Genomic DNA, 144,179 nt, shown 5'->3' with positions numbered 1-144,179 from the left:
ATTGAAGGAAATACTGAATGTCAGTCAGAGGATAGTGAAAATAAGGATGCGATTATAAACCCCACTGTAGACCATCTTGTCCCTCCTCTTCCTTTTAGAATGAAGAGTCTAAGGTGCAGGTGCCAGAGGGAACACCCAGGCCCCTGACTCCCAGACAGGGCACAGAATATCAGAAGAAACTCAATGGACAGAATAGGACCTTGAAGACTCAAAAAAGTCATTTTGCATATGACTGGGAATGAGTCAAGTAAATGGGAATTTAGCTACTTCTATATTCCTTTAAGGACCCATTCACTGTCACTCTGCATATTCCCCTGTTGAGACCTAAGACACATTTTTGATCACTGTATTTGAGTGACTCCATCTGTAAAACAAGACCAACAACTGTACTTACCACACTGGGTTGTTGGGAGCAGTGTGTAAAGTTACATATTGAAAGCTCTTATCGCAGCACCTGGCATGCTGTGTAACATCAGTGAAGGAAACTTATTAAATTTCCTTTTGCTGTCTTACCCCTGACCTCCTCCTAAGGCCAGCAGGTAACCTGTCAATGAGCTGTGTGAGAATGAACTGTCTGAGATTCTGTTAAAGACAACTGTGTCAATTTAGAGATCACATTTTATTCCTTTCGGGTCCTAGTTTAACTTCTAGACTGCCGTTGCCCGGCCTGCACTGCCTCACTCCCTCTGCAAAGAATGAGCTGCCACAAACTCTTGAAAGAGTGCCTTTGGGTCTCTCACAGCTCTTTATGTCTGGAAGACAAAAAACCTCTTGCATGGGGTGAGGGTGAGAAAGGAAGACTCCCCCCCACCCCCATCTCCTCCAAGGCATATAAACTTGACAAATGTTTTCTAACTTTCCTATTCTGCAGGCCTATGCATAAGTGTCAGATGAATTTGACATAAACATAGACCTCAAAGTACTTAGTGTGTTAAGGTAGCAGTTCTGGATTTACAGAAAATGACTGACTACTCTGAAAGAAGGCTCCCTGACACAGTAATTTTCTGTGAAGGAAGGGAGCAGGAGACTGAGAAGTGTGGCTAATCTTGGGCTGTGGACTACATGAAGGAGGCTGATGGGGACCCCAGGATCCAGGTAATGGGTGGAGCATTTGGTGGGAGACTCAGGTGATCTGAGTCCTCGGGTAGGAGCTGCTGGGTGGGAGTGCCACACCCCTTTCTTTCACATTCTGCTCTTCCTCCCACTTATGCCACATCTCTCTTCTGTTCTGTCTCCCCACCCACATCCTGATCCCTATCCAGGACCAGCTACGTAATTTGTGGGGTCCAGTTCAAAATGAATATGTAAGGTCCTTTGCTCAAAAATTATTAAAAATTCCAAGATGGCGAAAGCAAGGTGTTAAACCAAGCTTGGCACCCAGTGCGAGGGTCACACATCCATGCAGCCAGCACTGCCCCTCCCTGTCCCTGCTAGTGCCTCATTTCCCACCCATCTGCCTCTGTTTCTGAGATGACCTTACCCCCAACCCTGCCCCATGCAGCATTAGGATCACAGACTCCTAGGTGGTCCATGCTGCAAAGCACCCAAGAACAGCCCCTTTGTTTTGCATACCAGGAAAACAAGGTATGGGTTGACAACCACAAGGACATACAGGGGTCAACGAGGGTTTTCTGACTACCAGCCCAAGGTTTTTCTCACTAAATCACCTCCCTTCCTACTTCTCTAACAGCAAACTTTCTAATGAAACTCATTTGGGGGGATCCTTTTGTCTTTTACTCTACCTGACTACAGAAAGGAGTAAAAGAGAAGGAAGAGGAGGAACAGCAGAGATAAGAATAGCCTGAAAGGATCAGCAAATTAAAATACTAGAATCATTTTCTCTTAAAGTAAAATCAAGAGTTGCATAGCCTAGGAGACATAACCTTGCAAAACTGGAGAAAAAATAGTGTAAAGACAAAAAAACACATTCAGCTTTTGCAAAATTTTGCTCAGTCATGGTAATAGGGAACCTTTTTTAAAATTTCTACTTGTTCAGTCATTGACTCAACCAGAATTTGCCAGGCACTGTTGTGGACATTAATAATACAACAGTAGGGCCGAGCCCCTGGTGCACTCGGGAGAGTGCGGCGCTGGGAGCGCGGCGACGCTCCCGCCGCGGGTTGGGATCCTGTATAGGAATGTCCGGTGCACTCACTGGCTGAGTACCGGTCACGAAACAGACAAATAAATAAATAAATAAATAAATAAATAAATAAAAATAATAATACAACAGTAAATAAGGCAAAGTTCCTAATCTTAAGGGCCCTTTAAGGAAATCAGACCAGTAAAATGTAATAACAAAAACAAAAAAAAGTTAAAAAAAAAAAAAAAAAAAAAAGCAGGCTGTTAAATTGTGTATACCCATACCACCAGTTTTGTTTTTAAAACTTTTGAAGTAAAATGTATCTCAAAAATAGTGTCTCTGGCTAATGAAATTACAGGTCATTTTATTTTTCTTATACATTAATTTTCATTCTGTATTACATTTGTAATATGTATTACATTTATAATAAAACAAAAACATTTTAATGTTTGTCTTTTGAGAACATGATAGCATTTCTAAAAAATTTTCCCCCAGGGAAATAACATGAAACATGAATACATTTGATAATTACAGTAATATTTATAATAGCAAAAAATCGAGAACACTTTGCTCAAGGCAATTCCCTGAACTGTTCTTGAATGATCTCAAAATATTGCTACTACAATTTAGAGTTGGTGCCACTAGGTGGCAATAGGGAGTCTCTGCCATGTGAGTCCAACTTCAAGGTTAGCTTGCCACCCTTCAGAGCCCGATGCTGGAGGAATGTTCATTGAGAATCTTTCTCAAAGTGATCTCACAATGTTACAAAAGAAAAAAAGAAAAAGTTTTTACTTATAAATCCCACTTTTAGAAATAAATTATAAAAAATAATAGACTAAATGAACAAAGATGTATGTAGTGTGGTTTTCTGGGTTCTCCAGAGAGACAAAACCGATAGCATAAATGGCTAGAAAAAACTTTATTTTAAGGTATTGGCTTATGTGACTATGGAGGCTAAGAAGTCCCATGATCTGCAGTCAGCAAATTGGAGACCCCAGGAGAGGTCATGGTATGGTTCCAGCCCAAGTTCAAAGTCCTGAGAACCAGGACTGATGGTACAAGGTCCAGTCTGAGTCTGAGTCCAAATGCAGAAGAAAACCAATGTCCCAATCCAAAGACAGGCAGAGAGAGAAAATTCTCCCTTACTCAGGCTTTTCATTCTATTCAGGCTACCAACAGATTAGATGATGCCCACCTACACTGGGGAGGACAATCTGCTTTATTCAGTCTATCAATTAAAATATTAATCTCATCCAGAAACACTCTCAGCAACATTCCCAGAATAAGGTTATACCAAATATCTGGGCACCTTACAGCCCGGTCAAGGTGACACATTAAAATTAACGTTCACGGTATACAATAGCAAAAATGTAACACAACTTAAATGCCCTTCAGTGGAGGACTGAATAGATACATTATATCATTAATGAAGAAGATCAATATTGACATGGAAGGGTATCCATTATATGCTATTTCTAACCAAAAGAAAGCAGATTACAGAACACTAATATGGAAGGTAATGTATTATAATGGTTAAAAGCACAGCATCTGGAGTCAAATGGTCTGGGTTCAAATCCCTACTATTAGCTGTGTGACCTTTGGCAAGTTTGTTAACCTTTCTGGGCTTTATCTATGAAATGGGAAAATGATATTGCTACCTCACTGGGTTGTTGTGAAGATTAAATGGGATATTACAGGGAAAGCCCCAAGAACAGTGTCTGACATATAATAAGCTCTCAGCAGCTGTTAGCTACCATAATTATGTATAGTGTGGTCCCATGGCCTTTTACAATATCTAATATATCCATATGTGGACACATGCATTTTCTAAAAGGATACATTTCAAAATGTTGAAGTGAAAAACAAAACCAAAAAGAAAAAAAAAGAAAGAAACAAAACCAAAAAAAACGTTACAATGTTTATATCCTGGTGGTGAGGTTGCATATAATATTTTAATTAAAGCTCTTAATAATTCAGGGGGAAATTCTGATGGTGGCTCTCTATGCTCAAATACACAGAGATTTGTAACTATGACTTGCATACCATATTTCTAACAAAAACAAAATTTTTATTCAGAACAATTTTATTTAATAACAAAAATAATTGTTTCAAAATAAAGTCTACTGTGTGTCTCTCTCATGATTCTTCTTTTTTAAAAAATTTGATTCCATCTCTAATCTCACCAGACCTCGTTTCAAATGTTTCTTTATACCTCACCCAAAATTGGGGTGGGGAACCACGTCCCCAGCCCAGGACCGCTCCAATGGCCACAGCCAGCGAGTCCCCACTGCACTGTTGCCCTTTCCAGCCCTCTGGCAACTACAATAGGATCTTCTCTTTCTACTCCCACTTCCTTTCTTTCTACCACAGGGACCCCAAACCACTCCCTGTTTGAGAAAAACAAATTCCCTTGAATAGGTTCCCTCCCAACAGTCAGACCATTTCTGGTCCCTTTACCGCCATTTCCCTTTATGCTCCCTTTAGATAAAAGACCAGCCCCTCTCCTCCGCTGCCCACGCCACCCACCTTTCCAAACCCCCTTCCTTTTTCATTGTGTACAGCTTCCCAGTGATGAAACACCCTTCAGCTGCTTCCCTTTGCGACCTCGCCACTTCCTTCAAAACTCAAGATTAAAGTTTCAAAATCCTGACATACACCAGAACGTTTTGTTTGGAGAATTAACAGCAAATTAAACTGATTTTATTACTGCAATTCATAGCATTGGTTTTAATTGTACCCCCACTCCATTGCTAACATAAACTTGATACTAGTTATTGAGTTATCTCAACCAACTTTCTTACCTAGGTCCTACTTCTCAATGCTAAGAACAAATAAATGGCCTCCAAATAGTATCCTCTACATGTGAAACTTTGGAAGTAGAACTCAGAGAAGTCTCAGTAGAGAGAAATCAAACCTGAAGCTGGCGCCCTCTGCTGATTTTAAAAGGCCCAAGCTTTGCTGACGTGAGAATTCACCACAGCAGATACCGACTCTGGTATAATGCAATTTTTTTGCATTGGATTAATGATAAAAGCAATTGAAAGCAATTGCTACTACAATTTTATTTTTCTTTAACTGAAGCAAGAAGTAGCTACTAAATTTAATTAGTATAAATGTATATTGTAAGTAAGATAATGGTATGATTTTGTAAGGATAAAATACAGTAAATGAAAAAATGACTCCTGAGTTTACTCTAATCAGGCTTAGACATTTAGATTGGTTTAAAAATGATTTTTAAATTGGTTTTATATTGTTTTATGTTTAAATCACAGAATTCTCTAAAAGATGGAGGTTGTTTTCTCTTTAATGGAAAACAAAGCTCACTTCAAGGATTTATTCATTCATCAAACATTAGCTTAGAACTGATAACCTTCATAGTGTTGGGAGCGTGGCAGGGGAGAGGTAGACTATGAAAAGCAGAAGACAGTTTCCACTTTTAAGGAATTTATAATCTATTTAGAGAGCAAAACATACGCATAAAATCACACAGAAAACTTTGAAGGCAACGTAATAAACAGGCTGGCTGGTGGGCTTAGTTGGTTAGAGTACATCCTTGTTACAACATAATAAACAAGTGTAACAACGTTTGGGGATTATTTGTTTTTCAAGATCTTTAAACATGAGTTGCCAGAGAAAATACAGGACCCTCAGTTAAATCTGAATTTCATAAACAACAAGTAATTTATAGGATAAGTATGTCCTATGCTTTAAAAAAAAAAAAAAAAGTATTTTTATCTGAAAATCAAGTTTAACTGAGCATCCTGTATTATTATATGCTAAATTTGGCAACCCTAAACTTGAGGCATGTGAGATACAAAAAGAACTATAACAGTGTGGAGTTGGTCAGATACGCTTCCTGGAGAATGTGAATTTTAAGCCAGCTGCTGATGAAATCAGTGGATGGAAACAGAAGACATTCCACATGTGGGAAGTACATGTTCATGGCACTGAAATCAAGATAAGCAAGTAATTCCTGGCCTGGACAGGAATCAGATTAGCTTAGCTGGAGAAGAACTTTCAAGATGGACAGAGAACTGAAAACCACCTATGTGAGTGATCACTCTTAACTAGATTTCTGTCTATGGAATTCGTTTAAAGGATAATATTCCTACTTCCCAATCAATGGTATCTTATTTTTGACTATTCCTGTATGTAAGCCAAGACCACAGATTTCAATGGTTTGGACACACAGGATTTAAACTGTAGAGATGTTTATCTCTACAGATTAAGTACATGGGCATTACAATTTGCGTGTTGCAGGTATACATCTTAAAGATCAAAAATATCTATATAAATATACATGTATATCAACAATATTTTATATATATCCCAGTGGCTTATATAGGGTCCTGATACCCAGTGGGTCATTGCTAGGTGGGGGTCAGCTGGGTTGGAGGGAGAGGGGGTGAGACCTAAAGCTCTGCACAGTGAAAGAGCACGCCTGAGCGTGGGGAGCTTGGAGCCTGCAGAGTGTTTCTGTTGATATGAAGAAAGGTGTTGGGGAGAAGTGAAACAAAAACGGGAATAATGAAATGAAAACCCCTGTCCTTCTGCTTTCAAATCTCTATTTCTTGTATTTAGCAACCCTGTTTCTAGATACCTATTACAAACATACACTGACAAAACTACAATTAGACATATGCACAAAGCTATTCCTTGGAGCACTATTTGCAAAAATATAAAAATTGGGAATAACCTAAATGCCCATGAATAAGGGACTCATTGAGTTACCCATGGGAATCCACACAATGGAGGACTCCAGTGCTGTAAATGGGAGAGAATATTAAGTGAGGAAAGCAAGATCTAGGAAAGTGACTATGATATGCTATGACTTATATAAGAACTGAGTATATAAATATATTTGCTAATATTGAATAGATATATATTGTATTTTTTAAACAGCAAAAGGATAACTATAAGATAAAAGTAACGATACCTGTCTGTGGGGGAGGGAGGAAATAGGGTAGAGAAGAAAGGGACTGATACTTTAAATGTGGCTTGTGGGGTAGATTTAACTTTGTGATCATGTAAACATTTAAATAATTTATAATTAAATTTTGAAAAAGCAATTCTGAAGATCAAAAAATAAAAGGAAACAAATGAGCATAAGTATGTATCCAGCTGGTGGCATAACCACCAGAGAGGAACCATTCTGAGTGACTTAAAATAAACAGTAATTTTGAAAAAAAAGAAAGGAAAAAAAAAAAAACAGTAATTTGACTGGCATTCCTAGTGGGATATACCCTGTTGGGAAAACAGAATAGTTTGGTCAGGGCCCTCACCTCAGGTCCAGTTGGGTGTGGTTTTAGCACATCCTTTGTAAGCAAATTGTGTGTGCGTGTGGGGAGTTAGTGCACATGAGCGCCAATGTATCTTTTTAGTTTTGTTGCTGTTCTTGTGTTCTTCAGAGAGAGAGAGAGAGGGAGAGGGAGAGGGGTGGTGAGGAGTTTTAGTGAAGCAGGCGGGCAGGCATCTGCCTTGGGAATCCACCTGGTATAGCCATGCTTTCCAACCTATGGCTTCCAGGGACCTTTTGGCCAGTTACGTAGCTCATAGACTGGCATATAAGGGGTCTGGGGACCCAGCCTGGCGTGTGAAGGGTTTGTGACCCAGTCTGTGAATGGGCTTGAGGGGTCTGTGGGCTCCAGACCCAGCCTTATTTCGACAATTGGCCCAGTCGGTGCAGGATTACCAGCAGGCAAAAGAGCACCACAACTGGCATGGCTGAGTAGCTTTACAATTGGCATCACAAACAGGACTAAGAGCTAGAATCCTGTGAGCAGGATTCCGGACATTAGCAGTAGCCACACATACCCTAAGGATGAAAAGGACTGCAAAAAAAAAGGAATAATAAAATCTTTAAATGTTTGGAGTTTGTAATATTGGTGTCTGATATCGTCATGTGTATAACTGTAGACAAAGGAAATGAGTAATTGTGAGGTGTTCAAATTCTCTCACACCCAGGGTCAATGAGAACTGAGATTCTTGGCATGTGTGGAAGAAAATAAATAATTTACATAGAAGAGTTTAAGTAAAAATCCTATAGTCATGAATTTGAATTTTAAGTATCAGTATGAACAAATGGTTCATTTTATTTGTAAAAAACAAAAACAAAACCAAAAATATTTCCTAGCTCCACCCAATGAAAAATCTTAGAAACAATAACAAAAAAGTAGCAATGAGCGCCCTAGTGCTCCAGTTATGACCGTGAAATATCATTTCCACTAAAAGAAACAAGGACTCCTTAGAAAGAACTAATTCTAGGGGCAAGAGAAATAAAAGATGAGCTTGCAACATCTTGTCATATCTGTCAACAAAGAGGCAATCAAAGACTACAGAATCATGTCAAAAAGGCCCAGGATCCAACTTGAAGAGGCTGCCTCTGGCAAAAAATGGGACAACTTGAGCACCAACACAAATTATAATAGCAAGGATGGGAATACTTCAAATATGTTCCCTTCATGAGATTGTAAAGGTAGTAAAGGAAAATAAAACCTAATTGGTCACTGTTGGAGGATACTAGTGAGCCAGCTTATTATTTTGAAAACTGATAAAGGGAAAGAATCAAGCATTTATCCTGCCTTTTCTGTACAAATTGTACCACTGTGTAACCACAGGGTATTCCAGCTAAGAAATAAAGAATGAATGACAGAATTAGAATATCACCATTTTACAAGTCCTAATGAATTAATAAATCTAGGCATTAACCATCAACAGCTGCTAGCATCACAGAGAGAGAAGACGAACACTAACCGCATAACCTTTGACATGGTCTTGCTGAAAACTAAAACTTGAATCTGACAAAGCCTCAAGAACTAACTACCAGTTCACAAGAACCACAGGAGACAAAGGAACTGCGATACACTCTGCAGATACGATTAACAAAATCCAGATGACCCAGTGTCTCCAACAATTAAATTGCAAGGGAAAGAAAACCGAAGAGAAGGTGAGGAAAACTATAGATTAAAAAAATCTTAAGAGACATAACAACAATCACAATCAATCCTGATTCAAACAAGTAAACTAATTTTTTTTAAATTATGGTCTTTATGAGGCAATTAGAAATATGAACAGTGGCTTGATAGTTGATGATATTAAGAAATTTTTATTAGTTTTAATGTGATAAGAGTATGGTGGTTATTTTAAAACATGAGGCTTTTCTTTGTCTTTCAGAAACATATGCTAAAATACTTATGGGTAAAATCATACAAAATCTGAGATTTGCTTCAAATGAATACTGGGATAAGGAGTGGGAAACAGATAAAATTAGATCGTCTATGAAAGATGATCATTGAAGCTGGAAGACCAGTACATAGGGGTTCAGTGTCCTTGTCTCTCTACTATTATACACACTTGAAATTTTCCTCAATAAAAAGTTTTCTAAAAATCTATATTTCTCATTAGTAAACAGCCACAATTTATTGAACAACTAACATGAATTATTATTATTTTTTGACTCTGACAACAACCTTGTGGCATAGGTACTATTATCATCATCTCAATTTTATAGATAAAGAAACTAAGGTTTGGAGAGGTTAATTAACATTGAAAGTCACACAGCCAGAGCAAAGACTCACATCCACCATTACTAACCACCATCCCATCAGTGGGTTTTCTGGAGACTATATGATGGTGCTGAGCCAGGTGTCTAGGTTTGCAAGAAATGGGAACAGAAGCTGTCCTTGGGGACCGCTGGCATCTGGGTTCAGTTATTTAAAACTTTTAACTCTCCAAAATTCATTAAAAAAAAAATTGAGAAAACAATGGCATGTCCAAACCACACCAAGGAAAATGTATCAGTAATCCAATTCACAGTAAAAAACCTATTTAGACCAATACATTACCAAAAAAAGGACTATGAGCATTTCAAGGATGAAAAAGCAAACATAATACTTGTAGACAGGCAAAGACATATGGTCCTTAAGGGAATAGGAATTTGAATGGAAAATTTGAACAATGGAGAACAGTCTGCTTCTTAGATCCCCTGATGTATGAAGTTTGGTCCATTTCCAATAGCAATCAGAAGATTCTGGCAATGGCCCAGCTGGCCGACCTGCAAGACCATCTGGAAGAAAGGCAAGTGTCCACCATACATTGGTCAGGCTGACGCCAGCACTGATTGTTGATTTCTACAGTACCTGTGGAACTACCAGATAAGGTCAAGGAGGAGTGACATCAACTCCAAATCATCCGTGACTCCAAAGGAATTAAAGTGTCTGATCAAGATATGAAAGGGGACTTTTCAGAAATATAATGAATCGAGCTTAGAATGACTTATCACCAAGTTTTAAAAAACTGCTCTGGAGTTCATCCCTGGTACAATTAAGGCCAATATTATCTTTTCTCCTGAATGTAACTTTTCCCCTGAATGTAACTCAGGAAAGCTATCTTTATCATTCTGTTCGTATCTAACAATACAGACATGAAGTCTCTGACTTGAATATATAGCTTTGAGGTAGAAAACTGTTATCTCCCCTTTGCATTCTGTTGTGAGAGGAAGTTGCTTTTTATGCAGTAAGAAACCAGAGTAATTCTTTACTCTTTTCTAAGAAACAAAGAAAAATATTCACAAGGATTCCTCTGACACCAAAGATAAAATACTTGATCCTAAAAAAAAGTTGTTTTTAAGAAAATCTTACAAGATTCATAGGGAAAGTGTGTATGGGATAGATATGAACAAAATACAACCAGAGCTATTTCACTGCAAATTTACTGACTCTAAAGCCTTACACACGGTAATAAGAGATAAAAAAAAAAAAAAAAAAAAAATTGAAAGGAAAAGTGGAGAAAATGCAACCTTGATCACTGTTTAACACAAATACGCTTTGTAAAAAATAAAAACCTGAGGGGAAAAACCCCACCTAGATCCTCTAATACCCAAAGGGGTTAGAAAAGAAAGAAACATGAAAATTGAGAAAGCACGTAGTAATATAAATATAGGTAGATAGGAAATCTAAAATTGTTATAGATTTTCTATTTTATCAATTTTTTCCACTGAAGAGAATGTATCAATGTTTTGTATGCAATCAGAGAAATAATACTGAATTGCTAAAAATAAAAGAAATATAACTGTAAATCAAGTCCACCATCACACTCTCAGATTATTGATAATGTAGGTGCTATCATCCTCACTGCCAGTTTTTAAAAGCACTTGTTTATCACTCACATAAGTCTCTTCCCTACTATAGGTCAAAGCAACATAGATTACACATGTGTTCATTTAACAAACATAGCAGTCAACTTGACAAACTGTTCTGTTATGTGCTAGACTCTGTGCCAGGCACTGGGAATAGAACTATAAATAAGACAGATATTGTCCTTGCCTACATGAAGCTTTGGGAGAAACAAATAACTAAACAGATAATTACTATAGAGTGTAACAAGATATTAGGAATTCGTGTAATTACAACTATGGTAACTAACTTCGAATGTTTATTTTACCAGAAAACCCAATGAGATATTTACTGTTGCTAGAATATCCATGTTGTCCTGCAAATTTCCCAATCTTCCTTGCAATTACGCAGAGTCATATGATAAGTTCTGGCCAATGGGCTGGGAGGAGAAATGTGTCACTTCTAAGAGGAAGCATTGAAATGACAGTGCTTCCCTGCAACTCTTTCCTTCCCCAGCAAAGCCATGTGTTGAGATGAAGCCTTACAAAATGAGAGCAGCCTGGACTGCTAGGTCAGAACAAGGACAGGTATCCTGGAAAGTTGCTGACTTTCCTCAAACCTCCTGTGAGCTGGAGATGAGCTTTGTTGTGCTAAGCCACTGAGTTTTAGAGGTTCATTTATTATCACAACCTAGTGTATTCGTGCTTGGCCTTACTCTCACAGGAATCACGTTCATTCTCATGACCTCTTTCCATTTTACCAATTGAGAAATGAAGACTCAGAAACATTTAGAGAGTTGCCTAAAATTTGTCAGTAGTGAAATAGGTTATCCTGCCCACTGGGTGAGAGTTGCATTCAAAAGCCAAGTATATTTCAAAAGCAGAGTGAGACCCACTAATTTTAAAATCAATTTATTGGGTAACAATCAGGAATTTTTTAAAGAAATTTTTAAAAAATAAAATTAGCCTAGGTTAGAAAATTTCAGAGTGCATTCCATTAATTAAGTATTGTTTTAAGAAACTTTTGTTTAAAAAAAAGTACACATTATTTGCATTATACATACATACGCATATTTGTATGCATGCATTAGAGAGTTGCCATGTAAAATGCATTTCTTACTGTGTCATAGACAAAAAGTTTGAAAAATACTGCATTAGACCATACAACAAGTTGATTAAATAGAGTCATTTGGGTAAAGAAATATAAGAATATTAATGATGCAGCTGCATTTTTTTTATACCATTTAATCTGAAGCTTTGTCATCAGGGAAAAACTAGTATAAGAAAAATTATGGATTCATTCTAAGATGTCAAAAAAAACTGCAAAAAATGCCGTTAAATAATAACTAAAATTATGTTAAATGGAAGAAAAATGTAAGTGAATCTTGGGCAGCAGGAAGATGAAGGTTAGGATTTGGATTCATTCGTTCACCCATTCATTCATTCAAAAAATATTTATTGAAGGCCCACCACGTGCCGGACACTGAGCTAGGCTCTGAGAAAATGGCTATGGATAAGATAGAAATCTTCTCAAAAAATGCTCAACATCACTCAGCATCCGGGAAATGCAAATCAAAACCACACTGAGATACCATCTAACCCCAGTTAGGATGGCTAAAATCCAAAAGACTCTGAACGATAAATGCTGGCGAGGTTGCGGAGAAAAAGGAACTCTCATACATTGTTGGTGGGACTGCAAAATGGTGCAGCCTCTATGGAAAATGGTATGGAGGTTCCTCAAACAATTGCAGATCAATCTACCATACGACCCAGCTATCCCACTGTTGGGAATATACCCAGAGGAATGGAAATCATCAAGTCGAAGGTATACCTGTTCCCCAATGTTCATCGCAGCACTCTTTACAATAGCCAAGAGTTGGAACCAGCCCAAATGTCCATCATCAGATGAGTGGATACGGAAAATGTGGTACATCTACACAATGGAATACTACTCAGCTATAAAAACGAATGAAATACTGCCATTTGCAACAACATGGTTGGACCTTGAGAGAATTATATTAAGTGAAACAAGTCAGGCACAGAAAGAGAAATACCACATGTTCTCACTTATTGGTGGGAGCTAAAAATTAATATATAAATTCACACACACACACACACACACACACACACACACAAAACCGGGGGGGGGGGGGGGGAGAAGATATAACAACCACAATTACTTGAAGTTGATACGACAAGCAAACAGAAAGGACATTGTTGGGGGGGAGGGGGGGAGGGAGAAGGGAGGGAGGTTTTGGTGATGGGGAGCAATAATCAGCCAAAATGTATATCGACAAAATAAAATTTTTAAAAAAAATAGAAAAAAAAAAAAAAGATAGAAATCTTCTCTACCCTTATGGAGCTTATATTCTAAGCAAGGAAGACAGACTTTAGATTTTTAAAATACACATTTAGTTATTGAGCTATGATTGCAGTGAGTGCTAAGGAAGAGAAGACCCATTCAAGCAGAGGTGTGCTTGGAAATGGTGAGCAACCCATGCTCCAAGAAAACACTTTTTTTGTGTATACTCTTATATAGGTACATACGTGTGTTATAAATATTACGGACATAAAGCAGGTGTAGCACACAAGTTTCAAATAATAACATACAATACTCTATTGTAAATTCAGTGCAGACAATTGATTCTCACAGAACGCTTTCACACGTTTTTGAAGAACTCTTGTATCTGTATCTAATGTATGGTTGCAACTGAGGAAAGAAATATAAGGTAGTTCCAACATGAGTATTAGTGGATATTCTCATTTGTGTTAAAGAGTAAGATGAAAGTGAAATGTTGAAGACTTGTGACAGAACATGTCTCATTCACCAATGATGTGATGGACTTCTTTGCTGAATCAGATAATAGTTTCAAATACTGAAGAGTATTTCCTCAACTTTTTGTGCCAGTCACAATCTAACTGTTGTAGACACAAAACACTTTTAAATTTAATCTGTATTTTTAACATTTTCTCCATCACTTTCTTAAGTATTATCAATCAATAAAACAATAAACCAGGCCCTGATTTGCAGCATTTGCAGATTTCCACAGTGGAAATAGCCATGTGACCACCATGGCCAATTTCAAGCTACCAAGGTAACATCACAAAACATAGAGAATGCGGAGTTTGGAAGAGCTTTGCAGTAGCACCTCGTTACATAGCATTTCCACCATACAGATAGAATAGACATAAATAACGTCAAATAATAGTAAAATCTAGTAAAATAATTGAGGAGTGATGAGCTTTCAGCATTTACCTTTGTTTTTAATAAAATTTATTTAACTATAAGTATATAACTGAATTTTTAATTATGGCTATGTTTAACAACTGTCCCACAAAGTACTCGAAATTTGAACAACTGGTTCTGTGATCACAGCACTGCCTAAACCCCACAAGTACTGGAGAAAGGACAAACTAAAAATGGGGGAGATCTCAAGGGAGAAGTTTGTATGTGTCCTATGACAGGGATAGCTGGCTATCATGGAAGAAGTTGGTGACGGTGGGGCACAGGCCCATTGATGCCAAGTGTAGCTCTCAGAAATTACTCTCCATCAGCACCAACAGCTAGGTGAGCCTCTCCCTGGCTTCTCTTCCAGAGTACAGAAATGCTGTGCAGATGGACAACAAAATATTTCTAAAATCATTCCCTCCCCAGCCTCTTCTCATGATCTCTTTATTCTCTTTCAAATGGCTAAATCTGTTTTTTCATTTTTATTTATTTACTTATCTATTGGTGGCTGTCTGGTAGGGGATCCAAACCCTTGACCTTGGTGTTATAACACTGTGCTCTAACCGAGCTAACCAGCCAGCCCAGTTTTTTTTAATATGTAGTAAATTTCAGATTAACCTTCTCTTATCTCCAACATCTCTCTATCAGTTTGTTGAAATCCTTTTAAGAGCAGAAAAATCCTTATATTCTAAAATGGAAGTTAAATGACTAAAAATGTGTTCAAGCAACACAGTGATGCAAGCAGTACACAGGAAGAGATAGGCCACAGTCTGTCAGAAACAGTAAAGTGACATATGAGATCCTTCCCTGTTTGACAACCTGATGGGAATAACAGGAAACATGAAGACTACTGAGTGGGGCAGGAAAGTCCGCCTCAGAGAGCTAAAGTTGGCCCTGTTTATCTATTTACTTGAACAAATAAAAGATGTTAACGTCTCTATAGTTGTGCACATTTACATAGTGGCTTGAGATAATACAACAACATCTCTATAACCCAAGCCTTTATTTTTTAACATAATTCATTGTAATAAAGGAGTTTCCTCCTCAGAAGATCCATGAATCACTAAAAGGATTACTTGCAGTAGTTAAGACAAATAAATTTTCACCTCACTAAAAAAATTGTGTACATGGCTTTTATTACTTTTTTTCTACATTACATTGTAATTATTTGTGTACATGTTTACTTCCCCCAAGAGAAGTAAAGTTCTCTTCTGAATTGTGTCTGCCCCAAAATTCATATGTTGAAGTTGTACATTGAGTAAGGAAGTAATTAAGGTTAAATGAGGTTATAAGAGTGAGGCCCTAATCCAATAAGATTGGTGCCTGACAAGAAAAGACACCAGAGAGCTCACTCTTTCTTCATCATGCAAGGACACAGTGAGAAGGCAGCTGTCTGCAAGTCAGGGAGAGAGCCCTCACCAGGAACCAAATCAGCCAGGACCTTGGTCTTGGACTTCCCAGCCCCCAGAACTATGAAAAATAAGTTTCTGTTAAGCCATGCAGTCTGTGGCATTTTGCTACAGCAGCTTGAGCTGACTAATACAGATAGGATTCTATTTTACTTATGTTTCTTTCTTCTTTTTTTTTTTTTTTTTTTTTTGGCAGTCACACTGAGAATGAGCTCTGAGTGCTTGGTACATGCAAAGACACACTGCCTGCATAACTAGAAGAGCTGACAGATGATCCCTCACACCATGCCATTATTTATGTTTCTATATGTGACACATAGAGGTATCTGGCACAAAGAAGAGATGCAAAAGAGGATCTTGGAATAAGTGGGAAAATGTACATTATGCCTGTCCTTTTTGTTTAAGATCCTCAGATCCTCACTCCACCTTGACTCCCTTCTCTCCATAGTTCCAGGAATAATTCTTCTTCTCCCCTGTTCATAGGAATCTATCTCATGTAGTAAACAATTCAGGACAAATGTTCAAGAGATTTCTCTGTACTCACTTATTAAAAATTTTAATCTCTCCTATCAGCCAGTTTTACTGCTATATTCCATCCAGTGGTGTGCTGGTAAATGTTTAATAACTAGATCTTAGGGCAGTAGAGTGGGAAAGAGACCTGATTTGTAGCACCACCAATTTCTGTGGTGTAAATATTCTTACAGTGGCTGGTTTTAAGCTACAGTGTGACTTCATTGAAAACAGATTTGGGAAGAGATACACATAATAGATTTTCACAACTCTACTTCAGCTCACCATTGATTAACTGCCTCTTATCAATAGGCAGTGATCACCAACATGACCTTGGAGTTGGACAGAGCTGGAGTCTAGTCCCAATTCTATCTTTGTGTGACTTTGGACAACTTATTTAACCTCTCTATGCTTCCATTTCTCTTTTCATAAGCTGGGAATAATAATAGGAGCTACCTCATAGTTCATGAGCGTTAAATGAGATAATGCATATAAAGTGCTTACTACAGTGACTAGCACATAGTAGGTGCTTAAGAAATATTAGCTACTGGGCTGGCCAGTTAGCTCAATTGGTTTGAGTGTGGTATTATAATAGCAAGGTTAAGGGTCCAGATCCTCGTACTGGCCAGACTCCAAAAAAGAAAGAAAGAAATATTAGCTACTGTCATCATCACGATCACCTTTATTAATCTCCTCCCCTCCAAGGGTTACCATTCAGTGCTTCCATAGATCCATAGACATCACTTACCCCATTTGCATGGCCTACCAGTTGTGCCTTATTTGGCTTATTCTATGAATATTTACAGAAGCACTGGCATGCAAAAATCCTGTTATATTTTTGTTACTTCAACTAGAAGGAGAAAGAATGGGACTAATTTACTTCCATAACAGAAAAAGAAAAACCAAGCCTGCCATCTGTTGAGTACCTACTTTGTGACCCACAAGGCCTTGTGCTAGAGATTTCCCCTGTTATTTCATTTAATCCTACAACACTCATAAGATATTAAATCTTAGTCTCATTTTCATGGATGAGAAAACTAAGGCTCAAAGAGATTAGGTAACTTGCCTGAGGTCGCACAGCTAGTGATACAGAGCCAGGATTCTTCTGGCTGATCCCAAAGCCTCCCTTTGCCCTGTACCACAGTATTAACCTCATCAGAAATGCCCAGGTGGTGGGATGACAAGCTAAAATGATATAAGAACATGCCGGCTGCCACACTGGCTAGTAGTGAATACATTATGCAATTGCGTTCAGATTAAACTGAAGCATTTTTTTTCATTATCCTAGTTAGGTTTGTGTAAACCTGCACATAACAGAAATTCAATTCCAATGTCTCAAAGACAGTTTCTTTTTCTCATGTAACAGAAGTCCAGAAGTAGGTTCTTTTGCTTCTCGATTGTCAGTTTTTAGCATGCAGCTTTCTTCTTCACGGTCATAAGAGGGCTACCCCATCTCCAGGTATTGCACCTATGTTCCAGACAGGAAGAAGAAAAAAGACACATATCTTCTAAGTGTGCTCCTTTTTTATAGGGGAAAAATCACTTTCCCAGGACCCCAATCCTGTGGACTTTTGCTTACATCTCATGGGCCTCAACTAGGTCACAAGGCTGCCCCTAGTTGCAAGGGGTCCGGGGAATTATGCTTTAACAGGACACACTAATGATCTAAACACAATTAAGTCTCTGTTATGAAAGGAAAATTAAAGAATGAATATAGGGAAAGCAAGCAGCATGACCTGCCCCTCCACTTGTCCTTAGAGAAGCCTGGACTTTTTCAGGACCGAAAGGAGCATAGAATCTTAGAATGAAAAGAGAACTTTGTGATCATTGCTCTACTCCAATTTCCTGCTTAATGAAGGAGTTACTTCTACACCTTCTCTAACAATGGTCATCTAGCTTGTGCTGAATACAGACAAAGGAGCAATGCCTGAATGCTTTACTATTATATGCAAAGGAACAGGAGTTACGGGTCCGAGCACTAAACTAAGTATAGAATTGTGGCCAAGAGAGGGTTTCAAGATGGCGGCGGCTGCGGCGGCTGGCGCGGAGTAGCTGAGGTGGAAAAGGTGGCCACTGGGCCTCAGGCAGCCGGGAAACTTGTGGACCTTCCTCTGGCCATCTCTTAAGGGAGGACTGCTGCTGCTGGCCGGTCGTGGGGGCGCAACGCCACTTTGCCCCCGGCAGGAGAGGCTGCCTCATTTACAGGCAACAGCTTTGAAGTGTGGAGCAGGAAAAGAACTGATTCTTAGCTGCAAAAGTGAGTCTTGAAACAGGGAACACGGCGCCAGGGCTGCTGTGGATGCAGCCAGGATCCCGGAGGCTGGGGCCGCACTGAAGGCGGCCAGCTGCCCTATTCAAGATTCGAGGTTTCAGGCCGGCATTAAAGAAGACTCCTGGGAGCGCCCGAGCGGCTCCGCGACTGAACAGCCCGAGGCGGCAGCGCCGAGAACACGGAAGGCAACAAACCAGAGACAGAGCGAGCGCCCGACCTGGCACAGCACTGTGAGTGATCCCTGGCACAGCTCTGTTCGGGGGGTGGTTGCCCGCGCGGCTCCCCGACTGCACCACCAGGCCACTCACTGCCCCGGTGCTGCCTCCATTTTCCCAGGTGCGGGCAGCTCCGCCCTGCTCGGCCATCACTGAGCCCATTTGCTTGGCCTGGCGCAGGGCTTTCCGGACCCTGCGGGCCGGCTTCCTCTCCCACTCCCTCCACGGTTCTCTGGCAGGGCTGGGGGTGTGGGGCGTCCCGACCAGTTTTGGGAGGGCTAGGAAGTACGGGCGGGCCCACTGTCACTCCACCACACCCTGGACTCCGCCCCGGTAAACTTCCTGTTACTGGGAGGCAGATACCATCTCTGCGACCACCAGTTTGGAAAAAAGCCTAACGAATTTCTGGTTGGGAATAGTGTGGTAGGAGAGTTCCCAGGTCCGCTTGAACCTGCCGGAGAGCAGGCTGCAGGCGGGCACTAGACTCGGTTTATACCGGGGGGATACAAAGGTGAACAAGACCCGAGAAAGATCTACACAGTGTTACAAAGGCACCCACAGAGACCGGTCGTCTGTGCCTAGCAGAAACCTGGTAGACTTCCTGGGCGAGGCGGTGCTGAGCAGGGTCTTGAAGGCCCAGCTGATAGACGAGGGGTGCAGAAGACACGCCCCAACCCAGCACAGTGTGCACAGAGGGGGGAGACGTGCGGCCAGGGAGGCGGAGACTCGACAGAAACCACACACCCGGTGGGGTCGCCACTGCACGATCTAACAGCCTGGGCCAGAGCACACGGAACGGGGAGAAGTCCTGTACAGAAAGTGAAAGCTCAACAGAGATCACACACCCTGTGGTACGTGATCCACCAGCCCAGCAGAGTACAAGCTGACCAGAAAGGTGGATCCCCGGAGAAGCCCAAGACCCGAGGCAACCACACACACAAGACACTAGAGGCCAACTGAGCAGTCACGGCGGGAGCCATACCAAATTGGCAACCACAGCAACATCCTAGTTAGTCATTAGTCTTAAACCGGTGGACTGTGAAACCCCCTGCCACAATGAATAAACACCAAAAAAAAGACACCAGAAATACAAAAAATCAAGAAAGTACACCACCAAAAGTTAATAAATCTCATACTCTAGATCCTATAGAACAAGAAGCCCTTGAAATAACTGACAAGGAATTTCGAGTGATAATTCTAAAGAAACTGAATGAGATACAAGAAAACTCAGCTAGACATCATGATGAAATGAGGAAAAGTATACAGGATCTGAAAGAGGAAATATACAAGGAAATCAATGTCCTGAAAAAAAATGTAGCAGAACTTGCTGAACTGAAGAAGTTATTCAGCGAAATAAAAAACACAACGGAGAGTTTAACCAGCAGGCTTGTCGAAGTTGAAGAGAGAACCTCTGAACTTGAAGATGGGCTGTTTGAAATAACACAAGCAGACAAAAAGAAAGAAAAAAGAATCAAGAACATGGAAGAAAATCTGAGAGAGATATCAGACAACCTCAAGCGCTCAAATATCCGAGTCATGGGTATTCCAGAAGGGGAGGAAAATGGAGATTCCATTGAAAACATATTCAACAAAATAGTGGCAGAAAACTTCCCAGGTATAGGAAAAATCACAGATCTTCAGATCCAGGAAGCTCAACGATCTCCAAACGTATTCAACCCAAAAAGGCCTTCTCCAAGACATGTCATAGTCAAATTGGCAAAACTCAGAGACAAAGAGAGAATCTTAAAAGCTGCAAGAGAGAAGCGTCAAATCACCTATAAGGGAGCCCCAATCAGGTTAACATCAGACTTTTCATCACAAACCCTAAAAGCTAGAAAGGAATGGGATGATATTTTCAAAATACTAAAAGACAAAGATTGCCAACCAAGAATACTCTACCCTGCAAGGCTATCCTTCCGAAATGAGGGGCAAATAGTATATTTCTCAGACAAACAAAAACTGCGGGAGTTCACTACCACAAGACCACCCTTACAAGAAATCCTCAAGGGAGTACTGGGTTTGGTTCCTGAAAAATAACTACCACTGCCATAAAAACCTAAGAAAAATCTAAACCCGCTAGTACAATAAAAATGGCATTCATGAAGAGAAAACAAGCTAACAAAAACACTATCTACAACCTAAGGAACCAACAAACAAAGAAACCAAACAGTAAATCAGAAAGCAAGGAACAAAAGACACCTAAGACAACCAAACAACCAATAAAATGCTAAGAATAAATCAACACCTTTCAATAACAACTCTTAATGTTAAAGGCTTAAATTCCCCAATTAAAAGACACAGACTGGCTGACTGGATCAAAAAGCAGGACCCAACTATATGCTGCCTACAAGAGACCCACCTCACCCATAAAGATTCACACAGACTAAGAGTGAAAGGATGGAAAAAGATTTACCATGCAAACAGAAAAGAAAAACGAGCTGGAGTGGCTATTCTTATATCTGACAAAATAGACTTTAAACTAAAAACCATAAAAAGAGACAATGAGGGACACTACTTAATGATAAAAGGACTGATCCATCAAGAAGACATAACAATCATAAATATGTACGCACCCAATGTTGGAGCAGCCAGATTTATAAAACAAACTCTATTAGACCTAAAGAAGGAAATAGACACTAATACCATAATAGCAGGGGACCTGAACACTCCACTGTCAATATTAGACAGATCATCTAGGCAAAGAATCAGTAGAGAAACACAAGATCTAAACAAGACTCTAGACCAATTGGAATTGGCAGATATCTACAGAACATTCCACCCAACAACCTCAGAATATTCATTCTTCTCATCAGCACATGGATCATTCTCCAAGATAGATCACATATTAGGTCACAAATCAAGTCTCAATAAATTCAAAAAAATTGGAATTATCCCATGTATCTTCTCAGACCACAATGGATTAAAACTAGAAATTAATAACAAGCGAAACTCAGGAAACTATACAAACACATGGAAATTAAACAGCATTCTACTTAATGACATATGGGTCCAAGAAGAAATCAAGCAGGAAATCAAAAAGTTTATTGAAACTAATGAAAACAATGATACATCATACCAAAACCTGTGGGATACTGCAAAAGCAGTATTGAGGGGAAAATTTATTGCATTAAATGCTCACTTCAGAAGAATGGAAAGATGGCAAGTGAACAACCTAACACTTCACCTTAAAGAACTAGAAAAACAAGAACAATCCAATCCTAAAGTTAGCAGACGGAGAGAAATCATTAAGATCAGAGCAGAACTAAATGAAATTGAAAACCAAAAAACAATTCAAAAGATCAACGAATCAAAAAGTTGGTTTTTTGAAAAGATAAATAAAATTGACAAACCATTAGCATGGCTAACAAAAAAAAGAAGAGAGAAGACTCAAATAACAAAAATTAGAAATGAAAAAGGCGATATTACAACTGATTCATCTGAAATACAAGGAATCATTCGAGACTACTATAAACAACTATACGCCAACAAATTTGAAAATCTGGAGGAAATGGATAAATTTCTGGACACACACAAGCTCCCAAAACTGAACCGTGAAGACGTAGAAAATTTGAACAGACCAATAACAGTAAAGGAGATTGAAGCTGTTATCAGAAGGCTCCCAACAAAGAAAAGCCCAGGACCAGATGGATTCACAGCAGAATTTTACCAAACATTCAAAGAGGAATTGACACCGATTCTTTACAAACTATTCCAAAAGATTGAAACGGACGCAAATCTCCCAAACTCATTCTATGAAGCAAACATCATCCTGATACCAAAACCAGGTAAAGATATAACCAAAAAAGAAAACTACAGGCCGATATCCTTGATGAATATAGATGCAAAAATCCTCACTAAAATACTAGCAAACAGAATACAGCAACACATACGAAAAATTATTCATCACGATCAAGTGGGATTCATCCCAGGGATGCAAGGTTGGTTCAACATACGCAAATCAATAAATGTGATACACCATATTAATAAACTCAAACACAAGGACCATATGATCATCTCTATAGATGCTGAAAAAGCATTTGATAAAGTTCAGCACTCATTCATGACAAAGACCCTCTATAAGTTAGGTATAGAGGGAAAGTATCTCAACATAATTAAAGCCATATATGCCAAACCCACTGCCAATATCATCCTGAATGGGGAAAAGCTGAAAGCTTTTCCTTTAAGAACAGGAACTAGACAAGGATGCCCACTCTCACCACTCCTATTCAACATAGTGTTGGAAGTACTAGCCAGAGCAATCAGAGAAGAGAAGGAAATAAAGGGCATCCAGATTGGAAAAGATGAAGTCAAACTGTCCCTGTTTGCAGATGACATGATCCTATATATCGAACAGCCTAAAACCTCTACAAAAAAACTCTTGGAATTGATAAATGATTTCAGCACAGTAGCAGGATACAAAATCAACACACAAAAATCAGTAGCATTTCTTTTCTCCAATAGTGAACATGCAGAAAGAGAAATCAAGAAAGCCTGCCCATTTACAATAGCCACCAAAAAAATAAAATACTTAGGAATTGAGTTAACCAAGGAGGTGAAAAATCTCTATAATGAGAACTACAAACCACTGCTGAGAGAAATTAGAGAGGATACAAGAAGATGGAAAGATATTCCATGCTCTTGGATTGGAAGAATCAACATAGTGAAAATGTCCATACTACCCAAAGTGATATACAAATTCAATGCAATCCCCATCAAAATTCCAAAGACATTTTTCTCAGAAATGGAAAAAACTATTCAGACATTTATATGGAACAATAAAAGACCACGAATAGCCAAAGCAATGCTGAGCAAAAAAAATAAAGCTGGAGGCATAACACTACCTGACTTTAAGCTATACTACAAAGCTATAATAACCAAAACAGTATGGTACTGGCATAAAAACAGACACACTGACCAATGGAATAGAATAGAGAATCCAGAAATCAACCCACACACTTACTGCCATCTGATCTTTGACAAAGGCACCAAGCCTATTCACTGGGGAAGGGACTGCCTCTTCAGCAAGTGGTGCTGGGATAACTGGATATCCATATGCAGGAGAATGAAACTAGATCCATATCTCTCACCGTATACTAAAATCAACTCAAAATGGATTAAGGATTTAAATATACACCCTGAGACAATAAAACTTCTTAAAGAAAACATAGGAGAAACACTTCAGGAAATAGGACTGGGCACAGACTTCATGAATACGACCCCAAAAGCACGGGCAACCAAAGGAAAAATAAACAAATGGGATTATATCAAACTAAAAAGCTTCTGCACAGCAAAAGAAACAATTAAAAGAGTTAAAAGACAACCAACAGAGTGGGAGAAAATATTTGCAAAATATACATCTGACAAAGGATTAATATCCAGAATATATAAGGAACTCAAACAACTTTACAAGAAGAAAACAAGCAACCCAATTAAAAAATGGGCAAAAGAGCTAAGTAGGCATTTCTCTAAGGAAGATATCCAAATGGCCAGCAGACATATGAAAAAATGCTCAACATCACTCAGCATCCGGGAAATGCAAATCAAAACCACATTGAGATACCATCTAACCCCAGTTAGGATGGCTAAAATCCAAAAGACTATGAACGATAAATGCTGGCGAGGCTGCGGAGAAAAAGGAACTCTCATACATTGTTGGTGGGACTGCAAAATGGTGCAGCCTCTATGGAAAATGGTATGGAGGTTCCTTAAACAATTGCAGATAGATCTACCATACGACCCAGCCATCCCACTGTTGGGAATATACCCAGAGGAATGGAAATCATCAAGTCGAAGGTATACCTGTTCCCCAATGTTCATCGCAGCACTCTTTACAATAGCCAAGAGTTGGAACCAGCCCAAATGCCCATCATCAGATGAGTGGATACGGAAAATGTGGTACATCTACACAATGGAATACTACTCAGCTATAAAAACGAATGAAATACTGCCATTTGCAACAACATGGATGGACCTCGAGAGAATTATATTAAGTGAAACAAGTCAGGCACAGAAAGAGAAATACCACATGTTCTCACTTATTGGAGGGAGCTAAAAATTAATATATAAATTCACACACACACATACACACACAAACCGGGGGGGGGTGGGGAAGAAGATATAACAACCACAATTATTTGAAGTTGATACAACAAGCAAACAGAAAGGACATTGTTGGGGGGAGGGGGGGAGGGAGAAGGGAGGGAGGTTTTGGTGATGGGGAGCAATAATCAGCTACAATGTATATCGACAAAATAAAATTAAAAAAAAAAATAAAATAAAATAAAATAAAATAAAATAAAATAAACAAAAAAAAAAAAAAAAAAAAAGAATTGTGGCCAAGAGCCAGAAAAGAAAAAATATAAAATCAATGCACAGACCAACTAGACAGTAAAGGAGAATATTACAATCTGGATGAGGGACTGCAGCATTCAATGAGTTCTAACCATTCAGTCAAAAGATTTCAGGGCTGGCCAGTTAGCTTGGTTGGTTAGAGTACTGTCTTATAACACCAAGATCACAGGTACAGATCCTTAGAGGGCCAGCTGCCAAAAAAAGATTTCAATCTTCCTAAGTCAGATGATAAAAAGTTGAAAAAATTGAGTAAGGATGAAACCAAAAAGACACCTAAGAGACACAATGAAAGGCATGGACTTGCCCCCATTGACACAGCAGAAAAATAAACTGTAAAAGAAGGCTCAGCAAGTTGTAACCTGTGGCTTGGGTAGAATTATCCTAGTATGGAGCACCCAGGTCCTGGCCTGAATATCTAATGCAGTGGTTCTCAAAGCACGGTCCAGATTCCCGAGGTGTCCAAGACCCTTTCAGGGGGATGCATGAGGTCAAAACTATTTTCATAATAATACTAAGAAACTATTTGCCTTGTTCCCTCTCAGTCTCTCACTAGTATACAGTGGAGTTTTCCAGAGGGTACACAACCTGGAATATCACCACAGAGTGAATGCAGAAGCAGATATGACAATCCAACTCTCTTTAATTAAAGCAGACATTGAAAAGATTAGGAAAATGTGAAACAATGCCACTTTTCTCACTTTTTTTACTCATCTTTTTAGCTTTGGAAAAAAAATGTTTTTCCATAAAACTATACTATTTAGGTTAATATGTAATGGGTTTTTTTTAATGAATCAATAAAAAATACTTTTTAAATTTCTCAGACTTAGTTTCTATTATAGTAAATATCAATATTTATAATCCACATAAACAAAAGCTCTTTGGGGTTCTTGGTAATTTTTAAGTGTAATGGGGTCCTAACACCAAAAGGTTTGAGAATTACTGATCTAAAACAATCCAAAGAGGGGTTTTGAGACCTAGTAACTCCAACTCAACTGAGATGATAAATCTGCTCATTGGATAAGTTATTCTACAACACCACGGCAGCATCAAAATAAGAATAAGGACGGTGAACTACCCAAACCCATGTGTTAATTCTCTTGTGTTTAGTGATGAGTTTCATGAACAGCAAGAAAATCTTTGCATATCTGTAGTTTAAGGTATTTGAAATATTTAAGAGAATCTGACATATTACAGAAACTGACATGACCTTATGATTTACTGGAATTCTCCATATGCTTTTCTTTAATTATTTCAGAATGTGTAACAAAATCTGATTACATTTATAAATGGTATTTAAGAGCTTAATATATACTGCATTTGGTAATCTGTGTATTATTTTAAGTATGTTTAGATTTACAAGAGTTGTTTAAATGCTTAGAAAGATTTTGCTTGTTTCAAACCTAACAAGCAAACTTCTTGTATTAACACTATTTAAGATATTCAGATATATAGTATTTTATCAATTCCAGATTCACGTTTTATTCTCATTTTAGCAAATGTGCAATCTCAATCTGGATGTGTCTTACAGTCAATGTGATAAGATAGCATTGATAGTGTTTTTTCTTTCTCGTAGTACATAAAATAATGGTGAATCTTACAATTGATGGCATCTTAGATTTGATGCTACGGTATTAAACTTGTAAAAGTAGTTCAAATTGTTTAAGAGAATGCAATAAATTGGTTTTATTTAGGAGAATTTAATCTATTGAATTTATAAATTTTTTTTTTTTTTTTTTTTTTTCTTTTTCGTGACCGGCACTCAGCCAGTGAGTGTACCGGCCATTCCTATATAGGATCCGAACCGCGGCCGCTGGGAGCGTCGCCGCGCTCCCAGCGCAGCACCCTCCCGAGTGCGCCACAGGCTCGGCCCTGAATTTATAAATTTTAAGCACTGATTTCTTAAAAATAAAAGCAACTTTTCTTAACTTTTACAAAAACTTATAAGATTTATTTGTAGTGGGTTAGAAATCTTGATTCTCCTTTGATCTTAGAATAGGATTTTTAGGTAATACATAAATGAGCAAAAAGGCTCTTGAGTAGGGGACAAAAGTCCACAGATAAGGTTGGCAAAAGCCATCTAATCAATTCTAATCACTGTTTAGGGATGGGATTATGTACTTTGACTGTTTTAGGTTGCTGGTTTGATTCCAGCTTGAATGACTATTGACTATTTAATCTACTGATTGTTCTTAAGATATGTTAAGGAAACTCCTTGAAGGCTGTTTAAATATGCTAAGGAAATCACTGTAGGAAATATGTGGAAAAGAAAATGTTTACTAAGGACAAGCTGTTTGTTGGTGAATTGACCTAACTTTTTACAAATTATATTCTGGAATGTCACATTGTTAATTTACTGCTGTTACAAGTTTTACACTGCCTGTTTTTATGTCCTTCTTTGATGATTGAATCAACTGATTTTTCTTTTGAAACTTCCTTGTCTTGTCAATAAAAAGAAAGGCTGATTTTGGATTGGGGCTGCTCCCCTAATGGGCGGCAGTCCCTTCAGGGGCTGCTGCTCTCCTGATGGATGGCATTTCCCTCCAGGCCTCATTGAGGGTATTTCGAGTGAATTCTTTCTTTCTCTTTTTTCCATCTCAGTTACACAGAAGAAAATGTAACATTTATTAATGAAATAACAAAAGTTGCAAGTTTGACTTAGAGGCACAAGAAAAACAAAATTTTCCCATTTATAATTTAATAAATTGGACATTAATTAAATACAAGCAAATGTAGGCAGCACTTTGCATGTACAATACTGCCCTCTAATATAAACTCAAAGGACATCACAGAATGGCTTGCAGAGTGTGCGTAATAATCTCCATTGAGAGTTCTGCTCCACCTCCAGTGGGTTAAGAAATATATCATTCCCTGTATATGCCTGAAATATTTTATTAGCAAGCAATTTACCTTTCTCAATGATGAATTCTAAAGTTAATAAGTTTGTTGTAACTGGCCTTACATAAATTCATGAACTTTTTTCCATAACGAAAATGTTACAAAGAGTCCGTCTGCACTGGATAATATGTCTTGGTGCTTTTAGAGATTATTCTAAAAGATCTATCATTGTAAGCACTGCTAAGACAGAGGAAAATCACCTCACTAGAGGAAAGGCCCTCACTATAATGGTATCCCTACAAAAGCAATAAGCATGCAAGTGAAAACACCTTGAGTGTAAACCCCTCAGCTTGCCAGTGGTTAGTGTTACTACATGCCATTCAAGTGATCAAGCTTGACACCTTCTCTGTTCCCATGTCCAATCAGGAACCACACGTTGGTTCTTCCTTTCCCCTGACTCATACCTACCTTCCCTTCCCATTCTCATAGCCACCATCATACAATCCAGCCCTTATTCTTTCCTATGAAATGCTTTCTAAATATGGAAACATTTAGCAGTTCAAAACCTAAGTGTGACAGGCATCTCTCTCTTGATTATTACAGAATTGAATTTAAATAAAAGGCTACTTTTGCTTTTCTAAGGTGGTGCCTATTTTGTCTTCAGCAGATCCCTCCAGAACTAATACAGTAGCTATATGTGGAAATAACTAACTTAAGAATTCTGCAGTTCTTTTTTGCAGTGCAGGAATCTTTGGTCTCCTACTAGAATACCAGTCCTTCCAGTGTCCTTCAGCTGTCCCTCCTAACGCCATCACAGTAGACCCTGGGGCTGCCCACGCAGTTGCTCTTAGAATGACCAGCTCTGCCTCTCCAGCCAGGGTCAGAACCTCCCAAAGGAGCCTTCACAGCCAGTCAGCTGTTTCTTCTGGTTCCATTTCAGTCCCAATCCATACCCTATTTAAAGGACTGAAAGTTAAATTTGAGCCAAAGAAATAGCTAGGAGGTGACAGAAGCTAAGCCTCCACGGCTTTAAATAGAGAAAGACGCTGTGTAAGGAGGAGCGTCCCTGGAGCGCACTCCTACATGGTGAAAGGGATCTTTCGTGAAAGTTACTCTCTGTATCACTGCTTGCACTGGAGACAAAAGCTGGGCTGTAGACAGTTTAAGAGAAATGTGGAGGTAGCAATGCCTGCCTTTGCCAGGAGACAGAGTATGGTCTTTATAATGTACAGTGAAAATATCATTTGTTATGCCAAAGAAAAACTTGTTTTACACAACAAATGAGAGTAATGTATCTACTGACCAATTATCCAGGAATCTTATTCTAGGAATTACTGAACTTCAGATAAATGATTCTTCACCACAGAAGATATTAGTTCCTAAAGAGTCCTCCAAAGATGAGGCCAGTCAGGCCCTTAAATGTGTGAAATGTAAAGGTGGAAAACAGAAGTTAAAGGGCAAGTGCACCCCCACCTAAGACGTTCAGATTTTAAATTATTTTAAAACATTTAACTAGCCCCACAAAACCAAAACACAGCTGCAGGCAAATCTGGCACACAGATGTTGGCTTTCATGTCTGGCTCTCAAGTTAAGCAAAGAGATCATAAAAATCATCAAAGTTTTGGAGAAGATTTTTTGTATTTTTTAAACTGTGTGCTCTAATTTTAGATACCATGAGTTGCCTCTCTGCTATGAAAGATGAAGTGATTACACTGTTAATTTCTCCTACCTACACTTTTCCCCATTCTTTTTTCATTGCTTGTAACATATTTTACTGTGCCAGAGTATAAATCATCCCATTGTCTTCTGTAATTATGATAACCCTAGTTATTTAGTCTTTGTTCTATTTTTAAAAGGATCCAGTGCTCATTTCACATACTTCTACCACTCCTAAATATTCTCTCTCTCTCTCTCTTCTTTCCTTCCTTCCTTCCTTCCTTTTTTTCTTCTTTTTTTTCTTTCTTTTTTTTCTTTTTTTTAAATAAAAACCAGATGCTGGCCGGTTAGCTCACATGGTTAGAACGCGGTGCTGATAACACCAAGGTCATGGGTTCGGATCCCCTTACCGGCCAGCCGCCAAAAACCAAACATCAATTACCAACACAGCTCACCTGGCAAGTAGACAGCAAAGTCCTCAGTCGTTTTCCACATCCCCTGCACCCCGCCCCTGCTCCACACCCACACTGTGTCAACCCCACCTATTGGGGGGAAGGAGGCACGGGGAAGGAGGCACACGACTCGGAGCTGCAGAGCCTCCCGGAGCAGCTGCCGAGAGTTGCTTTGTTGCTTTGGGGGGAAGAGGCAGGGGATAAAGGAGAAGAGGTCTTTAAGCAGCAAACTCGCCCAAGAAACCTCACACAAACTCCGGGAAAACCCGTGCCCGGAATTGTGCCAAATTGTGGAAAAGTTCTGAGCTAGAGCGAACTCGAGATGGACAAAAGAGAATTCAAGTCTCCGAAGACCCCGGTCTCCTGGCAAATCAGTGAGAGTGCGGGTCCCCGAGTTCGCGGGGAAAGACCGCCCCAGGGCTTCATCTACCAAAACATGGGATCCCAAGAGAAGGGACGACCTAGGAAGTGGTCACTTCAACCACCACTTTTAAATTCTTGGTCTTCATTCATTTCTTTGCTGGATTTCAATGTCAAATGTTTTTTGTTTGTTTTGTTTTGTTTTTTGAGAAGGGCTCTGTATCTTCCCCCCCCCCCCCCGCTAGATTTTAAGTACTAGGTTCCTTCTATATTTTCATGTTTGAGAAATCCTGCCTGTTGACTTTATAACCAAACACCAATTTTGTTGGGTCACACTTTCTTGTTCTCAGAAGTTTGTAGACATTGTAACACTCACTGCCTTCTGTACAAGCCTAATTTTCCTCCTTATAGGTGGCTTTCTTCCTGAATAGCAAAAGATTTCTTTTCTTATCCTTGAATGTTAGTAACAACCAGAATATGTCCTAACGTTTACTGTGCTGTATCCATTTTTTTTTTTTTTTCCCTCCTGGCATAAAAATTGCCCTTATGTCTAAGGATTCAGTCTGTTAATTTTAGGAAATTTTTCTTTTGTTACATATCTATATACCATGTTGGATGGTCTCTCCGAAGAGGGGAAAAATTGTTTTTCTCTCTACTCTCACTCTGAAAACAGAATATTTCATTCACCTCTGGTCACCAAAATATGTATGGGGTTCCCTCCACCTCCTGCACTGACCAAGCAATTCTCCAGTGAACACCAGCTAAGTGTCCTCTCAATCAATTCAGTTCTGGAGATAGCATTAGACCCCACAGGTGAAGGGGTAAAGGGCTCAGTCCCACAAGACTGCCGCCCACTGCATATGCCAGTCCCAAGCCCCAGGTGTTGGAATGAGCAGAATTGAAGCCATGTGAGGACCTAAAACCGCCTGGGATGCAAGGTGGGGAGATGGGTAATTTTTAAAAGAACAGTTTTTTTTTCTCCCCACTCTTTCTTCCCAGCCCCTGACTTTCTTATCTTGCTTGCTAAGTAGGAAAACAAGGCTGAGAAGCTAATCAGTACTTTACAAAGCTAACAGTTCTTTCTTTGAGACTTGTAGAGTTTTGAGAAGTGATCAAGGCCAAAAGTCTGGAAGCTGACCTTGGGAACCAGCCAAGTCAACCAGAGCTCTGCAAAGTGAAACTATGCAAAAGACTTTGCAGAAGAGCTGATGCTACTCTGGAGCAAATCTAAATCATGCAGCGTCCAGAAATAACAGTGAAGATGAGAACAGAAACCAGAGAGGCCTTGGAGAGACCTTTTACTTGACTCATAGACATGGACCCCTCTTAGCCCACGTGTCCTTCCCTCCTGCTTTTCACCTCCCACATTCCATTCCCTCAACCCAGCCTTTAAAAACCCTCAGTAGAGGCTTCTGGTCAAGATGGCAGAATAGATAGTTCCCAGTGTCATTCTCTCCCACAAATCAACGAATTTGTAACGATAAAAATGTAACATCAGCCAAGCTGGGGCCACTGGAGCTCAGGGGAAGAGGAGGAGAAGACCTATGGAACTCATGAAGGCAGGAGAAACCACAATGAGAGAAAGAAAAAACTGCTCTCAGCTTTTCGGGCTGCGGCAGCTTTAATGGTGGAGCGCATGGAGCAGGAGCAGGCAAAAGCCGCAGCTGTGCCCTTTAGATGGAGTTACTTGGAGGCAGAAGGGGAGAAGAGGACTTTGGTGGCCCCCAGGACAGCAAGACCACTAATAGGGTTCCCGTGGACCCACGCAGGAGTGAGGAGCCAGAACAGCTGAAAAAGGGAGCCATTCAGAGGCTGGTGAGTCAACACAGGGGACCGGTGCAGGGCCTGTCCCATGGGAAGTGTTTGGAGCATGGGCGGTGGGTGATAACAGGCCCACCAGGAGAACACTGGGACACAGCGGATCCGCCCCCCAATCAGTGCAGGATGACTCAGAGGAGACTGGTCAGGAATGCAGAATTGCATGGGGTGCAGTTTAATGAAAAAACTCAGGCCCAGATCAGAGTTTCTACACAACCCATGTGCACCAAGTATCAGAGCCAGAAGTACCTATAAGATCAACCATTAAACCCTGAGCTGCACAAAAAGCCTTCCCTAGGGAAACAGTAGCAAAGCAGCAATTTACTCAACCACAGAGCCACACAGCTCAAGTACTGGTTCCCACAGGATGTTCCCCATGTTATAAGTAAGCGAAGAACACAAAATTAGTTCCAGTCCAGGCACACCACCAATGCCTTGGGGCCCACCAGGGGACATGAGGCATGAAGCCAGGGGCAGGATTCCCGCCCACAACCACGCACACCGCAGGCGGCTTGGGGCCCCACCCAGGAACCTGGGGATTGGAGCAGGGGGCTGGACCCCCACTCCCACATTCAGGCATACCACCAATGCCTCAGGGCCTGCCTGGGGACCCGGGGCATGGAGAAGGGGACCAGACCCTGCTCCCACAACCACGCACACCTCACCAGCGCCTTGGGGCCCACCCAGGGACCTGGGCCATGGAGAAGGGGACCAGACCACCCCCTCCCACAACTAGGAACCCCACGCCAGTGCCTCAGGGCCCACCTAGGAACCTTGGGCATGGAAAATGGGACTGGACCCCCCTCCCACAACCAGGCACACCATGCCAGTGCCTTAGGACCCACTTGGGGACCTGGGGTATGGAGCTAGGGATCAGACACTCCACAGCCAGGCACACTGCCAGCACCAAGGAGCATGCCAAAAACATCTTCTCCATGTGGGTGGCCCACCACAGCCACCACAATAACCATGGCTGCCATGAAGGTAGCTAGATGCCACAGCCACCACGCAGATGGTCCACCAGCCACTGGAGTGAGTTGACCCAAAGAGAGTCACCACCAGAGATAAAAAAAAGGAGGAGGATGTCTGTCTCCACAGAGCCCATTTCATAGTGATGGAAGAGTTGGGGGACCTGATCACACCTCTCAGCACTGGACAGATCATTTGGGCAGCAAATCAACAGAGTAACCATTATTCTTTCAGAGGGAGAGAAGAAATCTAGGGTGATTAGCAGGAGGAAGGGGGAGGGAAAGGGGGATGGGGAAGGATTGGACGAGGGATATAAATAATAATACGATTTGTAACAATATATATGCTAGTAATATTGATTTGATCAACATATCTCAATGTTGAACCCCAAAAATTTATATAATCAATTTTGATTAAATAATTTTTTTTTTTAAAAAAACCCTCAGTAAATCTAAATCTTTAACATGGGGTAGCTTACCATCTTCTTCAGCTGAATACATCTGCTTTTCTAACACCAACCATTTGACTTCTGAGTCTTTTTTTCTTTCCTTGGTAAGGGGACGGGCAGCCAGACCTTAGTTCGGTAACACAGGCTGTGGCCTGTGCTCCTGACCTACCAGCTATAAATTGGGGTCCCCATGACCCCGTTCTCAGGTTTGACTAATTTGTTAGAGCGGCTCATAGAACTGAGGGAAACACTATACTTACATCTACCAGCTTATTAATAAAGGATATAATAAAGGATACGGATAAACAGCCAGATAAAGAGATACACAGGGTAAGTTCTGAAAGGGTCCCAAGCTTAGGAGCTTGTGTCCCTATGGAGATGGGGTGCACCACCTTCCCAGCACACGGATATGTTTGCCAACCTGGAAGCTCTCCAAACTTCATAATTCTGGGATTTTTATACGGGCTTTATTATGTAGTCATGATGGATTATGAACCCTATCTCCAGTCCCTCTCCTTTCTCTGGAGAACGGGAGTTGGGGCTGAAAGCTCCAAGCTTCTAATCTTGTTCTTTCTGGTGACCAGCCCCCATCCAGGAGCCTACCAAGAGTCACCTCATTAGAACAAAAGTCACTCCTATCACCCAGAAAATTTCAAGGGGTTAGGAGCTCTGTGTCAGACACTATGATCACTCAGGAAATTACAAAAGTCTTAGGATCTCTGTGTTAGGAACCAGGGCAGAGACCACATATTAGAACAAAAGATTCTCCTAGCACCCTATTGCTCTGGAAATTACAAGGGTTTTAGGAACCCTGCACCAGGGACTGGGGGGAGAGACATATACACATGTGTATATATATATTTCTTATATATATATTTTTTTTTTTAATTTCACAGTCTCTGTCCTCCATATTGATTGCCTTCTACTTATTTTAATCTCTTTGTCCTTTTTCTCTGCATTCACTGATTATTGCAAGCACTTCCTCCATGCCACTAATTCTATTTTCAACTGTGTCTATCCCGTTCCCTGCTTTTCCAAAATTATTTATTAGGTCCATATTGGCTCTCTTTGGGGTCTCAGTTAGTTTCCTTAGCTCTGAAAATTTCCCCAGTCATTTGACTCTTTTATTTTATAACCTCATTTTTGCATCATAATTTATTCTATACCCTAAAGTACTTCCAGGGAATCTTTTTTGTTTGGTTGCAGGAGGTATATTTTCATCATTTTAAAAGCTACTTTCCCTCTTAAAACATCTGCCTTTTCACATCATGTTGTTTTTCTTTCTTCTTTTTTTTTTCTTTTTCTTCTGTCATTCTTTTTCTTCTCCTTCTTGTTCTTTTTGCTCTAATGTGTTTGCTTCCTTGCCATGCCATTTCTTTTCATTTTTCTCAACTTAAATTGCATAGCTCTGTCCTGACTACTTATTTGGTCTGATATAATGTTTCCACTTATTTAGGACCAGTCTGTCTGCCCCATCTGGAGCTACTTTAATGTCCTGGGTTGCTTTCAATCCACTTATCTTTAGCCTGAGAACATGATGCGGGTTATGTGAGGAGAGACCCACACCAGGTCAGGAGAAGCTCTAATTTGTGTTTTGAAGTCCAGCTAAACATCCTGCACCAGTGCCCACTCCACCTAGCTGTGGGTATATCCCTCTCATTCTTGAACTCAGCACAGGGACCTGGGAGATGGAGGCCCTCCTGCCTTTGTCAAGGCCCCATAGGGGTAAGCAGGGACTGCTACACTTGAGGCATTTTCCTTTACTTTCCCCAGAGCCACTTATTCACTCCTTTGGACTATTTCTTTCCAAATTGGGAGACATTAATAAAAATGATCAGAGTTCTCAATTCTATTCCTGCAGGGTGGGTGTGAAAGAAGGAACTACACCAAAATTTTTGTCACTTTCCTTGGCCACCACTTTTTGAAGTTTATGATGTTAAGTTGTTCTCCTTTGTTTTCTGTTTTTTCATTACTTCTGCTCATTTCATTCAATCTGGAGGCAGATTATTTAATCTGGCCTTATTGTGCCATTTATATTCGGAGATCTCTTTACTTTTTCTATTTTTGAATCTTATGTACTTATAATAATGTATGGACAGAAAATATCTATAGAATTATGAGCAACACATAACTTGTCGAAAAGTAAAAGCTCTTGATCAGACTGTTTAATGCTCTTGGGTAGCTATACATTCCTGAAAACCGTTACTATTTGACAGTTAAGAGGCAGTATAGCATAGACTTCAGCTCCCAGACTCTGGAGTCTGTCAGACCTGTGTTCTATATCCCAATCCCATCCCCTTGCCAGCAGGCTGCACAGAAAAAAATATATATATATATATCCTGACTCTGTCATTTCATTAGTTGTGGATATTGAACAACTTACCTAATACCTTTAGGTCTTAGTTTCTTCATCTATAAAAAGGGGGTGATAATAATACCCATCTCATCAATTGCAAGAATTGAATGAAATAATGCACATTGAATGCTTATCACAGTGCCTTGCACTGAACCCACCTATTTTCTAAGTTTTATGTGCTGCTTCCCCTTTCCGTGATGCAGACCATGGAATAGGAGTTTTTAGAATCGAAAGGAGCCTTACAGATTATCTTATTCAAGCCTCTTATATCACAAAAGAAGAATTTAGATCAGAAATTACATCTGAAATAGTATTATATCTACTCTTCAATACTACGATACTGGAACTGGATTTTTGCTCAATGGATATGAACATTCTGATCATTGGAAAGGGGCATTTCTCATTGTAAATTATTAACCAAGTGTCCAATTTATTAAAAACACAACAAAATCATTTCACAGGATCTTTGACAACAACCTAGGTCCTCTAAATCTAGGTCCAATATACTTTCTATCAATTGACAGCTTCTATTACATTAAGGGAACTATCTTTAATCCCACATAAGCTTATATAAATATTTATATATAAAGAGGTGTAAAACTTACAAAATAAAGAAATGTAATTGGATTTCTTAAAATCTTGTCTAAGTTAGATAAAAAGACATCTCATTAAATATCCAAACTATTCACAAGATATAGGTCTCCCACAGAGATACACTAAGCTCATCAAAGGTTTGCCTTTGTCCATGCTCATTAGTATATAAGTTTTAACCCACATACATAATTCATTCTAATACATCCATTTAAATATCACAGTACTGAAAATATAATGTAATTAGCTCCAAAAAATCATGAACCCTTAGAAGAAAAAACATTTAATATATTAAACCATGGTGACTTGAACCATCATAATAATGTACATTGCTTCCAACCCAGATGTCCCAAGCGTAAAAGGAGCAGCCTTGGAGAATGCTTCACTTGGTAAGATGTATGAGCCATTCCTACTTTCCTGGTGTACAACCACCAAGCAGTCTCCTTAGTGACATGCAACACCCAGACCCTGCCCTCCTTAGCTCAACACCCCCCAAAACAGCCGCCTCTGGTCATTCATACTGTATTGCTGTTAACATGCATGTATACAATGTGTGATGATCAAATCAAGGCAATTTGCATGTTCATCATTATAAAACTTAATCATTTCTTTGTGATGAGGACATTCAGAATATCTTCTCTCTTCTAGCCATTTGATAACATGCAATAAATTATTGTTAATTACAGAGGCCTAGCTTGACTGTACACCAATAGAATTTATTTTTCCTGTCTAACTCTTTTGTGACCATTAACCAACCTCTCACCATTCTCCTTTTCTTGTCTCCTTTCAGCCTCTTGCAACCACAGTTTTGCTCTCTCCTTCTGAATGTTTGACTTATTATTATTGTTGTTTGTTTGTTTAGCTCCCACTTATGAGTGAGAACATGCAGTATTTCTCTTTCTGTGCCTGGCTTGTTTCACTTAACATACTTTCCTCCAAGCTCATCTATGTTTCTGCAAATGGCAGAATTTCATTCTTTTTTACAGTTGAGTAGTATTCCATTGTGTATGTATAGCACATTTTCTTTATCCAGTCATCCATCAATGGACATTTAGGTTGGTTCCATATCTTGGCTATTGTGAATAGATTTGCAATAATCATGGAAGCACAGGTATCCCTTCAACATGATGATTTCCATTCCTTTGGCTATATACCCAATAGTGGGATTGCTGGATCGTATGGCAGTTCTATCTGTAGTTATCTGAAAAAGCTCCATCCTGTTTTCCATAATGGCTGCACTAATGTACTGTGCCACCAACAGTGTATAAGTGTTCCCCTTTCTCCACATCCTCACCAGCATTTGTTGTTTTCTGTCTTTTCAATAATAACCAGTCTAACTGGGGTGAGATGATATCTCAGTGTAGTTTTGATTTGCATTTCTCTAATGATTAGTGATGTTGAGAATTTTTTGATATGCTTGTTAACCATTCATATGTCTTCTTTTGTGAAATGTCTATTCAACTTCTTTCTCTGCTTCCCTTTTAATTATAAATTCTGGCTTTATGTCATGCCTTTTCTATCATAACTCAGTGTAGACTGCTGCAAGTTTATACAGCTGCCTGAATGCTTTGTTGATTAGAAATTTCTTCTACCAGATACCCTGGTTCATAACTTTTAAGTTCCATATTCCATAAAACTTTGGGGCATGAACAGAATGCATCCAAGTTCTTTGCAATTCTATATCAAGGTTGACCCTTGCTCCAATTTCCAATAAGCTCTTCCTCATTTATATCTGAGAATGGCCTTTACTATCCATATTTCTAACAGCATTCTTGTGACAACCACTTAACCAGTCTCTAAGACCTTCCAAACTTTTCCCAGTCTTCTTCTCTTCTAAACCCTCACCAGAATCTAGGCTTTCTTTGGCCTCCTTCTCCAAATTCTTCCAGCCTCTGCCCATCATCCAGTTCCAAAGCCACTTCCACATTTTCAGGTATTCATTACCAGCAATACTCCATTTCTCAGTACCAATCATGGATGGCTAATGTTCTGTGATTGAGTGAAATGGTGCTCACTGTCCCATTAGTGAAAATAGAGAAGTTGAGAGATGTTAGTTCATTACTACTCATACTTATTTTGAAGTGAGATGACTCTTAGGACTTGCTCAAAGTTTGTGAAACTGAAGGTGATAAAAGCTTTACCCTGATATTCCCTGAGTGTCCTCTGAAGACATGTGACTTCTTTCTCTTCCAGCAATATTCAAGGCATGTATTTTCTTACCACTTTCACCCTACTTTTTTAGCCCAAAGGAAATTATAAGGATTAGAAATACACATTTCTCTTCCTCTTCTAATTATACTATTTCTTTTATCTGTAGTAGCCATAGGAGAAATAGAAATTGTGGTCTTATTGGGTATCACAGTGACATTAAATTTCTAATCAGAAGTGCTCTTATAATTCAAAGTTACTTCTCTTTTCCTGACTGCTTCCTTGTCTTGATAATTCTAAGAGAAATGACTCAAAATTTTCTTTCTCAGTTCTCTACCTGAGCTATTTACGAATGGAAATTTGCATCTAATTGCAATCTACTTTCTGAAAGAGCTCATAGTCACAATCTCAATTGATATCAGAAGCTTTTTGAACATTCCCATTATCTCTTTTGAACAAACCATTCTTAGCCAACTTTAAAATTAAAACTCAAAAGGTTGTTAAATATAGATTTAGAGTAATTGGATTACATCAGCTAATAGGATTTCACACCAGGAAATTATTTATCATGAATAATTGGAATGCTTTCTTCTAGCTTTTGCCCTAGGTGCTCCAAAAGGCCAAGAACCAAATTCAGCATTCAGGCACATTTTCGTAACAGACTGTTTCAGTGTTCCTTATGAGTAGACAGCATTTTGCATAACCTCAAATATAGGATTTGTTCACTGGATTTAGACCTTTATAATTAGTTGATAAAATGACCATTTTGAACATGATGTTAATACCCACCAATTTTAGCAAAGTTACCATCCCTTTTTGTACAGAAATTTGTATACTTCTTTGAATGTTTTAGTGCTCCTTGCCTTAAATACTTTGTAACAACTGGTGAAAATGAAATAGCAATTAGTAACAAAAACCACAAATTCTAAATGTATCATAATTGAAATAGAAATTGTAGAGTGTTTCAATTAGGATTAAGATTCAGCTGCCTTAACAAAGACTAACAGGAATTTAAACAAGATAGAATTTTATTTCTCATTTAAAATTCTGATTCATTTCTCACATAATGCTGATATATTGACTCCTTCCATCCTGCAGTTCAAGTGTCTCTAAAATATTAGCCTCATCTGCTTGGTCCTAGATGGCTTGATGTCATGTCCAAGTTCCAGGGAGCAAGATGGGACAATAGAGGAGAAAAAGAAGATACATATTCCATTAAAAGGACACCACCCGGAAGTTGCATATGTCATTTCTGCTCACATTCTGTTGGCCAGAACTTAGTTACATGGCTGTGCTCAGTTATTTGGGAGGCTTGGAAATATGCCTAGCTAAAACTCGGATTCTGTTTCTTTAGGGAATATGAGAAGTATGGATATGGCATGCCAAAAATTGTGACTTCAGTCTCAAGTGAGTGTTCAATTGAACTAAGCTGGTTGACTGCATATTCAACTATGAAGGGAAAAAAAAAGCAAAATTACATATCATCAGCAAAATACTGAAAACACGTTGTCAAAAATCAAGTCTAAAAGATGAAGTATAATTAACTGTTTTATATATCTGATGTGTCCTGGCAATGGAAGCTCTCACAATTTGCAAGTATATTGTTTGGTTTTCAAAGATTTGATCTTTAAATTCATTTAAGAGTTACAAACGTTGTATGAATTCATTTAAGAGTCACATACTTTTTATGAACATAATGAACAACCTATCTGTATGGAAATTTCTGGTTTGTCCTTTGTTCTGAAATTTTATGGTATAATCAGCATTTCTGAGAAAGCTAGATGCTTTGAGTAGACAGGTTTTCAGCTAAGAATACAGTGTGGTGGGTTTCAGTACTTTCTAGACAGATCTTCTCTGTTGAGCCTTAGATAGTACTTTGACTTTGGGTACAGGGAAGACTCTGCTATCAGGCACCATTGATGTCCACCCTGACCAGAGCTGCTCTGGAGGGAAGCTGCACTGTCCAATCTCCTGGCCAGTGCTCTGTTGCAGCACTGTCAGTCCTGCCTGAGAAAGGAAATAAGACTGCAGCTTGTGAGCAAGGGAAGTGCCAGGAAACATGGAGTGCCAACGACCCAGTCTGGGTCCGAGGGGACTGGAGAAAAGGATGATCAGAAAGGTCAGGAATCCCAGCTCAGTAGGGAGAAGCCACATAATACTTCTCTGCTTTGTTCCATTTAGGTGCTTCAGAACCTCAGCAGGAGGTAAGGGAGTGACTGAGGGATACATTTGACCCATAGCATTCTGCCCCTGGCCCCCAAAGTTCATATGTTTGAAACAATCTCCATTATAACAGTGTTAAGAGGATGGTAAGTCCAATTATAGTATTTGAAAGGTAGGGCCTTTTAAGAGGTGATTGGATTGTAATGACCATGCCCTAGTTAATGGATTGATCCATTCCTTACTCCATGAATGGTGGATGGTTTAATAGGTGGTCACAGGCATGGTTCTGATGGTTTTATAAGGAGAATAAGTGAGCAGGGTAGTGTTCTTGCTCAGCCCTTTCTCACTATGTGAGGTCTTGCATTGCTGTGGAGAGTCACCACCAAGAAAAAGGCCCTCATCAGATGTGTTCCCTGGACTTTGGCCTTCACAGCCTCCAAAACTGTAAGAAATCAATTTCATTCCATCATAAATTACCCAGTTTCAGGTATTCTGTTATAAGCAACAGAAACGGATTAATACATCCTATTACTCTTGTTCCCACCAGACCAAGGTACTATTCTTTAATACCATCCCTTAGCTCCAGTTAATTAAAATTCTCCAAAGACACACCGCTTCTTTTCTATTCCAAGCCTTTGCTCCAGTTGCTCCTCTTGATCTCTAGACCTGACTGTTTTAACAAAAAACTCCACTATTTCTGAGCGCATAAGTGCTGGCAAAGCTTGTTAATCTCTCTCTTAGATCATCCTACCTATGACTGAAGTCTGAGTGTTTGGAAGAGGAGGCTGCAACAAAGACACTGACAGGGCTTTTCTTACTCTGGTTGCAGTCAACATGCACATAGAGAACTAAACAACTTCTTAGGTGCAAGAATCATAAATATGAAGTAACTGCCCACTTGGTAAATTCACATCTGTCTTGCACTTTCACATACATAGATTTCATTTGAGTAGAAAGCTATTATCATTTAGCCAAAACTAGGTACAATTAGGAAATTTATTTTAAAGTTATTAGGTATTTCATATTATAGTCTTTTGCCTTTCTTTTTCTGAGAAAATAATGTCCCAACGTATTTATCTAAAAACCACATATCACCTACCAAAAATCTGTTTGTTTGTTTTTTGTAATGGTGACAGGTTTGTACTGAAACAATTGAAGCTTTCAGAAAATGGCTGATCAGGATTAAGAACCACAGCATAGACAAAATGAACTTATCCAAACAGTAACCATATTTACAGTTCATTTGCACCACATTCCAAGCAAAACAACAACAACAACAAACAAACAAAAACCTCACTGTGTTCCAGTAATTCATTGAATGTGGGATTTATTAGATATAGCCAAGGCCACATTGGAGTGTTGGAGTTACTGAAAGAAAGTGAGCCGAGATGTCGGGTACCATTCAAGCTTTATTAAAGAAAGAAATCTGCCAGGCTGTGCTCAGAGTGGCAGGCAGCCCAGGGCTGCCCTGAAAATGGGGGACAGCACAGGTGTGGGGGTGGTAGAGCTTCTATAGTGCACCAAGGGCTGGCTGATACCATCAAGGAGGGTCATTATGCTAATGTAGATCGGGGTGGAGAACTGCATCTTTGTGGAAGCAAAAGGGGTTCCTATTTAAGTCAAGAGCCTTCTCATAAAGGGAAGGGGGGAGAGGAGGGGAGGAGGTGGGTGGCACCATTTTGTACTTGGGCTTGTCTAAAGTGGCGCTGGTTATGTTGCAGATCTATTATTCCTGCCTTTTAAGTATAGAAAAAAGGGTAAAAGGACAGAGGTCTCATTCTTCTGAAGCTACTTCCTGCTGGAGATGGGCAAAGATATAGAAAAAATAAAAGATTTAGGTGGTGGGGAATTGGTTTCATGTGGGGAGGCTGTATTCCTCCAGGGAAGGGTCGCTGATTCTGAGGGGCTGATATCCTCCTTGCAGGAACACTTTGGTGACCTTTTGGTTCATGAAAGCCTGCATACGTTCCTGCAAGAAATTAGAGAAACACCAAAAGAGGCAGGGACCAAAAAGCACGAAGAGTCCCAGAACAGTTAGGGGTCCTAGTAGGGGCATAAGCCAGGGTATCCAAGGGTTCAGTGAAATGGTTTAAGTTGTTTTGGATCACCCCAGACTCATTTATGTAATAACAGCATTCCTCCCCCAAGAAGAGGCAGGTGCCTTCCTTCTCAGCTGTAAGAAAGTAAAATAAAGGGCTTGACAGTTCTGTAAAGTGACTGTCATGACTGTCATGAGTGAGGTGACCTGTCACTGGAGGGAGGAGATGCTGTCTATACTTAGTTCTTCTGAAAGTTTTTGATAGAATTGAGAGTCAGTAGCAAGGCCCACTATGCCAGTCCCAGTTGTAGGAAGGATCCCTGCCCCAATTAAAAGGTACAATTAGTGCTCTACGGGAGCAGGGGGAACTTCCTGAGAGGGGGGTGCCAAAGTTAGTCCTGGTCCCCTCTGTCTGGACAGTGATATCAGGGACGAGCCAAATGAATATGCAAGAAATCACATTGCGGGGCAGGCAAGAGCATAACGTAGTTTTACAAAGGAAATATATTCCGGTTTTAGGGCATGGACGAGGAGGGGGTAAGTGAGTGGCAGCGTTTGGTGTTAATGAGGCAGTGTGGGCAGGCCCCGCACAACGCTGACAGTCCCCACTGAGGTTGGATTGGAGGAAAGCGAAGAGACGTTTGTGGAAACATTGCAGGCTGCATCAACAGGGAGTGGGGTGGCCACAAAAAGTTTCTTGCAAAGTGGGAGACAGATGAATCAGTCAGGGACCAGTCTGATTTTCTGAGGACTGCATTATCCCTGCAGACCTGGAACCTCCATGTTCCAGGTAAGCGGGAGCATTGAGATAGGAGGAAAAACATGAGAAGGATGCAAGGGGTTATGGATCTGAAAGAATTTAAAGGGCACATTGCCACGATGAAATTGCTAAGAAGCATCCTACCAATAGGAGGTAAAGGAGTGCCAGGAGAAACCTTCCCATGTTACACTCTTTTGGGGCAGCTGCTGCTAATCCTGTAGCAAGTACTAGAACAGATAGTATAATAGTAGCTCTTGTGCAAGGGATGTGAAGCAGCCCTGCAAGAGTGAGAGGATAATCGCTGGGGGAAAGATCATCCTTCTTTTGGGATTGCGGGAAGAATAAAGGTCCTGGAGATTTTCAGTTTTGTGGGTCCTAAAATGGACGAAGTATGAGGAGATGTCAGGTTGGGATTGAGCAGAAGGACCCCTCTGGCTTGGTGTTAACAGATTTTTGGGTAAAGTCTCAGGTGCTAGTTTTACCAAGGATAAATGATACCAAGGGGCCTTTCCTAGTACTTTTACTGCTGTGGTGGTGGTGAGAAGTACTGTATAAGGCCCTTCCCAACATGGCGAGAGGGGTTTTAATATACACTTGCTGTCCCAGGAGCAGTTAAAAGTCTGAGAGGGTGGTGGGGAAAGGATGAGGTAATAGAAGGTTGGCCTGTTCCCGAAGAAGATCCCTAATGAGCGAAAGAGCAGGGAGATACTGGCCTAAAGGTGACGAGCTGGAAGGGAGAGGTGTGAGAGTGAAGGGCCTACTGTACATAAGTTCGAGGGGGCTGAGGCCTGTGGGCTTGCGGGGGGCAGCCCATAGGCGAGTGAGTGACTGGTGGGGAGGCCAAAACGAGGGATGATTTCTGAGGTGAGAGCATGTGTTACTGCTGTAGCATCCTCTGAAGTGCAGGGAAAAGCCTCAACCCAACCTGAAAAGGTATCTATTAAGGTCAGATGATAGCCCGTCCTTTTGTGGGAGAGTCATATAAGGGCTGAAGAAGGCGTAGTAGGAGTTCATAGCCTATATGAACTGAATTATGGAAATCTAAAAGGATTTGCTCAGCTTGTGTGGTAGGGAGGACATAGCGACCAGAGAGTATACCAGTTGTCCTTTCTGTGTGCCCCCCAACTGTTGGAGGTATTGTATTTCTTGGAGTGTGTACTGGGATAAGGGCATAAGGGCCATGAGAAGGACCTGAGCAGGAGAGGAAGGGTGGGGTCCTGGTGATTGAGCAGCCTGTTTTGCGGTTAGATCCACCCGTTTGTTTCCCTAGGCTATGGGGTCATTGGAGGTTTGATGTCCTCTGCAGTGTATAACCCCAACCTCCTTTGGGAGTTGTGCAACCGCAATAGCTTGTGTTAGATTTACTACCGCATAACCTGCCGGGGGACAGGTGTGGAAGTGGCACTCCTATCTATGAACTGTGAAATAGGTTGCAGGGAGATATGTGGAAAGGGATTGAGAAAGAGGTCTAAAGCCTCCATGCAATTGTGTTCTAAGGTTCATGAGTGTTTGGGGAAGAGAGTGGCTGGATTTTAAGGGAGGGTGAAGTTTAAAGGAGAACTGAGAATTTTCAATGAAAGTAAGGTGAATAAGTTGTAGGTGAGAAAGGGAGAGAATTGACTTGGCCTTATGGCTGAGAAGGTCTTGAATGTTTGTTGTTTAAAAGTTAGTTTAGATTTTTCAAGATGGCGGCGGCTGCGGCAGCTGGCGCGGAGTAGCTGAGGTGGAAAAGGCGGCCACTGGGACTCAGGCAGCCGGAAAACTTGTGGTCCTTCCTCTCGCCATCTCTTAAGGGAGGACTGCTGCTGCTGACCGGTCGTGGGGGGTGACCGCCACTTTGCCCCCGGCAGGAGAGGCTGCCTCATTTACAGACAACAGCTTTAAAGTGTGGAGCAGGAAAAGAACTGTTTCTTAGCTGCAAAAGTGAGTCTCGAAAAAGGGAACACGGCGCCAGGGCTGCTGTGGATGCAGCCAGGATCCCGGAGGCCGGGGCCGCGCTGAAGGCGGCCAGCTGCCCTATTCAGGATTCGAGGTTTCAGGCCGGCATTAAAGAAGATTCCTGGGAGCGCCCGAGCCGCGCCGCGACTGAACAGCCCGGGGGGGCAGCGGCCGAGAACTGGGAAAGGCGGCAAACCAGAGACAGAGAGCGAGCACCTGACCTGGCACAGCACTATCCTATAGAACAAGAAGCCCTTGAAATGACTGACAAGGAATTTCGAGTGATAATTCTAAAGAAACTGAATGAGATACAAGAAAACTCAGCTAGACATCATGATGAAATGAGGAAAAGTATACAGGATCTGAAAGAGGAAATGTACAAGGAAATCAATGTCCTGAAAAAAAATGTAGCAGAACTTGCTGAACTGAAGAAGTTATTCAACGAAATAAAAAACACAACGGAGAGTTTAACCAGCAGGCTTGTCGAAGTTGAAGAGAGAACCTCTGAACTTGAAGATGGGCTGTTTGAAATAACACAAGCCGACAAAAAGAAAGAAAAAAGAATCAAGGACATGTAAGAAAATCTGAGAGAGATATCAGACAACCTCAAGCGTTCAAATATCCGAGTCATGGGTATTCCAGAAGGGGAGGAAGATGGAGATTCCATTGAAAACATATTCAACAAAATAGTGGCAGAAAACTTCCCAGGTATAGGAAAAATCACAGATCTTCAGATCCAGGAAGCTCAACGAACTCCAAACGTATTCAACCCAAAAAGGCCTTCTCCAAGACATGTCATAGTCAAATTGGCAAAACTCAGAGACAAAGAGAGAATCTTAAAAGCTGCAAGAGAGAAGCGTCAAATCACCTATAAGGGAGCCCCAATCAGGTTAACATCAGACTTTTCATCACAAACCCTAAAAGCTAGAAAGGAATGGGATGATATTTTCAAAATACTAAAAGACAAAGATTGCCAGCCAAGAATACTCTACCCTGCAAGGCTATCCTTCCGAAATGAGGGGCAAATAGTATATTTCTCAGACAAACAAAAACTGCGGGAGTTCACTACCACACGACCACCCTTACAAGAAATCCTCAAGGGAGTACTGGGTTTGGTTCCTGAAAAATAACTACCACTGCCATAAAAACCCAAGAAAAATCTAAACCCGCTAGTATAATAAAAATGGCATTCATGAAGAGAAAACAAGCTAACAAAAACACTATCTACAACCTAAGGAACCAACAAACACAGAAAACAAACAGTAAATCAGAAAGCAAGGAACAAAAGACACTTAAGACAACCAAACAACCAATAAAATGCTAGGAATAAATCAACACCTTTCAATAACAACTCTTAATGTAAAAGGCTTAAATTCCCCAATTAAAAGACACAGACTGGCTGACTGGATCAAAAAGCAGGACCCAACTATATGCTGTCTACAAGAGACCCACCTCACCCATAAAGATTCACACAGACTAAGAGTGAAAGGATGGAAAAAGATTTACCATGCAAACAGAAAAGAAAAACGAGCTGGAGTAGCTATTCTTATATCTGACAAAATAGACTTTAAACTAAAAACCATAAAAAGAGACAATGAGGGACACTACTTAATGATAAAAGGACTGATCCATCAAGAAGACATAACAATCATAAATATGTATGCACCCAATGTTGGAGCAGCCAGATTTATAAAACAAACTCTATTAGACCTAAAGAAGGAAATAGACACTAATACCATAATAGCAGGGGACCTGAACACCCCACTGTCAATATTAGACAGATCATCTAGGCAAAGAATCAGTAGAGAAACACAAGATCTAAACAAGACTCTAGACCAATTGGAATTGGCAGATATCTACAGAACATTCCACCCAACAACCTCAGAATATTCATTCTTCTCATCAGCACATGGATCATTCTCCAAGATAGATCACATATTAGGTCACAAATCAAGTCTCAATAAATTCAAAAAAATTGGAATTATCCCATGTATCTTCTCAGACCACAATGGATTAAAACTAGAAATTAATAACAAACGAACCTCTGGAAACTATACAAACACATGGAAGTTAAACAGCATTCTACTTAATGACATATGGGTCCAAGAAGAAATCAAGCAGGAAATCAAAAAATTTATTGAAACTAATGAAAACAATGATACATCATACCAAAACCTGTGGGATACTGCAAAAGCAGTATTGAGGGGAAAATTTATTGCATTAAACGCTCACTTCAGAAGAATAGAAAGATGGCAAGTGAACAACCTAACACTTCACCTTAAAGAACTAGAAAAACAAGAACAATCCAAACCTAAAGTTAGCAGACGGAAAGAAATCATTAAGATCAGAGCAGAACTGAATGAAATTGAAAACCAAAAAACAATTCAAAAGATCAACGAATCAAAAAGTTGGTTTTTTGAAAAGATAAATAAAATTGACAAACCATTAGCATGGCTAACAAAAAAAAGAAGAGAGAAGACTCAAATAACAAAAATTAGAAATGAAAAAGGCGATATTACAACTGATTCATCTGAAATACAAGGAATCATTCGAGACTACTATAAACAACTATACGCCAACAAATTTGAAAATCTGGAGGAAATGGATAAATTTCTGGACACACACAAGCTCCCAAAACTGAACCGTGAAGACGTAGAAAATTTGAACAGACCAATAACAATAAAGGAGATTGAAGCTGTTATCAGAAGGCTCCCAACAAAGAAAAGCCCAGGACCAGATGGATTTACAGCAGAATTTTACCAAACATTCAAAGAGGAATTGACACCGATTCTTTACAAACTATTCCAAAAGATTGAAACGGACACAAATCTCCCAAACTCATTCTATGAAGCAAACATCATCCTGATACCAAAACCAGGTAAAGATATAACCAAAAAAGAAAACTACAGGCCAATATCCCTGATGAATATAGATGCAAAAATCCTCACTAAATTACTAGCAAACAGAATACAGCAACACATACGAAAAATTATTCATCACGATCAAGTGGGATTCATCCCAGGGATGCAAGGTTGGTTCAACATACGCAAATCAATAAATGTGATACACCATATTAATAAACTCAAACACAAGGACCATATGATCATCTCTTTAGATGCTGAAAAAGCATTTGATAAAGTTCAGCACTCATTCATGACAAAGACCCTCTATAAGTTAGGTATAGAGGGAAAGTATCTCAACATAATTAAAGCCATATATGACAAACCCACAGCCAATATCATCCTGAATGGGGAAAAGCTGAAAGCTTTTCCTTTAAGAACAGGAACTAGACAAGGATGCCCACTCTCACCACTCCTATTCAACATAGTGTTGGAAGTACTAGCCAGAGCAATCAGAGAAGAGAAGGAAATAAAGGGCATCCAGATTGGAAAAGATGAAGTCAAACTGTCCCTGTTTGCAGATGACATGATCCTATATATCGAACAGCCTAAAACCTCTACAAAAAAACTGTTGGAATTGATAAATGATTTCAGCACAGTAGCAGGATACAAAATCAACACACAAAAATCAATAGCATTTCTTTTCTCCAATAGTGAACATGCAGAAAGAGAAATCAAGAAAGCCTGCCCATTTACACTAGCCACCAAAAAAATAAAATACTTAGGAATTGAGTTAACCAAGGAGGTGAAAAATCTCTATAATGAGAACTACAAAACACTGCTGAGAGAAATTAGAGAGGATACAAGAAGATGGAAAGATATCCCATGCTCTTGGATTGGAAGAATCAACATAGTGAAAATGTCCATACTACCCAAAGTTATATACAAATTCAATGCAATCCCCATCAAAATTCCAAAGACATTTTTCTCAGCAATGGAAAAAACTATCCAGACATTTATATGGAACAATAAAAGACCACGCATAGCCAAAGCAATGCTCAGCAAAAAAAATAAAGCTGGAGGCATAACACTACCTGACTTTAAGCTATACTACAAAGCTATAATAACCAAAACAGTATGGTACTGGCATAAAAACAGACACACTGACCAATGGAATAGAATAGAGAATCCAGAAATCAACCCACACACTTACTGTCAGCTGATCTTTGACAAAGGCATCAAGCCTATTCAGTGGCGAAGGGACTGCCTCTTCAGCAAATGGTGCTGGGACAACTGGATATCCATATGCAGGAGAATGAAACTTGATCCATACCTCTCGCCGTATACTAAAATCAACTCAAAATGGATTAAGGATTTAAATATACACCCTGAAACAATAAAACTTCTTAAAGAAAACATAGGAGAAACACTTCAGGAAATAGGACTGGGTACAGACTTCATGAATACGACCCCAAAAGCACGGGCAACCAAAGGAAAAATAAACAAATGGGATTATATCAAACTAAAAAGCTTCTGCACAGCAAAAGAAACAATTAAAAGAGTTAAAAGACAACCAACAGAGTGGGAGAAAATATTTGCAAAATATACATCTGACAAAGGATTAATATCCAGAATATATAAGGAACTCAAACAACTTTACAAGAAGAAAACAAGCAACCCAATTAAAAAATGGGCAAAAGAGCTAAGTAGGCATTTCTCTAAGGAAGATATACAAATGGCCAACAGACATATGAAAAAATGCTCAACATCACTCAGCATCCGGGAAATGCAAATCAAAACCACATTGAGATACCATCTAACCCCAGTTAGGATGGCTAAAATCCAAAAGACTATGAACGATAAATGCTGGCGAGGCTGCGGAGAAAAAGGAACTCTCATACATTGTTGGTGGGACTGCAAAATGGTGCAGCCTCTATGGAAAATGATATGGAGGTTCCTCAAACAATTGCAGATAGATCTACCATACGACCCAGCTATCCCACTGTTGGGAATATACCCAGAAGAATGGAAATCATCAAGTCGAAGGTATACCTGTTTCCCAATGTTCATCGCAGCCCTCTTTACAATAGCCAAGAGTTGGAACCAGCCCAAATGCCCATCATCGGATGAGTGGATACGGAAAATGTGGTACATCTACACAATGGAATACTACTCAGCTATAAAAACGAATGAAATACTGCCATTTGCAACAACATGGATGGACCTTGAGAGAATTATATTAAGTGAAACAAGTCAGGCACAGAAAGAGAAATACCACATGTTCTCACTTATTGGTGGGAGCTAAAAATTAATATATAAATTCACACACACACACACACACACACACACACACACACACACACGCACACAAACCGGGGGGGGGGGAAGAAGATATAACAACCACAATTATTTGAAGTTGATATGACAAGCAAACAGAAAGGACATTGTTGGGGGGGAGGGGGGGAGGGAGAAGGGAGGGAGGTTTTGGTGACGGGGAGCAATAATCAGCCACAATGTATATCGACAAAATAAAATTTAAAAAAAAAAAAAAAAAAGAATATTTCAACTGAGAAAAAAATAAATAAATAAAATAAAATAAAATAAAAGTTAGTTTAGAGCCTTCTTATACTAAAAGAGCAGCTGCCACCAAGGACAGTGAAGAGGGGCCCATCCTCAAGCTGTGGTGTCTAGCTGTTTAGAGAGATATGCAGCCAGGGAGAAAATATTTCCTGCCTTTGTCCCAAAACCCCGACCACCTGTCCTTGGGTTTTGGTGACATATAGGATAAAAGGATGAGACAGGTTTGGGAGAGATAGAGCTGGGGCTGAGAGGAGAGTGGCTTTTAATCGCTAGAAGGGAGAATGAGTGGGCTTTGTGGGATCTAAAGGAATGGCAGGATCCCCTTTGGCTGCCCCATAAAGTGGCTTTGCTAGCACGCCAAAGTTAGGAATCCACAGGCAAAGATACCCTGCAAGCCCCAAGAAAGAAAGGATGTCACCCTTTGTGGTAGGAGTAGAAAGTTCAGAAATTAGACTCTTGAACTGGAGGAGAAGAAATTTGGGCCTTGCTGGGAGACACTCGATTTCCCCTGGAGGCCAGGAAATTAAGGAGAGCAACAGTGTGGGCCTGTGAATCCTCATAGGAGGGGCTACAAAGGAGGAGGCCATCCACATATTGTACTAAAGTGCTAGAAGTTCAGATAAGTATTGAAGTAAGGCCTGGCCAGGAAAGTGGGGGCTATCCCAAAACCCCTGAGGTAGTACTGCCCAAGTAAGTTGTTAGGAATGACGTGTGTCAGGATTAGTCCTTTACTAAATGTTATGAGCCGTTAGGCTTTATAATCAGAAGGATGGGTGTATTGAAGGCTGAATGGGTAGGCTATGAGAGATGAGAACAAAGGAGTTTGTGTACAATGGGTTTTAAGCCTATTAGGCGTTTGTTAGTGGTGGGGTACTGTGGGACATCAGGGAACAAAGAGCGGTTCAGCAATTTAACAAGGACAGGGGAATGGTGCATAGCAATGTAGGGAGAAGAAGCATCCCATACTAGGGATTAACCTTGTCTGAGGGGGAGGGGAAGGTGGAAGCCCCAGGGGCCAGATCTGGGTGCAGCCTATAACAGGAGTATTGTAGCTGGAGTTAAAGTGTTTAGGGTAAGAGTAGCTTTGAATTTGAAAAGAATGTCCCGTCCCAGTAAGGGGACTGAGCATTGAGGCATTATTAAGAATTTGTGTGTGAATTGGGTGTGACTTAGGGTGCAGGAAAGGGCTTGAGTTTACCATGAGTGGTATTCTGATCCTGTGACCCCTACTATTGTGATAGAGGATGGGGTTGTTGGTCCTGCATACTTAGGAAGGGTAAAGTAAATGGCCCTTGTATCAATGACAAAAGAGATCAGCTTACCTGCTGCGAGGCAACTTACCCTGGGCTCATGCGTGGTGAACTCTGTGGGGGCCTCGGGCCCTGGGCATCATTAGTCCTCCTCTTGGGCAAAGCCTAGAAGCTCTAGTAGGGATGGTCATGAAGCCAAAGGCTGTAGGTTGGGAATTGGGCCACTCCCTCTCTGGCGAGTGGCACAGTCAATCCCCCAGTGACCTGGCTGTTTGCAGTGAGGACGGGTTATGACAGGCCTGTGCCAAGTGGCCTGGTTGACTGCATTTGAAGCAGTTCCCAGAAGGCTTGCCCCTTGAGGCAGCCGGCTTTGGAGTATGTGAACCTTGAATGGCATTAGCCAGGAGCTGGTATTTGGCCTAATCTCTTTTATAGTTTTTTCGAATAACAGGGGCTGATTGGGTAATGAAATGAGAGTGTAAGAGGGCCATGCCTGCAGGGGAGTTTGGGTCTATATGTGTGTATTCATGTAAAGCCTCAGAGAGGTGGGTGACAACCTCACTGGGATTTTCAGTGGATCTCTGTGTGATCTCTCTAAGCTTGTTATAATTGATTGACTAGTGAGTAGCATTTTGAAGACTGTGAAGTAGGTGTGTGATCCTGTTATCCTGGAGATCTTGATCCCCATGGCCAGCCTGGTAGTTCCAATTTGGGTCCGTGCAAGGGACAGCAGTGGCTCCCACAGGCCACCTATTATTTTGAGCATGTACCTGAGCTGCCATCCAGACCTGCTCCCTGTACATGAACTCAGACAATTCCTTCCATCCCAGCCTCTTTACAGAAGGGTTATGAAAAGCCAGAGTTGAGGCAGGGTTGTTACCTGATGAAGTGGGAGAAGGGGAGGAGTTGGGCTGAGGACAAGCATCTGGAGGCCAAGTGTGGGGAAGAGAGAGAAATGTGGAGGGCTGATGGATCAGAAGATTGACCCAAGGCTGGAAGGAGAGGTCAAGCATGAGCTAGGAGAATTTGAGACATAGGACAGTTTTGACAAAGAGAAGAACGCTTTCAGAGATAGGAGAAGGCTTGAACAGGGAATCTCTACAGCCTTTGCCATTTCGGTGAGTGTCTAAATTGAGTGCCATCTTATGGCCACTGGGATCCATTGTAATGAGGCATTTGAGTTTTAATGTCTCCCCAGAGGCTGAGAAATTGGCCAGGAGATGGCACAGAGGTGTAGAGCACAGAGTATAGTAGAAAACGGGATGGGCCGGGATGTTTAGGTTCAATGTCACCCTGGAGACCAAGAAATTGGCCAAGAGACAGCCCAAGGGCATAGAGCGTGGAGGTTTGGACTGTGAGGATCCCATGTAGAGGGTGAGAAAGGGCAGTCAGATCTGGTAGAAGAAGAGTGCCAGCAAAGGGCGTCCCCTTTGGTGCCCACCTTCTTTTCGAGAGAAAAGCCACCAACTGACTAGAGGATCATCCTCCAATAGCTGGCAGTAACAAGAAGAGTTCCCTCGGCCAGGTGCCTGGGCATTGTAGAGACCAAAGTCATAGAGTAGTCAGGGGAACCATAGAAGTAGGCAAGACAGACCCACTGACTCACCCAGAATTGAGGCCAGTGTTGGATGTATTGGTCTGAAACGGCAAAAGTAGAGAGTCCCGGAGGCACCCAGTTTTGGCAGGTCTGGGAAGGGTGGCCAAGGGCTGATCACCACAAGAAAGAGGGGATTGTCCACAATGTTGGCCAAACCCTTTCCTGGGTTTTGGCACCATAATGAAAGAAAGTGAGCCGAGATGCCGGGTACTGTTCAAGCTTTATTAAAGGAAAAGAATCTGCTGGGCTGTGCTCAAAGTGGGTAACAGCCCGGGGCTGCCCTGAAAATGGAGGACAGCACGAGGTGTGGGGGTGGTATAGCTTACATAGTGTGCCAAGGGCTGGCTGATACCATCAAGGAGGGTCATTATGCTAGTGTGGATCAGGGTGGAGAACTGAGTCCTTGAGGAAGCAAAAAGGGTTTCTGTTTAAGTCAGGAGGCTTCTCATAAAGGGAAGGGGGGAGGGGAGGGGAGGTGGTGGGCAGCGCCATTTTGTACTTGGGCTTGTCTAAAGCAGCGCTGGTTATGTTGCAGATCTGTTAGTTATAAACTTGCTAACTGCCAAAGATTATTTTTAAGATTACACTCAGTTCTTTTGTCAGCTTTTGAGTATCTGAGGTTACCAATTTACATAAAAAACGTTGGTCTTTCCCAGCAGGGACAGCTGTTTCTTTCCTTTCTGCTCAGCCACCAAAATAGCTACTTACTTTTACAGACTTTAGGTCTCAAGTGAGGCTTGAGGTAGTATTTTTTTCTCTCCTCCAGAAGAAGCTACTTGTCTTCTAAAGAAGTTTTTCCTTTTAGTAATAAAGGTTTCACAGCTTTAGAAAAACATCTTATAATTTAACTGGTACCTTAGAAGCCACTGGGTGTATTGATAAATGACATGGATTTATAGATCGTAACATTTAGTGGTGGCATTATTCAGCAAAGTGGGGCTTGATGAAACAACACAAATAAATATTACAAATAAATACATGCTTCTTAGGAAGCATTTTAAATTTAAATTATACTAACTACTCAAAAAATGATAATCCTCTTGGGAGAAATTTTTCTATGGTTCAATAATAAGTTTCTTCCTAATTTTTAAGAGATAAATGAAAACTTATTCTATTCTGATTTGAAAGGTAGTGTATATTCACATAAAATACTCCAATAATTCAGAAGAGTATATAGATAAAATAAAAAACAGCCAAAATTCGTAGTTCCTAGATGTGGCTATTGTTAACTGTTGTAAAGATTTGGGGGAATATCTTTCTAGCTGTCTCTTTATCCATGTATACACATACACATATTCTAAAATGTTAATGAATTAATATTATGAATGTTATTTTGAAACCTGATTATTTTCACTTAGCAACATAGCTTTCTATGTCAATGAAAAATTGATGTACATAGATATATATCATATTCTTTCATGGTTGCATAATATTCCTTCCTTGTGTATGTCACAATGTATTCCAACAATCACCCCGTGCTTGCTTCGGCAGCACATATACCAACAATCACCCCTTTATGTTTCTTCCAGTTTTTTTTTAGATTATAAACTACATAATAACCATGTGATTTCACTTTTGTGTATTTGTCCAATTACTTCCTTTGGATAATTTCCTAGCAATGGACTTGGCTGGACCAAAAAAGATTTACCTTTGGGGGTTTTGATTTTTTCTTAAATCTATATTGCCAAATTGCTTTCAGAAAGCGGTGTACCAATTTACTCTCATCAACACTATGAGAATGCTTGTTTCCCTACAACATTGCAAACACTAAGTATTGTTCATCTTTTCCAACGTTGGCTATACAATAGGTATATTAGTTCATTGCTGTGTAACAAATTATCACAAACTTAGCAGCTTAAAACACGTTATCTCACAGTTTCTGTGTGGTTTTTCTCATGCTGCTTCCCTTTGGAAGTCCAACACCTTCATTTCATTTCCTACTCTTTCTGACCCTTTCAGTCCAAACTGGCAGTATTTTTGCTGATATAATTTTCTCAAAAACTTTGTGGGCTTTATGTGAATTTCACTGGGGTTTACTCCATGGGCTAAAAGCCATATCCAGAAATCTCTTCCAGGTAAGACTTTCTCTACCTTGGGCTCCTGTTGATTTGTCTGAGAAGCAATGTCCTTGAGGTACAGTCTTAATCTCTTTCAAGAACTCTTTGTGTGACTGAATACTCTGATTCTTTGATCTTTCTGAGATTTTAACAAAAGTTTATACAATTATAGCCTGGGCTCTTTCTCTATGCCACTTTTCCTGACAGTGCTCAGAAGCCATTTCTGTTCTACCATCTTTTCCCACCTAAAGAGACTGAGAATTTTCAAAACCATCAAGTCCCAGCTTCTTTTGTTTCATAGTTCTTTTCTTAACTTATCTCTCTCCTCTCACATTTTACTATAAATACCAAGAAGAAACCCAGTGGCATGATCAACACTTTTCTTGGAAATATCCATTACTGTATATACTACCCAAGTTCATCCTTATGCACTCTGTTTTCCACATAATTGCAGGACACATTTGGCTAAATTTTCTGCCATTACATAACAAAGATATCCGTTCCTCCAGTTTCCAAAAACATGCTCCTCATTTCCTTTTGAGCTTGGGAGTGTCTTTAAAGTCCATATTTTGGGACCAGCTGGTTAGCTAAGTTGGTTAGAGCATGGTGTTATAACACCAAGGTCTAGGGTTCACAGCCCTATACTGGCCTGCTGCCAAAAAAAAGTAGTCCAGTTGGTTATATAAAGTCCATATTTCTACTAACAGTATGTTCGAGGCAATTTGGACTTTCTTTTTTATGCTCCTCAAAATTCTAGCCTCTGAACGTCCTTGGTCTCAGAGCCACTCTGGCATTTATAGGTATATGTTATAGCAGCACCCCACTACCAGGTATCAAAATACCAAAATCAGTTATCTATCGCTCCATAACAATATTACCACAAACATAGCAGGTTGATACACAATTACTATTTCTTCATTTCTATAGGTCAGGAATATGGGTACAGCTTAGCTGGCTCCTCTGCTTTAGGGCCTCTCAGAAGGTGTCAGTCAGAACTGGGGTGTCATTTGGTGCTCAACCAAGGAGGGATCTGTTTCCAAACTCACAAGTTTGCTGGCAGGATTCAGTTCTTTCTGAGTTGTCAGGTTGCTTTTTGCTGGCTGCTGGGCGGAGGCCACTCTTGGTTCCTTGCCACATGGGCCTCTCCTCCCTGACACTCACTTAACCAAGGACAGAAAGAGAAAAATAAGAGTCTACAAGCAAAATGGAAGCTACATCTTATGTAACATAGTCACGAAGTGACATCCCACTACATTTTGCCATATTGTATTGGTTAGAAGAAGCCACAGTTCCCTCCCATACTCAAGGGGAGGGGATTACACAAGATATAATACTAGGAAGTGAGGACACCTGGGACATCTTAGAGTCTTTACTCCACAAAAATACTGATGCCTTCAATTAGAGATATATCTTTGTTTGCATCATGTGTAAATAACTATTAGTCTTTTTATTCACATTAACATTAATATAAACTATTCTTTTAAATATGTTCTTAGCACCTACCATGTGCTAGGCATTATGATAGGTGTAAGGTATAGTATAATTTTGAGCAAAACCAGACACAGTGTCTGTTCTCATGGAAAGTATAATCAGAAGGAGAGAGAAAGTAATTACACAAATAAATGTGAAATTACAATTTTGACAAATACTATGAAAGTTCACAGTGCTATGAAAGTATGTCACCTGAGGAAGTGACCTCATCTAGTGGTTGGGCACAGCTTCTAGGAGAAAAATGACATTTCATGTGAGATATAAAAAGTGAGCAGGAGTTAACAAGGAAAAGCAAGGAAATGAATTCCATGCACAGGGAAGAGCAAGGGCAAGGGGCAGTGACTACAGAGAGCATCAAATAATTGAAGAATGAAAAGTTGGAGCAAGGAAAGCAAGAGGTATCTCTGTCTCTGATCTCTCCTTTGAGGTCTACACCCATATATCCACCTGCTTATTTGGTATCTTCATTTGGATATTTTACTTCTTAAAATCAATGTGTACAAAATCAATCTTGGCTTGTATAACTTAGTTCCTTCCCAATATTTCCCATTTCAGTGAATACACCACCATCTGTCCAATTGGAAGTAAGAAACCTAGGAGTCATTCTAGACAACTCCCTCTGCTTCATTCTCTCACCAAATCCTATGGACTTTATTACTAGTCACACAACAGTGCTCATCATAATATAGACATACTGTGTTCTCTCATGTCTCCAAGCCTTCCCTTTTGCTGGTCCCCATGCTTGGAAATTCCTCCCCAGCCTCACCCTCTTTTCTTCTTAGCAACATCCTAACTCCTCCTTCGGAAATTAACCTAAACATATTGCATTTAGTGTTCTGCTACACCTACGCAGAAATAATCTTTTTCTCCTCAGTGATATCAAACACTTTGTAAATACCTCATCTTCCCTGTTACAGGTTGGTTGTGTGGGAAGCAGACTTTGAGACAGATCATCATGCAAGACATCTATTAGGAAGTGCTCTTGGGGCTGGCCAGTTCACTCAGTCTGGTTAAAGCACAGTGTTGATAACACCAAGGTCAATGTTTGGACCTTATGGGCCAGCCACCAAAAAACACTCAACAAACAAACAAAGAAGTGCTCTTAGAACCAATGTCAGTGGAAGGAGGGGATGGAAGTAGGATTGGGCAGAGGGAGAAATGAGTTGAAATGCATTATCAACAGTCCTCAGCCAAGCCCATGGAGTGCTCAGGGGCTTGGATGGGCCTTGGGATTTTTCCAGGTTGAAACAAGAAGGGTAGGACTTTAACACCCTGTCTTCCCAGGTTGATCAGTCATTGTATGTGGACTATCCCTGGAAGGAAACGTGACCTTGGCTGAGGACGTTTTCCTCAGTAATCTTCCCAAAAGTAAGACAGCTAAGTAATGTTTTCTGGTAATATTCCCAATGTTGGGAATAAATCCTTCATTCCTGAAGGGTGGATCCAGGAGGTGGATCAGAGCATCCACTGCAATCCCCATGCTCAAGTCTACTTACCACAGCCATACTCCCTTGTATTAAGCAAGGCTCCATCGTCCTCACTAGGTTTTGAGATTTTTGAGTATACCATGCATTTAAAGCAGAGCTGGTATTTAATTTTTAAAAACCTAGTGAAGGAATGATTGAATACATGACCCAAGTAGACTGATTAACCAAACACACAAGACCCTAATTAACAACACAGAGTGCCAATTCTTCCTTTACACCAGTGTTTCTCAACCATTTTTTCATTGTCACCCCCCAAGAGCCTTAAAAAGGCTTTTTCCTAATTGCCCTCCATTAAAATTTAATGCCACAGAGATATTGTATATCTGTGTATGTACTATATTATACGAGAACTTTATACATTAAAGAAGATTTTTTTTGCCCCCAAGAACCAATAATTTTCACCCCCATGGAAGCCATATCACTCCATTGAGAATGCATGATTTATACTAGTTACTGTTAAGAGGGTCAGATTTCCTGAAAGTCAGCTCTTTGACCCATTCTCTCTTATGTAGTAAAGTTTACATGAGAAGCCACATTACAATCTGGGTGTGGTAGGTTGAGCATGAAATCAGACCAAAGGGGTTTAAATGACCTTAGGAGATAACTACTGAGCTAAGATTGTCCAATATGCTTTTCCCCACTGTAAGATTATAGCAACCCAGCAATTGTAGAGTCGGGGGAGACTCCATTACTTTGTCTAGCTTCTGTGCAAACTATTGCTTTTGTCATTTAATTTTTGTTACTTAAATTTAATCACAAAGTATTTCAGGAATACAAAAAGTAGAGGTATTATCAGGAGCACCCTCGTACCCATAGCCTAGTTTATGAGATAAAACATTATACAGTAGATATGAGAATACTTCAAAAAGTTCATGGAATAGTAGAAAAGATAATATGAATCTTTCCATGAACTTTTTAAAGACGCTTCATACATTTGTAGCCCCCTGTATACTTCACACCAATCCCTTTTCTCTCCCTAGAAATAATCACTATCACAAATTTGGTGTTCATTATTCCCACGTATGGTTTTACATTTTTACTACACATGTATCTATAAACCTGTTTTTTAAATTTTCAAAGCATGGTATCAGAGTGTAAATATCCTTTGATATGTTTATTGATGGATGGTGTTCCACTGAATGAATATACCACAACCTTTCCTCTGTTACTTTTACAGCCTCCTTACTTCCCTAGCCCCCACCCCGCTGCTCCAGTGAGGTACAATTGATAAAATTCCAGTTTTTAGTTCCATATAGATTCTTAGCATATCTTTTGATCTCCTAAAGGACTTGAAAACATCCTGGCCCTTTCAGCAACACATTTACAAACTATCTCTCAGTTTAGCATTCTTAGGATGCTTCTGCAGATAATTTCATTATTTAGTAATTCTTACTAGATTTATTCTGATAACCCTTTCTTGATTGTATCTCCAAATTCTTGGCGCACTCAACTATAGTTCCGTGCTTTACTGTAAAATCATCCTCCTAGGTGTTTAACTCTGTGACCCAACAGTTTATAATGGCAAGAAGCTATATTTTGAAGACCCAAGCCGACATTTTTCTTTCATCAGCCCTCAAACATAAATCAGCTTCCCACACTGTTATAATCTGAATGTTTGTGTCTCAACAAAATTCATATGCTGAAACCATATGAATTTGCTGTTGTTTAAGCTACCCAGTCCGTGACATTTTGTCATGGCAGCCTCAGCAAACTAATACATGTGCTAACCCCGATAATTTACTGCACAGTACATTGAAAAAGAGTCATCAAGGCGTCAAGAGCAGTGGGACGTCTGGGTTCTAGTCTGAGCTCAGCCACTCTGCCTGTAGGATATGACACTTAACCCCTTGAAGCTCTCTGTTTCTTGTCTATGAAATGAGGAGCTTTAAGTATCACTTCTTCAGGTCCCTTAAAACTTTCAAATTAAGGGGCTGGCCCATGGCTCACTCAGGAGAGTGTGGTGCTGATAACACCAAGGCCACGGGTTCGGATCCCAGATAGGGATGGCTGGTTAGCTCACTGGGTGAGCGTATGCTGACAATACCAAGTCAAGGGTTAAGATCCCCTTACCGGTCACCTTTAAAAAAAAAAAAAAAAACTTTCAAATTAAAAGTGTCTAATTCACATATCTTGTGCTCAGTCAATTACAATGCCAGGATTCTATCCCCAGGAAGTAATGATAGATATTCACAAAGATTTAGTCACAAGCATGTTCATGGCAGAATTGTATTTAAAGGCAAAAAAACAAACAAAAGCAACCTGTAAATCATCTAACAATGCGACAATAAAGTATTAAATTACAATAGAGATAAATAATAGGATATCTAGTCATTAAAAATGATACTATAAATATTTATTATGCAAACCTGTAAAAAACTGTTTTTATTAACATCAAGGATATATAATGTGTTGAGAAACCTTGTTCTTTAAAATTACAGATTGGTAAAAAACTGTTTGAAATCCCATCAGTGAGAATGGAACATCCCACTCTTGCTAGCATCTGAGCCATGTGAGTCACATTTTTAAAACTTTTAACTGTTTTGTTGAAGTGTACTTGCCATAAACTATAATACTTAAAGTATACAGTTTGATAAGTTTTAACACACATATATATCCATAAAACCATTACGCCAATCAAGATAATGAACATATCCATCACTACCAAAAGTTTCCTGGTACTCCTTGGTAATCACCCCTCCCTCCCACCTTTCCTTGTTCTCACCCCATGTCCCCAAGTAACCACTGATTTACTTTGTCACTATAGTTTGCATTTTTTAGTTTTATATAAATGGAATCATAAGTATGTACTTTTCTGTCTCAGCATAACTATGTTCAGATTTGTCCATGCCGTTGCATGTATAGTACATTCCTTTTTATTTCTCAGAGGTATTACTCCTAGAAAAAGCAGTCCTTATTTCCAACCCAGGTGCAGAGCTTCAGGGTAAGGGGTTTCATACAGAACATTTTACATTTATCATAACTTTGCCATTTACAAGGAATTAGGATTCTCAGTCTACTTAGGCCAGACCTGAGGTTAACTCCTTTACACACAGCTCTGCTTTGCTTTGAGTCTTTCAAAGTATTGCTTCATTTAAACTTTACCTAAACGCCATCGTGCTGCAAATTAATAAACTTAACTTTGTGGATCTACAGATGTGTTTCTTGTGGGTTTTGTCAGATGGGCTTTACCGATTGACATGAATGCTTATGACCACATTAAGTTCAAAACAGTAAATAGTGTGTGACCCTAATTTTGTTTTTAAAATATAAATATATGGGAAATGACAAGAAAGTTATATATGAAAAATGAGTATATCTGTATTACCAAATACAGTAAACGTATTTTCTTTTGTTTTCTATTTTTAAGATTAAAGTACAGTCACAGAAAAAACTAAGAAACTGAATCAGTACTTGCTAAACTGCTAAAGGGATTGGCAAACCCCACTACTATTATTGTAATAGTTTAATTCATAAATCCACAGGTGTTAATTTAGAATGGTCAGTGGAATTTCTTAGGAAAATCATGACCCCTCATGTCTCTGGAACCAAAACATGTTGTTGCAGAGAACCCTAAGCATTTTCTAATTGTTAAGCTTTCCCCTTTTCCACTTGAGAAACTGTTCTAGAAACTCTATCCTCCACTGCAAACTCTGGCCCCTGCGATTTAGCCTGCTTGCTTCCTGAGCCCACCTTCTATGAGATAACAGCACTTTCACACCCCCCAGGGGCCAGAGGCAAATTAGGCTCCTGAAGTGACCAAGGACTGTGTCCCACAATCAGCCAATCCAAATTAGCAGGACAGTATCCCTCATTTACATAAGAGGACCTGAATGAGAACCTGGGAGGGGAAAGGGTGGGAATTTAGGCTATATAAGGGGGTCTTTTCCTTTGTTCTGGGAGACACCAGTTTAGGAGTTCTTGCTCCTCAGTGCTCTCCTTGCTTGCAAGCAAAAAGAGCCGCTTTAACACTGAACAAAGAGCTGCAACACTAAAATAGCTATAAAACTACAACACTGGCGCCAGTCTTCGATTCCTCCGAGCATTCGCCCCACAACAATATGTGTAAGATTAAAATCTTACCAAAAATATGAATGGAATTTGAAAATTTTGTGTTAAAGCAGATCCCAAAGACATCTTCTAAGTTTTCGGCCTTATAATTTACAGTCTTTAATTATATGTCTATATAAAACTTAGCAGGACTGGTAGTTTATTTTTATTATTTATTATTTACAAAACCCCCTTCCACCCATTAATCACAACATGCATTTCAACACTGTAGCAAAGTAGGTCAAAATACTCCTGAATACACTTTTGGCATTTGGTGCTTATTAATATTACCCCCGTTGTATTAAGAAAGCTTGTATTTAGTCCACTTAAGACACTTGCTTATAATGCTAATTATCGTTTAAGATAAAATAGTTTCCTTACAGCAAAATGAAATTACCCTAAGGTAGCCCCCAAACATTTTCTTTATAACTGAAACCTGAAAAGGCAATTAGGTTCCTTCTAAGGCCCTGTCGCAGAGGCCGTCAACACAGCGTATAAAAACAGGATTTTTTGAAACTTTTCTTCCGGTGTTGTATAAAAGCTTAAAATAAAACGCAACGAGGAAGCTACCCCTACGTGTAAACACAATATAATGTGTTTAAGCTAAGTTCTCTTATTTCTTATTAAATTAATAGGAAAAGAACAGTACCGCCCACGGGCTATCCAACTTTTGAATTCCGGGGACCAACAACAGTGACAGCAAGAGTGAATGAGCAACGAAACCACGCGAACGCGCTCTAGACAGGCTGGCAAATGGCAGGCATGCAACGTTAGTTGGCCCTGAGGAGAAATGCCCAATTTGCGAATTGAACCTAGGCCTTGGATTAAGAGTGCCCGGCTTCAGACTCCGCTGAGCCCACTCTGGAAACACCTAGCCGATCGATGACCCCAGGAAGAAAAAGCCGCTTCCCCCACCCCCACCATGCAACCCCAGAAAAAAGAATGAAAACCCTACCGCTGCTAGGGCGACTTTGACCTAGACCCCGTGACCCGGTTCCTTGCTCTTGACCCTCCCACCACCTCACACCCCACCTTCCACGAGAGCCCCTCCCCTGATTCATTCAGAGCGCCACGTCTCCTAGCTCCGCGCCACCAGCCATCCCGCCGAGGCTTCCTCCAGTTAACCCCTCCCAGCTTCCCGTCTCCGGGCAGCGTGTCTCCACCAAGCCCGAAAGGGTCACCGCGAACCCCAACAGCTGCGCCTTCGCCCCAACCGGCCCCGCCCGCGCCCACGTGACACCCACGCCCCGCCCACGGGCGCGCACGTAATCCCGGCCGTCGGGGCGCGCGCCGTGGATCGCAGCCGGAGCCGCCATTGTTCCGCCGAAGGAGGACGGCGGGGTCCGCCGCTGGCGCCCAGACGCCGCTTAGCGGCCGCCACTGGAGGCACTCCCCCTCGCATCGCCCCCTCCCTCTCCCCCCTCCTGCTGGTGGCGGCGGAGTGAGGCTGATTAGGGGGAACCTGGGAGCCCCCTCGGCCCTCCCCGCGGTGACAGCGGCCGATCCCCGGCTCCGGCGCGTGGGGCGGCCGCGATGCACTCGGCCTGAAGCTGCCCGGCCCGGTCCTTCCTCGCTTCCCTTGACTATTCCACGGCGTGTCTGCGCCCCAGCGTCATCCTGCGAGTCCCTCTGACGGGAGGGAAGATGGCTGCACGGAGCTGGCAGGACGAGCTGGCCCAGCAGGCCGAGGAGGGCTCGGCCCGGCTGAGGGAAATGCTCTCGGTCGGCCTAGGCTTTCTGCGTACGGAGCTGGGCCTCGACCTGGGGCTGGAGCCGAAGCGGTACCCGGGCTGGGTGATCCTGGTGGGCACGGGCGCGCTCGGGCTGCTGCTGCTCTTCCTGCTGGTCTACGGCTGGGCCGCGGCTTGCGCCGGCGCCCGCAAAAAACGGAGGAGCCCGCCCCGCAAGCGGGAGGAAGCGGCGGCCGTGCCGGCCCCGGCCCCTGACGACCTAGCCCTGCTGAAGAATCTCAGAAGCGAGGAGCAGAAAAGGAAGAACCGTAAGAAGCTGCCGGAGAAACCCAAAGTGAGTAGGAGAGGAGCGGCGGTAGAGTAGGGGCGAGCGGCCGGTGCGGTGGGCCGGCGGGGAGACCCTCGACCTAGAGGAGGCCGAGTCCCAGCCGGGAAGGGAAAAGAGTGAGGTTAGTGGAGAGCAGAGACGCAGATCTCCCAAAGTGGAGGAGGTGATAGGTGGACATGTTACTTGGGGAATGGGGGAAACTCAGGAAGTATAGGACTGGTGCCGAAGACCAGTTTCGAGGAAGGAAGTTAGAAGGTCTGAGAGTACGTTTAAATAAAAGTGCCCAGAGGTCAAGTCATCTTCGAGAACATGTCAACCTTCCTTGAGGCCTACAGGGTAGGCTGCGTGTGGAGGGTAATGGGACCCTAAGGCGGTGTTAGGAAGTTGTGGAAAGACTGCGCCTGGAAGACAGATGTCTATCTCAAGTCACATTGAGACGGTGGCCAGTGGAGGAAATACAGTGACCTAAAAACCCTGGGGCTTACAGAAGATTAAAGGTGTCCAGGTCTAGACGCGCTTCCATTTTAGTTGGGACTGTTAAAGGGAAATGGTTGCCCACTCTTGTTCTGGTGAAGGTGGCCAGAACAGGAGCAAGGCAAGAGGAAGTCGACGGTTACTTGATATACTTTGGGGTATACGGTCCTATGAAAAAGAGCTAAGGCCTGTTCAGCGAAGTGTTCTGTTGTATACCCCGTGATGAGGGAGGTTTTTGAAATAGAGTGAAAGGGGATGACAGGGCAGAATGGTGATGGCTGAGAGAGGGATTCAAGCACCGATTTACTGGACCACATGTGGAAGTACAGAGGGCATCATATCCGTTTTATCATGGCTTTATGTTTTACTTCTACGTTCTTTATTGCCATTTCCCCATGTTTCTCCCATTGTGTTTTTCATAGTTTTGTACATTTTAAAAATGCTTTATAATTGAGAATAAGGAGGGTATGCAGAATTAGAAACAGTTCCTAACCTGTTTCTATATCCACTAAATTAAGCTCTTCACCTTTTCAGTACAATTCATTAAACCAGTACCAAAGCTCTACTATGTGAAGTGCATTCTGATGTTTGGTGGACGGTTCGAGGTATGCACATAGAAGTTAGGAGACAGAGTTGTAAATAATTATAACTTTGTGTAGACTGACAGGTGTTAGAGAGGTGTGAAGAGAGTGTTAATGAAGTTTGGAGGGTGAGAGACTAATTGCATTTGAGGGATTTAGGAAAGTTATTGGAGTTAAGTGGAGTTTGAGTTCAAACTAATAAGAGTGTTGTTAGTAATAGTACAAAAAAGAAGGCTGTATTAGAGACGTGACAGGTCACAGTTAGTGCCTTACTAGGCCTGTATAATCATTCATGTTTTGCCTGGTGATTAAGAAGGTGCAAGGTACATACAAAACCTAGAAAAGGGCACAACTTTGTCAATATGAATACCAAGTTAGGAAAAGAGAAAAAGAACTGTTTTGGAACACATGTAATTTAAAAATTTGTACAGAGCATTAAGGATTACTGGAAAGGCATGTTATGGTGGGAAAAAAAAACAAAAACAAAACCTGGCTCTGAGGTAAGGAAAGAAGGTGATCTTGGGGGGGGGGGGGGGGACACATACATGAAGCCTAAGTCCATATGGATGAAGCAGGTTGTGAAAATTTCAAAGCTCTATTTGGGATGCCTAGAATTTCAGATGGACTTTGAGTAGAGAGACAGGTGCTCCAAGAGCCCATCTGAAGTGCATCCTAACACTCAGATGACTCATCCAAAGATGAAACACAGACTCCAGTGAATGCTTATACTGTGAAAAATGCTCATTATACGTAGTATTTACTTCCTTCTCCTTTTTGTTTGAGTTAAGGAAGGGGGGAATGAATAAAAAAAACTCAAAAAACCTAGTCTTAGCTTTGAGGAGTGGGAAATGGGGAGACTGATTGGATGGGTGAATGTTAATTGAGTGAGAAAGTATTTTTGCCTACCAAATGTTGAAGATGTATTGGAGTAGTTTAGCTTAATCAACATTTACAAAATTTTGGCTTTCAAGCTGTGAGTGCAACCCACAGTAAGAAATATATTTTACATTACAATACATACATGAAACTGTTCTGTTTGTTTAATGTTATGTGTGACTACTAAATTGGTTTCACATTGAGGCATGACCCACAGTTAGAAAAATGCTGCTTTACGGGGCTGAGAAGTGTTAGCTGCTATTTATTTAGTACTCATATGCCTTTTACTCTGTTAAGTATTTTACTTGGAGAAAAGCAAGATACTGTTACAAACTGAAGGCAGTAAAAAGGAATACAATATTCTTAGGTCTCATTGGGAAGGGGATACAAAAGTAAAAGCTCAGTTTATCCCTAGGGAGCTTTTTATTCCAGTTGTGGAAAAAGGCATACTCAAAAAATTAACAATACAACCCCAGTGTGGGCCCAGGTGGGCATGAAAGGTCTTATCACAAAAGTTGGGTTTGAAAGTGGGTAGGAGCAAGATAGTAGGAGATGCATGAGAAACAGCAAAGTCCCAGGGTTGGAGAAAACTTTACTTTGTCAGCCTGTCAAGAATGGGGAATTCTAAACTTGAGTAAGGCATTTAAACTTGCTCTGTTTAGCTTGTTTGGTTTACAAATTAAGATCGTAGCTGAGTTAAAATACTGCAGGATTCCTCAAAGTATTATTCCGCACTACTTGCAATAGAGTCACTTTGAATGCTGTTAAAATTTGTAGATTCCTGAGCTCCACCACAGATCTTATAAATTCAAAATCTCTGGAACTCTGCGTCCAGGGAATTTGCATTTTTACCAAGCCATTTTGGTAAATCCTTGCCTGTTAGTTTGAAAATCACTCTGTGGAGTGGGGCTGTAAGATCTATAGTATTAAGATCTCTAAATGGAGCCATGGTTAATCTTATAGTCCATTTCTTCATTTCTGTATCATTCCGATACACATTTTAGAATATATTTAGTCTGATACAAGTGGATTCAGTGATATAAACTACTACAGACAACTTGAAAGGACATGCCATATTTCTTTAGGACATTTTACTTAAATATAATTTTCCTTTCATCTTTTTAACCCATTATTTTTAGTTTTCTCTTAAATTATTGCAAATTTTACAACTCCCATTTTCAAATTTTGTTTCTAATAGCTTATTTTTATTTGTAGAGTAGGTGGTATTTAGCTTTTTTTAAGTTTATATTTATTTCAACTTTGGTTCTTATTCCCTAATAAAATTTTTTAAGGTATGAATTGCAGTTTGTTTCCTATTATAAGTGAGAGAGGAGGCACTTCACGGGGCTTAGTTTTTGACATTTTGGAAATCATTGTTCTTACATGTATTTTCCATGACACATAGTTCAATGTGGATATTAAGTAGGTACTCACAAAGTAAACATTTTTTCACTTCACTTTTTTTTTTTTTTTGTCTTTTTCGTGACCGGCACTCAGCCAGTGAGTGCACCGGCCATTCCTATATAGGATCCGAACCCACGGCGGGAGCGTCGCCGCGCTCCCAGCTCCGCGCTCTCCGGAGTGCACCACGGGCTCGGCCCTTCACTTCACTTTTAATCTGAATAATAATTTAGATGGATGTGAGATCTCAGATAACTGTTCTTTAACAATTATTGCTTTGAATTTCAACTGGAAGAACATAATCAGGATCATCTTCAAGGAAAATTCATTTTAGTAAACAAGTTATTTGTATATTAGTGTGGGAATTTTCATAAGATTTGCCGTAGTGTAATTACCAATATCTCTGAGCTCAATGAATAAAGAGTAATGTTTTGGCTTGTTTGCTGCTGTATATTCTTGCACAGTGCTTGGCGCTCAAAAAATAATTATTGAATGCATAATATAGTGAGATGTCCCACTGAAGTATTTATACTAATGCCTATTCTTCATACCTGGTAAACAGCTATATGAGCCACCTTTTTATTTTTATAGTGGAAGGTGGCTATTTGCCTCGTCTGGCTATAATTTTGTAAGGTCCATCCTTCTACAGCCAATAAATTATTCTAATGGTATGCAATGTCTTTTGTAGTCATTACTTTCATTCCAGTTTCGCTGCCACTGCCCTACTTAGGATTTTTATTACCTTTTGCTTAGACTGTTCTAAAACATCCTAACTGGTTTTCCTGCGTCCAGTCTCTTTGTTGTCAGTCTTTTCTACCCACTCATGCCAGTTGAATCTTCTGAAGCTCAATCCTGATCATGTGACTTTCACGTTCATATCTTTTCAGTAGTTTCCCCATCACCTATTGAATAAAATCCACTGTCTGTGATATGGCACTTAAGCCTCTTCATGATCTAACCCTGCCTTAGGTTTGTCTCTCACCATTACCTCTAAGACAGGAAATAATTCTTAGCTAGATTTTTGTGACTCTTTGTTAATATTATTTTCTTCTATTAAAAGGCCTTTCTTTCCATCTCTATCAATTTCAACCTATCCTTCAAGGCCCAGCTGTGATGTTGCTTCACCTGTAAATCCTTTCCTAGCTCCCCAGTTAGAGTTATATGTTCCTTGTAGTACCTAGCATAGTGTTCTATATGTAATGGAAATTATGCAGTGGCCATATTTTTAGATCAGAATGGTCTGATATCACCATTTCATGTGCTTCTAATAGTCATTCAGCAAGTATCTGAGTGCTCATTATCCATATTAGCAGCATAGAACACACTGTTAGTGGTTGGTTACCCATAAAAGGTACTTTATAGACAGTAATGGAACGGATCGATGTAGTTAATTTTCATTATTTGCAGTAGTTCTGTAAAGTTGCTGCAAACATTGAATTAACAAGTACTGAACTAGGAGCTGTAAAAATTGAGTTAGTGAGTACTGAACTAGTGCTCCTAGGGAAAATGCAAGGTTAGGTTCCTACAAGCCTCTGGTCACAATATTTACACCGATCAATCAATACGTAGCCTTGTTTTATGTGTGTTTCTATTTAAAGACACCTTATTTAATATAGTTGATTCATTAGCATTGAACTCATGGCCAACAGCACTAGAATTCATGCATATTTTCTCTGTAGGGTACATCACAGCCTTCTTACACTTAGGAGCACTACATAGCACTTCAGCACTTTGGCTGGGGGCCATTTTAAGCAGTGAAATCACCAGCAAAAAGCACAAAAATGCAAAAAGTGTGGCACCAAATAGACCTCAGAAGGACACTTGTTTACAATTATGAGAGGTGACATAAGAAGGCAGAGTTACGGTCATTTCCACAAATGACTGTGTAAGCAGCTCGAGTATTGATTTTGGATTTACAAATAAATTTTAGTGAGAAGGCAAATTAACCAGTGCAGATTCCATTAATAATGGGGATCAACTGTATAGTAGTCTATACTTGTATCTGGACCGTTCCTCTCAATGCCAGAACCTACTGTCTAGGTGTTTACTTACTTGATTTCTCTAATTGGAAGTCTGACATTTATCTCAAACTTTAACATCTCCAAAACAGAACACATAATTCTCTGCTGTCTCCCAGTTTTCCCCATTTCTGTAAGTGGTAAAAATACTTTACCGTTCATTCAGTTATTCGAGCCAAAAATCTAAGAATCATTCTTGATTCTGACCTTTTCCTCACTTGCTCATATCTTCCTCACTTCCTTACCTCATATCCAGTCCATCCACAAAGGACTGTCAATTGTATCTCCAAAATGTATATTCAAACTGACTATTTCTACTGTCACCTTAGCTCATCTGAATTGCAGCAAAAACCGTCCCTTGACTGCCTATTAATCCTTTCTCGGCGCCCTGCTGCGATGTCTTTTTAAAAACAAATCACCATTTTTGCCTAAAACCAATACTTCAGTAGTTTTGGCATTTAAAATCTAAACATCTCTCTGTGGCCTACATGGCCCAGCACCTGCTTTTCTTTCTAAGATGATTTTGAGTTAGTTTTTTCTCATTTGCTGCTTCCAGATACACTGATCTTTTTTCAGTTCTTCAAACTCTTTCACAACCCAGTGCCTCTACATGAGCTGTTATTAACAAGTCTGGAACAATCCCGCCCCCCCCCCCCCCCCCCCCCCCGCCCATTCTCATCAACTTTTAGGTCTCACCTTAAAACTCACCTTCCCAGAATATTTTTTCCTGACCACCCTATTTGAAATAGGCATCCCCTTCTGTTTTCTGTCTCAGCTTTTTTTCTTTTTTTCTTTTTTTTTTTGTGATCGGAACCCTTGGCTTGGTGTCGCCCACACCGCGCTCAGCCCGTGAGCGCACCAGCCATCCCTATATAGGATCCGAACCCACGGCCTCGGCGCTCCCAGCCCCGCACTCTACCGAGTGAGCCACGGGGCCGGCCCTCTGTCTCAGCTTTTTATATGTTTCCTTCATAACAGTTATCATAGTTTGTAAATTATTTACTATTCCATTTACTTTTTTGGGGTCTCTCCCCACTAGATTGTAAGCCAGATTGTAACTAGATTGGCAAACAGTGTTTGGCAGATAAGAGCCTTTGCTAAGAATGCTCCTCAACTTACAATGGAGTTATGTCCCAATAAACCCATTGCAAGAAGAAAGTATAGTAAGTTGAAAATGCATTTAATACACTTTACCTACCAAACATCATAGCTTAGCTTGATCTACCTTAAATGTGCTGCTCAGGACACTTACATTAGCCTACAGTTGAGCAAAATCATTAACACAAGTCCTATTTTATAATGAAGTGTCAAATATCTCATGCAATTTACTGAGTACTGTACTGAAAGTGAAAAACAGAATGGTTGTATGAGTACTCAAGGTATGATTTCTAGTGAATGTATATTGCTTTAGCACTGTCATAAAGTTGAAAAATTGTAGGTCGAACCATCATAAGTTGGGGGCCATCTCTAATTATTTGTTGAACTAAATGCTAAATGAAGTGGCTAAAATGGCATTTCATGGTTTAATTGGATAATCTGTTATTGAGCTAAATAAATTTGTCTTTTAGTATAGTCTCAATAGAATTGTGATTTTTATTCTTAGATAGTGGTTTTGCTGGTAATATTAAAACTAAATTATGTCACTTGTCACCTGTAAGGTTTTCTTTTTACCTTCAAGTCATTATCCTTCTAAGTTTTAATTCTTAAAAGAGTAATCATTTGATCAAAAACTCCAAGTGACAGGTAAAACAGATATTCCTGATTTTACAGAAAAGAAATCTTGAAATTCAGTGAGATTGAGTGACTTATTCAAGGTCATAGAGCAAAACAATATCCTAATTTCAAGTCTAAGAACTCCCTCTTATTTCCACTATACCACTCTGGTTTCAATGGCATGTCTCAGGATATTAAATTGCATTCAGAGAACAAATCCAATTTTCCCAGTGAGTTACAACTTTCTTTATTGCTTTTAAAATTTATTTTTAGAGTTAGAAGTTTCTGCTAAAAATTATAATGACCTTTGCAAAAGCTCCAGAATTTTGGCTTCATTTGTATGGTTATTTGGCAGGACTTTATCTTTTTTTTTTTTTTTTTTTTTAATTCTGACAGAGGCCTAGCATAAAAGACCTTTAATAGATGTATTTATCTTAGATACCAAGAACAGCAGTAAACCCTGTGAACACTGATTTTTGTTGTGCTTTGGCATAATTGATGAGCATACTAGTCAAGATTGTGAAAGCCTTGAAAATATTTTAAAATTATTATTCAAGCAAAATCAAGACATCTAAGTGAGGAATTGGTGTTATTTGACAAGTTTTAAACTTTAGTCTGTTTTATCTTCAGCTATGCTAGTAGTTTTCAAACAGTTCCACAGAATGCCAGGCTTCCAGAAGGCATTCATCAGGATCCAAGAAATAAGTGCATGGATTTGTGTCTGCTGTGTCACCTGTAGTCCTTATTTCAGTACTCATTAGGTATAAAACCTTGAAAACCAGTGCTTGTATTTAGTTTTTCAGAAACCATCTTTAGCATAATTTGGCCATGTGACAGGAATTGTCATCTGCCCATCCCATAAAAGTAGCCTTGAGCATCCCTGACGCAATCAGCAAGGAAATAGTTTGGAATCCCTGAAGAATTGAATTTTAGGCTAGCTGTGTAGAAAGCACAAGGATCTTTACCACTAAATGAAATAAGTATCTCAGGGTATATAGCAAGGTTTTTGCAAATTTGAATTCTAGGTCATATTTGCAAAGATTGTTCTCTCAGTTATTACGAGTTGTAAATTGGGGGTGAATTTAAAAATAAGGTAAATTACTGTGTCTGAAGCTGTAGTTGATGTATATAGCTTATGTATATGTTTAGTTTAAGTAGTTGATATGCACACAACATTTAGCAGGGGAAAAAACATAGTTTGTGCTTTTAAACAAACTGACAAAAAATTGTTCTATGTTGAATTTGTATCTGAACTCTTAACAAAGAAATTGACCAAGACTAGATCTTGTCCATTAAATAAGATAATGCATGTAAAGCATCTAGCAGGTGCTTGGCACTAGGTTATCTTGTAATCTAGCCTATCAGCTAAAGATGATGCCTCGTCTGAATTCCTGTAATGTCTTTCCTTTTCTTTTTCATGATGGATGTAATATATGTACTTATGCCTCCTGTATGCTCAGTATAACTTTCAGCTAAGAAAATTGAGACTCCAGTGAAGTAGTAACTTGTCTAGGATGACACACATTTGGGATTTTAACCCTGGTCTCTCAGCTTGCCTTCAAAATCCATGCTTTCCTTTAAGAGAGGGGGAGGGGAAGTATACCTTTTGTCTCGTATTTTAGTATGTGCTGTTGTATACCTGTTTCCCTTTGCTAGGTTCTCAGCTTCTTGAGGGCAGGGATTGTGCCTTATTTGTCTTTGTTTCAGGTTTTAAATGTTCTACATATTACTCTACTGTGTTTGCTTACTGAGTGTTGAGTGAATGAAGACTTGAGTGAATATTATGTAATTTTCTTAGAAAATTATAAAACTGAAAGCATTTATTTAAAAAAAAAAAGATAACATTACTGCCTCTAGAGCAAGCCTGGACCCTGGACTCTAGTTTTAGACTCTGAGAGGATATATTTACTTATCATTTATAATCTACTAACTTCCCAAAAGAATTGTTTTCCAGAGCATTGGGCCTGATGGATGCATGTCCAGACCCTTTTGACCACCAGGACTTAACATTTATTTTGAGCTTGTTAGTATGAAAAATGACCTGAATGCTTAAACATGTAGATAGAGGGTATGGGCTGTTATAGCTTTGGAGAGGAAAGGTTATTGGAAGGGAAGAAACTTTCTGAGCAAGTATGCTTTCACATTTTCTTTCATTTGGTATAATTCTAATGAGAAACCTGTAAGACTAGCACATATTTCTCTCCTAATTACAAATGATGAGGGTTTAGTCAAGGAAAATGCTTAAAATCACAGTGATTAAATATAGAAATTGGGCCTTAATTCCAGGTTTGTTCAACTCTAAAGTCGGTGGTCTTTCATATTTCACTTTTAGTAGTTGGTGGACTGCCCTTCTAGTTTCTAAACCTAAGAATTTTCCAAGTAATTTGAAGTCATAATCTTTACATTTTGTGGCTAGAAATGACTTATATAACCAAGTGAAAATAGGGATTTAAATGGTTTCATTTTTTTTTTTTTTTTTTTTTTTCGGTGACCGGCGCTCAGCCAGGGAGTGCACCGATCATCCTTATATAGGATCTGAACCCGCGGCGGCGGGAGCGTCGCCGCGCTGCTAGCGCAGCACGCTACCGAGTGCGCCACGGGCTCAGCCCTAAATGGTTTCATTTTAGAAGTTATATGTTAAATTTTATATATACTTACCTCAGATATAGATTCTTTTGCAATTTACGATCAGTTTAGTAAGTAAAGCCTACTCAAATGAAGTAGAAGTCTTTTATTAAGCATACCTTCTTATTCCAAACTTGAGGGCAGATTCCTTTCATATGTCCTTGTTCCCACAGTCCCCAGCCCGGTGCCTGGTACTTAAGTACTTAATAAACATGTATGGAATTAATAAATTGAAGATTGTCTAACATGAACAGTTTTATTTCCGTGAAATCAGGAGTCATGAAATAAGGTCTTGCTCTCCTGCTATGTGGCCCCCTCTTTCATTTCATTCTCCTGATTGTCAGCTAGGTATCCTCATTCTGGTTTACTACAACCCCTGCAAACACACACGGTTCTTTCATGCATGCATTTGAAAAAAGGATCGGTGTGGAGGTTGGAGTGGGGGGGGTATAACAGTAAGGTAGAAATGGCGATGCCCACAAGTAGTTTATCCATATAAATTAAATGATTACGTCATTTTTCCGTTACTGATTTTTACCAAATTTGAACATCTTTGGTCCAACTTAAAATATGGATTGTTCAGGCCGAGCCCGTGGCGCACTGGGGAGAGTGCGGCGCTGGGAGCGCGGCGACGCTCCCGCCGCGGGTTCGGATCCTATATAGGAATGGCCGGTGCACTCACTGGCTGAGTGCTGGTCACGAAAAAGACAAAAAAATATATATATATATGGATTGTTATGCTATATATGAAATTAACTTTGATAGACCCTAGAGGGGAATACCTCAGAGTTCTCTGGGGAGTATTAAACTGGGGGTACAATGAGAAGCCCATGTAATTGTTAATCCACCATATTCAGTCATATGCTACATAACCACTTTTTTTTTTTTTTTTTTGTCTATTTGTGACCGGCTGCACCGCACTCAGCCAGTGAGCGCACCAGCCATCCTTATGTAGGATCCGAACCCGTGGCGGGAGCACTGCTGCGCTCCCAGCGCTGCACTCTCCCTAGTGCGCCACGGGGTTGGCCCCATAACCACATTTTGATCAACGATGGACTGCATATACAACAGTCCCATAAGGTTTTAATGGAGCTGAAAAATTCCTATCCCCTAGTGATGTTGTAGGGCAAACAAAGCATTACCTTTTCTGTTTAGATATGTTTAGGAAACATATGTTGTGTTACAGTTGCCTACAGTATTCAGTATAGTAATAAGCTATATGGGTTTATAGCCTAGGAGCAGTAGGTTATACCATCTAGGTTTGTGTAAGTGTACTCTATTATATTCACACAATAACAAAATCACTTAACGACACATTTCTCAGAACCTATCCCTGTCGTAAGCAACATAACTATACCAAAGCTCCATGATCAGGAAAAACATTACTTTCATGTAAGACCCATGATGACCATTACAGGGGCAGACACTGGATTTGAAATGTTGGTTTGCAGTTAGTTATTTTTCATGTGAGCAGATCTGTATAATATGTTCCCATTTAGGGATTTGCTAATTTAAATATGGTTAATGATTTTCTAGGACACGGCCTTCTTGACCAGCTAGTGGCAGAATAAAAGGACATAGTTGTGCTGCTGCTTGATAAGAGAGCCACTGTAGTGTATCCTTTTTTTCTTGCTACCCAAGAATTCTGTTGGTTTTACTCTTGGGATAGGCAGCTTATTGTTTCATGGTATCAGGTGTGTGTGGAGAGTTGTTGATGACTTCTAGAATCCCAGTAGTGATGAGAACTGTATAAATCCCAAAAGTTAGTGGAAAATTGGGAGGTCTGCACAGGCCACAGAAAACAACTGCACTTATAGCCATTACATAGGTTGACATTTCAAAGAAGGAACTGATATTGGCACAGATGGGGGGCTAGTGAGTTCCTTTGGCTTGTTGATCATTTCAGAGCCTATGAAATAGAAACAGTGTTCCCCAGTCTATGAAAGTCTGCCTATTATTGATGGAGAACTTTAGACTCTATTTGTTTGAAAGGAAAAATGGTTTCATCTTTCATTTTGGAAGCTATAACAACAGTGTTTGCAGTTGGTCTTGAATAAATGGCATTAAACTTTCTGGTAAGTTTTTAAGACAGTTTTTGACCACTTAATTCTCACATTTTAGCATTTAATAAATAAACTAAAATGACTCAGAGTGGTGTGTGGAATTGGAGCTGCACGATTGTTCAGTTGGTGGTACAAGGCTTGCATAGAAAGGTGAGGCTAATCACAGGAAATCAGAAAAGGTAAGTTTGGCTAGAAAGGATAATAGGAAATAGCATATGAGAATAGGCAAGTAAGTAAGATGGTGATATTGGAATGTAGAATTAAACAAAGTTTTACATTCATTATGTAGAAATGGCCTTAAGTCCCCCATTCCTTTCTGAGGTTTCTTACCTTTCTTCATGTACTTTCTCTCCCCCTTCCCCTCACCGTATACGTATACACACAGAAAGGGAGATTAGAAGAGGCAACATTAAAGTGGCAAAACAGTACAGAAGAAAGAAAATCAAGAGTCAGGAAACCTGGTTTTGGTATTAGCTGTCTAACTTTAACAAGTTGCTTAAGATCTATAAGATTAAGTTTGGATTAATTAGGAATTTAATCAGCTAAAAGACAGCTTTTGTTTTGATTTTCTGCCACAAATCTTTGGAAATCCTAAACATTGGGTTTGAGAATATAAATGGTCTCTTTCCAACCACATATCGCTGTTCATTTTTAACAAATGCAGGTAGCCAAATTATAAAAACTTTGACTATTTCACTTAGCTCTGCTATAATGAGTAGACAGTCTGGTAGAGGACTCTTCTGCAAGACCTGGAAATAAAGCCATTGAAACTGTATATTGATTTACTAACTTTATTGTGTTGGATTTGAAAGGAATGCACAAGTAAAAAGCAGTGGTAGGATAAAAAAAAAAAGTCAATATACAGATATTGGGCCCCATTCTTCAAACTACTCTATATACATTTTTGGTGATGGACTCAGACATGTTTAGTTAAAAAGAAAAAAAAAATGATTTTGATTAAAAGCCAGATTTGGGAATCACAGACTTAATTCTACTCATTAACACCTGTTGCCAAAGTTTCTTAATCCCAGAACAGTAGAACCATTAAATTATAGAATTAGGGGGAACATTAAAGATCATCTAACATTCATTTTGTTTGTGTATCATCTGTGGCTGCTTTTGTGCTACAATGGAAAAGTTATGTTGTTGCAACAGAGAGTACATGGCCTACAAAGCTTAAAATATTTTTTTCTTCTTCTGTGACTTTATGAGTCATAAAAGAGTTTAGATTTTTTCATTTCTTTCTTTTTTTTTTTTTTTTTTGGTGTCTGGCTGGTTCCAGAGATTGAACCCTGGATCTTGGTGTTAGCCGCACCGTGCTTTAACCAGCTGAGCTAGCCAGCCAGCCCACTAAAATATTTTCTATCTGGCCCTTTACAGAAAACTTGCTGACTTTTGAATAGATCAAACTTACAGTTTCATAGATGTACAAATAAGGCTCAAAGACTATGAGTGAAATGTTCTGAGATTACAGAGTTAATTGATGGTAAAAGTGCAAATACAGTTTAGCTTTCCTTCTTACTGCCTCCATTCCACTATTTTTGTTAGAGGGACTTGGTACATGGGTGAGATCAGAAAATTATGTACAGAATTTTGTTAATAAGTTCATTATGTTTACATTACAAAACTCTGTTGCCAGGGACAGTAATCCATCAAGTCTTAGATAGCATTGCTGTACAAACACTTTTTAAGTTTGGGTCATGGGTTAGAAATTAATTGTAGTGTATATTGTTTCCTGAGTATAAGTCTTTGTTTTGATCTGCTAATTAGTTTGATAACATGATACTTTTTTGTTTCCTGTGCAGCCAAATGGACGGACTGTTGAAGTGGCTGAGGATGAAGTTGTCCGAACTCCTCAAAGTACAACAGCAAGGCAGCCACCTGAGACAGATAAGAAAAATGAAAAAGTAAGTTCGGGAGTATATGAAATTATATGCAGGCTTCTTTATAAAGAGAGTGATGTATAAAAATGATGCTTTTCTTTTTCACAAGATTCTATATATACCCTCCATTTAAGGAAAACTCTGAAAATCTGAATTAATCATAGTGGATGGGTAGTGAAAGTTTGGTTTTTGTTTTTTAAAAGAAGGATGTGTCACCAAGTATTTTTAATATTTCTGTGGCATTGTTAGATATTCATTATGCCAAAAGAATTTATTCATGACTAGAACATCTTTTGTATGAGTAAGGTTTCAGATATATAACATTCTTCTCATTCAAAAACAGAAATGTGTTACCTTTGTTACTAGGAATGCTCCTCTAGCATAAAAAGTTTAGCAAAATTGTCCAGCGATGTTAAGTGTTAAGAAAGATTTCTGTTGTGATGGAGACATACTTATTAGACACAGTTTGACTTCATTTAGCAAAATAAAATGTTCTGTACTCAGATCATTATTTAAAGGTTTGGATGTGCACTTTGGAAGTGGAGTTTTCCAAATAAGACGGTCTGCTATACCCCATAAATAGTACGTCCTGGGATTTTATTAATTTTCCAGTTGCTGGTATTACAAACTGACCCATTTTTACTTGACTCAATCTAGTTTGGAAGTAGGCAAAATAAACAAACTCTTAACAGTGATGCCCTCTACTGTAAGAGAGAGACCTTTCATTGAATTCCTTTTTGTGCATTGAATTACCCCCCCCCCCTTTTTTTTTTTTACCCTATACATGCATAACCCCTTTTCAGGAAAAACAAAAGAAAAACACTCGCAGGTAGGTAAGTGGTTTCTAGGAATCAGGGTACAGCAGCTCCAGCCCTATGGAATAGTGGTATGAAATGGTTGCTACAGTTTCTTAATGCTTGCAGTTTCAAATTTGTTCGGAGAACTGATCAGATCAGTTTCCCCCGCCTCTCTGTAACCCAGTGAAATTGGTCTAGAGCCAATACACCTGCAGGTAGAATGGCTTGAAATGAAGGATAGTTTCGCAAAGGAATTAAATTTATATCTTACTTTGCCTTTGGCAGAAAAGTAAATTGTAAATGACTTGCATTAACAAATAAGCATTTAATTCATGGATTGTGAGTTTACAGAATGAATAGCTGATGTGCTTAATGGGGTCTCCCACCTAGTATTTCCTTGTTCCTGTGCTTTGTATTAGTGGGCATTTTATACTTGATCTTGCTTCTACTCCCTAAATAATCCTGAAAAATTTGCAGTTGGAATAATTAACGAACTACCATCAAGCTTTGATTGATTGATCATATTTAGACAGTTTAAAGTTTATCATCATTCTGAAATTTCTTATGGTAGGAAATAATTATAATAGTTGACATTTATTAAGTGTAATATGGCAGACACTGTGCAAGGTGGGGTATGTGTGTATGTATAAGTATATTCACATACCCTGTAAGGACAACTTATTGAGCACTTACTAGGTGTACTTCTAAGACTTTATAGAGATTATAAAAATAATTTATAGATGTTTATCCTCACAAGAGCTCTAAGGAGGTGATATTATACCTATCTTACAAATGAGAAACCTGAGGCTTAAGTTACCTGAGCTATAAGAAGTACACATCTGACTTCAAAGTCTATATTTTTTACTGCCCTATATTATTTCTAATCCTCTTAAAAACTCTTCCAGGCAGTTATAATAGCCCCATTTTACAGATAATGGCTACAAAGCCTAGAGGGATTTTGTGATTTCATTAATTTCATTCAGTTTCTGAACTAGGATTTGAACCCATCTTATTCTGATGCCGAAGCCCATGCTCTTTTTACCACTTGACAGTACAGCCTTTCAGTTGCTGTTGCTTTTTCAGTATAAAGCTTCTACCTTTGTTTGTTGCCTATTTGATTTGACTTTTTGAATAATAATAAGTGCTACAACTCATGGCTAGTGTTTTTTTGTTTTGTTTTGACCATTCTGCATCTTGAATGGTCAAGATGCTTTTATCTTGGTTCATCTGCTTTTTTTTCAGTCCAAGTCACTCTCATTTCAGTTAATTTTTTTATACTGTTGCACTGTGTATGTTTTAAATTGGTGGTGTTTTTTTAGATTTCTTACTATCTTTCTTTATGAAGAAATATATCTTAGATCTATTGTGCACCTTAATATACATTATCATATATTTGTTTTCCTCCCAGAGCCACATCTTGGGTACTTAGAGAAGTACAATTTTTGCCTATAGAGTAATTTCACTCTAAGGTGTGATGTTGACTACCTCACCCTGTCACTTGAGTAAGCCTTATAGATAAAACTTTCTCTAGAAACAGTATATGACAAGAGCTATAGATCTTACGTCTGCAAAGCAGGTGAAACTACCACAGTTTTCTAGGTCTTTATTTGGATATTAAGGTCAGTGCTTCCTTGATGCTAGTCTCTGGTAGAATGCACATAGGACCATTAAACAGGCTGAATGTTGTGCTAATAGATGCTAAAAGGAATAAAGAGAAATGTAAGATGTACTTACCCTCAGAGAGATTACAGTCTAGTTAAGGAAAAGTAAGCAAAGAGAAGATATCTAGTAACAGAAGACATTAAGTGCCAGGTATTCAAAGGAGAAAAGTTATCCTACTTGGATAGCCAGAAAAGATGGACTTAATTGGATGCTAAAGATGGAGATGATATTTGAGTAGATAGAAGTGGGGAGGCCAATTTTAGAGGGCGAGAGAAACAGGTGAACACAATCAGACATTATTCAGATGAAACAAAAGGTCATATCTAGACATATGCAAGGTAAAGCTCTAAACAAGTTTAACTTGTCAGGGTAGGGTAGGGATATGATAAAAACTTAGATATGTTCAGCTGGCAGTATCATGATTAACAAATCAGTTTTGTGTCTGTGTTTGATTGTAAGGGTCTGAATTAAGGTAGAAGTATAAAGATTGCTAGTAAGAGAAACAACAGCAGAAAAATGTATAATTTGGTCACTATCGGGTTGTTCAGGCTGAAGTCAGTGGTATCCACGGAAATCATATCATTCATTATAGGTATTAATAAGGTCTTATATTTTTATGATGCTGCACAACGTACAAAATATTTTCACATCTCTTAATCCTGATGAATAACTCTGGGGGATATTATCATTTTCTTAATATGGCTCAGTAAAAAGCGTTTAGTGAATTGCCCAAGGTCACATAGCAGTAAGAAATGCTCCTTCAATTGCTGTAAGGCAACAGTTCTCAAAGTGTGGTTGTTGAACCCCTGGGAAGGGAGCCCCAGGGACCCTTTCGATGTGTCCCTGAAGATGAAACTATTTTCATAATAATTAAAACGTTATTTGCCTTTTTCACTGTGTTGATGCTTACAGTAATGGTGCAAAAGCAGTAATGGGTAAAACTGCTGGCTCCTTAGCATGAATGAAGGCAGTGGCACCAAACTATCAGTAATTGTATTTTTTACTGCCATCCTTTCACATTAAAAAAAAAAAAAAAAAAATGCTAGTTTCACTTGAGAGTATCCAAGTGTAGGATAGACCAGAGCATTTTAATGTACAATCCTGTGCTGTATAATGATGTTTCAGTCAATGACAGACCATGGATACAATGGTGGTCCCACAAGATTATAATGGCTATACCATATAGCCTATGTGTGTAGTAGGCTATACCATCTAGGTTTGTGTAAGTACATTCTGTGATGTTCGCACGGTGACAATCACCTAATGGTGCATTTCATTACTCAGAACTTATCCTCATTGTTGAGCGATGCGTGACTGTAGTAGAGTATGGAAAGTTCATTGATGCAGTTTCAGATTCCACGTTGTAACAACTTCTAAGAAACTACTGCTTGTCAAATTGCGGTGTAATATTTTCCCTTTTCTCTATGTAAAACCCTTCATGTCTTCCCACAGCACTTAGAAAATACTCCATAATCTTGAACATGACCTAAAAGCCCTGCCTGTGGCTCCAGTCTCATCTTCTACTTCTTACCCTCTCTAAGCTTCAACCACACTGGGTTTTTTTGGTTTTTTTTTTTTTTTTTTTTTTTCTTTTTTTAAACAGCTTTCTTCTGAGATATATCATAAAATTCACTTGTTTTAAGTATGCAATTTTAGTATATTTATTGAGTTGTACAGCTGTCACCACAATCTAATCTTAGAATATTCTCCTTACCTCAAAAAGAAGTCTCATGCCCATTAGAAGTCACTCTCCCGTTTTCCTTCTCCATTTATCCTCAATCCCTGGCAACCACTAATCTCTGGTGTAAGATCGAGGAAGAATACCCACAATTATTTGAAAAAACTATTAAAATATTCCTCCCTTTCCCAGTTACATATCTATGTGTATATAGCCGGATTTTCTTTACGTGCTTCAATCAAAATGTGTTACAGTAAATTGAATGCAGAAGCAGATATGTGAATCCAGCTATTAAAGATATTTGCGAAATGTATGCCACTCTTCTCACAAAAATGTTTTCTGTTTTAGAAAAAATAGTTTGTATATATATAGGTAAAGTTATATAATATGTAACTAGTTTATTATGATTATTTTGAAGTAAATTAATATATCTAAATAATTTCTTAGTTTAAATTTATTATGTGGTAGATATAACCCATATAAACAGGTTCTTCGACATCCTCAAGAGTCTTAAAAGAGTGTCCTTTGACCAAGAAGTTTGAGAATTGCTGCTCTAGGAATGATTGGTTTCTAGAAGGCCAAAAACAAAATAATTCTGAGACAGCATACATTTAAACAAGTATAAGCTAGAGCAGCTCTTAGCAAAACAGAATACTGCATGCCCAGAGAGCTTATATACATTTGTGCTTTACCTTCCATAATACATCTTAGAATATATTTAAAGTTTAGTTTAAAACCGGGTTGACAAACGATAGCATATCTGGCCCTCTGCCTGTTTTTGTAAATAAAGTTTTGTTGGAACACAGCTACACTGATAATTTATCTGTTGTCTATGGCTGCTTTTTCACTACAACAGCTGAGTTGGGTAGTTGCAAGAGGTTTGCAAAGCCTAAATTATTTGCTATTTGGCCCTTTTTTTGCTGAACACCTGTTTTAAACTCTTATTGTAGTCTTTGATTCATTAAAATGTTTCATTATCTGGAGTGTTTTGATATGGTCTCATTCTCTAGGTCTTGGACTCTTGACCTTTTGGGCTCCCATGTGCCACAGGCTAGATAAATAAAAGGAGTTCTTAGCATTGTGATTTCTTGGATTCCCACCCAAGGAATTAGTTTTCAAGATTCCCTTTAAGGTAAACAAAACCATTTTCTGTAAAAGACAGGATATCTTACCAGGGAAGCCTCATTTCTGCCCTTGGACTCCAAACAAATAGCAGATCTGAGATCAGAACCAGGACCTCCACCCCAGTCCATCATTTTTCTACCATACGATGGTTGTATCAGACAGAAAATGGCAAGAGGGGATTGAAACAGTGAAATGGTGAATTTGCTTTTAAACATGCTAAGATTGAGGTGAGATTGGGATCTCAAAGTGTAATTAATAGGTCTGTTAGATATGTGAGAACCATATCTGGGAAAGGGTTCAGGGCTAGATAAATAAAAGGAGTTCTTAAGAATGGTTTCCTGTAAATTTTTTAAGATTGTGAGTTGATAGCCATGCTGCTTATGCAGTGTGCCATGTCTTATGAGCCCACATCAGACATATTTAAATAATTTAATGGCTTGAATGATGGATCAAGTATACAAATATAATAGCTCAGAGATTTTATTTGAATGGGGAGATGGAGTGAGTGTTAGTAGATAGGGCTATATGTAATGCAGTCTATTTTTAGGCTCTTTCATTGATTAACCATGTAATAATTGGATAGCTTCTATGTGCAAGGTACTATTTTAGGCACTAGGAATACTATGGTTGATAAAACAAGAGTCCCTACTCTGGTGAAGCTAAGCAGGGGAAAAAACAAAGCATATTCTCTAATATCAGTTGGTAAGTGCTGTGAGAAAAAAAAAAAAAAAAGAGGAGATAGGATAAAGTGCTGATTGTAAGCACTTCCCTGAACCTGCAATCTACTCCTACTTCTTCTGTTCAGGAAAATATCAGAAGAGTGTGTAGTGGAATAACTTTGAATCCAGTTCCCAAAGGGGGGCGGTCAATTGCAAACTTTTATACTTTTAAAAAGATTTATTTGTGACTTTTTCCACAATTTCATTCTGATATTGTGTCTCAGTGTTACTAAGATTTAGAACTGCTAGTATGGACAAAGTAGAGAAATGTAACTGTGCCCCTTGGACCATCCATATTTCTCATTTAACCATGCCCAACTTGTGTTTGTATTTGAGATGTGAGAAAAATAAATAGTGCCAAAATGTGGAACAGCATAGAATAGGGATTTGCTGTATTTTGGGGGGCTGCAAGTGGATGAAATTAACTCTAAAGAAATGGTTGTCAGACTTTTAAAATGGCATTTGCTAAAAGTTCTTCAAATAAATTCCACTAACAAATTTAATTTTGTCAAGTACCTTTTAAAAAACGCTATTACAGTTACAAAAATGAAAGGAATTTTCACACAATGGAAGTAAAAAGAACAAAAATCTCAGAAAGTAGGATGGTTTTTGCCATGAGTTAGTGGAAAACCTTATACATCAGCCACTAGTCTGCAGATCAGAGCATCATAGTAGCCATTTCTAACATGTAGAAAATACTCAGCATTTCTCTTTTTCGTACTCCATTTCCTTTATCACTCCTGGCATAACCAGCAAAGTCTTTAGATGTTTATAGGCCTATAAATATTAAAGCTGTCAGTTCACCAAATTTTTAGGGACCAGTACTTTCCAGAATAGAGAATTAATAAATTGAATAATGATTACATTCAGAACCTGTCTACTTACTTTGTATAAATAGCTATTTGCAAAATATAATATCACTTAACATTTGTACAGTATCCCTCTTATGATAGTTTTGATACTATACAAATATTAGATTGTACTCCTTAAACTGTTCTTTTAAGCATGAATTGGGCACTACTGGTCCTTTATTCTTTCCAGTTCTTCCAGTTCTTTAAAAAAGCAAAATTTGCTATTTGGGCAGTTAGCCATTTGAGTAGATATACTTTTGCTGCCACCTTGTACCTTTTGCCGCTCTGATAAGTGGTATCACTTATTTTTTTGATATTATCTAATATTAGAAATATTCATTCATGTTAAGTTAAAGGTGAAGGAGGAGAAGCTCAATTATAGAAGTCATTTTTGTATGTTTTATAACCAGCTCAAAAATTTTTGATATTTTAAGTTCTATGAATTTGAGCAAATTATTTACACTTTAAAAAAAAAAATTCTTAAGAGAACCTTATGTGAGATTAGTAGGAATTTTTTGTCCCATGCAACAGTTGGAGAAAAGGGCTTAGAATGATTTAATTCAAAGCCACATAGCTAATACATGATTAAATTTGTATTTGGAGTTAAATGTAGGGAGACAGAATCGCAGAGTTTTTGTGAGGGCAGGCTCTGGAGTCAAAATTGGACTTTAGTCCTGGTTTTTACCACTGATAACCCTATGACCTTAGACACTTTATATAATCTCATTATGGCCTCAATTTGCTTATCTGTAAAGTGGGGGTACCTACTTTAGTTAGTTCCTGTAGGTTTATACTGTCCAATATGGCAGACCCTTGCCACATGTGGATTTTGAGCACTTGAAATGTGACTAGTCCAAATTGCAATTGCTGTTAAATGTAGAATAAACACCAGATTTCAAAGACTTAATTTATCTTCTTTTTCATACTATCTTATTAATAGGCTTTTTTGTATTGATTACATGTTGAAATGGTAGTATTTTAGACATACTGTATTAAATGTTATTAAAATTAATGTCACATTTTAACTTTTTAAAATGTGTCTAATAGAAAATTTTAAATGATATAGTGGTTTGCGTTATACTTCTATTGGACAGTACTGTTCTAGACCAGGGATAGCAAACTCTGTCCCCTCATCCCCGGCTCAGCCAGATGCCTGTTTTTGTGAATAAAATCTATTGGAACATAGTCACACCCATTTGTTTATATATTGTATATGGCTACTTTCATGCTACAGGGACAGAGTTGTATGGTTGCAGCAAAACTATGTGATCTGCAAAGCCTAAAATATTTACTATTTGGTCTTTTACAGAAAAAGTTTGCTATCCATGCTCTAACTATAATTGAGAAATGTTCAATGTGTTATCTTAAGAGTAGATATGATAGAGACAGAGACAGAACGTAGAGTAGTGGTTGGCAGGGGGAACAGAGGAGTGGGGAATAACTGCTAATAGTTATAGAGTTTCTTTTTTGGGATAAAGAAAATAATAGTGATAGTTGTGCAACTTCAGATATACTAAAAACTGCTAAATTTGCACTTTAAAAGGGTGAATATTATAGTATGTGCATATCTCAGTTTTTAAAAAGTTATGAGCCTGGTTTGGTAGATTTAATAAAACAGGATATTAAACATGATACATGTTGATGATGATGATGATAACATGCAAAGAAACAAATGAATGCAAATCAATTAAAAGGACAGTAAAATGACTTTCAAACATAGTTTTTTATGTACTCCCTAGTCAAAGACAATTTTTAATCATCTTTAAGGGATCATACCACTTGAGAATATTTGCAAGTTGTTTATTGATAGGAATAGTTAGCTATCATTTATTGCTTATTCAAACTGTCATTTACAGCTTACTCATACAAAAGGCGTATAATTAAGATAAAATCTCTTATTTAGTTGTAAACTTAATGTATGTAGTGCACAATAATACATACATAGCCAATCTCAGTATAGCTAAATGAGCGAACACAAAGTACAAATAAAAACACCGTATTTTATGGATGTTAATTCCCTTCTGGAAGCACTTATCTAAATATAGAAATTATGGCTTTATGGAGTTTTTAGCAAGCTTTTTTTTTTTTTTTTTTTTTTTTTTGGCATGGCTGGCCAATACGGGGATCCAAACCTGTGACCTGGGTGTTAAAAGGCTATGTTCTAACCAACTGAGCTAACTGACCAAACTTTAGCAAGCTTTTGAAAGGAGAAAATGATAATTAGCAGAAGGGAATTGGAAGACCATTCTAAAATGTTTGTACTATGTATTTGTGTGTAGGTATTTTATCTTATTGAATTATTAAACATCTACTATATACAAATCGTAGGTATTTTTACATTGCTTTGAAACTAACAAAATATTACCTACTTTGTACAATTGACTCGTTAATTTGTTATATTTAGGATATATCAATAATCTACTTTATGCATTCTAAAAACCAATAATCAGTACATCATTTTTCTTCTGAACACTGACTATAGGTTTTAATTTTATTGCTCTGAAAACACCATATTACAGTACCTTATTTATGATGTAAGTTAGAATAGCATGATGTCTAAGAGCACAGACTTTGGAGCCAGACAGACTTAGTTTTTAATTATGACTTAATTTACTAACTTAATATGACCCAGTACAGCCTATTTAATATCTCTAATACCTTTTCCAGTGAGTGTTTTAAAGGAATAAATAAGAAAATGAGTGTACTTAGCACATAGTAACCATGCAATAAATGGTAACCTCAAATTATTATTGCCATTTAATGTTAAGTTCTTTAAATTAAACCTATTAAATTTTTTAAGTTGTCAGCATCGTACATTTCATTATGTAGTTTACTGACTCCTACCTTTTCAAAAGACATAATGAAATATTAAGTAACATTCTATTTTACTTTCAGTCAAAGAAAAATAAGAAGAAATCAAAGTCAGATGCTAAAGCAGTGCAAAACAGTTCACGCCATGATGGAAAGGAAGTTGATGAAGGTACTTGAGCAAAGGAAAGGACTGTAGAGAATTTTAATCCTTTTTTTTTAACCAAGGTGTATTATATAAAAGCTGCATTTGTTTCATTTAATCTTTTATCTAGCTCTTCTTTTTATTTACTGTAGATTTTAATATACAGATCTGTGACATTGTTAGGAAACACTTCGTTATCTAAAGTATTTAAGAATCCAGTAGTGCTTTTCCTGAAGGAAACTGCCATAAAATTTAAGGTCAATATTTTGAGCAGTTGAAAAGCCATTTATCTTGTCTTTGTTTCCTAGAAATATGGTTTGGTTTTTTTCCCCATTGTTCTTAAATATATCATACCTGAAAGGCAGCGTACAAACTACTTGAGTAAGCCATTTATTACCTTCACCTAATAAACCCATTTATTAGAGATTATAACACTCTTCTATAACTTCTACCCAGCGAGATAAAAAGATATACAAGATGATTTATTGTCTCTCACTTTTTCTAAACCATAGATGAGAGATTTGATAAAAATTACTAGAATAAAAAATAGCAGTTTGTTGCTGAAAACAACATAATTAATGAGATTAGAATAAATCCTTAGGATAAAAAATATAATCGGCACTCTTGGTTTTTAGCTTAATATATAAATTTATCATGATATTTTGTGTGCCCCATCCTATTCCCCCCCCCCCCCCAAAAAAAAACCTACAACTTTTTTGTTTTCCCCTTGCTGAATAACATTTTTTTTCTGGGGCTATGTCAGGAGCCTGGGAAACTAAAATTAGTCACAGAGAGAAACGACAGCAGCGTAAACGTGATAAGGTGCTGACTGATTCTGGTTCATTGGATTCAACTATCCCTGGGATAGAAAATACCATCACAGTTACCACCGAGCAACTTACAACTGCATCATTTCCTGTTGGTTCCAAGAAGAATAAAGGTATATTAGTGGAACATTAGAGTGGTTCATCAAATCAAACACCTTTTAATCAGATGTACAAAATATCATTATGTCAAAATCTGACTATTTTGAACTGCTAACATCATTGTGCTGATATACCCTTCTTCATGAGAGTATTGTGAACCATGTATTGGTTTACCTAATACCAGCAGTGTTACGTGTTACATAATGAATGGTCCATTAAGTTAAATTTTGCCTTTCTGCCTTGAGTCACGTGAGAAAATGATGTTGCCTTTTTTCCTCATGTGTATTGCTTTGCCCCACAATTCTCTTGCATCTCCATTTCTTACAGTGGATAAGATATTTATTAAATGGAATTATTTATCAACATTCTGCATGTTGGGTGCTTTCATTACAAGATGAAGCAAGCATGTTCTGGTTAGTGCAGGTTCTGTCTGGATTTCTTATCACCCCAGCTTTTTGAAAGTGTTGGTGTTTGATAAAGCTAGACCAGAACTTCAAAGTTTATTGAACATATGTTCTTCCTTCCCAGTATTTCAGATGTTCACACTATTTAATACTGATGGCTTCTTGGTAGCTCTCCTTTATATTGCCATCATTTTTATTCTGGAGACACTAGTCTGCAAAGTGATACTGTTCAACTTGCTTCAAGGCATTGGCTTATCTTCTGTCCTGTTTTCATCAATGACCTTCCCACCTCCGCACCACTCAGTTGTTTCCAGACCACTTTCTTAGCGTTGTTACTCTTTACTTTTTTGCTTGATAACTTGGTGGAATGTATTGCAGTGACATGGTACAGCAATGACTTCTACTTATCCATATTCACTGTCACATATCAGCTGTGCTTTTAGTATTTTTGTTGGTGACCCTTTTTCACTGTCTTGTGCATGCCTTCCTTGCTAGCACAATCCTGTGTCATGCTGATTTTTTTGATACATTGTGGTATTATGTTTTTTAGTGTCAGAGAAATAGTATTTTTGTGTTATAACATGTATTCTCACCTCTTGCCATATTTCCTAAGGGCAAAGTTCTTCTTAATTTGATATGTTTGCTTCCAGGATTGCTGAAAAGGCAGGTGGTCTTGTTGAGAGGTGGCAAAGTTGAATCCAATTACAGAGCCCAATTCTCTAGTTCCTACTTAAAGAATTTTGATAATCATTATAGAATAGCAAACTCTATCTATACTTGGGGCAGTTTTCCAGGTCCTTTATTGGCGTTTTAGTTCACTAAGAATGTGGTAACCAGAGAACTCAGTTCCTTACAGACACGTGAGATATGTTATAAGATGGACTTTTTTTCCATGTAAGAATTTAGCACTTAAAGAAGCAATTTATTATAGATAATAAGTAAAAATTAATTTGTATGTTACTCCTAATTTAATGTGTATAGTGGCCTATTTAGTATTAAATAAATTTTATTTCTATTTCAACCAGGTGATTCTCAACTAAATGTTCAAGTTAGCAACTTTAAGTCTGGAAAAGGAGATTCTACACTTCAGGGTGAGAGAAATTACATGTAAATTAAATCGAAGGCCCACCAAAATAGAAACTTTTAAATACATGTCTCTTTCCTCACATGAATGACACAGAAGGGAAGAAAAAGGCTTAAAAATGATTTTTAATTACTAAAGTAACATAATCATAGTCCAGAGATTTTGGAAAATAGGTAAAAAGAAAAATCACTCCTACTTCTACAGGCTTTGGTATATTCTAGTCCCCCCACCACCACCACCCCCCAATGTACAAAAACATTCTTTCAATAATAGTTTATATGCAGTTTTGATTCTTGCTTGCATCACTTAAGCCAGTAGAGAATAAGAATCTTTGGTGGACTTGGGTTTAATTTAGGTATATATGGGATAAAAGACTTTACCCCTACATATTAAGAAAAAGGCCTTAGTTTTTATAATTTTCAAAACTGGTTCCTTGACAGTATCAAATATTTCACAGTAAATGTACTACAGTTTAAAGTTATTCAGTGCTTCACAAAGAGAAAATATAGTTTATTTGCTCATTTATGATAAAGATTGAATTAAGTAGAGTGGTATGTATACATGAGCTCAAAACAGAAGTGTTGTAGTAAAACATAAATTCAGAATTGAAAAAAGCATCTTTTCATTTAAGGCTTATTCTTATCACTGTCAGCTTCCTTCATGCCCATGGTTCTCAATTGGCTACAAATTATAATACTCTAGGAAGCTTAAAAAACAACACATACACACATGTATAAAAAGAAAGACACACCTCCATGTGTATTTGTGTGTGTGTACATATATACAGACACATACATAATGATGCCTGGACTCTACCCCCAAAAATTCTGATTTTAATTGTCCAGGCTGAGGCTCCAGAATTTATTTTTAAGAAATTTCTTGGTTGATTTTAATGTGCAGCCAGGTTCTAGAATCACTACCTTATACATAATATACAATATATGTAAATATTTAAGGAAAGAACATGTAACTAAGGAGAAATTTCATATTCTTAATGGGTGAGTATTCTGAGTATACCAGAATGTGTCATTTTCCTGTTTGCTCTGTTGTACTTCTTTGAGCAAGTCATTCTGCTGTTGAAAACATCACTAGTATATATGTTACATTCAAACCTATTAGTGTTTAAATTAAAAGGCATCCATGGTGATCATGTCACTTTAAAATTCATTTTTATCTTTAAAGCTCAAGCTATTTAAAGGACAGTAGGGGGAAAAATGAGCAATAAATATAAGCCAAGCAATCAGAAATTTGAAAATATCCCATTTTTAACAAGAAGTCACATACCTGTTTATAATCTTTATTTTCTTTTCTTTAAGTTTCTTCAGGATTGAATGAAAACCTCACTGTCAATGGAGGAGGCTGGAATGAAAAGTCTATAAAACTCTCCTCACAGATCAATGCAGGTGAGGAGAAGTGGAACTCTGTTTCACCTGCTTCTGCAGGCAAGCGGAAAACTGAGCCATCTGCTTGGAGTCAAGACACTGGAGATGCTAATGCAAATGGAAAAGACTGGGGAAGGAGTTGGAGTGACCGTTCAATATTTTCTGGCATTGGTAAGAGCTGTTAGAAAATTTTAAGTTCATTTAAAATTGTTAATCTGGTACATTTTGAATGTTCCAGGAATGGAAAAAAAAAAAAAAAAAAACCATAAATAGGAAAATTAGTAATGCCATACAAAAGTGATATCAATGTATTCATCTCAGATCCTTTCTATGGAGCAAAATGAGAACTAACTAAGTGAATTACAACATTTGTCATTTACTCCATACATAGTGCTTTCACATACTTTATCACATTTGATTATCAATATAGCTAACTGGTATATATTTGTGTATTCTTAGTGATGTGATAAATGTATTGTGTGATCAGACTTTGTGATTAATTTCAACAGTTCTATTGAGCCTAACTCAAAATAGTAAGTGGAAGTACAGTTTATAGCATCAAGTTATAGAGTATTTTACAGTCTGTAAAATGTCTATTTTTAATTAAAGTTGCCCGTGGATTTTAATGATAAAGACCAGTAGTTGAGAAGAAGCTCCTTTCTGTAGCAAGTGCCATTAAGTTAAAAGGAACTTAATTTTCAGGTATATGTGTGTATTATAGAAAAGAAATTCATGTTAAATGTGGAAAACTGCAAAAAGATAAGGAAGAATCCACTGTTATTGCACCACCTAGTAACAGCCACTCTTAGTTTTTTTTATTTCTTTATGGTCTTTCTTCCCCTTGTGTATAGTGTTTTTTGGGGTTTTTTGTTCGTTTTGACATAACCCAAATTGGATATGCTTTTTTATGTTCCTCCTCCCCCTCCCTTAACTTTGGTACATAAACATTTCCCTTACTCTTTGTATTTGTATTTAGTGGTCCTGTAATAAATTGTGTAAGCACAGCATAATTTACTTAGCTATTTCTATATTACTGGAGAAATAATTTTTTTTTAAACCATTGTAGATAATGTCTCATTGAATATATTTGTTTTGGGATTAATTCTTTAGGATGGATTCTTGGGAGTGATATTGGGTTAAAAGGAATGTGAATGTTTCTAATGCTCTACTATATATTGTCTAAGTATTTTCTAAGAGAGTTGTTCTAATTCATACTCTCAGCATCAGTATAAGTACCCATTTATTATATGATTACCAAGGTTGGATTTTTTTTTTTAATCTTTTGTAATTTGATAAGCAAAAAATGCATAAATTGTTTTGGTTAACTTTTTAAAATCACTAATGAGGTTATGTTTTTCTACAACTTTTCTTGATCATTTCTGTATCTTTTATGACTTCTCTGTTCGTGTTCTTTGCTCATTTGTCTAATGCCCTCTTAGTGTTTTTTTTTAATCGAGTTATATAATTTCTTTTGCATTAAACATACATTTTTTTCTGTTGTGCTTGTTGCAGATATTTTTTGTTTATTTATTTTAATTTGTGGGAGCAATAGACACTAGAAAGTTTTTAGTGTGTAAGTAGAAAAAACTTTCCTCCTTTGTTAGCTTTTCCCATCACTTGTAAAAAAGCTAACATCCTCAAGAAGCAAAGTCTAGATTATTTACTAATATTGTTCTCAGGCTGGCTGTTCCCTCCTCCCTCTGCCATGTCCAAAAATTTTGTAGAAATATCAAAATTTGAAAGAGACGTTCCCTAAATTCCCACCTTCATTTTCAACAGAGAAGAAAGCATGAATTTCTGCACTGTAAAGCATCCTTTTACATTTAATAGAAGAAATGGTCAAGTTTTATGGAGTAATGTTAGGAACTAAGACCTTTGGGGCTATTTGCAATTTACTTATAAAAGCTATGTAGCTTTTCATAATGAAGACATAGATTATTAGATGGTACTTGTTTAATGTTGCTTCAGATAAAATTATGCAGCATGTTAGAGTTCCTGCCTAGATGGATTAGGACCTTTGTTGAAATTGAAAGTGAACTATATTAAATTAGGTTTGCATTGGGTCACTGAGAAGAGAAAAATGTAACTGGCTCATGAGGTATTTTTTTTAAATACTCAAATATGAGAAAGAAATGTCTTGAAAATATTGAGAATGTTTATGGTATAGTGGATTGAGCATTCAAATAGACCTATTAGGTATGAATCCCTGTTCTTCCACCTGCTGGCTTTTATGTCCGTTAGGTTAGTTATTTAACCAGTATGAACCTCATATTTAAGTACTTGTGAGGATTGGTTATAATGAATGTCAAGTACCAAGTTTAATGCCTGGCCCAGAGTAGTTGCTTAATTATGATAGATAGTAAATAGTAGCTTGGTATAGTGGAAAGAGCATAGGCTTTGGAAATTAACTTAAGTTCCAGTCATGGTTCAGCTGTTGTATAGGTATCAGCAAGTAACTTAAACTACTCTGAAACTGCCTAGCAGGGTTGCCTTAAGAATTAGAAGTCGCTGGACTAGAACTTATTGGTGTAAGGGGCCCAGCCACATAATATTCAATAAATAGTAGCTATTGCTATTTTAAGTGGTTTTCATGTTAAGGTTATCTTCAATTATTGTTATCATAGTTTTAAATTTGTACGTATCTTTCAAGTTTCACTGCAAATTGAAGGTTCCAAGTGACGTTCTTTATTTTAACAGCTGCTTGGTCTAGTGTGGATAGGGGAATGAATACCTCTGAACAGAATTCTGCTTCTTTTGCATCTCTCACACTTAACTCTGCTGTTTCTGGTATGTGAAAACAGTCTTTCGTTTAGTTAACAAGAAAATTGCTATTTAAACTAATTTTAGCTCTTGTTATTTGAAAAAATAATTAGCATCAAGTACTGCTATCAATATAAATAATAGATATAAAATGGCAGAGGCCTTTAAAAGCGGGGGAGAGAGGAAGACCTAAATTCTTTTGTGCAAGTGGCTTAGTTTCTTTCTGTAGGGGAGTAAGGAAGATTTTGTGGCCTGATGTCACTGACAATGAATTGGCACACAAATACACATGGAAGGCCCTCTCTTCAGGGTCATACTGTTCTGTTACTAGTGTGCTCCTGTTGTAATTCTGGTTGCCATTTGGCGTTTTATTTCTTTTCACTCATTCATTATGAGCTTATAACTAAGCCTTTCGGGTTATGTGTGATAACTCTACCTGAGTATCTGTTGATTTAGAAAATACACCATTCCTAATAAACTACTGTCAATTTAGCATTACTTAAATGGACATATACCTTTTATTAATCATATAGAGGCTATGTATATTTAACAAACATTATAAATGTCCAAACATTGTTTAGTTTGCAGTGCTTGGTTCATATTGGAATTCATGGACCCAGTTTACTAATTGTGTAGCTCCACAGTATTTGAAATCACTAGCCTATAACAGGAGCAGCAAACTTTTTCAGTAAAGGGCTAGATAGTAAATATTTTAGGTTTTGTGAACCATACAGTCTCTGTTGCAACCATTCAACTCTGCCATTGTAACAGGAAAGCAGTCAGAAACAATACATAAGCAAACAATTGTCTGGTTCTGAAATATTATTCTTCTGATTTCTTTTTTCCAACCATTTAAAAATGTAAAAATTGTTCTTGGTTTATGGGTCATACAAACATGGGATGGTTGGATTTGGACTGTGTCATCGTTTGGCCTGTGTTATAGTTTGCCAAACCCTGGTCTCATAGACCACTTTTCAGTTCCAGAGTTATAAGTTAATTGCTTCCCTCATTTGGTGACTGTATAACACAGATGCCATTCTCTTCATGTATTCAGAAAAAGTAGCATGAGCTACTAAAGGAATAGCAAGTGTTACTAGTGCTTCTAAGCAGCTGATGGTGTTCTAATTATATATGAATTTCATAATGTTACTCTACTTATTAAAATTTACATTTTAAAAAATGTAACTATTTTGAGTATGTATCAGGCAGTTATCACATTAGTGGAATGCTAGTAAGATCATCTGTAACTAAGTGAAAATTTATAAATTAGTAAAGACTCTTATGGGTGGAAGTGATTGTGTGCAGTCTTTTATACTAACCAGATATCTTTTCTTCTTAACCATTTCTTTATATAAGTGGCTCTGAATCCAAAGTGAATTTCAGAGTCACCTAAGGACTCTGAGACATGTGGAAATTCTGATTCAGAAGGTCCGGGGTATATATATCTCTAATAGAGAACCACTGCTTTATATTTACATTCTAAAATGAATTTATGGCAGTAGAGCAAGGATTTTTCACTTGGCATCCATGAATTTATATCGCCCCAAAACCATATGCAAAATTTTGTGTTAAGTTCTGTACAGTAGGCCACCACAGCTTTCATCAGATTCCTTAAGGACAGTGTGACCTCCACTCTCACCCCACCTGCTCCCTTCTCCCTCCCCCCAAAAACCCCAAAACAGACAGAACTTTAAATGCACCTGAACTTAACTTGGTCTCTAAACCTCCAGCAATTCTCTTGTCTCTTTGGCTACGTTCTGCCCCATCTCTCAAGATAATCACCTGTCTGTTTCTTTAACTTTGCTTAGCCAAAAGGCTCGAGCTAAATCAGATATTTTCTACTTCTCTCTTTTAGGGGTCTAAGGATATAGACATGCCCTGGAACATCCAGGACTAAAATGATCAATGACGGGGATTTCTTTTGTGTTTAATTATTTTCGATTAAGAAGAAAAATAAAACAACCTTTTTCAACTTCTTGAAATTTGTAGATAACTAGTTTGAAGTATATATTACAAAAGACAAAATCTAATGGGTTGGTACTAGGGAAAAAATATTTCTCGTCAGTGAATTAGATCAAGTGATTATCATACGTAATCTAAAATTACCCTCAGTTTTATGTTTCCTTTTAACTTAACTCTTCTTCTAATGTCTGAATTTTTCCTTTTAGGAGAAATAAAAATAGTCTCCGTGTGCAAAATATAGAACTATTGTTATGAAATATCATTAGGAAATTCCAGTTTTAATTTTATTGCATTCGTTTTTTATTTAAGGGTCTACCGCTGAGCCAGTTTCTCAGTCTACCACTTCTGATTATCAGTGGGATGTTAGCCGTAATCAACCCTATATCGATGATGAATGGTCTGGGTTAAGTATGTCCTTTTAAAAATTATCAGTTGTTTTTTTCAGAATTTTCTTTCTAGCACCCTGAATTTATGCTTTATGTTTTAATTTTAAACTTAATTTTTCACCTTTGAAGGTCATAGTAATATAATTTAATATCAAATGTACTACTTGAAACCTGGTTATTGAATACCTGTGGAATTAAAACTAAATTTTCATAATGATAAGGCAATTTTTAAATATGAGGTTTTCTTATAGTTGCTCTGTAGTATTTCTGGGTTTAAAAATTTTTGTTTTAAATGCATGTTCTGGTTTTCCCCACTAGTTTTTGTGTATATAGAGTGGATAGAATATACAGGAATGGCTTTGAATTTGTGCACATTTTTGTGCTAGTAGAAAAGCACTTTCTTAACCTAATTTTCTGTAGAAGCATAGGAAGGTTAAAGGTGACAGTCATAAAAAAAAAAAGAGGAAGGGAAAAAGAATACTGTTTTTATGTTCAGAAAGCTCATTTCATCTTCATTTGGAAAAAAAAGGTACCTGAGGTTTTTTTCCCCAAAGCACCCCAAATCTCAGAATTTACTTCTTTCTCCAAATTTTTATATCACATCCTTTTCTACTTTTTTGTTTTTGTTTTTGTTTTTTTTTTTAGCACTTATATGTTACCCTGTGGGATTTCCCACCATTTTGATCTTTGTAAAAAAAAAAAAAAAAAAGCGTTTTAAGAATATGTTTTAATTCTCCAAGCAGAGTTGAAACTCTCTGAAAACAGGAACTACCACTTACTTTTTAATATACTCAGTACCTAGTGCAGTATTTTACACATAAGTGTTCAGTAGTAACAATAATGATAAAAGTAAACACCAGACCAAGTACCAGGCACTGGTCTAAGTATTTTGCATATTATTAACTCATTTAATGCCTAGAACAATTTTGTGAGGTAGGTATTATTTTTTTTCACGCTTTCCAGAAGAAGAAGCTGAGGCAAAGAAAAGTTATCTAACTTTACCCAGGCCACACAGCTAGTTAAATGGAGGAGGGTGATATTCAAACCTTGCTAGTCTGGCTCCAGAGTTCATGCTCTTAATCACTATGTGGTACAGGCTTGATGATGATAGTAATCATAAAGGTAAGCTTGCAACACAGTAGTTGAAGCACAATTTTTGCAGATTAAGAGAGATGAGATTGGAAAGGTAGATTAGGGAGAGCCGTAGTGCGAAATGCATTGGATTGCTGGCTAAAGAATAAGGAGAAAGAGGTTGGAGTACTGTCTTGAATCGCTGGTCAAAGATTAAGGAGATGGAGGTTGGTAGATCAGAGTTTTAGTCCTGACTCTGAAAAGTAGTACCTGATATGGCTTCGGCATTGTCACCTGTCTTGGAATATAAAGTAATCAAGCTATAAAATGGAGCAAATAACCTGTCATATCTATTTCCATATGTTGCTGTGAGGTTTTAATGAAGTAAACAAAAGGTGAACATAAAAGCTCTTTGTAAATTATAAAGTATCATTTAAACCCAGGGTATTACAAGGATGTGAAGGAACTATTTTTGGAAAAAATCGTCTGTGCTTTAGGAAGAATGATTAGATATATGCAGAATGAAATTGAGGAGTGATTGTAGGAAAATAGCAGTAAGGTATCTTGGGCTGCTGTGGGTTGAGGCTGAGGAAAACTGAACAAATAAGTCTCCAGGCTTCCCTGCTTGGACTGAATAACTCCACTTTTATCTTACCTATATTAGGATTCTTTGAATATGAAAAACTTGATTGGCTGCTAAAATAAAAGATTTTTTTTTAAATGTATCAATGGGATTCTGTATTTAATAGAAATATGTATCGGTGACATGATCTCCCTTAAGTTTGGTATGCTGTATTAGCAGTCTTTTAAGTCCAAAGTTTCTCTTTAGCCTCATTTTCTCTGTGAATTTTTTTTTGTGTGTTACCGTCTTTAATGTGGCTAATTTTTTGGTGCTCAGTGAATTTAATTATTTCTTCTGAATTTATAGAATATGTGACTTAGTATTTGAGATTACTTATCCACAATATTTTATTCTAGCCTTACATTTACAGTGTGATGTGATTAGTATATTGACCTTCTGGTTTGAGGTATAGATATCATCATCTGCCAGAAAGGCATTGAATTTGCCCAAGTTCTTGAATATAATTATAAGGTAAACATGCTAAAGTACAGAAGGTAACTTTTTTGAAAGGCAGATATTAATCTATCATTTAACTTGATCGTAGAGGAACATCATTATAACCCCTGTAAAAAGTCAGATGTTGAATAGAACTTTAGTTTTGTTGTCACACGGGAATGAATTAATTAGCTGCAGCATTGTGAAGTGGTTAAGAGCATGTGCTTTGAGGACCTGAGTTTGAATCTTATCTTCCTTGCCTTTGCCTTTATGCAGGTTATATGGTCATCCTATGCCTCATTTCCTCATCTATAATAATAATAATTTCTCTCACATAGAGTTATTGAGGGGATCAAATGAGTTAATAAATGTAAAGCACTTAAAATTCTGCCTCATACATAGTAAATATCTAGTTTCAACTTTTGGGGGGGGGAGGGCAGGGAGGCAGCTGCCCTGTACAGGAATCCAAACCCATGACCTTGGTGTTACAAGGCTGTTCTCTAACCAACTGAGCTAAGCGGCCAGCCCTTTAGTAGATACCTAGTAATTGCTACTGTGTTATTGTTGATATTATTCTTCTTCTTCTAGTGGCAAAATTAGTAGTTTATTCAGTGGAGTTCATTAATACTGTCTGTTTAAACACTGGAGAATGTCTTTCTAACACAGTTATTTTTATTAAAGTTATTAAAGCTAATGTTGAATTAAGTTCTGACAAGAAACAGCTGACAACCAAATAGAGCCTAGTGATGAGATGTTGAAAACTTACATTCTACAAGCAAAGAGCCAATATGGCTTTTTGAAAAGACATTGACTGACTAATGGAAGAATTTTTTTTTTTTTTTGTCTTTTTCGTGACCGGCACTCAGCCAGTGAGTGCACCGGCCATGCCTATGTAGGATCCGAACCCGCGGCGGGAGCGTCGCGGTGCTCCCAGCGCCGCACTCTCCCGAGTGCGCCACGGGCTCGGCCCGGAAGAATTTTGAGATAAGAAATTACTCTATTTGGGGCCGGCCCCGTGGCGCACGCGGGAGAGTGCAGCGCTTGGGAGCGCACTGGCGCCCCCTCCCCCCCCCACGGGTTTGGATCCTATATAGGAATGGTCGGTGTGCTCACTGGCAGAGCGCGGTGCAGACGACACCAAGCCAAGGGTTGCGATCCCCTTACCAGTAACAAAAAGACAAAAAAAAAAAAAAAGAAAGAAAGAAATTACTCTATTTGTAAATAGAGAAAACAGTGCTATGAATTATTGTCAAGGGAGCTATGTCTAAGAAGTTTATTAGCACATTAGACCCTTGAATCTTAAGAATTGTTTATTGAAAAGTCTCCTGGTGACAATTTTTAGTTTTAGGTGATTGATCTGTTGTTTTAAAGTAGTTTTATTTGATCCCAGTTAATTAAGAAATAAACAATCTGAAATCAGTAAACTTAGAAAGTCACCATAAGGTTTTATAAAATCAGTAGAGATTTATTTCTGTTAATGATCTTGTAGAAGTTAAATCATAGGCTGCAGTTGTTTCCCAAACTTTATGGCCATCTAAGCCTTTTTTTTTCCCCTGCTGGCAGCTGGCTGGTATGGGGATCCAAACCCTTGACCTTGGTATTATAACACTGCACTATAACCAACTGAGTCAACAAGCCAGCCCCCTAAGCCTTTTAGAAAATACTTTTGCTACATACTTTGCTAGATTTTTATCCCTCACCCCCACCTTCTACCATATTTATTAAGAAAATGGGTCATATGTTAGTATATTGCCCATTTAATTGCTTAAACTTTTTTCTACTTGATAGTTTATTCTTTTCTGACAAGAGAGGTATTAGAGACGTGGACAGCAATTTTCCAAATCTGGGTTTCTTGTCTGTGAGGTTTAAGCAAAACCAATGACAGCTTTGGCATTTGAATCTTCTCACAGCATTGTTGATGAAGGCTTGGTATACAATGAGCAGTTGGTTCTAGACATTTATTTGCTAGATCCCTTTATACCTGTAAGAATTATTTCTACATTAAGATATGCCAAGTATATCTTACTGAGAGATTTATCAGCATTAAAAGAAATAATTTTAATTATATATGCCTGATAGCCCAGCAACTGGTTTTAATATCATCAGTGACAATAAAAACAATAGCTACCATTTATTGAGCACTTCCTGAATTGCTATGAACTGCTTTACAGGTATCTCATATAATCCTCTTAGCAATCCTATGAAGTTGATATATAACCCATTATGGTTAAGAAACTTAACCAAAATCACATTGTTATTAAGTGGTAGAGCAATATTCAAACATAGTCATCTCTTTGACTCCAAGGCCCATGCTCTTAACCTCTATATTAATACTATATAATTCTGACTTCAGATACCTGCTTATGGTAGTGAACTTAGAGCCATAGGAAGGGACTTTTTTCTGTAACACATTTCACACTTATAATCACTCGTTCTGTGTTTTTCCTCCACTAAACTATCAGTTGTTGTTTATCTTCAGTCTCTCCCTGTCCTCTACTGGTTTAGTACCTCTTCTCTGTTTCCACTGCCCTCTGTGGCAGAATCTATTCCTCTACACTTAATTGTCTGTTGTACTTACCTATCTTCATTCCTGAATAAACAGACTAAGAACTGCATGTGGAAGGGAATTCTATCTCACTTGTTTTTGTATCTCTAGTGCCTGTCTAGCTCAAGTTTTAGTAGAGAGCAAGTGCTTAATAAGGGTTGAATAGATGAAATTCCTATAATTCCACTACTCAGATAGATTTACTAATGTATTATTTTCTTCTCTTTCTCATATAAATTTGAGATCATACTGTGCAAACAGTTTTGTCTGTGTTTTTTTTCTTTGAGCATTTTCCCACATCATTATATATTCTTCCAAAATGTGGGTTTTAAAGCCTTCATGAGGATGTATCATAATATCTCCCCTTTTTTTTTTTTTTTTTTTTTTTTTGTCGTTTTTTCGTGACCGGCACTCAGCCAGTGAGTGCACCGGTCAGTCTTATATAGGATCCGAACCCGCGGCGGGAGCGTCGCCGCACTGCCAGCGCAGCACTCTACCAAGTGCGCCACGGGCTCGGCCCATAATATCTCCCCTTTAAACAAAGATAATAGATCTTATTTTTCACCTGGAAAAAATAAGAACAGCAAAAAAATAAGAGTAATACACACAGAGTTGTCCTTCTAGATACTAAAATGTATTATACAGTTTTGTATATATATATGGCACTATCCCAGGAATAGATCAGTGGACTAGAATAGAAATTCTGGAAACAGACTGAAATGCATGTGAAAGAATTTAGTATTTGATAAAAGTAGCATTAAGTATTAGTGGGAAATGGTTGGATTTTTTAGTTAAGCAATGTTTGGGCAATTTGTTAATCATTTGGAAATAAAGCTTAATCTCTGTCATCTTAAACCAGTGAAATGAAACCTGACTATAAGATATTACAGGAGTGTATATGGGAGTGTATGGTGTGCAGGGAAAGGAGGGAAGAATTAACTTTAAGAACTACTTATTTAGCCAGGGTAAAGCCAAAGAAATGTTTTGTTTTAGAATAAGTCAGTAATAGCTTCCTAAAGGAGTTTAAGTTCAGTGCCTCCTACAGTAAAAGAAAGGAATTTGGAAGTCTAGAATAAATTCATTTTTAAGAATGGGATGATTGAAGCCCTGAAAGTGACTCAAATACTTTTGGAATGATTAGATAAAGGAAACATTGAATAATCTGAAAAATGTAAGAAGGTGCAGGTTAAGTATTAAAAGAGGAGAAAAAGAAGAGGTTAAATGTTCTGTCATCATTTGGTGAATTTGAAGAACCTAATCAGAAAACTCATAAGAATGGGGGAAGTGTAGTGTAAAATGACTGGTGGGGAGTACAATTTTGGTACTGCTGTTAAAGATTAATTTCATATCCTAAAAAATAAATCAATTGCAAAAGTGTAATAAAGCAAAAAAATGACCAGGTCTTAGAGCAAATTAAAGATGGACCGGAAAAAGAGCAAATTCAGGAGACTGACAACAGAGGAAATAGGGAGAGTAGAATTAAATGGTTAATAAGTTTTCTAAGATCTCTTAGAAATTCTATATGATATCAATACCTAGCAGAAATTGGATAAAGTTGTTGCCATCACATTATTGGTTTTTTTTTCTAGCTGTTAAAGTGTGCTTGGGAGAAAGAACAGCAATAGTTTAAAATTACAGCTTAGTTCAATATATGGAATTTTTAGTTTTTGCCTTTTAGTTTATGGCAAAAATTGATAGATACCTAATTCACACTGTTAAATTTTAGACGGTTTGTCTTCTACTGATCCCAGTTCTGATTGGAATGCACCAGCAGAAGAGTGGGGAAATTGGGTAGATGAAGAAAGAGCTTCACTCCTAAAGTCCCGGGAACCAGTTGCTGATGATCAAAAGGTGAGTATAAGGGATTGGTGGGTGTTTATTTGTTAATGAAGGAGAGTTCTGGATCACAGAGGCTGAAACAGTCGAGAGTGTCAAGGAGGAGGCAGTGATTAACAGCATCAGGAACAGCAGAGCAGTTAGGAACATTCGGACTGAAAAATATCATCGGATTTGCTTTCTGGTTAATTTAGAGCAGTTTCATTAGAAATCTTGGAATAGAAGCTATATTGCAGTAAGTTGAGTGAATGAGGGATAAAACAGTAATAACAAATATAATTTTTGAAAGAAACATTTGAATAGAAACAGAGAAGAGGTAGTAGTGGATGACAGCAACAACATGTTGTCAGGAAAGGTTCTGCAGGGGTGGGAAGTGAGGGAGGGTTTGTACTTTAACGAAAGGAGAGATCTTAGTTCAGCACAGGCAGACTTTTTATGCAGTCATATAGTCTGATGCAGCTACTCAGTTATGCTGCAAGCAGCCTTACATGATATGGAAATGAACTTTATTTGTAAAAAATTGTGTTGGGCTGGATTTGTAGTTTGCCTGCTTTTGCATATCTGTAGACAAAAATGGAAAAGATCTAAAATAAACTTAAAAATTAAACATTAATGAGAGAGGTTTGACTAATAGAGTAAGGCCCTAGAAGAGGCAGAAGGGGATGAGGAAAGCCCTAGTTGCAAGCAGATGGATTGGCCTTTAATAGGAGGTAGTACCTCTCATCTTTGGAGACCAGAAGAAGGAAGAGGTATTTGTCAGGGGCAGGAGGAGGTATAGGGGTGGTAAATAAATGTAGAGTTGGACAGTTAACAGGCAACATGAAAGCTGAAGGGAAAGAACGAGTTTTAGATTGGACCTACCAAAACCTCATCGTATAGAACCTTAACACACAGTAGTCATTCAAATATTTGTTGAACATTTAGTGAACATACAACCAAAGACTTTATTTCTCCAACTGGAGCTTCCCTGTGCCTGCCTGATCACTAGAATTAAACAGTAGAACCAATGAATGCAATAAAGACTTTATCACACATCATAGCAATTCTTTTTCTGAATATATTCAAGGTTATCTTTTGCATTTCTAAGCAAAAATAGAATTCCTTCTAAATGCCCATCAGTTGAGAAATCGAGAAATAAAATGTGGTGAGTTTGTACAGTGTCATATTAGAAGTTAAACACGAATGAATAAGCTATACTAATATGAATAGAATCTCAAAAACATGCTGAATGATGAGTAAGTTACAGAAGGATACAATACCATTTATGTAGAATTTTTGTGTGTGGATACACTTAAGTTCATTGAAAAACTGATTGGATGGACAAAAACAGAACTTCATGATATTGATTACTTCAAGGGAGCTAGTGTGAGAATGGGATCAGGAACCGGTGTAAAGGAATTTGAAATTTATCAGTAATGTCTTTTATTTTTTAAAAAATCTAAAATAAAGTTGTCAAAATGTTAGCTCTTTTATATGAGTTAATAGATGGTATGGAGTTGATTTCAGCATTTTTCCCATTGACAGAAATAGTATTTTGCCATGGGGAACTATATTTCTTGTATGATTGGATTATAATGGGCTGAGAAGCAGACTGAAGAAAGTCCTTGTGACCTGAGTATTCTTCATAGGATGCATTTATTCATATGGTATTTTAATCATTATAACCCTGTGGAAAGCTTTGTGGTGAAATTTCTGTGGAAGTTTCTCCACAACTGGCAGCCAGCTTGGACTGAAATCTCTTAGCTAAGTTTCTACAGGATTTTGGTTTTTGTTTTTCTGTCTGCTAGTAATTTCTGTAAGATCTTTGGTGGTTCATGAGAACACCAAAATAATCATGATGACCTTGGTGCTGAGCAGAGAAATAGTAGTTACCCAGATCATCTCCTCCTATAAGGATAGTCTAGGAATCTAGGTTGTTATCTGTGAGCATAAGCAAAAAGCATTTTCCATAGAAAGTTCAACCATGTGGTATGTGTGAGGAGGTATCATTATAAATACTAATTAATAATCCTAATTTGATAGGTATTTCTTGTCATGCAGAATGTTATTTTCAGTGACATTCGTTCTCAAATTCAGTTTTTTTGAATTAATCCTTTTATTTTGAGATAATAGATTCCCATGCAATTGTAAGAAATAACACAGAGCAATCCCCTGTATTGTTTACCCAGTTCCCCCCAGTGGTAACATCTTGAAAAACAGTAGTACAACACAGCAGTTCACCCTTATCTGCAGGGGGATATGTTCCAAGACCCCCAGAGGATACCTCAAACCACAGATAGTACTGAACCCTATATAGTATGTACTATGTTTTTTTCTATACATTCATACCTATGATAAAGTTTAATTTATGAATTAGGCACAGTAAGAGATTAACAACTAATAATAAAATAGAACAATTATAACAATATACTGTAATGAAAGTTATTTGAATGTGGTATCTCTGTCTCTCTTTCTCTGCCCCTCAAAATACTGTAATATTTTCAGGCTGAGGTTGACCATGGGTAACTGGAACCTTGGAAAGAGAAGCATCAGATAAGGGGGCGCTGCTCTATCACAACCAGTATATTGACTTGGATGCAATCAGCATACAAAACACTTCCATCACCATAGGAATCCCTCATGTTGCCCTTCTCTAGCACTTTCTTCCCTCCTCTCTCCCCAATCGCCCATAGCCCCTGGCACTAAGTAATTCATTCTCCATCTCTGTCATTTTGTCATTTCAAGAACATTATATTAATGAAATTATGTAGTATGTAACCATTTGGTATTAGTTTTTTGGGGTTTTTTTCACTCAGCATAATTCTGTGGAGATTCATCCAGGTTGCTGTATGTATCACTAATTTGTACTTTTTACTGCTGAGTGATGTTCCATAGTCTGGATGTACCTCAGTTTGTTTAACCATTCTCCTATTGAAGGATATCTGGGTTGTTTCCAGTTTTTGGCTATTATGAATAAAACTGCTAAAACTATTTGTGTTCAGAAGTTTTTATGTGAACACAAGTTTTCATTTCTCTGGGATAATACCCACAAATGCAATCACTGGGTAGTATGGTATTTGCATAGTTATTGTTTTAAGTAACTGCCAAACTATTTTCTAGAGTGTCCATATCACCTTACATTCCCACTGGCAATGTATGCGTGATCTGGTTTTTCTGCATCCTCACCTGCATTTGCAGTTGTCATTGTTTTTTATTTTAGCCATTCTGATAGGTATGTAGTGATAACTCACTGTGGCTTTAAATGGCATTTCCCTAATAGTTGATGGTGTTGAACCTCTTTCCATGTGCTTCTTTGCCATCTGTGTATCTTCTTTGGTGAAATGTCTTTTGCATATTTTCTAATTGGATTTTTTTTTTCTGTTGACTTTTGAATGTTCTTTGTATAGTTTAGATTCTAGTTCTTTGTTGGAACCATATGGTTAGCAAATATTTTTTCCCACTCTATAGCTTGTCATTTCATTCTCATAATAGGGTCAAATTAAATTTTAATGCAAGTGGCTCTTCATTTGAAATATAAACTTTTCTATCAGTTTTATTACTTGTTACTAACATTTAAATTTGGGGGGATAAAGTCTGAACCTAATGAATGAAATTATTTTATAATAATTTTATGAATAACGGAAACTTAACAAATTGGTTCACTTTATATTTTTGCTTTTAATGTCAGGTTTCAGATGATGATAAAGAAAAGGGAGAAGGAGCTCTTCCAACTGGGAAATCTAAAAAGAAAAAAAAGAAAAAGAAGAAGCAAGGTGAAGATAACCCTCTTGCACAGGTGAAATACAAAACAACCAGTATTCATTACATATCTACTGTTGAAAATAGGAAAAGATGATGTCAAGATGCTAAGAATATATAGAGATAGAAGATACAATATGAGACATCAAATTTACTTGAAAAGCATTTGAAAAATCAGATTGCTCCCTAGTAAGCAGACTCAGGAAAAAGAAAAAGAAAAATACAGACTGTTTTAAAGATTAATATATCATATTGTAATAAAGTTTTTTTTTTTTTTTTAAAGATGACCGGTAAGGGGATCTCAACCCTTGGCTTGTTGTTGTCAGCACCACGCTCAGCCAGTGAGCAAACCGGCCATCCCTATATAGGATCCGAACCCGTGGCCTTGGTGTTATCAGCACCGCACTCTACCGAGTGAGCCACGGGCTGGCCTTGTAATAAAGTTTTTATTGCTCTAAAGACTTGTATCAAAGGTATAGCTACAAATAAGCAAATAAAATTCCAAAGTATTTAAATGCATTTTTTATTATATAATGGTTAAATGGAAAAAGAGGTACAGTATTTCACACATGTAAAAATTCTTTTTGAGTAACTAGAAAGTAACATTCAGCACAACTGGGAAAACCACATGTATAACAAGTCAAGTCTTTCACTTGACTCTGAGTTTGCTGGTTATTTCACTTAGAAGCCAATTTCTAACCAACAGAAACTTTCTCTTTTCATCAGTTCTACATTTTCTTTTTTCTTTTTTTTTTAATCTCTCCTATCTGGGGAAAAAAAATAGATTATAATAAAAATGAATTCAAAAATATTATTTTGATTTCAAACATATCAAATTATTAGCAACATGCATAGATTTATTTTTGAAAGCACTATTACTATTACATTTGTTAACTTAAAAAAAAAAGGTTGACACAGAGGTGAAAGGAAAATAGCATTTATTTGAGAAACAAAGAATTGTAGTTTGGGTACACTGAGTAAGGGCAGCTCTGCAAAGTGTCCTCTATGCAAGTGCAAGACAGGTTTTGTTTCCTTATTTGTTTTGTTTTGTTTGGCAGCTGGCCAATATGGGGATTCAAACCCTTGACCTTGCTGAAGAGAGGTTTTTTTATAGGGTTTTTCCACAATATATTGTTTCAGAGGCAATTCATTGGCCAAGAAGAAATCTAAGTTGCAGACCTATTCTGATTAGTTAGTTAGTTAGTTAGTTAGTTAGTTAGTTAGGGTACTCCCAGCTAGAGATGTTATATCCAGTTGTTTATCCAAGTCTATTAGAACGATGGTTTAACCTTTAGTAATCTTCTCAAAACTCTCACCTCCACTTTAGAAACCCTTAGCCTTAATTACTTCATTTTCTTTCACACATTACAACTTATGAAAATATTTTTATTACTTACTATAACCTTGCAACTAATTGTTTTCATGTAGGAAATAGGAAGCCAGATTTCTGGAGAATAGCCCACATAGTAATTTTTTGTACTTAGTTTTATTTGGAAGAAGTTTTTAGATGACTTCTTAAAGAATTATGTGTTCCATTCTTTTCTATACATATAATAGGTGTGCTTTTCTTGTTAGCTGGAAATGGCTGTTGAGAAATGTTATTGACAGCTATCCTTTGTTAGTAATAATATCTGGAATCTATTTTAGCCAAATTTTTCTTGAATTTCTTTGACTTAAATTGTGACCTTTAATACTGTTTTTCTGGATTGTAGATTATTTGAGTTCCTTTTAAAAGAAATTTTGTGGTATAGATGTATTTTGGAATGTTCAACTTACTGGCAATGGTTGTTAACATTTGAAAGCTCCTTTGGTGTTCTGATGATCCTTTTTTAAATGTTTGCTTTTTAAAATATAGTGAATAAGTATTCTAGGTTTAGAATAGATCTGTGTTCATATTCCTGTTCTGCCATTTACTTGTTTTTTACGTCGCATGGGTTACTTAACTACATAGGTTGTTTTGAAAATTAAATTAGATATCCATGAAGTTCTGTGTAGGATACATAGCACATACATCCTATTCATAAAAGGTTATATTTTGGAATTAATAAAGTTCTTTTTAGATGTTGGTATATGGCTGGTGGGGTCCTTCACTCTTAGAGTTCAACTTAGGATGGAAATAAACTGATCTGTTCTGACTAACTTTTTATGATTGCATACTTTACATACATACGTCCAAAACTACTTGCTCAGCTTAAATTCACAACAAAATTTTGAATTACTATGTAAACCTATTACTATCCTGAGCAATAATATCAATGAATACCATAGAATATCAATGTCAGAAGGAAACTTTTAAGATCATCCTAGCAGGTTGTTAAAAAGAACAACCACTTAGGACTGGCCAGTTAGCTCAGCTGGTTAGAGCATGGTGTTACAACACCAAGGTCAAGGGTTCAGATACCCTTACTGGCCAGCCGCCAAAAAAAAAAAAAAAATCCATTTATATAAATGTGTTTGTTAAAGAACAGTACAATTCACAGTGGTATTCCTATTTAATATATTCTAGCTCATACTTATTTCACATGCCTAAGCATATAATGTGCTCTAGAATTATATTGTTGAAACTTTTTTAAAAGCCTGAAAGACTAAGAATGGAAATGTATAGCTTAGATAGGACTTTAGAAATTATCTGGGCAAATTTTATTTTACAGTTGAGGAAACCAAGGCTCAGAGAAACGAAGTGATTTGTCCCTGAGATTTTATAGCTGGACTGTGGCATCACCTAAACTGTAATTCCCTGTATGCACTATGTAAGCTTAATTTATTTAGAAAACTCGCTTATGTATAAACATTTTATTCCTTAAAGAAGTCTAAGTGAAATGCTATTTTCAAAGTCTCAGCTCAAGTATCAGCTGATTCACTGTGTACTGTTTTTTTAAATAGAAAATATACCAGTTTATTCTGTTTGACATGTTTTATTAAATTAGAACTGTTCCCATTTGGGATGTGTGTGTATTATTTGTTCATTCACAACTGATATAACTCCCTGGGGAAAGCAGGAGCAATGAATGTATGTTCCAATTTACATATGTATTTTAACTCTTTGAATAATTATATGTTCCTTTTTAAGTTGTTTGAACAGTTTCTGAAATGAAATTATTTTCCTGTGGTGTCTTCTGGACAGGAAGCAAAATAGATTTTAATTAGTAAAGAATGAATGAATGATTTATATCGTCTAATAGACTACTTTTCTCTGTAGGACACAGAAGAATTAGAAAAAGAGATTAGAGAAGAGCTTCCAGTGAATACCTCTAAAGCCCGTCCAAAACAGGAAAAAACTTTTTCCTTGAAGACCATAAGCACTAGTGATCCAGCCGAAGTACTTGTCAAAAATAGCCAGGTAATTAAGGAATAATAAAGTTGTGTTGACTTAAGAATTGTATCATAACTATCATTTTATTGAAGCACTATGCTAAGCATTTTAAATACACTGACTAATTGCATCCTCAAAACAACCCCACAAGAAAGGTAGGACAATTACATAAATGAGGCTGGAGAAGTTGAACAACTTGTCCAAAGTCACATAGGTATCAGTAGTAGTAAAATCGGAGCCACTGTACTATATTTTCTCCTACTAAATATCTAGGCATACACGGGGATAGATGGTTTAGAAAATATGTGATTGATTGCGCTTTCCCCAAAGCACACATATAGTGTGACTGTGATTCAATCTCACAAAATGTAACATTTGTCTAAAGTTTGGTGACAGATTCTTGAAGTGTGTGCCTTCTGTGGAAAATATTTATCTGTCAGAAGGAACCATTTTACAAAAGGTCTAGGCTAGTGACACAAAGAAATTCAAATTTGATTTCTAATTGAGTAAATGATACCATATTAAAATATATTAAATAGCTTTATACAAGAAACTAAGTTATTACTAAGCGAAAGAATTTGTTACATTCTTGTACTAAAACAGTTTTAATCATACTTATTTGGATTTGATGCTTTTAATTCTCTAAAAGTATTTTGAGATAAAAAATGATACAATCACAATATATGTATAGATTTAATAATTAAATAGCAAAGGGTCATTTGACATTTTGATGTTTTACTTAAATCATTTTCGGAAGGCATCTTGTAAAATATATTGGAGCCTTTCTGTGATTTAATATAGGTGAGAGAATAGAGGGGAAAGGGGGCTTAAAAATAAATAGTAAAGCTTTTGGATATGAAGTAAATACAAGGAACATTAAGAAAGATAAAGAAACCAAGCAACATAAATATAGCTTCAGATACCTGGAATAGAAAGAAGGAATCCTAGTAGTTTATCTGGGTTCACACACTGCTTCCTCCTCTTTGTCCTTTTCCTGATTGGCTATCTTGAACCATGGAGCTGGAGGAACAGGGGCAAGAGAAACATTACCTACCCTTGTTTCTGTGTTCAGAATAATGATCATCACAGGTTGAGCTAACAGTCTCCTCCTCATCTCTCACAACCTCAAGGCACTCCAAATACTGGAGTTTTTATCATTACCTGGTCCTGACCATTTGTTGACAGTTATGCCTCAGTGAGGCAGATCAGTTAGTTAACCTCCTTTTTGCTCCCAGGCTGGGAAAAAGCAAGGCTGAAGAATCTAGGCCCTACCCTAAGCATTCTAATTTCGTCACCGTACTGGATAAAACTCTGAAGATTCAAACCTGAGTGTTACTCGTTACTTTAATCAGTAGGACTGGTAACCACAGTCTGCTCGTAGGAAATGGAAGCTATTGCTGCTGCTATTTGAGATATCCCCACCTGTTCAGAAGGAGACAAGGAGGTATCACCTACTGGTAGTTCAGAAGTTCACTATTTTCTTTTTGTCTTTCACAAAAGTTTTAAGACATTCAGAGTTGGTGGAAGTGGACAAAAACATTAAATCCCTAACAAATATAAAATTATGCTACTTATAATGAAACAAAAATAGAAAAGTTAATGAAAGTGGAATTATTCACTTCTTGAGATTCAGGAGACATTTTATAATTTTATACCTTCTTCCAATTTTATCTCAACCTATATTCATAAATATTGTAGGTAATGATTTATTTGGTTATGTCACTGGAGGGCAGGCATGAGATGCATTGCTTCTGATAAATTGCTTGGAAACCATCTTAGTATTTACTTGTGGCTAAATAGCCTCTTGATATTACTATAATATTTAATTTTATTTGAAAATTTTATTAAAAATCTGAGATAATTTTGTTCCAAAATAGCCTATCAAGACTCTTCCACCTGCTAGTTCTACCGAGCCATCTGTCATCTTATCAAAAAGTGATTCTGACAAGAGCTCTTCCCAAGTGCCACCGATGCTACAAGAGACAGATAAATCCAAGTCAAATACCAAGCAAAATAGTGTGCCTCCTTCACAGAGTAAGTAATCCTCATTTTTAGTTCTTTTGTGTATTCTCTGTACTGTTTATATTTTTCTTATGGTAAGTGTTAAGATTCTGATCTTAGAAGTTTAACAGATTAATAGACCAGCTTTCCTTCCTTTGCAAAGGCTAGATTCCTTGGAATCTTGTGGACTTCAGTTGTGATGGCCACCTTGCTAAAATAACCGAAGGAGAGAGTAGGTAGTTAAGACAAAGATGAGGACTTGGTACCTGCTTGCTTGTCTCTCTGGCCCCTTTTCCATTTTCTTTGCACATGTCTTTGCGGCTGCAAATTGTTCTATGCCTTTCTTTTCTCCTTTTTTTCATTCAGCTACCTTTAGTGTCATTTTACCCAATTTTCTCTTGGTTATTAGGTTGCACCATATATTAAGTGGCAGTTTTTCTAGGTCAAAACTGATTGAATATCAGCAGTTCCATAAGGTTAAACCTAATAATACATTAGGATTGAAAGGAAAGGAGGGTAGCAAAGAATAACTTTAAAGTATATAACTAGGACTTGAAAACCTAAACATAAAATTTGAGGATTTTAAGGCATTTTTTCATAGTTACTGCTTTTATATTATTGAGACATAATAGTATTTACTATCCTCCTAATTTTTTTCTCTTTTTTCTCTTTTTTCTTCCCTCCTACTCCCCTTTCTTTTTTAGCCAAGTCTGAAACTAGCTGGGAATCTCCCAAACAAATAAAAAAGAAGAAAAAAGCCAGACGGGAAACGTGAATTTTTTTTTCCTGAATTGGACATGTGTTTGCAAACACTGTCTTGAAGATTATGCTGTTTATGCAATAATTTGTGAACATGTACAGAGTTTTATATAAAATTAAACCAATTTTTAAAACTGTGAACACAACCACCATAAAAATGGAATCAAAGGAGAGTTAATTTATGAATTTACGAGGTCAGCAGAATATACTACAGTGCTAGAAGACACTTGGGAAAGTCTTTTTAATTGAATGAGAATGATCTTAATTTAAGAATATTATCCTGGTTTTTCAACAGTGCCCTGTTTACAACAGATTGTGCCCTATCTCATCTGCAGCTGAGAAATAAAGGATTCTGATTAAACAGAGGGTTGCCTACAAATTAGTGGGCAACTCCTTGGATCTTATGCACGGAACTTGTACCATTTGAATCTGTTTTATGCTTAAATCAAAGTGCTTTGATCAAATGCATAATCTGCCATAACTTTACATATTTGTTGGTAGCAATTTATATTAAAGGAATCATAAGTGCAAATAAGTCATTTATCATTTAACTAAACTGTCATGGTTTAGTTTACAGTTTTTTTAAAGTTCTTAATTAAAACATTGAAAATGCAGTTGACACTTGTATGGCTTATGAAGTTATTTTTTATAGTCTTACATTACTTGAATTGTTCAAAGTACAGTATATTTTAAAGTAAGAAAGGTAAACTATATGTATTTGTTTTATACATTGAAGGTTCAGACTCACAAAATAATGCTCTTGGTTATGATTTGAACACTTTCAGGCAAAATCCAACTTAAATTTTTCCTTTCCCTAGCAATCACTTTTATCCAATGTCACCTCTTCTTAGTTACTAACACTTTTTCGACTTTAAGAATAAAATCATTCACAAACTAAGTATATGATGGAGAATGAAAAACTAGAGTCAGACAGCTTTAATTGACATTGTCAAGACCTCCAGTTATCAGGAATACATTTTTTTACTGCCTTAACCTGTAGTGCGTAGAATATGCATCAATTTCTTGAAGGGGATTCATGTTTTTATAAGAATTTTCATGTAATTATTGCAGTTATGGTCAAATAAGGAACGTTTCCTGCTTGAAACTGTATTGATTTAAATGATGTGTGAGTTGTTTTACCATTTTCAGGCACTGTGTAATTCTATTGTAATAAACTGGCAGGTATCTTTGTAACTATAAATAGTGCATGCTCAGCCATGTACACTGTAAATAGCCTTTACCAAACGTGTTTGACAAGGACCATAATTAACATCACGTAGTGAATTGTGATAAAAAAAAAAGCCATGATTTATTTGATGTGATTGGCTTAATTGTTTTTATGTGGCGCCAAGAATGGAACTGTTTAACAGCTGTAACCAATGGTACTGATCTGTCCACCCAATGTTGTCTTTATTATATTTGATTGTGGTTTGATAGTATTGCATTGTCAGACTAGGGAAGCTAAAGAAACAACATGATTTTAGTTTTACTGAAGACTGGCCTTATTAATGGACAGCTTTCCTAACAAGTGATTATTAACCTTTATCAGGTTTTCACATCTGTTTCAGGAACATGGCAGTATGTTTACATGTCAGAAGTTTTGTTCAATTCTATGGTATTTCTAAATCGATTTGTTTAAATAAATTCAGCAAATGGATAGCATTGTTTTTATTTGCTTCAACATGGGGGTAAGTAATAGCTAAAGAGCCAGGATGGATTTTTTTCAAGTAGCTTCATTCTGTTGGCTTTACGTAGGTGTTTCCTATCGGATCCGAGGATTGTCAGCACTTTGTAAAGATATCACAAAGGAGAATTTGATAGGGAGTCTGTGGTTTTAGAATGTGCCAAAAGATCTGTGCTCAACAGTTTATTGAACTCTCTCAACTCTACCTCACCATTTCCTTATCTTAGAATTCTTTTGACTGTCAAACATTGGACTTCATTTCTCCAGTTTAGTATCTCCTCATTTAACCACCCATGCCAGGTGTTAAAGACACCATCTTTTGAGCAGAAATGTATTGTGAAGATGGAGAAACATATTGCTAAATTGAGGGAGATCCAGTATAGAAACACCTCTGTCCCTTCTTCTCCGACTCAAGAGCTCGGACATGGATTTTGTTTTAAGAGATGGCAAAGCTCAGTTGGTTAGAGCACAGCCTTGTAACACCAAGGTCAAGGGTTCAGATTCCCGTAAAGGGCAGCCACAAAAATAAAGGCAGCTACATGAGTGATAAAATGAATCCCATTCTTTTTCATGTTCATGAGGTGTGAACACTTTTGCACAAAGTATTGTTTTTGCTCTTTATCTGCTCTATAACATCTTTATGTGACATAAATCAGTTTCTGGCATCTGAACAGAAGAACTGGTTTCCATTATCAACTCAGAAGTCATTAAAATCTAGGTGGTGATTCAGGAAGGAGGGGAGAGAGAAAGCGCCTGTTTTCCTATGGTGGCATGGATTAGAAACTCCCAGATCTGCTAGTAGAGAAATAACTGACCCTTCAGGCTTTGTCAGGCCTGAGGGGAACCTTGTTCGTATTAACAAGAGGCCTCCTAGAGAAACCACTCAGAAGTCCTCCTAATCCTGGCCTGTCTCTTTGTACGTAAAAATCCTTTCCTATTCTAGAGTAGGGAGGAGTGGTTTAGGGTTTCTCCAAACTGGAATCCTGCCTCCTGCCTATCTATACCCCGAACTGAGCAAACAATAGTTGAGAGAGTCCAAAAAAAGTACTGAAATAAAATGTGATTAATGTAATTTACCACATTTACTTTGTGCATGCATTTTTGTTGGGATGGGGAGTTCGGAATAATTTATCCAAATCTAGTGGTCTTATTTCATTGGCTAATCTGGTTTATATTTGAGTTAAAGATACTGGAGGGCAGTATTTAATTACAGAGTTTAGTTTTTCTTAGTTAAAACAGTCCTCAATATAGTGTGAAATATCTTTCAAAATTTAGAACTTAGGTTTAAGATGTCTAATAGATGTCTTAAGATTTTCCTGTAAACTAATTGCACAAACTGGAATTACTTTCCAAAAGACTTAGGGAATGCAATTATGTTATTTGTAATATGCATTGAGTATTGTAAATAAAACAAACCATTTTTGTTTTGTTTAAATTGCTTGTTACAGTTCTCTTGTGTGAAGGAACTTCGCCAGTCATTTTGCATCTTATGCGAGTCTATTACTTTTTATTCTTGATTTTTTTTCTTCCTTAAACCATAAATGCAGGCTTTACCACTGGAAAAATATATATATTTGGAGTAAAGCACCTTTGGAAATTGTCTTTTTTGTGATACACAGTGTTCTCTTTGGAAACATCTTCCATCTTATGTCATCTTAGTAGTAGATATAACTGCTGCCAGGTGCAATACGAATATATCACTTCTTTTGACCTTTTAGGTTCAGGAAATTCGACTAAAATTTGGCATTACGCATGAGTTTGTACGTATTAATTTGACTTTGTCCCCAAACAGTAGTGGCTTATGCAAGATAGAAGTTTGTTTCTCTCGCATATAGAAGTCTGGGAAGGCAGTTCCCGGCTAATATGGCACTCTGCAGGGTCAGAGATCCAGGTTCCTTCTATATTGCTCCTCCCCATTCTCCACATGTGGCTTTCGTGTCATGGTTGAAGACAGCTTGCTCCAGCCAGAAACTTCCTATCAGCATTTGAGCCAGCTGGAAGAGGGCATCCTCCCTCCTCCAAGGGCACTTTTTAGAAGTTACCCACACCACATAGACTTCCATTCCAAACTGAGTCACTTGGTCACACTAGCTAAGAAGGAGGATGGGAAAGTATAGTCTTATTCTGAGTTGTCATGGGCCAAATGAACAGTTCAGGACTTTATTACCTAGTAAGAAAATTGGTTATTGGTCACCTCTAGCAGACTCTGTCACAGAGCTGATGTACACTGTGTATCTCCTGCACCCAGGCATCATTTTTAAGGTCAGATTTTTAGCTTCTCCAGCTGAGCAGAAATTTTGAAGGCTCTTGGATGCGACTCAGAGTAGTATCTAATAATGTCCTAATTTCTATACAATAGATTCCGGAAGAAATTTCTGCCACTCAATGACTGCTTTAAATTCTAGAGATGGGCTGAGAGGAAACAGTCTGTTATCACACACTGCAAGTATAGATTATAACAAATTTTAATGGAATTACCTGGTATATGAAATAATATTTAAAAATTTAAAAAGCATTACTATTCTATTCTTCCTAAATGCTCCAGAACAGGACAATGATTTCTAACCCTAGCATCAAGACATGTATATGAGGTGTGTTGTAAGATGTTTGCTCAGTAATAATAGTTACAGTACTAAGGTTTGTGAGTAGGTTAATTAAAGCAAAATTTAAGCAGATTCATAGTCATCCCATGATAATAGCATTCTTATTTGTATATATGTGCTTTCCTTTTTTATTTGTATCAGGGCATTCAAATTGAGTATATGTAACATGTACATAAATTTTAAAGCATAATAAAATGAACACCTCTGAAATCACCATTCTGCCTAAGAAGCAGAACATTACCTGTAGGGGGATATTGGAAGTGAGGTTGACATTTGCTGTTTGGTAACAGGATTAAAGGGGGAAAGGCATGGGTGAAAAGGCTGTTCTCAAACGCCTAACTTGGCACAGGTCCTTTTCAGTGCCAGAAGTGACTAAGGGTCCCAGGTGACATCTAGCCTGTTTTCTGGGAGGTGTCATGGCAGCCTCATTGCTGCCCCTTCCTCAGAACATTCCACTAACCTGTTGGGAGACTGCTGCAATAAATACATACAGGCACAATGACTATGAACATGAACGGTGCTCCTGGAGTTTTGTAGCGCGCAACCTAGGTGGCAGCCTTTCTGGGAGGAAGGAGGGTAGACAGCAAGGCTCACTTCTAGACAAGTGCTTTCCCCCGGGATTCAGAGGAGCAGCACGTGCCCCTTCGGCACTCAAGGTAAGGACTCCTTTGAGGTTTGTTGTGGGATTGTGGGGCACTCGAAATAGGAAAAGGGGCATTTCTGTTATTAGCCAATAAAATCTAATAGTTTATCAAAAGAATAAAACAGTAATCAAGGATGCAAGTGTGGGTTGATGTCAGGAAATCTATTAACATCATTTCATCACAAAATTAAATCAGAAAAAGTAATATGCTGAAGAGGTATTGAACTAAATTCAATAGCCGTTCTCAATTTAGATTTTTTAAAAAACCTAAAATAGGTGAGGTACTAAAAGTCATCTCAAAATAAGAGCAAGACAGGGGTACCTGCTTAGTCAACATTGTCTTGGAGATATTAATAGATGCAATAAGTGTGGGGAGATGGTATGATGTTGGAAAAGAAAAGAGAAATTGTTTTTTCTTGGTTGTATACCTAGAAAACCCAAGAGATCCTAATAAAACCTACCAGCACTAAGAAAAGAATACACTGAGGGTGCAAATATACAAAAAAAAAATAGAATACGGGGTTCCAAACACTTGACTTTGGTGTTATAACACCGTGCTGTAACCAACCGAGGTAACTGACCAGCCAATAATAGAACTTTCTGTACTAGGGTAGGCACCTAGAAAAGAGAATGGAAAAAAATTCCAGTTATATCACAATGAAAATATCATCTAGAAATAAAATTCAAGACACAAGACCAAATAAAAACAATGTAACAAATGAAAAGCGGTATCATTATTTGGAAAACAAAAATACCAATATTTCCAAAATTTTGAGTGCAGTTTCAATTAGAATGCAACAGGAAATTTTTTAAAGTACCTCAAAGATTATGAAAACAAATACTTTGAGAAAGATCAAGTAAGGAAAACTAGTGGGCAGTTCTGGGGAGGGGCAGAAAACAAGAGTCCAAGCTGAAAAGTAATCTGGAAGGACCAGAGATTCAGGCCCTTACAACATCAGGAATAACACCCGGCCATTTCACAGGCTGCTTTAGCAAAGACCATTCATCAGCTCCTTCTGAAGAAGCTTAGGACTGAGTACCAAAAGCTCTACTACCACTGCTTCTGAACAGTTGGAAGCCACGCCACCATGCTTCCCAAACTAGATTCTGCTCAGGCCTACTCCTCACCCTTGCTTCTTTCTCTGCCAATGTTTGGCAGAGGCTAGGTCATGTTCATGTCTGTATCAAGCAGCAAGGGATACTGAAAGAATGAATTTTGACCATTTGGGGAACTTCAAATGGAAAGGACATTCAAAATATACTTATTTATTAATGTCTGTTATACCAGTGTAATCTAATAAATTATCAACGAAAGTGATAGTCAGATAGGTTAGGAGAACAGGGTAGGGAATCCAAAAATAGATGGGAATTTCATATACAACTTGAGTGGTAAAAAATTCAGTAGTAAAAAGATGATATACTCAAATGGCAGTGGCACAACTAATCTGGAAGCAAATAAAGCTGTGCCCCTATCATATATGAAAATAAATGCCAGATGAGTTAAAGACTGAAAAGTTAAAAAAAAATCTTAAAAGACAATACAAGAAACTATATGTATAACCTCGGGATAAGAGAGATATTCCTAACCAAGACTGGAAACCCAGAAGCTATGAAGAAAAGATGGCCAGATTTAACTATACGAAATTTTTAAAAAACTTTTTGATTGTTTAATTTTGAAAAAATTATAAAGTGACATGAAGTTGCAAAAATAGTCTGGAGAGATCCTGTGTACCCTTCACCCAAACTTGCTTAATTGTAGTATCTTAACATAACTGTAGTAAAATATCCAAGCCAGAAAATAGATGTTAGGACAAACTGCAGATCTTGTTCAGATTTCACCAGTTTTTACCTGTGTATCCATGTATGTGCAATCTATGCAGTTTTATCCCATGTGCATTCATGTAATCACCACCATGATCAAGACAGACCTGTCTATTGCCACAAGGGAACTCCCTTGTGCTGTTTATAGGCTCACCCACCCATTCCCCACCTTGACCCTGCATCATCCCTATTCCCATGCAACCACGAATCTGTTGTTTGTTTCTATAATTTTGTCATTTTGAGAATTTTATATGAATGGAGTCATATAGTATATCACCTTTGGGAATTAACTTTTTTCCCACTCGGCATAATGCACTTGGAATCCATCCAAGTTTTTCCAAGTATCAATCATTTATTACTTTTTATTGCTGAGTTGTATTCCATTGTATAGATATACCACAGTTTGTTTAACCATTTACTCAGTGAAAGACATTTGAGTTGTTTCCAGTTTTTAGCTATTACAAGTAAAGCTACTATGAGCATGTATAGGTTTTTGAGTAGACACAAGTTTTTATTTCTCTGGAACAAATGTCCAGGAGTGATTTAAAATCATATGGCAGGTATATGTTTGGTTTATAAGAAACTGCCAAATTATTTTCCAGAGTTACTTATCATTTTACGTCCCCACCAGCAATATATGAGAGATCCAGTTCATCCACGTCCTCACCAACATTTGGCATTGCCTTTTTATAAAGATGTTCTAATAGACAGTAATATCTCATCTTGGTTTTGATTTGCATTTCATTAATAGCTAACAATATTGAACAGTCATGTGCTCATTTGCTGTTCATATATCTTCTTTGGTGAAATAGCTGCTGATGTCTTTTTCCCATTTTCTAATTGGTTGTTGGTTTTTGACTGTTGGGTTTTGAGAGTTCTTTATATTTTCTAGATAAAATCCTTTGTCAGATATGTAGTTCACAAATATTTTTTCCCAGTCTATAGCTTATCTTTTCATTTTATTAACAGTCTTTTGCAGAGCAAGAGTTTTAAATTTTAATAAGGTCTAATTTATTAAATTTTTCTTTTATCAATCATGTCTTTGGTGTTATATCTAAGAACTCTTCACCTAGCCATAGGTCTCAAAGATTTTCTCCTCTGTTTTCTTCTAAAAGTTTTAGTTTTATGTTCTTCATTTAAATCTATGATGCATTTTGAGTTAATTTTTGTATAATGTGTAAGGCTGAGGTTGAGGTTCTTTTCCTTTTTCTTTTTTTTTTTTTTTTTGGCCTATGGATATCCAATTGCTCCAGCACCATTTCTTGAAAAAACTACTCTTCTTTCATTGGATTGCTTTTGCTTATTTATCAAAAATCAATAGCTAGGTCAAGGGATTGGATCCCCATACCAGCCAGCCACAAAAAAGAAAAAAAAAAAATCAATGGCTGTATTTATTCAGCTAACTACATACAAACTTAAAATTTCTGTATGGTAAAAGATAGTATATACCATTGTGCAGTACATACATGTATTGAAACAACACACTGTACCCCACAAATATGTACAAGTAAATGTTAAAAAATAAAATTAAAAAGAATACACAAAGTGAGCAGTCAGAGTTATAAAAAATGTGCAACACAGTTGATGGATTACAAGCTAATACTTATAATACATAAAGACTATTGACAAGGGAAAAAACACAAGAATAAAATTAGCAAATGATGGGAATAAGTGATCCATGAATAAGCAACGGTCACCAAACATATTAAAAAATGCTTAAACTTACTATCACCAAGAAAATACAAATAATAAACTATCACTTTATACCCATCAGACTGGCAAGAGTTTAAAAAAAAAAAAAAGCCATAACTCCAATTTCTAGAGGGAACATAGAGAAAGTAGTGGTATTTTCATTCGCTGTAAGTGGCAGCATAATTTATTATTGCTCTTTGGGACAGATAGCAGGTGCTATCTTAAAAATTAAAAATAACGATAACAAGCTAGAGAAGTTGATACTAAAGTTGATGGAAAATAACATTGCAAGAATAGCTAAGAAAACACTGAAAAGGAAGAGCTATTAGGGGAGAAACTAACATTACTAGCTACTGTAACAAACTGCAAGGCCTCTATAACTAAGTGAGTGTGGTGCTGGCCCATGAATAGACAAATTAAATGATTGCTCACCCCATGCTAAAGAATAAATTCCAAGTGGATCAGAAATCCAAATGAGAAAAAATCAAACTATTCAAATATTCAAAGAAGGGGTGGCCAGGTAGCTCTGTTGGTTAGAGCGCAGCCTTGTAACACCAAGGTCACGGGTTCCGATCCCCATACCAGCCAGCTGCTAATATTAAAAGAAAACATGAGTGAATTCCTGTGTAGTGTGGGTGTAGGGAAAGGCTTTCTAACTATGACTCAAAATCCAGATGCAATTTTTAAAAAATGTTGCTAAAAACAACTACAGAAAAATAAAGATAAAAAACGTTCCATGGCAAGAAAAAGAAAAAAGAAAAAAAAAGCCACTATAAGCAATGTCAAAAGAACTAATCCTGTGCTGACCAGAGATATGGAAAACAAAGTATTTATAGTAGCTTCCTCTGGAGCAGAGCCTATCTGACATAAAACTAACTGATCACTTCTGGAATCAAAATAACCAGCTTCCCCTAGTAGAGCTTAACTAACACACATATTGATAATCACATCCTCCAAACTAAAGTATTTTAAAGTAAATTACAGATAGCATCCCATGAGCAAATCCATAAACTCGAAGTATTCATAAGTGTAATTTTGGGGGTACAAAATGTATTCTAGGGGCTGGCCTCTTAGCCCAGTTGGTTAGAGCCTGGTGGTGTAACACCAAGGTCAAGGGTTTGGATCCCCCTACTAGCCAGTTGCCAAAAAAAAAAGTTCTAAAAATTACAGAATGGGACCAAGACAAAATCATGCGGCCTTGTTATAAGAGGGACATTCTATATGTCCTTTGAGGCAGGAGGCAAAGGGAAATAAAGCTGAGGGTGCTGCTGCAAGAGAGGACCAAAGACGCACCCTGGCAGAGACTCTAAGCTCAATTACGGGCATCCCTTCTGGGCTTTAATGCAAACCCAGAACAATGGGAAGACAAGACCCTAAGTGACAGAAGGGGCATTACAGTCAAAGTAACAGCGGGAGAAGACAATGGCGTTGAGGAGGTACTGAGGGCATCTTTGACTCCAAGCAAACAATTTTGCTAATAAGTGCCCATGCCTTATCCCCAGCCCTCTGTGGCTGTCATTGCAAGCCACAAGGCAGGTTTAAAACCCTTAATTAAGGAGAAATCAGAAACCACCACAAGATGGCAATTTGAACATTTTCCCCCCTCCCCATCCTGACTGCCATTTCTCCAATAAGAGAAGCTAGAAATTGAGCACCAATTTAAGTTGCACAGCTGACACGTGGCACAGACTGTATTTGAAGCCAGGTCCCCTGTCCCCAAGTTCAGAGCGCTTTTCACTCTCTGATTTCTATGTGGCCACACGCAGGTGCTTCCCTCTGCACCTCGGACTAGTATTTCTGAATATTTACCCAAATTTTTCTCTCTGAGGATCTCTTTCTGTCCCCTTGTACCTTTGGGTTTCTTTGTCTCATTTCATTTATTTCTCTCCTTCTGTGTCTTCCTCTTTCTCTTGTTCTAATCTCTGTCTCCATTTCCTTAGTCCCCAAATTAGTGTGTCCTTTTCTCTCCCTCCTTCTTTTCTCCTTACTTACTGGCCTAAACACACAACCAAAATACAATACTCAGTGAAAGCTTTTAAGTTTTTTATTAAAGTAAAAGGTTTTTGCTTGTCATATTTAAATCAATTACTTCTGATTTGTAAGCGATTAGAACAATTGCATAGAGCTAGTAAGAGCCTTCATTATATCACACCATTTTATATTATTATATTATATCTCACTTCTATCTTTACAGCAACTCGGTGAGGTATTATTATTCCACTTTACAGATGAGGAAACCATGAGGTTGAGTAATTTCCCAGGCTTGAGGAGGCTGACTCAAGCACTATGAGCATACCATTTTTTATTTAAGAGGAATTAAGTTACTTTTGCTTAATTTACCTGAATAAATTCTCCCTTGCCCCTAAGGATCAGAGCCTCGTGAATTAAAAAAATAAAATAAAATAAAAAATAAAAAAGGGTTTTCCACTATTATCAGGCTAGCAACTGGCAACTGGCAATTATTCAGGTCAGAGAAAAATCTGGAGTAAATCTCTTGGTTTTACACTAAGAGCAAAATGAGAAGAGAAATAGAATTTACACAGAACAAAGGGCTGAGTTTAGTAACACTGTAGAATTGCAAAGTGAAGGACAGTTCAGAGTCAAAGCATATCAAATATGACTGCCCATTTCTTGTTAGTATGTTTGCATATTTTAATTTAATCCTTTGAATTGACAATGCATCCGTGTGCTTCAAAATTAAAAATATGTCAAAAATGTCTCCCTCTCAACACCTACTTTCCCTCCACACAAGCAATGTTACTAATTTCTTACAAATTCAGAGGTATTTTATTCAAATGCAGGGGAAAAGAAAGTGAGTATTTGAATGCATAAATATTTATTTCTCCTCTTTTTATATATTTTTTTTTCTCCTCTTTTTAAACAAATGTGAGTATATTCTGCATAGTATTCTGCATGTTGCTTTTGTCCCTTAACAGTGTATCTTGGAGATCTCTCCGTATGACTCACTCCATAAAGACCTTCGTCACTCTTTTTTATCATAGCAGAGTGCCTCACTGAGTGAACATGCTGTAGTTTCCTTAACCAGTTCCCTATTAGTGGGCACTTAGGTTTTGGTGATCTTTTCGCATTACCGGCAATGCCCCATTGACTAATGATTCACCTGTGAAAGTTCTTCATGTATGAGTAGAGCTGGAGATAAAATCCTAGGTCATAGAATTGCCAAGTCAAACAATATGAGCATTTGTAAGTCTGATAAATGGCACCAAATTGTCCTCAGACTTTGCATCATAGATAAGAAGAATTCCTGACTTCTCACATCTTAGCCAATACAGTATATTATCAGACTTCATCTTTTTCAATGATAAAATTTCTCTCATTATGAGCATCTTTTCACATGTTTGAGTCATCTGGATTTCTGTCTATTTGGATACCTTGCTATTTTTTTACTTGTTGATCTTTTCTTATTTTTTATCTATTAAGGAAATTGTGCCTTTTTGATGTGAATTATTTCTTTTTTCAGACTTGTTTTGTCCTTGGGTTTTGTTTTATTTTGGTTTTTGTTTGTTTGTTTGTTTGTTTTGCAGCTGGCCCATACGAGGATCCAAACTCCTGGACCAGCACCGTACTCTAACCAAGTGAGCTAACCAGCCCGCCCTGACTTTGTTCATGATAGTTTTTCTTTGCCATACAGAAATTTTTTTTAACTTTTAAGCATTGAATTATTTTTTTTATGGCTCCTGGGTTTTTTTAATCATAGTTAGAAATGCTTTCCTTGTTCATGTTATTAAATAATTTTCCTATGATTTCTTCTAGTGCTTTTCTGGATTCATTTTTATATGTTATAATTTTTGATAAATTTTAAAATTATCTTGGTATGAAGTAAAAACCCAACTTTATTTTTTTTTCCAAATGTATTCCCTATTTGATTACAATGATTTTGAGCTGGAGACCAGCAACAAAGTAGTTATCTAGTTTTAGGGAATACGGAGGACTATGGAGGACAATTTACCACGTTTAATTTGAGTCAGAAATATATTACAGTTATAGATGTTATATTTCCAAGACAGGAGAGGAAGAAGTTGGCATGCACCCCTCTTCTGTTCATATGCATGTCCTCTAGGTAAGAATGACCCTGAACTACATAAGTAAGAAGGGATGGTCAATTGCAAAGCCATTGGAAGAGTTAGCAAAGTGGGTTCTAAGCTGGGCCCCCAGGAGGCCACCACTAGAACCACTGAGTTCAAGAGACATTGCATAAAATACAAAATGTCTCATGTGTAGGGCATTGTTTTTAATAGTGAAAGCCCAAATATCTGTCAAGAGATACTGGTTGAATAAACTATGTTACATTTAATGATGGAGTTCTGGGCTGCTGTGGAAAGGAATTTTTAAAAATCTCTGTCGACTTATATATCTCATGATCACCAGAATTGACTTCTATACTTACGCAGGTCCATATTGCAAATTTGCACATATGTTGAAAATTTGCACATAGGCCAATTCCTCTGATTGAACATTAACAAATAATCATGTCACACTTAAAAATCATCTGTCCAACAAATGGCTCTTCCATTCGTAGTGCGTGAAAACCACATAGGCAATGACTTCAAGATCCACCTTAGATACTATTTCCTCCTGGAATTCGGATCAGTCCTCATTCCTGGTTCTTCTACACACACACACACACACACACACACACACACACACACACACACACACACACGCACACACTCATACACACATGCACACACGCATACACACATGCACACGCATGCACCCACACAGTCTTGCCTCTCTGCACAGCCCTGACCTGCACCTGTACCTGTCTAAAGGTATTCATGGCATTCCATATTACTGCTGCCACATCCTCTTCAATGGAATCCTGTGAATTCTTTGAGGCGGTGTCTATCATTTTTCCGCAGCTCCAGAGCGCCCTCTACAGGGCCTTAAATCAGCACTACAGTCAAGATACAGAACAGTCTATCACCACAAGGATCCCTTGTGCTGCCCTTTTATAAATGCACCCACCTTCCCCAGCCCCATGTGCTTAATCCATGGCAACCTGTAATCTGTTCTCTACAATTTTGTCATTTCAAGAATTTTATGCAAATAGAATCATACAGTATGTACCTTGGGGACTGGCTTTTTTCATTCCACATAATTCCTTTGAGAATTCAAACTGTTGTGTGTATCAATAGTTCACTCCTTTTTATTTATTTTTTTTCTGATATAGTATAGATGCACCACAGTTTGCTGAACCATTCATTCCTTGCAGGACATTTGGATTGTTACCAGCTTTGGGCTATTATCAGTAAAGCTGCAATGAACGTCCTGTACATATTTTTCTGTGAACAGAAGTTTTCATTAATCTGGGATAAATGCCCAAGAGTTCAATTACTGTGTTGTATGGTCATTGCTTGTTTAGGATTTTTGTTTGTTTTTATTTTTTGTTTGTTTTTTTTGGCAGCTGGCCAGAACAGGGATCTGAAGCCGTGACCTTGGTGTCATAAGGCTGTGCTCTCACCAACTTTGTTTAGTTTTATAAGAAACTGCTCAATTATTTTTCAGAGTGGCTGTACCATTTTACACTTCCAAAGAGCAAAGCTTTTAAAATAAAAACCAATTTGACCCATCAGCCGGCCACCAAAAAAAAAAAAAAAAAAATAGATAAAATAAAGTAAGGGTCAATTTGAAAATAAGCCCAACTCCTATTGAAAATCAGGTGTTTTATTAAAGTAAATTTGCTTTAGACCAAGGTAAGCTCTGGCACCCACGTTAAGTTCTGCTGCTGCAGTGTAACAGACCATAGATTCCACTTGGGGACAGTTGATTTGGCTTGTTATCACCTGAAGCTTGAACATGTCAGAAATAACAAGTGAACACAATGTTCTGAGCAGTCTTTTCCTCAGACACCCTATGGGTGGCTGATAAAGTCTGCTGAGGCCTAGAGTTCCAAGCTGATCGTGATCAATCAGGATACATTTTTAAAAGTAACATTTTGGGGGGCTGGCCCATGGCTCACTCGGGTGAGTGTGGTGCTGATAACACTAAGGCCACGGGTTCGGATCCCATATAGGGATGGCCGGTTAGCTCACTGGGTGAGCATGGTGCTGACAACACCAAGTCAAGGGTTAAGATCCCCTTACCAGTCATCTTTTAAAAAAAAAGGAACATTTTTTCACGGTGAAATGTTAATTGCTGTTGAATTTTTAGAAATATAAACCCCAAATTCTTTAAAACAGCCTTGATTAACATCACTGTTTAAGCCAGAGTATACAAGTTTCTAACAGCAATGTTCTTGTGAGACTGAGAATCTTTGAGCTTTGATAACAGACTTTGGGAAGAGAACTCATTGGCCAACCCAGCCGTGGCCTCTTGTGATCAGGTAAGGGCAATGGCCTGGAGAATGCTACACATCAGACACCTTGAGGACAGCAGCAGTATAAACAATCAGCTCTGGGGAACAGTCCTTCTCAGAAAATGTATGTTTTCTGTATGTTATCATCATAAATGTAAATACTCTATGCCTTGGGTTGCACGTCCCCCCAAAACTTAATTCCTACTGTAACTGTTGAGGGTGGGAAATCCTATTATGGTAATTAAAAGGTGGGGTAATTGAAGAGGTAATTGAAGAGGTGATTAGATTGTAGAGGTAATTGAAGAGGTAATTGAAGAGGTGATTAGATTGTAGGACCGTGCCATATTGAATGGATTAATAATGGTGGTCAGGGGCATGGTTTGGGGGGCATTAAAAGGAGAGCAGGGAGACTCTCACTCTGTCTGCTCCACCATTTTCTCAAGGTGATACTCTGCCGTCACTGTCACTACCACCAGATGTTCCTTGGACTTTGGACATCCCAGCCTCAGAAACTGTAAGCAATAAATTTCATTTTCTTTACAAATCACCCAATTCCAAGTATTTTGTTATAAGCAACAGAAATGAACTAATACATTCTGTTTGCAAGAAGCTCTCATTCTGACACCTTTAACTTTAGTGGTTAAATGTTATAGCCCTTTAACTTCGACGCTGTGTAACGCAGCAAACATCCAGCCGTAATGTGCATGTGGAGTCCAAAATATTTAATCACCTAACTCACATAAAATATGAGGAGGTGGGGGCCGGCCCGTGGCTCACTCGGGAGAGTGTGGTGCTGAGAACACCAAGGCCCCGGGTTCGGATCCCATATAGGGATGGCTGGTTGGCTCACTGGGTGAGCGTGGTGCTGACAACACCAACTCAAAGGTTAAGATCCCCTTACCAGTCATCTTTAAAAAAAAAAAAAAAATATGAGGTGGTGTCTTTGCTAAATAACAAAAGAAGCCACCATTTTTCCATCAGACTATCCTGTCTCATAAAGCACAAGAGTAGAGATAATGGAACTTTATCCCATCTAACCAAACCCTGATCTAAGAAGGTTCTGAGTGCTTATCACAAGGCAGTTACTTCTTAACCTTCCTCCCCAAGAAGGAAAGAGCTCCCCTCCACGCACCCCCTCACACCACCTGAGAAGGGGGCTGGGCAGAGGATGGAAGCAATCTAATTATATCTCAGTTCCGGCTATTTCAGGGCATGTCATGTCCAGATTATACTTGTTTGTTTGATGAAGGAAATTGTGTTTACTCATTGCATATCTGTAATTGGAAATTGAGTTTTCTGACATTTAACCCATTTTCTGTGACTTCACCCATCTCGTTAAAGTTAACTTGACTAGAATAAAAAGTGTTCAGATCTAGGTGTTAGGAAAAATGCACCACTTTTCCTCCATGTATCAGTTCTGAAGCATGGAAAAACAAAGGGTGATAAAGCAGAAGTGTTTTTAAAACACAATTCAGAATTTAGGTGTTTTCTTTAACAGCCCACTACCCAGTCGATTGTTCTTACAACAAAAGAGCCATTGGTGAAATATACTTACTGATGGTGGGATGAGTGATGGATTAATTCCACATTCATGAACCTCAGATAATTTTAAGTAGTAGCTATGATTTCTGGAACGTCTGTTCCATAGCAGGTGCTTTATGTGTGTTATCTCAGATGTTCACAAAAGCTCAGGATGATACATTTTAGTCCCATTTCATAGTCCCAAGTCCCACAAAAGCTGTGCAGCTGGGAAGTGGCAAGAAATAGAACCAGGGTCCCAGCTGACTTTCTAACTTAATATTTCCCAGTCCAGTATTCTTTGAAACACATTGGGGGTGGGAGAGGATTCTTACTAGTTGTTTCAAAACTGTGTTCCAGAGTCAAAGTTTAAGAATTCCAGCAAACTGTTTCCTCTCCCAGGAACTGATTTATTTACATAGACATATTAGAGTTTTAGAGAAGCCCTGCATTAAAGAAAAGTTGTCCCAAAATATATTTGAACTTGGAATTTTTTTTTCTCGAGGGATGCCTAGTAGCATCCTGGAAACATACTGTAACTGATGTTGAGTTGAAGTTTTCCCATTGTCCTGGCACTGACACTGAGGCCTTCTGTGAGGACAAAGGGGCATTAAGTACCCCACCTTCTAAAGAAAACTGCCATCACTGGGGCATCATCCTAGTCCATACCCTCCCACCTTGTCCACCCCCGACCCCCACCAAAAAAGACTGGGGAGATGGGAAGAGAGTCACGGGAGTAGAATGTCAGCTTAGAGCAGCACACTGTGGCTTGACCACCACCTCACTCTTGAAGACGTGCTCCAAGAGAGATTCTTCTGATGACGTGGGTGCCTGCACAAGGATTCTCCACCCAGAGGCCATTGACACAGCCCAGTCAGTGATGGCAGAGAAGCAGAGAAAACTCCTGTATTGGGACTCTCCAGAGAAACAGGACCAATAGAATGCATAAAGAGAGATTTAGTTTAAGGAACTGGTTTATGGGGTGAAGGGGGCTGGCAAGTCTGAAATCTGCAGGACAGGCAAGCGGGCTGGAAATTCCAGCAGGAGTCGATGTTGCAGTCTCAAGTCTGAAGGCATTCTGGAGGCAGAATTCTTTCTTCTTCTGGGGACCTCAGTCTTTTCTTTCAAGACCTTCAACTGATTGGATGAGGCCCACACACACTGAGGAGAGTTATCAGCTTTACTCAAAGTCTACTGACTTAAATGTGAACTAAATCTAAAAAATACCTTCACAGTAACATCTAGACAAGGGTTTGAGCAGACAACTGGGTACCACAGCCTGGCCAAGTTGGCACATAAAATTAACCACTATGACTTCCAAAAGAAAAAACCTCAAGTTTGGAAAAATGACTCTGCTTGCTGGCTATTCTAACACATCAGAGAAAATGGAGTGTGGAAGTGCGGGAGTTGCCAAGGGAGATATCACATGCACAAACACGCGCGCGCACACACACGCTCTCTCTCTGTCTCTCTCTCTCTGTCTCTCTCTGTCTCTCTCTCTCTGTCTCTCTGTCTCTCTCTGTCTCTGTCTCTCTCTCTCTGTCTCTCTCTCTCTCTGTCTCTCTCTCTCTTTCTCTGTCTCTCTCTCTGTCTCTCTCTCTCTGTCTCTCTCTCTCTGTCTCTCTCTCTCTAAGATGGGAGAAGGAGACAGATGGAAACAGAGACAGACCAAGCCCCATCCATCTCCAGATCCCCAAGCCACCGGCCTGACCACTGCTGGGAGAGGATGACGGATGAGGTTTAAAGTGGAGTTGTAAACTGCACTGGACTCTTAATTACTAAAAATGACTGGGAGGTGATGGAGTCTTCTGGGGACGTCTCTAAGGGACAGGAAAGAAGGATTCAATAGAAAATGAATGATGGCACTGATGGAGCAAAATACAGCATTTGTGTTTAGACCTCACTGCACTGATATTAACTAGATACAAACGGCTGTGTCCTGTTAGGAGACCTGTTCCATGTTATACCCAACCATGTTGATACTAATAAACTGGTAATATATTGTTTGAGAGACCCCAATTTGGGACATGCTGTTTTAATTCATTTCTACCAACATTGTCATAAGAAAGGCAGGTGAGCAGAGAAATATTTTGCGGTTTTTTAACAAAAATATGTGTGTATAGGACTTAAAAATAGAAAAATACTGTTTTTATTCCAATAACTAATTGGAAGTGAACTCATTTTCTCAGATATCAGGCTCAGGGAAATATGTCTTTGAAGAATTTGTACAGAAATCATGATGGTAGCTGGGGATGTTCATGCCACACCAGACCTTTAATGCTAAGGACTTGAGATCAGGAAAGATAGCACGACGTGATGTGCGTGGCTCATCCGGCTCTGAAAATCTCTTCTGCATAAATTTGTACTATATCCAAAGTTCAAAGGAAAATAGTACAGAATGTTAGAAAGATACGTTCCCGGAAAAAAGAATTAGAATTTATGTCCACCATTTATTATTCAATTGTTCCTTTCTTTGGGGCTATAAAACTTAAAAGGGAAGAATGACCAAGTGACATTTTTAAAGAGGAAATTGGGATGATAATGAGGACATTTAAAGTCCCCCACTCTGTCCTTGTTTCAACCAGCAGCTCAGCTGAGATTTATTGACTACTTACTGTAAAAAGCACAGAATTAAAACTCCTCGGAAGGTAGAAGGAGGGTGAGCCCAGCAAGGCTTAGATCTGCTGCCAGGAATTATGCTAAACACAGCACTGTGTAAAAGATCGTGTCTGTTGAGCTTACCACTGTATCTCTGGTACCTAGAACCCATAAGTAGCTTGATTTAGGTACCCAAAAAATATTTACTCAGTGACCACATAAACAGATGGATCTACGTCCAATGTGTTGCCCATTTTGTAAAGAAGGTGCACTTGACCTAATGGTGCAAATCTGTGTCATCTCTGTTTCTAAGTTAAGAGCCAAAAAGCTACCCTCTCCTTTTGCAGTATTGGAAATCCACCATGTTCAAGACAATGTGCTAGGTGCAAGGATATGACAGTTAACAAGGAAACATAACAAACCAATCCCTGGTCTTACTGACTCACCCTTGGAGGAGTAAGCAGGTAATTTGAGACAATCAGATAAATGCTAGGATGGAGAAGATAGGGTGCCAGGAGAGTGAACAGTCAGGTCACTATAAGGGAATCTTGATTAATTTGGGACAACACCACCTCCTGCTAGCCTATTCTGGAGCCAGTTGTGGGCAGGGGACTAGTTAGCTGCACTCTGCAGTGCTGGGGTCGGGCTGGACAGGAAGGCTGCTTGAAGGGGTCTGACTCCCTTTCCTGCAATACAGATGTCACTGCTGAAGCAGTCAGCCTGGACCAGGAGGTGACACAGAGAATGGAAGCCCCGTGCTCAGATGAGGCCGCAGAAGGAAAAGGGCTTGGCCCCCCATGACTGCAAAGATTTCAAACCACCCTGGACCCTCTAGCTCCACATTCGTTTTACACAAGAGAGAAATGAAATTTCTATCCTAAGCCACAGTTGCCACGTCTCTGCCATGAGTAGCCAAAAACCATCCTAACAGATGCAAACACCAACTCGAATAGGGTAAGTCAGGAAGACCTGCCAAAGGACATCATATCAAAGGTGACACCTGGGAAGACACATCAAAGAGGTGGAGAAGAGTGTTCTGGGTAGAGGGACCAGCGTGAGTGGAGGACAGCGAAGCTGGCTGCAGGGGTCAGGTGGGCAGGAGGAGGAAGGCTGCTGGTGAGCAGTGAAGCCAGGAAGAGAGCAGGGCTGAATCATAAAAAAGGCCTCGTGGGCCCTGTTTAAGGGGCTTGGCTTTAATGATGCTAGGGGGACAACAAAGGGTTTTCCAGCCAGGGAGTGACATGGCCAGATGCACCCAATCTTCCTAACTGTTCTATGGAGAATAAATGGAGGATGGAAACTGAGACCAGGTAAGAGTTGCCTAGGGTGGCCAATTTGTCCCTGTTTGCCCGAGACTTTCTTGGCTTTAGCATTGGAAGTCCTGCATTCCAAGATCCCCCCTCTTACCTCACATCCCCAGCTAACCAGGACAGTTGGTCACTCTAAATCTGCTATAGTACTCCAAGTGACAAACGAATGTCACTTGCCTGCTACTGCTCAGACAGAGCTCCCTTGCTCAGAAATCACGCTAAGAACCCTTTGTGAGCAGGAGCCTGGGTAGTTCAGAACTATAGGGCCACTGAATTCCAGGAGATGGACAGATAATAACAGTCAAGGTCTAAGAAATTCTTTTTCTCAAGAAAACAACATTTTGTTTTGGATACAATTTTATTATACATCTTGATTATTCTTGCCTTCTTGTTACAATGATCCTTGTTTGGTGTTTGACATTATTTGACCTGTTCATGGCCAGGACACTGAATGGCGAATGAAGTGCAGCAGAATTCTGACCCCTGGCTCCAATGCCACAGTGATGGTCCATCTCTTAATTAGGAGAGATGTGGATACAGAAGCTTCCTGGCACTTAGGAATTCTGTCTGGCTTCGGCTGCCATTTGTCTCGTTCTCTTCTCACACTTTACTTTATAACCCTTCCCTGGAGTTTCCTGGACTTCTTGAGGAAAGCTGTGACAAGATGACCAGTTTTTAATTATTACTTTAAAAAAATTTTTATTTTAATTACTTTTTGGTTTTTATTTAATTACTTTTATTACAAGTTTTATACATTCTCTGGAACCCAAAAGAAAAGTAACTGCAGTAATGATCTAGAATTATAGCACAGAAAAAAAAGGCTTAAGGTCACAGGATCTAGCAGGTTTTGCTATGTAGCAAAATGTTTTATGGGAATAAAAATGGCTAACTCTCAAGTAACTAAGTGTACTAACCACAGCTCAGAAGAAAAGTTTGAAATAAGATTGGACTAAGACTTCAAGATAAACTGTTTTGCAATTGTGTTGCTAGAAATGGAATGGATAATGAAGCAGGCAGTTGATTTGGGGGTTTTTTTGGTTTGTTTTTTTTTTGAAAGCTGGCCAGTATTGGGATCTGAACCTGTAACTTCGGTGTACAAGGCTGCACTCTAACCAGCTGAGCTAACTGGCCACAGCCCCCTAATAGGAGATGGATGATATTTAGGAATTTTATTTCAATCACCACTCAGTTGGCCAAACAAACTCTACAAGTGTGTTTTGGAGGAAACCTGGAATAAAAGGTGCTAATTCGGTTTTAATCATCTCAGCAACAGCTACTCAATAGATTTCTTTCAAGTGTTAGCATTTTGAATTGAGTCAAATGAATTACTAGGTATTTGTCTAATACCTTCTGTGCTCCATTTGTAGGGATTTTTTAACTTTTAGATTTTGTTTGGTCAGGAAAGAGAGAAAGTAGATGCTTATGGTTTATGTTGGGGTGGGGAGGGTGTTTATGGGCTGGGCCTGGAAGAGACATACACCACTTTCCCACTTTCAGCTACATTTTATGGTCCAAACTCAGGCACATGACCTCATTTAACTGCAAGGAAAGCTGGGAAATATGGAATATGTGTGTGTGCAGAGGGGAAGGGAAGCGGTTTGGTAAATTCCCATTCAATCTACATTCAGTAGGGCACCTGGCACTTGCTAAACAGTCTGTAAGTGTTGTTGTCTGGTCTGAGGGTCCAGAGCCAAGTGCTAGATCTCGTAATCCAGACTGTCACCTGTCTGCTCCTGTACGGATACGCACATAAAACACGCATGTGTTCAAACAGTTAGGGGAGGAGGACACCTAATAGCAACATGAATTAGAGGACACTATGGGCTATACTTAGGTGCTAATCCTATAATGAAGTTAATCGGGGAGCAAGCTGAACCTTGCAAAGAGTTGTGCAGGAGGAGAGGTCAAGGGGAGGCAAAGACAATGGGAGTAAGCCAGAGGGCGAGAGAAACACCATCAGTGGAGATCTTTCTCCATTTTGAAAGAAAGTTTAGCTTTGGATTCCTATATGAATTCTCAGAGTAGGGTTGATTTAAATGTGGATCAGCAACATCAATCTAGGGGATATAAAACTATTTTTTGTGAACTATTTTTGAAGGAAAGCAGGTTTCTCCACTGTGCAGTTACTCCTTGTATCTTCCCTTTCCTTATTCTTTGGAAGGAAGTCGCCATGAGCAGCCCACACTCAGGGAGTGGGATCGTGCTTCACCTCCTTGAGGGCAAAGTACCAACATAAATTATTTGGAATTTTTCTGCAGAGTGGCTCTGTCTCTTCTCCCCCATTTATTTATTCAATCACTTATTTCTATCAGTATGGACTCCTGGATGTTAGCACAGTTCATTTTTTAAAGTGCAAATGTTTTCCCCATGGGGAGGACAGAAAAAGCTGCCAAATGTTTCCATAAACAAAGTGCCTCGGCCTTGTTTCCAGCACATCTCAGGAATGTGTTAAGTCCTCTGTGCGGCAAGGGACTTGGCACAGGTAAGGAGGGGTGGCTTCGTGTATGGTTGACTAACTAGATCAAAATACCCTTGTGAAAATTCCCCCAGGATTTGTTGTACCAAATCCTTCATTCCAAGAAGGAAACAGTATTTAAATGCATTCTTTGTTTCTGGTTATTTAAACCACGGCCAAGTAGAAACGAACCAATGCAAAAAGAAGACACGAAACCTCCCTCAGACTATAAAAACAAAAATAAAACACACGAACAACATGACCCATGGGTGATTTGGTCTGAGAGAAAGGGAGCAGAGGCATTGTTTCCTTGGCACCTCACAGCCTTCCTGGGCCCTCAGAATCCTGGGGCCCTGGGAGCTCTTGAACTGGGGGCCTTACCCAGTCCTAAGGCCAGCTAAGCCTTCCAGGGAAGCTCCTGGTTGTCAAGGTGATTCCAGCAGGCATTGCCATATTGGGTATCCCAGATACCCGACACGGGCCATGGTCTTGGGGTATAGTCACTAGACATTTCCTGACTTCCTAAAGTCTCCAAGCTCCAGTGAACTCTCCACGTGCCTGCTCAGCTGGCTCGTCATGCCACCACCTCCAACAGCTCAGGATTGTTCTTCCCTCACCTCCAAAAGCTGTCATGTACTCGTACTTACAAATAGCTGGACTACCCCTCCAAAGTCTCTCTTCCTTACTAGTTTTGGAAAGTAATGCTATGTGGGGGACAAAGCTGTAGCTCTGCCACGAATTACTTGTGTGACTTTGGGCAAGTTGCTTCACCTCTCTGGGCCTCAGTCTCTCGAGTATAAGATGAAGACATTGGTTTAAGTTGTCTCCAGTGCTTTCCGGCTTGAAATTTCATGACCCTATTAAATCCTGAAAGGCTGGGATAAAATACTGTTTCCCAACACTGTGAAAGCATAGCAGTTTATAGAACAGTAATGTAGTCAGAAGATATTGTCCTATCTTTCCCTCAATTCCCTTCTCTGGCTGGCATTTTTAATGATTGCCTGGCATTTATACCTAGGTATCATAAATTGTGTTTCATTTTTTAAAAAGAGTATGCTTCTCAATTCTGCTATCAAAAAGGTGTGTCTTTTTTTTTTAAAGTGAGACTTTTATTTTGATGGTTTCTAGCTTATTTCAATGACTAATTTACTGAGTTGTAAAATGTAGATTTTTTTAAAAGGAGAGAAATAGGATGGGGAGGGGTATGCAGGAAGCTTGAACTTATTGTATCTGTAATGTTTTATTTTTTTAGAAAAATATGAAGCATAATGAAAAAATCTTAGGAGGTGAAGAAATCTGAGTGATGGAATAAAAAAATTGTTTATTATATTATCCTGAATATTTTTCAGGGATACCACAGAGATTGAAGCAGATTATTTGGTAACCGGTCAGTAAAGCAACCTACCACACACTCTTAAGTGTTACACTTCTCCCTGTATAAAAGAGATGCAAAAAAGGATTACTCAAAGCAACATGAATGCAATGAGAAGCCCAAAGGGACAGCACCTCAGCAACTCCTCTGTTAGGAGAGACTGGGTGCAGCCCCGATTCAAAGTTAGCTTCTGTTTTTATTGTAAAGACAAGGAAGTTTCACAAGAAAAATCAGTTGATTCAATCATTTCAAAAGGACATGATGACATGGGCAACGTGACAAAAGTTATCCATAGCTAAGTATAGCTTAAACAATGGAACATAGTAACATCCTTAAAACTAGCATTGTGACATTCCAAGGTATAATTAGTAAAAAGCTAAGTTGATCAAACTGTGATCATTATCTTTATTTGTTTTTATAACAGCTAAAACAATCATTACATTCCTATGTTTCTATCTGTGATTGTATCTTAAGTTCTCTATTAACAAAAAGTTTTCCCTTCGGCAAACATTTCTCACATTTTTCCTACAGCAATTCTTTAAAATCTCTTAACAAGATCAGTATGACAACTACCTGTTAACTCTAAAATCATTAAAGTATACAATCCCATACCTAAACAGTGATTAGGGTTGATTTGATGGGCTCTTGCCCCGAGCTGTAGTCCTCTTAACCAAGGACTTTTGCCCCTACATGCCTTACCTAAAAACCCTATACTAAAAATCAACTGAGAATCAGTATATACTTGATTAGAATTGATTAGATGGGCTTTAGCCCCACTAGCTGTGGGCTCTTGCCCCCTAGCTAAAGACTTTTGTCCCATAAGTTTTTTATTTATTTATTTTATTTTATTTATTTATTTATTTATTTTTTTGTCTTTTTCGTGACCGGCACTCAGCCAGTGAGTGCACCGGCCATTCCTATATAGGATCCGAACCCGCAGCGGGAGTGTCACCACGCTCCCAGCGCCGCACTCTCCGAGTGCGCCACGGGCTCGGCCCGTCCCATAAGTTTTTTAGCTAAACAGCCCTGTCTAAAAATCAAATGAGAATCAAGATTTTTTAACCCTCTACACTTAGGAAATGTGACTTCCACTGAATTTGAACTTTCATTTGAACTTTCATCTCTCAGCTGACAACATTCTGTGATCTCACCGCAGATACTGTCAGTTTCAGCAGTACTGCCCTCTTGAGGAATTACTTGTACAAGCATTTAAATATTTGATTGCATTTTAGCCCTTATTAATTTATAACCATGGATGGAAAATGGAAAACTAAAGTGCTGATATGAGTCATAAGAAACATAGGTCTCATAAAATTAAAAGACTTGAGATAAATACTTAGGGATGCCAGAGCTGTAACTATCTCAATTAGAAGTTCGCCAGTATTCTAAGCTAATTGATTCTGCTCAGTTGTGAAGGAAACAAATTAAGAAACTTGTAAAAACCTAAAGCAGTATCATCAAAGCTTCTGTTTAAAAGTCAGGGTGTAATTTGAAAGATTTTTTAATGTATTGGGAACAGAAACTCTACTTTGTCAATCTGTGGACATTCTAGTTTTGTATGTACTTTCAAGAACACATTATCTAGAGGCTACCTGTATATGGCTGACATTTTTAATTAGTGCTTTATATATGTGACTTGTTTCCTCAGCTTGTAAATCCCTGGGGACAGGATCTAAGAGGCAGCATGGAGAACAGAAGTTACCCAAACTCTGCAGTGAGACTATTCTGGGTCCAAATCCCAGTCCTGACACTACTTAGCAGCAAGTTCCTGAGCCTCAGTTTTCTCATCTGAAAAGTGGGGATTTTAATACCTAGCTTGCAGGTTTGTTGTGAGCCTTACCTAGTGTATATACGTAAACGCTAGCAGGTGCTACATAATGTCAATTTTGTTTAAATCTACCATTTACTACACTTACTAAGTGCAAGCATGTAACATGTTTTACCCTGTAATTCTGTAAACAATCAAAAAAAGATTATCATTCCCATTTTATAAAATTTAGAGAGATTAAGTGATTCTCCCAAAGACCCAGTCATTGAGAAATTATGTTTTAGGGCTGGTTGGTTAGCTCAGTTGGTTAGAGCATGGTGCTGATAACACCAAAGACCAGGGTTTGATCTCTGTAGTGGCCAACTGCCAAAAAAAAAAAAGAGAGAGAGAGAGATTATGTCTTGATCTTGTGACCTTTTATAACAAAATTGCACAAACTGAGAAAGAGGAAGTTAGCTGGTCTTTCTGCATTATGACCTAAGGAATTACAAAATTCTGACTTTCCAGATCATCAAAGAATAATAACCACGCTTGATAACATTTCAGGGTTATATGTTACATTGCCTAGATCACATGCCTGCTTGCTCTGAAATCCATTCCCCTCCTTTCCCCTGCTTTGTAAAATTGTGAAATATTCATAACATGAAATTACCCCTTTTAACCATTTTTAAGTGTACAACTCAGTGGCATTAAGTGTATTCACAACGTGCAATCATTACCACTATCCACTTGCAGAACGTTTTCATCATCCCAAACAGGAACTCTGTCCCCATTAAACAATAACTCCCTCCCCCCTCCTCCTCCCAGCCTCCGGTAACCTCTATTCTGCTTTCTGTCTCTATGAATTTGCCTACTCTAGGTACCTCATATAAGTGGAATCATACAATATTTGTCCTTTCGTATCTGGCTTATTTCATTTAGCGTAATATTTTCCACGTACATCCATGTTGTAGCAAGTATTTGAATTTCATCCCTTTATTTTATTTTGTTTTTATTGTATACACACATAAAATTTATCATCTTAACCATGTTTAAGTGCACAGTTCAGTAGTGCGAAGTATATTCACATTGCTGTGAAACAGATCTTCAGAACATTTTCATCCTGCAAATCTGAAACTTTATACCCATCAAACAACCTCCATTTCCCCCTCTCCCTTTGTCCCTGGCAACTACCCTTCTACTTTCTGTTTCTGTGAGTTTGACTGTTCTAGATACCTCATGTAAGTGGAATCATATAATATCTGTCTTTTTGTGACTGGTTTCTTTCACTTACATAATATCCTCAAAGTTCATACATGTTATAGAATGTGTCAGAATTTTTTTTTTATCTTTCTTTTTTTTTTGGTGGCTGGCCAGTACAGAGATCGATCTGAGCCCTTGACCTTGGTGTTATAACACTGTGCTCTAACCAACCGAGCTAACTGGCCACCCCAGAATTTTCTTTCTTTTTAAGGCTAAATAATATTCTACTGTATGTATATAGCACATTTTCTTATCCATACATCCATCAATAGACACTTTTTTGGCTATTGTGAATAATGCTGCAGCAATTAACATGGATGTACCCCTTGCTCTTTTGGTGTTGCTGGAAAATATATCTCCCAGGTCTCCGTGTCGGGAAGCACTGGCAGAAGACTGGAGGGGGGGGCACGAGAGAGGCCGAGGCATTCCTCCTCTTCTCTCTCTGCTTTGGGAGGTGTTTCCAACGGCGGTGGCATGTCTGACAGTCACTGTCCCCTCTGTGTTGGACAGCCCTTCCCCCTGTGGCCTCAGCTCTGGCTAGGTGGGTGGTGGCAGCATCTTTCGTACTTCGCCTGTCTCTGGGTTGTCTCTCTGTCTCTCGTCTGCCTTCTCATCTGTGTGCAACTGTAAGATTTAGATCCTTATGATGCTGGGTCCCAACACAATGACACTCAGATAAATAAGAGGCAGCAGTCTTTGTTACAGCTCCAAAGGAGAGAAGGCTGATACCCGGGGCCATACAGGGGGACGCACCCAGGGACAGGGTAAGAGCGAGTTGAAACTGTCAGAGGTGGCTTCCATATGGCAAGCAGGGTGGAGTGAATGAGCTTTCATGAGCTCCCTGGGGATGGGATTTTTAAATAGTTCTTCAGACCAAGGAAGAAGGGGCCATGCTGGGCTGTTAGGTACCCGGGGCATCTGGCCTTGGGTATGTGCGTATTGTAACTCAGGCTTGTCAGAGCCTGATGAGAGAAGTAGTTGGGGTGGGGCCTCAGTAAACTGCCCACGAAGGGGAATTGAGAGATTTTAGCCATGGTTTCAAATCTAGGTTAAGACAGCGCTTGTGAAATAGTTTATTACAGTGGTCAACTCCCTCTATTATGTTCCCCGGGTTTGAAATATCTGGAGTGGTTCCTATTTTCCTGTCTGGACTCTGACCAATACAGATGTACTCAATTGCATTCCAAACCTTTAAACATTGATAAACTATATAGAGTACCATACTGGTATCACTATTAATCAGCACACTGTTATCGTATTGCTAGCCATACTATCTACCACAAATGACTCCATTGCTCATCTTCGTCTCTCTCATTATTTTGATTTTCTTGGAGGCAGGGATTGTGTCTTATGCACTCTGTCTCACAACCCCCAGCCCAGAACCTGACCAAACCCCAAATGTGTGCTTTAATAAATGTGTGATTAATTGCATGGGTCTCTGAGAGCATATCAATCATGATTCTTGACTTCCACCTTGGCTGCAGTTCAGGGCTGGAGTCAGCTCCACATTCCGACCTTCACAGTCCTGACCCCAGCTGGGACAAGATCCAGATTCTTTAATGAATCATCTGGCATACCACTTGTTTTCTTGCACACACTCCTGTGAAATTGGCATTTATCAGAGGCTCCATGAAGCAGTTCCTTGTTATCTCACAAAAACAAGAGACAGCTCTCAAAAAATTTTTTGGTTTTGTTTTGTCTTTAATTTCTAACAGGGATATGAAGCCTATCTCCAGGGCCAGCTTCATGGGTGTGTCACCTGAGTGGCCCTCTGCGTTTACAAGGGCCCCACACTTGGTTTAACTTTCTGCTGTTGCCATTTTGAAATTCTTAATACTTTTTAAACAAGAGGCCTCACATTTTGTGCGGGGGTGCTTCTGGTGGGTAACAGGGATCGAACCCTGGACCTTGGTGTTATCAGCACCACTCTTTAACCAAATGAGCTAACCGGCCAGCCTGTCCCACACTTTCATTTTGCACTGACCCCACAAATTATGTAGCCAGTTCTGCCTATCTCTTAAGGTATGTATCTTAAGCCTGTGATGTTAATTTATCATCAAGTCATGTGAGTTTAATAATTACAAAACCTTCAGTAGTTCTGTAGATCGCCATTTCCTCAGGAAATAGACTCCAAAAGTCTCGGTGTGGCATGGCATGGGAAAGCTTGTCATCTTCTGTTACTTCCCCATCCACGCTGATACCCCCAAAACTTCCTTAAGCCTTGCCTCTCTCAACTCTGCGTGTGCCAAAAAAATGTGAACCCCCAGCTACGGATCTACTTATTATTTCTAAACTTGTAAGCCTGTCAGCTGCCTCCATCCTGCACTGGGGTGGTCCTCTGTCTCTCTCTTTCCCTGGCCAAGTCCAGCTTATCCTACAAGTCTGAAACTAGATGTCACCACCTTTAGAAAGCCCTTCCTGATCTTTCCAAAGCTGAGATATGGGCTTTCACAGACCCCTGTGCTGAACATATGAAACCACTTATCTTGCTATTACATTATTTTCTGTTTATTCTTCTGTCTCCCTAATTAATTGACAGAGACTATTTCTTGTTCTCTGAAGTGATAGCCATGCTCAGCTCCAAGGAGGTACTCAAGAAGTTCCTGATAGGGCCTGGCCAGTTAGTTCAGTTGGTTAGAGGGTGGTGCTGATAATACCAAGGTCCAAGGTTTGATCCCTGTACCAGATAGCCAGCAAAAAAAAAAGTTCCTGTTCATTGGATGAAATGAATGAATGAGTGAATGAATGGGCCCCTGGTTTATTTAGAGACTGCGTGAAGGGCCTCTAACGTTTTGTCTCCCCTAGGAGGAGAGCAGCACTTTCATATTGCAGAATACATTTAACAGCACTATCTGGCAAAGGTACATGGATTTCTTTCTTTTCCAACACATCTAGGGAGGGCATTTCTCCCCTTTTTTCTTTTCAGGAAAACTAGATGGTAGCTCTCTGAATTTCTCAGCCTTTGAAGGGGTCCAGAGGTCTCTCTTGGGAAAAGCCCTTGCCCAGGTCAGAGGCAGCTCAAGTGAGACCTTCCCTACCCCAAAGGCCTGTCTGGCCCTATCCACCTACTGCAGCAAGTGTCTGTTCCCTTACCTTTCTTTGCTATTCACCCTTCACAACTGAAGTGCTAGCTCCCCACAGTTCTAAGGTAATTAATCCCTGACTTCCCATTGCATTTGTTTTTACCTGTAATGATACTTAGCTGACTAACATCATAATGACTTGTGCCACTAGTCTAGATAATCAATTTTGAGAGCAGGAATAAAATGTTACTAATCTTTGTAGTCTCTATGTCTTATACATAGTAGGCACTCAAATTAACATTGGGTAATTTGGATTTCTAATAGACTGAAATACATTGATCATAGAAAAGAAGAGAATTGAAAAAAGAAGAGTGGTTTTACCTAATGGATAGAAAAATTTCCCCCAA

At 38.5% G+C, this 144,179-nt stretch overlaps 1 protein-coding gene across 6 annotated transcripts; it reads left to right on the top strand.

Moving 5' to 3' along the window:
* Positions 1 to 64,324: 64,324 nt before the first annotated feature.
* On the top strand, positions 64,325 to 115,381 carry MTDH (metadherin). 6 transcript variants are annotated; one of them, XM_063079751.1, is made up of 13 exons: positions 64,325 to 65,087; positions 78,638 to 78,739; positions 88,443 to 88,527; positions 89,264 to 89,440; positions 90,856 to 90,921; positions 92,231 to 92,467; positions 94,994 to 95,083; positions 97,328 to 97,426; positions 103,804 to 103,928; positions 107,581 to 107,688; positions 110,851 to 110,991; positions 112,842 to 112,998; positions 113,670 to 115,381. In XM_063079751.1, exons 1-13 carry the CDS (start codon positions 64,707 to 64,709, stop codon positions 113,738 to 113,740), a joined length of 1,839 nt encoding a protein of 612 aa, XP_062935821.1. In that variant the 5' UTR covers positions 64,325 to 64,706; the 3' UTR covers positions 113,741 to 115,381. The 6 variants fall into 6 exon arrangements, with proteins under 6 accessions (XP_062935821.1, XP_062935822.1, XP_062935823.1 ...); XM_063079752.1 differs by lacking the exon at positions 90,856 to 90,921; XM_063079753.1 differs by lacking the exon at positions 94,994 to 95,083.
* The last annotated feature ends 28,798 nt before the right edge of the window (positions 115,382 to 144,179 follow it).

Source organism: Cynocephalus volans, chromosome 15 (genome assembly GCF_027409185.1).
Source record: "Cynocephalus volans isolate mCynVol1 chromosome 15, mCynVol1.pri, whole genome shotgun sequence".
In the NCBI taxonomy this organism is placed as follows: domain Eukaryota; kingdom Metazoa; phylum Chordata; class Mammalia; order Dermoptera; family Cynocephalidae; genus Cynocephalus; species Cynocephalus volans.
Note: the sequence above shows the minus strand (reverse complement) of the source record. Positions and strands in the feature narration are given on the sequence as shown.

Bases quoted from the DNA above. Each gene is read 5' to 3' on its own strand.
- MTDH (XM_063079751.1), top strand. From the start codon at position 64,707: ATGGCTGCACGGAGCTGGCAGGACGAGCTGGCCCAGCAGGCCGAGGAG. The intron at 90,922-92,230 runs GTGAGAGAAATT...CTTTTCTTTAAG, and splicing joins AGGAGATTCTACACTTCAGG to TTTCTTCAGGATTGAATGAA. The intron at 107,689-110,850 runs GTGAAATACAAA...TTTTCTCTGTAG, and splicing joins AAGATAACCCTCTTGCACAG to GACACAGAAGAATTAGAAAA.